This window comes from Phyllostomus hastatus, unplaced genomic scaffold (assembly GCF_019186645.2).
Source record: "Phyllostomus hastatus isolate PE091 unplaced genomic scaffold, TTU_PhHast_1.1 phas_contig_210, whole genome shotgun sequence".
Lineage (NCBI taxonomy): Eukaryota > Metazoa > Chordata > Mammalia > Chiroptera > Phyllostomidae > Phyllostomus > Phyllostomus hastatus.
Window position 1 is genome coordinate 20,398,653 of NW_025333737.1, and position 140,655 is coordinate 20,539,307.

A 140,655-nucleotide genomic window follows, 5' to 3' on the forward strand; every position below is an offset into this window, starting at 1 on the left:
CATAAAGTGATTCAGGTACAGAAAGATTTTAGAGGGAAGAAAACATCGGATTATTTCCTTGATTTAGGAAAGTCTTAACATCATTCCAGGCTCCTGACCCTGGTCTTCATGTTTATAGGGAATGAACCTAGCCTAAGCAACTCTGAAAGCCAAGAGACTCAGCACACACAACACCCAGATCCTACACACATCAGTTTATTTGGCCGTTAAAAATTCTTCTGCCCTTTTATGATCAGCTAAAGATTTGTTCTCGGACTAATTGCACTGTATTGGTTTAGCTTTCTTAAGCGTTTGTATGGAATGACGTTCATGCACTTAATGTTGCCTTAAGCTGTTCAGTTTCACGTACATGTTTTATTTCCCTCAGCTGTGTGGTAAACTTGCAGAGCAAGGACTGAAATAACTGACTTTCAAGGTGCCCAGTATGCTAGTACACGCCTTAATATTTATGAATAAGTAAATAGGTTCACGAAATTCTAGGCACATGTACCCCATAGCTTAGATCCAATGTGCATTCTGGTCCTCCAGTTCATTGGCCTCATTGCCAAAGTAGGGAATTAGCTATTTTTTTTTTTTAATGAGAAATTTTCAGGCAGAAAATGCAAGGGTATAGGACAAAACATTTTTACTGAAAGCAGCTAATTATTTTATCAGGTACTTTGATTCATTTTAGCCCTCAAATAGTATTAGCCTCGTTTTGCAATTTGGAGAAATAGGCTCAGTTAAAGTGACTAGCCCAGAACTTAGCTCCTGTCTCCTGGTTACAAGTTTGTTTTACATTGCTGTCTAAGGCAGCCTGCCTTTTCCAGTGGGGTTAGCAGGAGGCTGTCTTTGCACATAGCTTGTAATACCCACCTGGTGCCACTAGGGTGTCCCATGGTGCCATCTTTGATTCATATTCATACCCTGATTGCTGGGGCAGTTCCAAAGCAGGAGTTCATCTAGTCACGGTGGCCATGGCCCAGAACCCAGCAGCAAGAAAGTGAGGTGTTTAGGTTCCTGGCTTTCCAGTGTGCAGTGCCCAGCTGGCATCAAAGAAGCCCTTACCTTTTTTGACCCCAATGGAAGGACATCGATGTGGGCCCATAAAAGGACAGCTGGGGCCTGGCTAGTCACCCTTACCTAGGCAGCAGCCCCACAAAGAAATGTAGCATAGAAAAGACTGAATGGGTAAATGTCTGCCAACATTTGCATTTGTTTCAGTAACTTGAATATGCACTTATGCAATTTTGTATTAGTAAAATAGATCAACAATACAAAACCAGATTGAATTGCTTTACCACTCTAGGTTGGATGGGTTTTTAAAAGCCCATGTGTGGTAACTTCCCACATTCTAATTTACAGTAAAAGGTTGCATAATACTTAGTCCTGATTATACAGCCTCTTGGGCATCAGTTTTGATATTCTGTAACCCTAGATGACAATTTTCAGTGTCAGAGCTAATAATATGAGAACCAATGAAATCTCAGATTCAGAATTAAAAAGACAAGCCCTTTAAAAATGTGCTTCCTTCCCAGTGCTCTTTAAGCACTTTGTGTAAATGTCTAACTGGTGTATATGGTTTTTCAAATTTTGATTACTAGAGGAGATCCTTAAAAGTAGTTCCAATGACTGGTACAGTTCCTGTCATTTAATAGGTGCTTGACAAATACTTGTTTTCTGAGATAGCAAAGCCTCCATAATAGTTACAGGATGGTTCTACATGTGAGCTATTTTTCTAAGGAGAGATTCCACACTGAGAAAGTCTTTGTTTTGTCTCCAAGCTGATTATAATACATCGTGAACTGGGAAGTTGGTCTTTGGGGTGTCCTTGCTGGTCTTTGAAAATCTTAAATGTCATTCTAGGCTGCAGTTAGCACAGCCTGAATTTGGGGCTTTGTCTGAGCTGATTCTCTTTAAATGCTACCCGTGCTGTATCTACAACCAGGTGTTCACCAGGTGACACTCTAGAGCCACCAGGAGAGACTAGGTAAATTAGAGTAAACATTGATTGGAGATGTTGGACTTGTGCCCTTTTCCCTCCTCCCACCCTGTTTTTTTCCCAGGTGAGTCTCCATCACAGAATTTCGGTTTTAAGATTACTGTGGAATAAATCCCAAACCTACCTTTAGTAGTCAAGCTTCTCTCTCAATTTCCTCAGCTCAAGTGTGGTGAGAGGTCTAATTGCAGATTGATAGTACCAACTTGGATCCTTCCACATGTGTTGCTTAGGTAATCACAGTAGCTGCCTCAGCACAATAACCTTGTGTGTGGAATATATATGGGGATTTCTTCAGGCAAAAGGCAGGAATAATGTGTATCCTGACTTCTAGAATGCCTGTTTCTGGGATTGCTTTATACCTTTCAGGAAGCATTTTCACTGTCTTGGAACGGCTACTTGCCATCTGCTTTTTAAGCATTCACTGTCAAATCAAAGAGGAGAGAAAGTAAAGGGAGATGTGAGAGGTGGGAAGCTAGAAAAACCAAAAGAAACAGCTCGGGAACTGCGGGGGGTGGGGGAGTGGTTGGGTGGCAGGGTGCTTAAGTAAGTTCAGTAAAACAAAGTTAGCAGAGGGACAGGGTCAGGGCTAACTCTACTAACTAGATCCTTGTGAGCTTTGTTAAAGAAACTAAAGTTACTTCAAAGGAAAAATCCAGATGCTGTGAATCTGTCTTCCCTGTGTACCACTGTGAATTTTTTAAGTCAAAATCTATCCTGTCCTCTATTCTGGTCCTCTTCAGGTCTAGCAAAGAGCATGCTGCCACTGCTCCAGCAACCAAGGGTGAAATGCTTCAAGTAGTAGTTGTGGCTAAGCTTGGTACTTTTTATTCACAGCCTCAGGAGGAAATGCTAAATACAGCTGTTGTCCCTGTGGAGAGCTTTAACAACCAGCTTACCAGGTCCCTGCACCTGCTTCTGTGCCAGGACCCGATGATTATAGAACTTTAGACAGCTTTTAGTTCAGAGGCTTCTCGGTTGAAACTCTTTAAAGGAGTTAATTCTGTCTCCTGGAGCCTTAGCCAGGGTTACATTGTCTTGGCCTTGTGTCACCGTCCCTTGGCATTGCTTTCTAGAATGGAACAGCCTTCCTAAAGCTTAGTATGGCTAGTCTTGTGATATCACGTCAGTGTCTTAGGTCACCACTGCTCGCTTCTCTCACCCAGGGGACATACCGCATAGGTTCCTCAACACCGGTTTCATCAGTTCTTGTTCCCTTCACTACCAGGAATGGAGGGGTCCTCAGTCAAAGGTCAGATTCTAGGACAATGAAAAGGAAAGAAAGGAGCACTCAGAGGGAGCTGTAAAATCTGCATATATTAGTATGCTAACATATTTGGGGACTTCTGAGAAACAAAATCCTTCCCAAACTCTGAATTTATCCCCAAGTTTACTATGAAGAAGGCATTGAATAGGGTAAAGGGTTTTCACTTGATGTATCTGTGGTTTTACAACGTTTACAAGTTGTAAGTTTTTTGTGTGTGCAAATGAGTAGTGTTTTTCTGGTAGTGCGGATGGTAGTACAATGTTTGCTGCCATCACACCCCTGTTAACCAGTGGATGTATCTGGGTTGGAGGCTGTAGCCACTGTAAAGAGCTTTACTTCTGGGCCAGGATGACCCTGTGTAAGGATTTAATTTGTTTCTCACAATTAGCATAATATCTTAACTGGGCTAAGCTTTGTAGTTTGGTTCAGACCCTTTGGGTTTGCATGACCTTTTAAATATCACTTTTTTTTTCTTCTTCCAAGTTCAGCCTTTTCCTTGGGCTTGGGGCATCTGAGGGCAGGGAGGAACAGGTGTCCAAAGGAGAAATGTTGGTGCCTGAGTGTGTTTTTCAGTTGTATTGAATTTCTTGCTTGGTGTATTTTTGACCTTAGTTTCTTTTCTTCTTGTGTCCTATGCTATTTTGCTTGCTATTTATTGGATGTCCTCTCTCAGTTCAGGAGTTGTAATATGGAAGTTCAAATTAAAATGCTTTGTGGATGAAACTGATAGGTTTAGCATTGATTTCTGGCAGCCTCTTTCAAGAAGTGTTGAGGTGATAAATGTGTTTCCATGGCTTTGGACTTGTTTTGGCATATTGGGTGTGTGACCCTTCTTAGAAACAATAGAGTATTTAAGAACCTTGAACTACCAGTTGAACTGAATGTCTACTTAGGAAAGTGGATAGATTTGTTCCCTGTCCATTTGTTCTCTGTGACCGTTTCCCAGCTGTCAAGGAACATGTATAGGTATACAGAAAAAAAAAAATCTTTATTGATTCCCCTTCCTTACCTTCCCAGTTAAAACAAAAGTAACTAGTGATTACACTTCAGGTGGTAGAATTGAAACAAAAACCCAATTTCTGACCACATGGGCCACAGGCAGTTAGTTGGCTTAAGCTGTAAACCTTCAGTGTTTACGGAGCTTAGGTTGGAGTGGAGGAGGGCAGGGAGATTACTTCTGCTTTCTTCTGGGGAGCTTTGCTTGTTTTTGTTTGAGGGGCGGGGGGTGCTCCCTTTGGTCTGGTGTAGAGTGTGTTTCCATTTCTCTCTGGCCACTGTTTTTTTTTTGGTATTTCTAAATTTCACAGTCTCGGTTTTTACTAGATTTGTGAATTGTTAGTCCTAGCTTTTTTGCATTGAGTGTTTGTTCATTAACTTGCCAATTTGAAACTTCTTACTAGATAGACTCTAATGAAAGTTTTGAATTTAATTTGTTTTTGGTTTGTTGAGCGGTCTTACATGAGGACAGATAATGAAGCAGAGATGCTTTCTATTCCTAGGATTCTAAATCTAATCCTTCATGTACTCATAGGATTTTAAAATCTTCTACAAAATAGGAAGGCATATCCTGTTGCTTTTTAATGTTTGCTAAAAATTGTCTTTAGAAAGGCTAATCTTAATAGGCATCTTCCTTTGTCATGTATCATTAACCTTTTGGCCACTTACCTTAGGACTCTTTGAAGGAGAGAGGGATAGGGCATGAGGAAAAACTTGTCACTTTGAAAGTAAAAGGAATAGGAATAATTAATTGGCTCTTACACGACTGTGATGCAGAGTTCCCAGCCCTAAAGTTAAAGGAGAGCCACTCAGTAACACCAATAAAAATATTTACTTAGTTCCTGTTATATTTTAGGAAATACTGTAAGCATTTTACATACATTTCTTTTTTAATTCACAAATCACCCCTATGAGGTAGGTATTTACTTTGTCCTCCCCATTTTCCAAGTGAGGAAACTTGTGCCCTGAAAAGTTGTTGGGTTATACAGGCTGGGGCAGGGTGGGTGGGAAAGAGGAAAGGGAAGGAATCTGAGTTTATTTGGGTGAATGTAGGCATAGTGTATTTTTTGCTTAGATATCAAACATTTCACTTACTCATCATACTGGAGGATAATACCATTTACTCACTTACTGAAAGTTGTTTACAATAATTGAGATGAAATGACTGTCTTTAGACATTGCTAGTCTTTGGGCTGAACCCCATATGGTCTGTGGAGGGGCTCATGTTTGTGATTAAGGATATTTATTTCTACCAAAGGATAGGTAGAAATGCTCCTTCTAAAAATGGAGTCTTAGGTCATAATTTTGATTCCTGGTCAGGGCACCTGCCTGGGTTGCAGGCTTGGTCCCTGCTGTGGGAGCATAGGAGAGGCAACCAATCGATGTTTCTCACATGGATGTTTTCCTCTCTCTCCCTTCCCCTCTCACTACAAAAAGAGTCTTTGATCTTACTGGTATCATTACATTCCTCAAAAAAAACAGTTGGAGGTGATTGTTTTTGAATAACTGTTCTTAGGTTTAAAACTTCATCTGAGCCCAGACCAGTGTGGCTGGCTCGGTTGGTTGGGTATTGTCCTGCAAAGCAAAAGGCACAGGTTCAATACCCAGTCAGGCACATGCCTGGTTTCGGGCTTGGTCCCTGTCAGGTGAGTAGGAAAAGCAACGATCAATGTTTCTCTCCCTCCTTTCCCCTCTTTTCTAAAAGTAAATCTTAAACAACAACAACAAACCCCTCATCTGAAATTAAAAAGTTATTCGATTCCCTTTTAAGAGAGGGTTTGGGGAACGATCAAGAATTCTGGCTTCATCTCACGGATGGAGATAAAATTAGCCATTTTCCTCAAGAAAAGTGATGCTTCTGAATCCCAGCTCTTCAATAATGAGAACTGGGCTGTTTTCACTTGACCTCTACTTCCTGTGGGAAAACCCCTCTCCAGAGGTACGGTGAATCACATTGCTGAAGAAAGGTTCCTAGATTCAGGAGTAAGAAGTTTAAGGAGAGTCCAGCAATATTGTCATTAGAATTATGGTCTTCGTTAAGCACTGATTTCCATAATCCTGAAGCTTTATTTTCACACTCTGAAAGGCCACAAAGTAGGTGAGGCTGTACAGGGGAGGAGGAAAACAGGAGATGAAAGAGAGAGAACTTGAAATCACAGAAGGAAAATGAAAGAACATGCAATATCCAAGATCAGAGCAAAAAGGTTTCAGTTTAGTTAAGTCCTTAGGTTTACATCTTAGTTCCCTCCCTATCTTGCATGTACACATAAACTTAGGCTTCCTGAACCATTTTATTTTTCTTTCAAACGAGAGTAATGGACATTTATAGGAGACGGGCCATGGTAGCCGCTTCGCTGAGGGAATGTCTCAGAAACTTCATTTTCTGTCCCCTCCTGTCAGGCTGGCTGGTTCCTTGCTGTGCTACCTGCCTCTGCTACTGATGCAAACTGTGGAACTTGTCCTGCCTCCCTCCCCAAGGCCTCCAGGCGGTATCCAATTGTGTGTACAGGAAAAGTTGGAGATGGTGACCTTGATTAGAATGTGCCTGGAGAGGAATAAATGGAGAAGCTGAGATAAGAAACAGTTGGTTATGAAAGATGTTGAAGTCTTGAAATAATGTGACCATCTGAGAAAATTTTTTAAACCACAGTTTATAAAAATATCACTGATACAGCCTGCCCCCTCAAGCCTTGTCACAGGAGACTTCTTATACTGGAGACACTTGTTTAATAATAGCTTGTCTCTGATATTCCCAGTAGCTACCTCTATGTGAGTAAAGGAGAGAAAACGTTCAGACATCATCATGTAAAGTACCAGTAGCAGTGACGCCTACACGGAAGACTTGGAACTGCAAAGAGGCTGGGGTCACCTCAGTGACATCTGACGCTGTCCAACCAGAAGTTCGATTTTTGTTTGGGGGAGTGAGGAAGCTGACTGTATTAAAGGACTAAAATACTTTCTTGACTATAGTTTCTCACTTGTTTTTATTTTTTTTGGCGGGAGAGGTGGTGATGGGGTAGAATTTCACATCCTATCTGGAGTTAAGGGGAGGTTGGGGAAGCTCAGCCGAACTTCACCCAAGAATAACCCAGTTATGACATCTCTTCGCGTGGGAAGTGTTTCCCTCGGCACTGGGAGGATCTGAGGCTGCACCCCAGTGGGATTCCCTGCCTGAGCTAGAAGGCCACTCAGAGCTCGATGCATATCAGAGCGAGAGTGCGGAGGATTTAGCTAGCTGAGAATGAAATACCAGAGGGCAGAGACTCGATGTGGAAGGGGCTTCTCCAGCTTGGAGATGGGGTGCTGCACCTAAGGGACCGGAGAGCCGGGTGACAGTGGTGGCCTGTGCCTTCCGCTGAATGTATGATAGGGATGCGATGCTGCTGGGTAGTGTCCGAGACACCGGCGATGGCTCAGCGGTGCCCAGAGAGCCAGCGCCAGACCCTGGCGTCCTCCATCTTCCCTCCTGAGCTCCCCCTGCTCCAGCTGCCTGAGCCACGGACCGCAGCACCACACACCCCCGCGGGGGGGGACGCCGCGCCCCATCCCCGCCCCCGGCCCCACCCCAGCCCCCCCGCTGGGGCCCTGACCCCACCGCCCACAGGCACTGGCTGAGCTCCGAGGCGGCGAGCCGACAGCGGGGACGCCCAGGAGGGGTCCGGGCAACTGGGGGCTGCGGCGGCCGGGTCGGGGCTCCCCCCCCGCCCGCGCTCGCCGCGGCGGTGGTGCGTCCCGGAGGTTACCGGAAGTGGCCGCGCTCGGCGCTGCCATGTTGAGGAGCCGCCGCTGCCGCTGCCGCCGCCGCCGCCGCCGCCGCTTTGTTGTCGCCTCCTCCGGCTGAGGAGGCTCCCCGAGCGGGGGGAGTGGGGAGGAGGGGGGTCGGCCGCCGCAGCCATGGAGGCCAACTGGACCACGTTCCTGTTCCAGGTAGTGGGGGCCCCCCCGGGGGGGTACGGGGGGGACAGGGGGGCCGGGCCCCGGGCTGGCGGGCGGGCGGGCGCTCCTCCCTCCCTCCCGGCTCCGCTCTCCGGCCCGGCCTTAATCCCCCTTTGTTTTTCCGCCCGCCCGCCCCGGCGGAGCGGGGCTGCTGAGGTGAAAGAAGGCGGCCTCACGGGGTGCGGGGGAGAGAGCAGGCCTCGGGGTGAACCCTGGCCCCCCCTGCACACTCACGCACACGCACACACCCTTCCCTCCCGCCCTGAAAGGGAAGGGAGGAGGCCGGTCGCTGTCACCACCCGCGGCCCAGAGAAAGGAGGGCGCCGGGCCGCTGGATAGCGCGGGCCGCTCGGTCACGGCGCGCCGGGCCCGGCCCGCACCGTGGGGTGAGGGCGGTCCCCAGGTTCTACTCTCAGACCCCCCCAACACACACACACACACACACACACAAACACAAACACTCACGCACTCATTTTCCCTCGCTCTCCTTTTTCATCTCCCTCTGTTTTTGCGTATGGTGACTTTCTGACCCCCCCATCCCCGCTGAATAGCGGGTATCCCTGGGTTCCCCGCCACTCCCCCTTCCCGCCGCCCCACCTCGTGTTTATCCAGTTGGGGGTGTTGTGTGTATTTCCTCCCGCAAACTTTTTCACTAGATTTACATTTTTTCTTCCCCAAGCCCCTGCCCAAGTCTTGGCAGTTGACACCCTCTCCCTCTGTCCAGCTCTTCCGCCTGCCCATTCAGCCGGGGGATTCCCCCCGCCGGGCCGGGGCTGGGAGCAGTGGGGGCCGGGACTCCCGGAGGCCCGACCTCCTCCCGGAGCGCTTTTCTCTCTCCTTCCCATCTCGACGTTTCCTCCAACCAAGTGGGGGAGACAGAAAGTGGAGAGAGCAACCAGTCCGCTTACAAAGCCCCCAGATGAGTCATTCGTTGGGGTGTTGGTCTTCACTTTTTGCAGGAAACTTCAAAGTGACTGTAGCCAATACGTTGGCAGTCCTCTGGCCAGCCCGCTTTGGGTGGGGGACCCCTATTTGGAAGACCTGGGCTGGAACGTATATTTTTCCTGCTTGGTTTCTGTTTGCAAACGAAACACTTAGTGGGCAGTAGTGATGAGCTCACGAAGAAACTTCGAAACCGGAGGTTGGGAAGCTCATCACTTGAAGTGCGTTCTTCCCGCCTCTCGGAGTTATTTTCCTACTTTGAATAACTTAGTGAAATCCCAGACTCGTTTCTTGGGCTTTTGAGACCTTTTGGAACCAGGAACGGATGCAAAATTTTCAGAAACTTCTCCGAGCCACTAGACCCATCCCAGTGGAGTTAATACAGGGAATTGGATAATTCAAACATTACTTACCTATTGAGTAGAGTTGGTTGATTACTTTAAGAAATATATTTTAAATGTGAGTAATCTGATTTTTTTAAGTAGTTATTGAATTATATTCAGGCTTCTTAAAATCGAAGATACTCAAAAATTATGGAACTCACAAACGTCCCCACTTTCTCATTCTTAGCTAGTACTGTTTTATCTGGCTTTGATGAGCTTAATAATTGTGATAAGTGAACTTAAAGATGCATTGGAAAATAATTGATATATAACTAGCTGGCATCCAGGTTGGTGTAAAGGTGGTAAATACTATCTCCAGAGAAAGCTTTCAAATGGTCACTGTAAAATATGGGGTTAATAGGCCATTGAAGTGATTTTCACGTGAACAATGAATTAGCTTGACCATATTAAACCTGCTGTCTATATACTTAATGGAAGTTGAAAAAAAAACAGGAGTTCTTTATGTAAAGGAAAAACCCACAACTAATTTTTGGAAAGCTAGTTGAAAAATCTTTTGGAATATTCTTATTATTATTTTCCTAGATGAAGCAAATGCCAAGCATTTATTGATCAACTATTTAATTAGATTTTATATTATTTAATTTTTTTCAGCTATTAAAATCTTTTTCTCCACCTGATGGAGGAGTGTTGGTCATGGCTGACCCTGGGCTTGACAATGTGTGCAGTGAAAATGGTTGGAAAACTTAGAATTTAGAGCTGAGGACAGTTGAATGGGTAAAGAATATTTGTCTTTTCTATGGAAAGGCATGAATAGACTTAGTTTCAGTTTTAAGTAATTTTCTCTGGGGAAATGGAGACTTACACTCTCTCGTTTTGTTTCCTGGAGCATCGTACTGAATTTATATTTTAAAACAATTTAAGACATGCTTGCTTTCCAGATAACCTGGCGGAAAGTGAAAGCCATAGTTGTTAAAATGTTTGATGGATGATTCTCCTAACAGGACATTCAAGATATGACTCACTGATGCTAATTTGTTTCAGTACAAAATCTTTTACCCTCTGGCACTGGAGATTTCATGGTGCCATATCCTACCACCCTGGGTGATGAAATAACATTTGTTTTGTTTTTTGCCAGCCCCACAAAAAAGAAAGCTTAGGAGGGTTTTAAAAGCCTTGAAAGAGATGGGAGATACAATTAAAACTTTAGTTTGATGATGCTAGTCAAATAAAGGTGTACCCATAAGTTATGTACATATTTTAAATCACTTAATTGAAGGCAGGCTGTGGTTGTTATTTTACTCTGTCTCTCCCCCAGAGAACAAGTTGGGGAAACCCACTTCCCCTCTTAGAAGGCTTCATGTAGCAGTGTGGGGATCCTAGGAATCCTCAGAGAGAGATTTCCCTAGTGGTCGAGGTATTCCACAGCATTTCACCCAAGAAGCAGGGACCTGGTGTGACCCTCGTGTGAGAGTGAGCTTCAGCAATGCTGTAAAAATACTTTATGTTGCCACAGACATCTGAATTGGTAAAATGGCAGTAAGTGCTTTTAGTACTACATCAAACTAATGGTTGTTTAGAATTAAAAAATGCCTCTAAACACTGTAAGTCTGAACTTTGTCCAGAAGATTTGCATTCCCTATTATCTGATCTGTTGCCTTTGAAATTGTATATCTTGAGCTATCTTCAGCTATTAACCGTTTATGTACTGTATGGAAACTTGAGTATCCTACAGCCAGGTTGGAAAGGGGATAAGGGTAGAGTCCAGATTCTTTAGTTTTTACTAATGTAATATGGGTAGACACTGACGTTTACAAGAGCTCCATAAATTAAAAGTAGACTATAATTCAGTATGATCGCTAAGTCCAGAAAGATACTCATAAGTGAGCACAAAATTTCTATGAGTACTTCCAGGACTCAAGGGAGATTTGATCAAAATTATTAAATTGAAACTGGTAGCTCTGGATACCATATCTCCTAATGCTTTAGGGGAGCCTGGTTCCAGGTTTAGCTGTTGCGCAGCAGTCAGGAAAGTAAACATGGAGCAATGATAGATGTTCTTACCCATCAGGGAGGAACTCTGTGTGAGTGTGTGTGTCTTTCTCCTTGTTTTTTTCTCCCTAAGTTAACTGTTGGACTAGTGGTTATAGAGTGAGAAGGGTAAAGAAGCGTCTAGAATGTCTAAGATGGTAGGATGGGCTCTTCCTAGAACAATGTATTCTTAAAGTATTTGAAACTCTTAACCTCTGAGTGCATGTATCCCTTTAGGATTACAAAACTCAAGCATAGGGGTTTGGGCTCACTGTTAAAGAGTTTCAGAGATAATGTTGGTAAAGTACAACATATTAGGAAGAACTCTTTGAGAAATTTTTTCCTGTCATTTCCTAAATGTGTATCAGTATGGAGGTATGGAGATTTTGAAAGAATCAAAACCAAAAGAATACTCATAAATAACAGGAACTTAATCCATGATGAAATTTTTTATTTCAGTGCAATTAAGTAAATTTCCAGACAATGTCCAGTTCCCAGTTTTGGAATGTAGAAGCACATTATAACAGCAAATGTCTAATACTTTTTTTTAAATTTTTTTAAGATTTTACTTATTTTTAGGGAGGGCAGAAGGAGGGAGAAAGAAAGGGAGAGAAACATTTGATATGTGAGGAGAAACATCAGTCGGTTGCGTCTTGCACGTGCCCACAACCCAGGCATGTGCCCTGACCCAGAATCAAACCAGTGACCTTACACTTGTAGGGTGATGCCCAACCAACTGAGCCACACCAGTCAGGGCTAAATGTCTAATACTTTAACAGAACCTACAACTCTTGGATGGAGAAGAAAATAAAAGGAATTTTAATTATTTATAGTTTGTTTTCTCTTGATCTGTCTTTGAGAGTATAGGATTTGAACAACTAATGTTGCTAAAGGATACAGACATCTATGAACTGAGAGACAACTGGCAGGTGTTTTTCTGTGGGCTACCTTCACAGATGCCTTCCAGGTTGACTAATAGGAGGTTTCACTTCAACCAAATCTTTTAGTAGAGTTAAATGAACAATTTTAAAAGTAAACTTAAATAGCATATGTGCTCAGAGAATTAGGTTTCTTTTATCACTTAGCAACAGCCTCTCTCCTCAATCATAAGCTTTCTCATGGAAAAGGAGAGACATAATACTTTTCTTTTCCTAGGTAATAGACAAGTAGATGATTGTGTATGTTTCGTGCATTACTGTAGTAAGGTACTGTTAAATAAGTCTGGAGTGTAATTTTTTTGACAAGTTATTTAAACTTGGTTTCAACACTGGCAGACTAATGCAAACTGATTTCATCGCTGCTATGTCCCTTATGAACCAGGGTGGAGTATAGTTTAGTCAGCTGTTTGAAAGCAAGATCACTGTCAGCAACTTAGTCGAGCAAGTTTTGGCTCCACACAGTGATTTTAATGCTTTATATTGAGAGCTCTTCAGAGGAGCTAGGTGATTGCTGGATCTTTGCTGTAGAGAGTTGCTTACAGGCTTCTTTGATTGTTTCTTCTGGTCTCTGGTCTCTGTTGTTTGGAGCATGTTGAATTTTGAAGGTCATTGTGAGAGACTGAGTTTCTGAAGTGTAAATGTTTGGTTTTAGACCCATGAAGGCTCTCATCACCAACAGCAGGCAGCACAAAACAGCCTGCTGCCCCTCCTGAGCTCTGCTGTGGAGCCCCCTGATCAGAAACCATTACTTCCAATACCGATAACTCAGAAACCTCAGGCTGCACCAGAAACATTAAAGGATGCCATTGGGATTAAAAAAGAAAAACCCAAAACTTCATTTGTGTGCACTTACTGCAGTAAAGCTTTCAGGGACAGCTATCACCTGAGGCGCCATGAGTCCTGCCATACAGGGATCAAGTTGGTGTCCCGGGCAAAGAAAACCCCCACTACAGTGGTTCCTCTTATCTCCACCATCGCTGGGGACAGCAGCCGAACTTCGCTGGTCTCAACCATTGCAGGCATCTTGTCAACAGTCACTACATCTTCCTCGGGCACCAACCCCAGCAGCAGTGCCAGCACCACAGCTATGCCTGTGACCCAGTCTGTCAAGAAACCCAGTAAGCCTGTTAAGAAGAACCATGCTTGCGAGATGTGTGGGAAGGCCTTCCGAGATGTGTACCACCTCAATCGGCACAAGCTCTCCCACTCAGACGAGAAGCCCTTCGAGTGTCCTATTTGTAACCAGCGCTTCAAGAGGAAGGACCGGATGACTTACCATGTGAGGTCTCATGAAGGAGGCATCACCAAACCCTATACTTGCAGTGTTTGTGGGAAAGGCTTCTCGAGGTACTGCATTTTGCTTTGCTTTTTTTCATTATGGTATTCAGTGAACTTCAGTTTTGTTTCTCTGTGCTCTAGAAGGTTTATGTGAGAATAGATGCAGGCAGGCCTGTGTTATTAGAGGAGATTGGTGATAGATAAAGTATTTCACCTCCAGGTCTAATTGCAGATTGATGTGGTTGACAAGTGGTGACATAGAGATTAACTTACTATTTCATTTAAGAAGTACGTTGGTGGACTCAGGCCTTCATTTGGCATATGGATACTTCTTATCACTGCATAACCACCAGATGCCAGTTCAGTTGGGTGACTAGACATGAAGTTCACTGCATAAATCAAAGAAACTTATTTTTTGGAAGTTAGGATGACCTTGGATATTCTAAATAAAAATTCTTAGGAGAATGTTTTTCCTTTTTGTGTGTGGTTACTAACATTTCACTAATTTTCATTTTTAAAGGTTTTTAAAATATAAAGTATATATAGTACTAGCTGTTTCTGGCAAGTATTAACTAAAACTTTGGGTATTTTGTAATTGTAAAGAATCAAGACCTAATATGATTTGATGTTGACTAGGAGAGAAAACAGGTAAAATTTTTGTTTATGATAAGAGAGGTAAGGAGGCTTGCACGGGGGTGGAGGGGGATTTGGTAATTCTGCTAGCTTTCTTTAAAATGTCCCCCACCCAAATCTGCCAAGCATGTGTACATCACAGTAAGTAGCATTTCTCTATGTGTGTTCCATTATATCTTCTGTTGAAACTCTCTCTTTCACAGGCCTGACCATTTAAGCTGTCACGTAAAACATGTCCATTCAACAGAAAGACCCTTCAAATGCCAAGTAAGAGTTAAAATGACTTATCCTTAGTGTAGCGCTTGATGCACATTGTCCCGAAGGTCTGAGCCAACCAAGTCTCACCATTCTTGAATAGTGTTAAAAATCACTGACTTGAGTAAATGTGATCCATTTGAATTCTAGTTTTATAAAATATAAATGACAGCTTCTATTTCTGTGGAGCAAGATCATTTAAAATGTAAATGTGTTGTTTTTGTTGAACTGCATTTCCCTTTCCTTGGGCAACAGCAATTTATTGTTATGAGAAAATAATTATAGTCTTGCAAAGGTTGTGTATTGAAATAAATAAATGAATGAAGTGCTTTAAATTAATTTCTGGGTTGATGGTTGAAGTTGTATTAATTGTAATAGAAGAAAATACAAATTTTCTTCCAAAAGCTATCACTTACTGGATTTTTGTCAGCTACTGCCAAATTGGAGCATTTTCTAGTTGCTTACAAATGTTTTCATGTTAACAATTTTATTTAGCATAAATTGTGATAATGAAAAGGTATAAGAATTGTGCTAAATCAAATTATTGTTTTAGGTATCAGTAATTTTAATTTGTTGCTGGTTGTCTTTTTTGTTCCCTTTTGTTAAATTTGTTAATGACTGATTTTATTGAGTAAATGATTTGAATCCTAAGAAAACCTCAATTGGACAAAGAAAGCTAGTGTCATTATGAGTGAGTGCCTTCTGTGTGTGAGGCCTTGGGTCAGGCTCTTAATCCAGCAGTAATTTTGTGAGGTAGGTATTATTATTTTACAGATAAGGAGGCAAATTCAGATATGTTAACCAACCTGCTCAGTGTTCCACTGTTTGGTGAACTGGGGAGCTGGATTTAAATCTAGGTTTAACTCTAAAGCTCACATCTCACTGCTCTGTGTTGATATTTTTTCTTTCCTTAAAATGTAAGGGTCTAAAATTTACCAAGTATTTTATTATGATTATGTTTCTGGGTAACACATACAATTAAAATTCAGCTAACTCAGTCGGCTTGCTCTTAATGGGTAGGGTAATGCCTAGAATATAACGTACTTTAAAATGAGTAGAACAGGATAGTCTATATTTAAAAAAAAGTTTTCCTCCCTCATGCAGACGTGCACTGCTGCCTTTGCCACCAAAGACAGACTGCGGACACACATGGTGCGCCACGAAGGCAAGGTGTCGTGTAACATCTGTGGGAAGCTCCTGAGTGCGGCATACATCACCAGCCACCTAAAGACACACGGGCAGAGCCAAAGTATCAACTGTAATACATGCAAACAAGGCATCAGTAAAAGTAAGTGAAGCTTCAAACTGTATTTCTTTTGCATTGTTTTTAAAATGTATCAAAGGTGTTTTTGCTGTGTATTATTGTTCATCTTGCATGTTTCCTGCTATTACTAATGTCTGCAAACATGCAGTAAGGGAGAGTATGTGTTATTATTAGAAATATTCTTCATATGCATGTGTACAAACAGCACTGATTTTGCTTGCAATCCTGTGCTTGTCTAATAACAGCCATGTTAAAAGAGCAGAATTTCGCCATAGCTTTTTTTCAGTGTGTGCCTTCTTTGGGGTTTGAATAAAAGGATCTAGTGTGTTAGAATTGTGGCAGTAATAAAAGCCACATTAGGAAGTTGCATCATATCCAGTATCCAGGCAATTTTAATTGTTTTCATTTAATGTTAGGAAGATTCTTAAACATCAGTGTCTCCTAACTCCTGATTTTTATTAATATGTCCTTAATAACCTTAAAGATGAAAGCAGTGTTAATTTGCTTTTCAAACCCAAATCTGTCCATAGAGAAATGAGATACCATATCCATTTTAAGGTTTAAATTCTTTTTTTTTTTTTAAGAGTTTATTTATTTATTTTTAGAGAGGGAAGGGAGAGAGAGAGAAACATCAGTGTGCGGTTGCTGGGGGTCATGGCCTGCAACCCAGGCATGTACCCTGACTGGGAATCGAACCTGCAACACTTGGGTTCACAGCCCATGCTCAATCCACTGAGCTATGCCAGCCAGGGCTAAGGTTTAAATTCTTCGCTAACCTTAAATTCAGAGTTGAAGATAGAATGTTCCAGGGATTTATGAATAAAATTTAATGTTTTCATTGACCCAGGCTTTTTCTTTAAGATTTCCCTAACCACCAGAAAAGAAATATTTTCCTAATTCTATCCTATTACACATTCTATTATGTATGTACTTTATACAGCAGAAACATAAAATTTTCAAAATAGGTGGACAAAAGTAAATAATGTTTAATGTGTTTTAATCTCATCCATTTTTGCTTATTTATAAGTACATGTAAGTATCTAGTATGTCGTTCTTTATAACTTTATAAAAATTTACTTTTATAGAGTGTACATCACCTTGGTCAAGTAATCAGGTATTTTAGCTATTTTGATGATCATTAATTAGTCCATGCTAATATTACCCAAGGTCCATTCTAAAGCTTGCTTTTTAATATAGCAAAGAACTCTTTTCTCTTTTATATTGGTTTTCTCTAGCTCTCTAGTATTTTTATTAATTTATCCATTTTGACCAATATAGACATGAACAGCAAAAAAAAGATGCACTATAGTAAAAACTCTCAAGTGAAATGATAAAGACCATAGAGGCACAAAGAGTCAAAGTATCAAAGTTTTGGATTTTGGAAAAATAGCCATACTTGAATTTCAAGGTAAACGTAGTGTTTCTGGTTTGTCTTTGGAGTAGCATGCATGAATGATGAGACCAGCAACCAGAAGCAGCAGCAGCAGCAGCAGCAGCAGCAACATGTGACAAGCTGGCCAGGGAAGCAGGTAGAGACACTGAGACTGTGGGAAGAAGCTGTCAAAGCAAGAAAGAAAGGTAAGAAAGATGAGGTGTTCTAGTGCTCAAAGTATGGCTAAGAAGTATTTTCAGTTTAGGGGATCCAGTTTTATGGAAACATGGAAATACTATACACTGGGAAATACAAGTTATTGGCAATAATGCTTTCCAGCTTCCAGATACAGTTGTTGTTGTTGTTGTTGTTTTAAATAGAATTTTTTTTACTAGTATTTCTTAAGTTCTTTCTTTTGATTACTTTTTGTTACAAATTTAGAACAAATTTGGTCCTTTGCTATATATGCTCAGAATCCATTTTTATGTGAACCTCTGTGCGTTAGGGGCTCCTTTTTTCTGTCTTAAAATATTAGCACTTTTAGAGGTGGCTGAAATACCCTTTTGTGTATATAAATTCATTTTCTTACAGCTGTGCAATTTTCTGCTGTTTAGTGTTCTTTCTGTATTGTTTTATTTGTTACATACTTATTATACAATGTCTTTTCTCTTGGTGTCACTCTTAATGTCATTCAGTCTGTCACTGGAGCTGGCATTAGCTTAACATGTATGTACTTCAGTTTTTAGAGATTGTTATAATTGAGAATGATCTGCTTTTCTCTCATGTATCTAAGAATCAGCGAGTATGAGTTCTCAACAGTTTTTTAACTTACTAGTTGTAGGTTTGGCTTCTGGACTACTGTCCAGCCGTTTCAATTAAATCATTTTGTCAATATACCATCAGCCACAGGACAGATTCCTAAATTTCTTATTTTCTCCCCCTACTCCTACCATGTCTTACTGTTTCATTTTAAACTCATGTGGAATCTTCTGGGTGTAGGCTCCTCTGTAATTCCTTTGCTGTGTAGTTTCTTCTATCCTTTGCTTTCACGTGGTGTGGCTGTTCCCTTCCTCAGATCCCTTGTAAACACTCCGTACTTCGATAAAGATAAAAGGAATAGCATCCTTTTTCATACATCCACTGGCATTGGAGGAAAAGAATGCAGCAGTCCAGATAGGCTTTCTGCCCTTCCTCAGGTGCTGCTTGTTCCGGTCTCCCAAGTGAAGATTTGTCATTACTTTGATAAAATGCACTGTGGTAGGAAAAGGGGTGGAGAATGGTGGGAGAAGGGGCAGAAAAGTGTGTGTGTGTGTGTGTCTGTATGCTGTGTTAATTGCATAGTAGGTTGAAAGCCTGCCATTAAGAATGTTTGACTTTGAGGAGTGAGAGTGAAAATGTTTGAAGGCACAGAAAAGGACTCTTAGATTTTTTAAAAATGAGGAGGATGTGGAGAGGTGGTAGATGACAGAGTGAAAACTTCTTTGGTGAAAACTGGATACCATCATCTCAAAAGTGAGTTGGCTTCTGTCATTCTTTGTTTCTTTCTGCACTCTTCTATTTGGTATTGTATTTCAGTTTGCTTGCACAATAAGACTCAATTGTTTGGTTCATCTTCTGACCTCCATGAAACAAAATGTTATTGTATTCCCATTTGTACCATGAATCTCTCTGGAAATGACCAATTGATGTTAGAAACTTCTGTATTTATATTAGTAAATGTCATGTTTTGGGGGAGAGGAAACTCCTGACCTGACAGCCTAAACTTGAATCAGCATATTCCTTTTGGATATTGGACTTAAATAATGTAATATAAGTTCCCAAACTTGGAAGACAATTAAGTCATCATCTTTGCAGCTTTTTAAAAAAACATGGATTTCCCAGGTTCCATCTAACTCTCACTATGGGATTTCCTGGGAAGCCATTTTTTAAAAAGCTCCCTAAATGGTTTTGATCATTAGCCAGATTTGGGAATCTTTGATGTAGAGTACGGAGTATGCCAAAGTTACATCATAATGATCAAGGAAGGGCTCCTGATTGACTCAGGGGTCTACCTGAGGTGATTTGACCCACATGAGGAAAGTGTGCAGACCTCCATCTTCAGTTTCAAATACATTTTTTTATTTTGACAGTCAACTCACAGCCAGCCCACCCATTGGTCTTCTTACTAGTGTTTGGTGACACACCAGCAGATGGTGCTGAATTTTGTTGAGGGTAGGGGTCTCACCTCCAAAGGAAGTTTTCTTTTAAGATGGTTTTGCTGGATTAACAAGGGTCCCCTCAACTCACTGCAAGGTCTTCTGGCCTGGTTAGTCCTCCTTGGTATGTATGGTTGGTGGCGTGTATAATATGTGTAGTTAAGTGACTCCAGGCATAAAGTAGGTGACTGGTAGCATCAGAAAGAGAAGAAATGGTAGTGGGACAAGAGCATAAACCTACTGAGGGATAATTGTTCTTTTTTAAAACAGGGACACTACCAGAAACAATGGGGTTATTTAACGAAAATGATTTTTCTAAGACTGAAATAAGTAGATAATATTAAAATAGCTTGTTTATCTACCTCTACTTTTGGATTTTAAAAACCTTAGCCGAATGAGAAGGTTTAAGAGTAAATACAGCCCTGGCTGGTATGGGTCAGCGGATTGAGTGCCGCCGGCCTGTGAACCAAGGGGTCACTGGTTCGAATCCCAGTCAGAGCACATGCCTGGGCTGCAAGCCAGATCCCCGGTGGGGGGGGGGGTGCATGAGAGGCAACCACACATCAATGTTTCTCTCCCTCTCTTTTCTCCCTCCTTTCCCCTCTCTAAAAATAAATAAATAAATAAAAATTTTAAAAAGTAAATACAGCATTGAGGATCCACACCTCACCTCCCTCTGCTAGGTACAAGGTGCCTTATGAGAAGATTTTTTTGATTATCTGTTACTGTGGAACCATCAGCCCAGCCCTTTGTAAACAAGCTCTTGTTGCCTGGCCTGCTATGGTTGGCTCTTCCCAGGATATTCTTTAGAACTCAGAGGAACTGCACAAAGTGGTAATGAGAATACTTTAGCCCTCCTTGATTTCTCCCCCTACCCCCAAAGTGTCTTGCAGAAACTAACTCATCTTCTCAGTGTCACTGGGAGGTAAATAAGTAAATCTAAACTTCAGACCAAAAGTGCCAGGGCTAAATAAGTTGCCTAAGTCCTTGAGGGAGATACACTATCAGAAGAGAGATTTGCATATGCTGGGATTCCTGGCCCCTAGTCTTATGCTCAGAAGAATCCTCCCTTCCTGTTGACTGTTTGATAGAAAACTAATTTAATTCATGAAATGTTTGTTCTTTTTAATTAAAAGAAATTGAGGCAGAAGCTGTTTGTGAATTTCGTTCACTGTTTTGAGAATCTAAAGGCCCTTTTGTGTTCTTATTTTAGAAGCTGCTAACCTGTGCCAAACCTCCACGGCTGCTACGACGCCTGTGACTCTCACTACTCCATTCAATATAACATCCTCTGTGTCGTCTGGGACTATGTCAAACCCAGTCACAGTGGCAGCTGCAATGAGCATGAGAAGCCCAGTAAATGTTTCAAGTGCAGTTAATATAACCAGTCCAATGAACATAGGGCACCCTGTAACTATAACCAGTCCACTATCCATGACTTCTCCTTTAACGCTCACTACCCCAGTCAATCTACCCACTCCTGTCACTGCTCCAGTGAATATAGCACACCCTGTCACAATCACATCTCCAATGAACCTGCCCACGCCTATGACTTTAGCCGCCCCTCTCAATATAGCAATGAGGCCTGTAGAGAGCATGCCTTTCTTACCCCAAGCTTTGCCTACATCACCACCTTGGTAAACAGTATTATAAAATCAAAATATGGGTTAAAGTAAATATTTACCAGCAATTTTTAGTAAAGCAAAAAGTAAACCATGAAATTGGGAGGTTTTATTACATTACTTAATAATAGTGCAGTAGCATTTTTCTCCAATTTGGCTGGGGTTGTTCAAAGTAGGGTGTGTGTATAACTTATCACTGGACCATTTTAGTTTAATGAGAAATTCCTTTTAGCTTACACCATTGCTTAAACAGGATAGTAGTTGGTAAGATGAAATGCCAGAATTAAAACCAATCATAAAAAGCAAAACCCATTTCAAAATTTAAAAAAACAGCATTAGTTTCTAATCCCAAGAAATCATTTTATTCTAAACACTAGCAGAACTCTTCTCTCAATATAAGTGGATGGCTGATTTTAACCTGAAGTTCTAAATCCACAAATTGAGAGCTAGTGTAGAATTGTCTGTGTTTATTGTTTTTATGAAATACATGCATTGTCATAATAAAATGCATTTCAGAGAATATGCATTTTACCTTTGGGAATATGTTAATTTCAGGCAGCATTCCCTATGGGAAAGGTGATACCAGCTCTGATATGCAAAGCATATGATAATTTATCATTCTAACTTCAACATATAATAGGGATTGTGACCTGATATTTGGAGATGTAAATATTGCTCAGCATATTAATCCTGATGGAACATAGCACTGTAGTTGACTTTTTTAAAAAATTAAAAAAAAACAAAATATATAAATTGTGTTTTGGTAAGAAAACGCTGCAACTGACAGGAGAAGTCAAGTGTGCGGACAGGCAGACTCCTAACAAATGGAGGCTAATGGGACTCCTGTTCAGGAGCCAAGGAATGCTTTGGAACATTTAAAATTATTGCTTTAAATTGGAAGACGCTGGAGGCACTGGGATGTGATACGCCCCTCTCTCCCAATCAAAGCCTGTTGATGTTACAACAGGGAAAGATAAGTTAGTTCCTCACTAGAGTTTATGTCTTATATTAAATTGTATACAGTTTTTATTCTAACCACTAACTAGGTAGTATGCCCCTTCAGAACAAGCAGAGTGTATTTTTTTCATTTCTCCTTTCATAATCAAGTATTGTGCAGATTTTCAACTTTGTAAATATGGGTATCACTTTTTTTTTCTTTGAGAAAACACTTGTATCGGCTTTGTGGTGTTTTCAGGGAGACAGCTATCTGTCTGCTCTCCCTGTAGAAACCAGCAATGATTGTGCACGTTAAGACATGTGCTTTTTTATTAGCAGGATATTTTATCTCTGTACATAAAGTAGAAACCAAAAGCTAGGGAAACAGATACCCTTTACACCATCATGTCACACATTAATGTTTTTAAAGCATTGTGTTTTAAAAATAGTTACTAAAACCAAGACGCTGTGATTTTTTTTTAAGTTACAATATGTTTTGGGGTTTTTTTCTCTTTTTAATCTTACAGTTCAGAGAAATGGAAATTAGTTGTGGTAATCTTGCAGTTTATGTTTGCAGGACTGACTATCAAACTGGATGACTTCCATTTATACCCCACTGTGTCAGTTCAAGCATCAAAATACCTTGTATCTGAGTCAGACTTCCTACATCAGGGATAGGTATCTGTGTCATTATACAAACAGTTCGAGGGGGTTGAACTACATAGTAAAAAATGAAATAAATAGTACTTAGTGTAAAATAATTTTATAAATGATCTTTTGTACTTTAGGACATTAAATTGTACAACTTTTGTATATATAAAAGCTTAGGAACTTTCTGTTTAGCAGGAAGGCACCACATTCCTACACTTTTAATGTATATGTTTGTTATAATGTCCATGTAAACATACCCTATGTTTGTGCCTTTTAATTAGTTTGTCTCAATAAACAAAATGTAGAGAAAAATATGTAGCTATGACTTTGTTACAACTGTTCTATCCACAGTACAAAGATGGTTTGTTTTTAATATGTAGAGCATTATGTGTGGACTACTGGAAGGACTCACGTAGGGAAGGCCCATGCGTGGCCCTACTGAGGCTTCAATTGGGCAGGTGGTGGCCACGTTTGGAGGAAGCCCACACTTCCTGGCATGCAGCCCCAGGACTGGGTTCTGGCTTTGCCTGCTGGGACCTGTCACCTCTGACTAGGCTGGTGATCACAATCCTCCATGATTCAAATAGCCCTGGCCTCCTCCACAGTGGCCCAAGGAACAGTACTCAGTGGGGGCAGGTGTGGACCCTAGCCCTAGGCTAGAGTGTGGTTTTAAGAACCCTGAAACTATTAGTTCTTAAAAAAAAAAAGATAAATACTAGAAATGATTGTTTTATCAACGCATTGTATAATAAACAGGAGTGAGACTTCATTGTATGACTTCAGTTAAAATACTATTTTGTATGCATTCTTTATTCACTTAAGAAGCTTGTCTGCAATAATAAAGCCACGTTGTGTCTTCTTTTGGGAAGAAAGAGTTGGCAGTATGGGGGTGGCGGTGAACTACTGAAGGGGGTACCTAGTAGGTTGTGTGGTGAAATTCTTCTGTGTCTTGGAACTGGAATTGAGTTTTGATGCTGATGAACTGATTCAACCAAGTGTTGAAGGCACAACGGCCACCCCACCGCTCTACGAAAAAAGCAGAGGTTTTGTTTTCTCCTTCTGGTTGTAACCTGGTTGAGAGCAACCCCTTTATCAGATTAGCAGCTAACCAGTTGTATTAGATAATCCTCAAATCTGACATCAGCCTGTTATGCTCTAGGGCTTGCTGCTTGGCCTGCATTTGCCTTTCATTGTGTATTCATTTCCCTCCCAAGGTGTGCTCCTAAATGAAGGTTTCTATGTAAGCAGATGATGATTTTTCCTGTCAATACCAGCACTGTATTACTAACATGCAAAATACTGCAGATTTATTTTGACAAATTAAAGTTAACCGGTCACAAATGTTATGATTGATTGCTTAATACCTCAGAAGCTTCACCAACTCACCATGATAGAGAAATTGTTGAAGCACTGCTTCTCCAGGTGCACACAAGTCGGTACTGGGCTGGAGAGAGAAGGAGGAACTGTCAGGCTGGTTGGTATTGAGATACTGTGGGAGGGTGGAGATGCACCAGACTGACTGACTGGAGACGTACCCCTGCCAATCAGTTGGAATAAAAGCCCAGGGAGCCAGGCCTTGGGAGTGGCCACAAGCTTAGCCCCCAGTTCTACCCAAAAGAGGTGGGCTTAAAACATTTCTTCTCATACTCCAGAACTCAAGTTTCTTTGCTTGAAAGGGGCTTCAGGCTGGATTCCAAATCCACTTGTGTTCCACTAGATGCATCATTTGATTACCAACAGTGGATCAGGCACCGTTAAGTACTAACGGACATGTAAAGGTGATGAAGACAAAGGCTCTAAAGAGATGACAAGTACCCAAATGAGGGCATCACTACACAGCAAATCAAGATGAATCTGACACTTCATTTTATGAAAAAGCTGTGGATAGCTACATCTGTTTAACACAGAATTGAGGCTTCCTAAACTTCTGGTAATTGCTTTGGTGTCTTTATTGATTCCGTGAAAACAGGTGGAGAAAAAGAGTTCCTGGTGTTGCTTTTGTCTAGGAACAGACGTGTTAGTTCACTGAGTTGCTAGTTAATCTTTCCAGTCCTGGCTGTCCAGGTGTTCCTGCCCTTCTCAAAGGATCCTGTAGTTTGGTCCTCTCTGGAGAGACCTGGGTTTGGGATGTAGATGGAATAGTGGAGGTTTTTTTCTGTAGAAAGATCATTGATCATTTAGCCTCAAAGATCACTGGGCTAAAACAGTCCAATGTGTTCATGGGATGGTAATCACTTTCCCCTCCCTGCCATAATAAATCTGGGCCTCAGTCCTGCACTTCTCCATTTCCTTCTTGAAGAACTCGTAGCCTGAAAGAAGACCATTTGACTGACCCCATTTGGGTCTATAAATCTTCCCCATAACTGCTCTGACCCTGGCAGATTACTGGGTAATCTCCCTGGGTCCTCTAAAAGTAGTGGGGACAGGCAGGTTCAGAGCTGAACAATAACAGGTTTTGCGTGGATGTGGACTCTAGCTTTTCTTGGCTGCCCACTTTGGGGCAATCTAAGGCCCACATAATTCCCAAGAAAGGAATGGAGGGAAGGTCAAGGGCTTGCTTTGGATCTCTGTAATCTAACCCTCTCCTTGGGCCAACCCTTCAGGGGTTAGCTAGTTAGATTTACTCTTCCCAAGACACTTGGCCCAGATCTTGGGCCTGGATCATGAGGGTTAAGTACACCTCATTTTATAAAAACTGCCTTATGGTAAAGGAATGGATGTTCACTTCAGATTCTCTATCACCACTGACTTGCATCATAATTTCAGAAATTTCTTCATCCCTGATTATCTTCTTTAGGTTGACATTCCACTTCCCTCCCAACACCTAAATATCTCTTCGAAGTGTGCATAAATGAGAAAAATCACTATTCTTGTTGGAGTAAATTCTTTCTGATGTGTAACTGCCAACCATGCAGGAAGAATTCTCTGGGGTGTTTTGGTAAATTCACACTGTTCATGGAGTTTTCTCAAGGCGAGGTCTACTTGCATCAGCCATTACCTGGATGTCACTTTTTCCTAAAGGCATTGTAGAGTCTGAAAGAACTACTAGGCTAAAGATAGGCATTTGAGGACAACATTTTCTTCTGCAGGTAAGCTATTCCTTTGTCATGGTAGCTGAAAAGGATGAGGAGACCAAGGGAGTGGAAGGGATGTCCCCTCCAGTGACTGGTCCAGTAGCTCTGCCTGGCAGTGAGTACCCAAGTCCAACACTGGTAGCAGATGTGTCATTTCTAGAGGCTGCTCATAGAGAGGGCAGACAGCCTCAGAGATGGGACTGGAAGCCAAGTCTTTTATCAGTCTTAGGGGCAATTGGAGGCCACCAAAGCCACAGTCCCTACAGTGTCAGCCTAAATCCACTCAGATCTGATTGAAGAAGCCCAGATCCCCAAGGTCCCTGCTCATGAGCCAAGAAACTCCTAGCTTTGTAAATGGTGGGTAAAGAGCCAGAGAGAAATCAACTTTGTTTAGGGGGAGGCAGGGGAGGGGAAAGGGGAACTTGGAAGTTGGGAAGAGGCCCTGGAAAGGAAGAGGTTTTGGAGAAAATGTCCTTGTGCTTCCTGTGGTGTAACCCCATGCTGAGGCCCTTCCCTCTCCACGCATCCACCCTGTGCTGGGCATAATTGCTCTGAGGACTCTAGGCTGCTAGTCGAATCCAGCTGCAATTATTCCAGCTTCAGTCAGTGTGCAGAAGAAAAGATGTGCCCTTCTTAACCAGAAAAAGAACAAAGTCAGTGGCTGAAGAAACAGGTAAGATTCAAGTGATTATTAGAGAATCGCCCCTGCAGTGGGGACCCATGAACCCCTTCCAGCTAAAGAAGTAGGGCTCCCTTCTCTTGGATTCTCAGAACTTTATCCCAAGAAAGTAGGCCCTGACTCCAGGGTGACGTGTCTAACAAAAGGGAGGTCCTGTCATGTTGTCAACCCCAGAAGCTATGTGACTGTCAACGATCTCTGAGGGAGACAAATGGGTCAAGGGGCAAGTTGGGGAAAGAGAGAGTGACAACAGGGCCTTTGTATATGCTGTTTTCTGTGCCTAGAATGGCCCCCCAACAAGAGACCCTCCAACATTTTCTCCATTGTGAACCCCTAAATGTCCCTCAAAGCCCAACTTAAATATTGATCCTTTACGCCCTGACTAGTGTGGCTCAGTTGGTTGGAGCATCATCCTGCAAAGCAAAAGGTTACCAGTTCAATTCCCAGTCAGGGCACATGCCTGGGTGGGGATTCAGTCCCCAGACAGGGTGTGTGCGAGAGGCAACCGATCCAAGTTTCTCTCTCACCTTGATGTGTGTTGCCCTCTCTTTCTCCCTCCCTTCCCCTCTCTCTAAAAATAAATAAAATCTTTAAAAATAAATAAATAAATAAATAAATAAATAAATGTTGATCCCTCTGAAACCTTCCCTGTAACTTTAGGCAGTTAGTTGATCCCTTCTCGGTGTACAGTAGAGGTAATCCAGTGCCACCCCCAGAAGGAAGGCTGGTTCCTAAGTTTGACTATACTATTTCCAAATGTCTTGCCATATCCCTTAAATCTCTGGTTCCAAATTAATGGGGCCGTGGCAGCCTGTGGTTTTTACTGACTTTCCTTCCAGAATCCTGAAATACAAGGAGGAACCAAGCACCAAGGCCAGAAATAGCAACAACAGGTCAGAGAGGCCCCCAGAGGACCCAGAGCAGAGCAGGACCTCGGAGAAAGGCCAGCCAGCCAGTAGGTGCTGTGAGGCAGGGTTGTAATGAAGAGCAGAGGCTTGGAATCCACCAGGCCTGGGTGTAAATCCAGGCTGGGTCACTTGGAGCAATATAAATAACCTCTCTGGCCTATTTCCTTGGCTGTAAAATAAGGATAATAGTTCCAAACTTGTAAAGTTTTTGAGGATTTAATTCATCTAAAGTGCTTAGCACAGAGCCTAGTACACAAAAAGGAGCCACAGATGCAATGTACCCTACCTCCACCTGGTCCTCCTATTTCCTGTATCAGTAAGGACAGAGTCATTTGGCCCAGAGGCACCAACCCCATTCTCTTAAAGAGCTGCAAAGGAACTGAATGACTTCCTGCATGGCTTCCCCACCTCAGACTGAGATTTTGAAGATGGGTATCCGGCATGGGAACCAGAGCCTTATCCCAGGAATGAGAGTTAGATGGAAGACATCTCAAAAGCAGCTGGCCAGAGATGTGGCAGGAAGGGTTCGGATTAGATCCAGGGAAGAATCGCCAGGCTGGGAGACCTGGAAAAGGTGTCCTGATAATGTGCCTATCTGGGAATGGTGCACAGTGCTTCAGGGAAGTCGTTCCAACCAGCTTCTTTCCCCTGCCATGCGCTAACTATATCCAGAGAAGGCGCCTGCACTGCTTCACTCTGCAATCACACCATCCTGTCCGAAAGCTTGTTCTTAGAGCTAGCTACAAGAATGGCACAGGCCTCACCTCCTGCCTTTCCAAGAACACAGGGAGTGCCACCACCTACCCAGGCCGAATGGGGAGGAGAAGCCTGACATCTTTCTCAGACCTGCTCGCTCTGCAGTCAGCTCTCATCAGCTCCACCTGCTCTCCCTACAGCGCCGTGGACTCCAGCGCCTGAGAGAGGGGCCCCGCAGAGCGCTCGGCAAACGTGGGTTGTGCCAGGGCTGGATCAGTCAACATCTTGTGGTACCCTAGCATCACTACTACCAGCCCTAGCATCCGAGGCCCTCCGCCCTTTAGCCTAATCTATTGTACTTTGCAGGCCTCCTCTCTGCAATTTTCTTCAGGGAAGCCTAGAGTCGGAGCTGGGCTGGCGGGGAGAGCAAGCACACCAACAACTTCGGGCGGGTCGGCCCCGCCCAGCTAGAGCATTGCCGAACCGTGATTGGTTGATATCTCCTGAGTTCTTGATTGGTCGGGTAGCATTCTGCTGAAGTTTCCACCTCCAGTGTGGCTTCCCTTTCTAGTCTCTGAACAATATTTTTACGCATTCTATATAAATAGAGAAAATTCAGTTCTGTGGTTTCCACAGTTGACGTGCCCCCGAATACAGTATTGGCTCTCTAAAGGAAGCGGGCGAATCTGTCCGCTTATTGTGTCCTATATACAAATCACCAATGTGCGAGTGAATGGGGAGAGGCTTGTGGGAAGCTCTTGGGGGCCGTGATTTGCATCCCCGGGGGAGGCCACAGTTTATCCTCGGCTGCCTTTTAGAAGACCCACTTTTGCTAGAACCTGTCCTTTCTATCATCTACACTTATATTTCACATTTTCCTGTCTTTGGTTGTACTCTTCCACATGTTAGGAATGCTTTATTTTATTTTATTTTTTCGATGTGGTTAAATACTCCTGCTCTGGACATTCTCTGAAGAAAAAGCTGACTGCAAGGTCTGAGCAGGAAAAAACACGAAGTGAGCCCGGAATATTTTTGGAAAACTTTTTATTTGGAAATAATTGTAAGCTCACAAAAAGTTGCAAAAATGAAAATCATACAAGAAACACATATATACTCTTCACCCAAGTTCATCTATTGTGTTCTTAAATCACAGGCCAGTTTTTAACTTTATGCATTTACATTTGTATGATATTAATATTTTTATTTAATCTACCATGCATATTCCAATCTTGTGAATTAATCTAATTATGTCCTTGATAGCATTTTCTCCCCTCTAGCACATGGTCTAGTATTGCATTTAGTTGATGAGTCTCTTTAATCTCCTGAAACATTCACATAGCTGGCTTTTTAAAAATTGAAATTACAGACCCCTGTCTTTAAAAAAAAAATAAAACATTCCTCATTTTGTGTTTGATGTTGCTCCATGACTAAATTGAGATTATGCATTCTCAGCTGGCAAACTGCTGAGGCATGTGTTTGTGGAGTATCACAGTTGGAGGCACACGATCTCCCCTTACCCCTCGTAAATGAAGCTAATTTAGATCACCCAGTGGTTTTGGGTGAAGCTAATTTAGATCACCCAGTGGTTTTGGGTGATCACCCAGTCTAGGTGTCGCCCAGTTTCCCTACTGTATAATTATTCCACCCCCATTCCCCTTGCAACTAATAAGAAGTCTGTGGGGAAACACTTTAAGACTATTTGAATATCCTACTCCTCAACAAAATTTCCCTGTAGATTTAGCATCCATTGGTGGTCTGATGCAATCTTTACCGTGATGGTGAAAAGGTCTCTTTGTACAAGAAATTAAGGGTGGGAATGTATCAAAGAAGATGAGAGTGTATCAAAAGAACATAGGAGCTAGCAAGTGGCCAAATCTGGAACAATCTAAGCATCAAAAGAAATCATGATAATGAGAAATTATAAGCTATTGAAGGAATGTAATAATCCATGAATACATAAATAAATGAATTACTGTGTTTTCCTGCTCCTTTAAATCTCAGTTCAGCCTTCCAGTGAACCAGCCCTGCAGTGGTAGCCAGCCCCTCTGTGTTATGATACTGGCTGTGCCGCAACTCCGACCAGCCACTGTCACGTGACACTTCCCTGACTAGGGAGCAGGCTAAACTGAGAGCCTTGACCACACCTCCACCTAGCCCCAAATGCAGGCTCAAGTGTGAGACCTGGGGCTGAGAGTCTGGACCCTGGGAACCTAGTCTTGTCATAGCCTCAGCATCCTCTTGTCCCTCTTGTCTCCCAGTCCTGCCTCAGGAATAGGTTTCTGTTTCCTCTATTATAAAGACACACCCAGAATGTGAAATCTCCCTCAAGACATCACTCAGTCCTCTAGGGTCCTCTGCCCACCATTCCCACCCTGGAACTGGCTATGGTGCAATCCCAGGGATATTCTTCTGCCAAAGAATAAGACATTTTTGCCATTTCCAATAATGCCCTGGGCCCTGCTCAGGGGCTAGACCAATGAGGTCCTGCCAGCTTCCTCTCCTTCCTTCCCTCCAAGCAGGAAGGAACCCACCCAGTACCCCCAAGCCCACAGGCTCCTCTACCTGGGCCCTTGCTCCCCAAGTCCCACTCAGGAATATCCACCCTGCCCAATCCCCAAACCCCTCTATGGATCTTCATTCCTGAGAAGAAACAGATCTGAACATCTGAACTGTATTAATTGCAGGTAGGCCTCCTTGGAATTATACAAATGACAATAAGTAAAAGAGGCATTGTTTATTGAGTGTATTAGAGTGAGGAGGAGCAGGCAATGCTGCCAAACCCCCTGAGTTCTTATTCTGGCTCTGTGAAGAAACTTGGGCAAGTTACTTAATCTCTCTGTGCCTCAGTTTCCTAATCTGTAGGCAGGGCCTGTGGTGATACCTACTACAAGGCCGCTGAGGAGTAAAGGAGTTTACTATGTAAATGTTACCTGGCATATCGTAAGCACTGTGTATGTGATTTTGTAACTACTGTAATTGTGATCTCCAGGGGCGTAGTGAAGTGGTGGGCTCTAACATCACACACTGGGTTGGCATCTTGTTTCTACCACTTACTGTGGGAAGTTGGGCAAGATTTTTTACCTCTCTGTGTCTCAGTTTCCACATCTGCAAAACAGAAATGGTAATAATGCTTGCCCCTTAAGGCTTTTCTGAAAATGACATGAAATAACATGTGCAAAAGTACTTAAAACAGGGAGAAATACATTGTAAGTGTTCAAGAAACTATCACTTACTATTATTTTTTATCTAATTAGGAGAAAGGTAATATTCTTATCATCATTTTAGAGATGAGGAAATGGAAACTCAGAGAGGTTCAGTAACACACCCAAAGTCACCCAGCTTGAAACTGGGTATAGTAGAGATTTAGCTGTCCCCTGGTCTGACCGGCACTTGGTCACTACACTATACTTAGGCTGAGAGGGTGTTTAGGAGGAACTAAACTCTGCTGATGCAAGCTGGGATTTGAATCTTTAAGCCTCTGTGAATTATTTGTAACAAATGCTTAACTCCATCCAGCCTGGCTTTTCCCAGGAGATGGTCAGGTGCAGGAGTGGAAGACCTTACTGCCTCAACTCTTGGTGTTGTCAGGAAAGTCAAAGTCAATGTTAATATTCTGTTTGGAAATTCAGGCTGGAGCCTGTAACACACTCCTTCTATATAGATTCCTTAGTTTGGTGTTGCAGGCCATTCACTCACTGTCACAGCCCCCTCAGCTTTCCAGCCTCATCTCGCTATCTGACACCTCCCACCCTCACTATTGCCATCCCCTCCCCCCTCCCCGTACCCTGGCCACTGTGGACGTTCACCCACATCCCAATATGCCTTAGCTGATGCCATGGCCCAGAAGAATGCCCTTAACCCCAGTTAAAAGGGTTCAACTCTCAAGGCCCAGCTCAAAAGCCAGCTGTTCAAAGATGCCCTCTCTGACCCCTTCCCCATGAGAATTAACCACACCTTCCTGGGCAGCTCCGGAGCCCTCTGCTCACACCTTCATTTCAGCGAGTGTCACACTCTGCCTTGTGTTACTTGCTGGCAGCTCTGTATTTCCCTTCCCCTTAGACTTGGGGGACGGAGAGGGGTACATACTGTTCATCTTGGGGGATGGTCACGGAACTGGATTAAAATAGCCTAAGTTATGCATCATTATGGAGGAAAGTTAGTTATGTTTAACTTTCTTCCTTCCAATCATACTGATCTTGAAGGCTAAATATAGGTGCTCGTGCGTGCACACACACACACACACACACACACACACACACACATATAAAGGAATGTATGTTCAATGGAAGAAATTTGGGAAATCTGGAGAAAATATTAATAACAAAGTAAAAGTTACCTATAAAACTCTCATCTAACAATTGTTAACATGTTGGCATATTTTCTTCTGTGTTTATAACTAAATAAAAATAAATTGGCTCATACTGCCTATACTGGTTTGTAGTCTCCCTTTCCTGTAATATGTCATAACCATTTTATAGGCATTAAATATTCTTTAAAAGCAATTTTTATGGTTACATGGAATTCCATTTATTTATGCTTCCTTTCCACCTCACTGCCTTGTACAGGAGGAGCTGGCAGCCTCTGCACCGCAGGCAGGACCCCTGGAGCCTCCCTAACTCTTACCAGGGAAGGGAAGACACGTGGTTTTGGGGAGGGCAAACCAGGCAGATCTTGCCCACCTGTCAGAAGTCAGCCCTTTGGCAAATATTTACTCACTCCTGGGCCTGCCAGACCTCTGGCTGGGATGTTCAGCCACTGAGACAGAAGGCAGCCCCTACCCTCCTGGAACGCACACAGCGCCCAGCTACAATACCACGTGCTGTAGTTAGGCTGGCAGAATGGACAAAGGGACTGGGAGGGAGCAGTTTGTTATGCAAGAGAAGAAAGGTCCAAAGAGAGTGCCACAGGCATGACATTGGTGCTGGCACGCTGGAGGAGGCGGAGGGCCCCAGAAAGCCCTCTCTAAGCTGGGGTTGAGATTGGCAGTCCCACAGGCATCCCTCTGCTTGTTTTCCTGGAAGGGGGTTGTTTGCTCACTTCTGGGGGCATCACTGCCTCCACCTTTCACCCATGTTTTCATTCAAAACCCCCAAGGGATAGCACCAGTTCTTTCAAACTTTCCTTTAAGTTTCTTAGTCAAATGGTGAAGATGGAGGAAGGATTACCCAAAATATCTGGATATTTCCACCACTTTCTTTTCCACCTTGGATCTTGTTGCTGCCTATTGCGATTGTAGGAGGGGATAGGGTCCCCCAGAGGCTGGGACAATGTGGTTTGTTCCTAAGCTGCTGGTGCATGCTCTTGTGCACTGCTTTCGTCTTGGGCTGGGGAAGTCCCAGAAAAGAAATGTCCTCTTTTCCCTGTGATCCAGCTGGAACCTGCTCTTTCCAAGCCTGAGTCCAGCAGCTCCCTATCAGCCTCATTTTCACGGTGGGGGGAGACATGGCAGACGCGCTTCCAGCTATCTGTGCTTAATGTGCCCAGAGACTTAGCAAGAAGCTTTCCTCGGCTTCCCATGTATTGAGTGGGAACAACAAGTGGCCTTAGCTGCTCTAGTCTGGGGGTGGGCAGGTGGGGCCAGCACAGGAAAGGAGAAGGGCTGGGTCATAGGTTAAGGGCGGGCTGAGATTAGCCTCTCCAAACTGTTTAAATTTCATTCTTCAAGCAGTGGAGAGTCATCCATCTTTTCAACAGGAGGGTGACATGCATCTCCAGTCTACGCTTTAGAAAAAGCTGCTGGCATTGAGGAGGATGGATTGAAAGGCAGGGGCCTGGTGGCCTGAACCAGGAATGAATGGAGATGGGGCGGTGGAGTCCAGAGAAATTCAGGCGGTAGAAAGCCCTGAGTTTACTTAGGGGTTTGAATGTGGGAGAGAAGGGTGGCGACATGTGAAATTGGTAGCATGGGTGAGTGGGAGGTGCACTTCTCCTGGACAGAGATTTCTGGCAAAGGAGTATGTGGAGATGATGGATTCCAGGCTTGTCATGCTGACAGTGAGGTGACTGTAGGACAGCCTGTCCAATGGCAGCCACATATTCCAGTCTGGAGCCGGGGAAGGGAACACGTGCAGGAATCAGCCCTGAAAACACTCCACCTGACAGCAGAGGCGGTAATGTTATCAGTAGCAATACTAGCGCTTACTGAACATGTGCCAGGCACTGTTCTGGGCACTTTACGTGTGTAGGTTTGTTTAGTTCTCACTACAGTCTTTTTGGGTGGGCACTGTTGTGAGCCCCAAATACAGGAGAGGAAAGTGAGGCACAGAAAGAGTTAGGTAACCGGCCCAAAGTTATGCTGCAGGCAAGTGGAGCACGCAGAGGTTGGTACCTGCTCCCCTCTCTCCCCTCTGTGAGAACATCCTGAGAATTGTGAGATTTGTGGAAAAGGTAAGAGGATTGCTGTTGGAGGCCGTCCAACAACCGACCCTTGACACAGTTGGGACGGATGAGATGCATCTGCACAGCAGAAGCGGCTGTGGCCAGGTCTCCTGTCTATCTCGTCCCGTATACTTGTCCCTATTAGCATCAGGTGGTGGGATTTTTGGACACCTGTGCTTTATAACAAAAAACTCTGCACGATGCCTCTGATTCTGAGTGAAAATGACTTGTTGACCATAGAATAGAGACCCCTAGCAACTCTAATGTTGCCTGTTTCCCTCATCTGGGAAGTTAAGGACAAAATTAAACTATGGGCAGACCAACTGCCAGAAGGCTGAAGGAGGCCGTTGCTAGGAATGTCTCAGGAGTCACCATTCAAAAGCTCAAGATTTATTAGAACCACTGCCTTTCCCATGCCCTGGGCAGAAGCAGTTATTGATGGGACCAGATAAATAGAGGAGGAAGGAGTTTTAACTTAAATATAACAATCTTAGTACATAGAAATATAATATGTCCCCCTCTAGATATGTAGTTAATAGATCTAGGTAAAAAATCATTTTATATAATTTAGACAATCTAATTTCTATAAACAATAATTAATTTTTAAGTCACTCCTTGTACCCCTTTGATTTAGACCAATGTATAGAAATTTAGTAGATATTTAATTATAATCAGCATTTGAAAGTTTGTGCTCGTATAGCTTCGTTGGCTATCTGATTAATGACCCTCTTGGTCAAAGTAACCTTTGTTTAATATGGTTGATCTGTGGGACTTCCTGTACTTTTCGGTTATTTCTTTGTTTAACATGATTGATCTGTAAAATCTTCTGTACTTTTCGAAGTTATTTCTATGGTAACCGTTTCTGTTTTAATGATCACACTATGCATTGAATGTTGTACAACCTACCCTATAAAAATAAAGATTGATTTTTCTCGGTGAGTCAGTCAGGTCTAGAGAGCCTGGCTGTCCTCCGGCATCTCACCCGGTTTCTCGTTTCGCCTGACCTGTTCCTCCTTCGGGGACCTGGAGACCCACCGAGGCTGGACCCTGGCAGATTGCACCCTGGAGAAGCCCCTTGGGCAGGCAGAGCTGAAGCAATGGAGTTGGGAACCAGGAGGGTTGGAAGTCAAGCTGTAGGGGTGGGAGTCATTTCAAGGAGGTGTTACCTTCATCCAGGGCTGCAAGGGGTCTGAGGAGTAGAGGAGGGAGGGGTCCCACAGGTTGAAAAGACTGAGTGCCACTGGAATGATAGGGAAGAAAGCCAGATTGTAGAAGATTGAGGAGTAAGTGGAAATTGAAGAAGCAGAGAGAGTATGTGTGGTTTCTTAGAGGAAGTAGATGAATGGGCAGGAGAGAACTAGGGCAGTGGCCTGAGGGTGGGGCAGAGTTGGGGTAGAGTTTCTTAGAAGGGGGCATCCTGTGGTGTTTGTAGGTTACAAGCAGAGAAGGGTGAGGGAAGAACTGACAGTCTCCAGAAGCAGTCAGGAGGGTTAGGCTTGAAAGCAAAGGGGACATTTATTCTCGGAGATGAGCAGAGACACTTCGGGGTGGGGGTGGGGTGCTGAACCAGGGCAGAAGCTGGGGGAATAAGGGAGTGAAGGGAAGGAGGAACAAATAGAACCTGATAACCAACAGAATTTGGGGGAAGGCACGTGAAGACTGATTTCCAACTGCTAAACCAGAGGATGAGGAGGAAGCTTGGGGAAAAAAGGACTCTGAGTTCGAGTTTGCTTTTAGCCTCTGTGTGGTGAGGTGTCTGAAGGGCCCGCAGGTGGAGAACCTCTGTGGGCAGCTGTGCATGACGGGCTGGAGTGCAGGAGGGAGGTCTGGCCTGGGACCTGGAGAACTCTCAGCTCAGAGGCAGCGGTGGGTGTTAGGGAAATTCCCTGGGTGTGGGAAAGGCAGGAAAGGGCTCTGAGGAAAGCTTCCGGAAGGACAGCTCTGCAAGGAATTCTTCAAGGAACAGCGTCCATTACAGTGACTAATTTCACTTGATAACTATATTAATAATATATTAAATGCTTTAATGAGCACTCAGAGTGGAGTACAAACAAGGACAGCTCCATGTTCGCAGATGCTTTCTTCTGGCCCCCCAAATCCCAAGGTGACAGGGAAGGTCTTGCAAATCGGCAGAAAAGTGGTCATTGAACTGCCCTGTGGGCAAGCGTGAGGTAACACACGTGAAAATGTGACCTAGATGACCAGCAAGGAGAATGAAGCCCGAGCTCTCAGTCACAATTTTGGGAGGGGAGCCAGGAGTCGGCATGGGTCAGTCTCCAGGTTAAGTATATTTACTCTGGGATTGATGGGATCACCTCCTGGGGGGTTCAATCCCCGCTCTCCCCAATCAACTGTGCCAAGTAAAGGAGCAGGAGAGAGGGGATGGGAGAGGGGAGATGTCCCGAGGGGTCTGGGACCCACTCAACATGCTAACCTAATGTGGGGCCTCCCCAAGGAGAGTGTGGTTCTGAGGTTTCTCCCCATCCCAGGTTCCCAGTCTGCTGAAGGAACTTAGTCTTGACATGTCAGTGATGGAAACACATGGTGTCTGGGTGCTTTGGTTTGTGGTTTTCACCATCAGATGTGTCTGTGGCTGAGCACATTGATTTGTCTCAGCAGAGCTAGGGGACTGCTAGTCCTCAGAAGCAGAGGGAAGAGGGGTTCCTCCTTGAGGTCTGGGCCCAGGTGAGCAAGTGGGTCCCTGAGGCAGGCTTATCCAGGAGACCCCTTTGCAAGGGGTCTGGGGGCAGAGCTGGAACTGCATTCTGGCCTTCACCCTCCTCAGATCCCCTATGTAGCTCCTCTTCCAGGTAGGTACTTGGCGATCGCCCCCTGCCCCATCCTACCCTCCCCCAAAGTGGCATTTTAAACCAAACTACATGGAAAAAGAATAGTCAAAGTTGATTTTCCATTTATTGAACAAGTTTTGTGGAAAATCTTCTCAGGTCTCAGAAGTCCCTGAAGCGCCCAGGGGTGTTGGGGAGGCGACAGGGAGATGGCAGGTGGTAGCTGATGGTGGGAATGGGTAATCTTTGACGCCCTGACCTCCTGCCTACCTCTGGCCCTGACATTTTATTTTGTTTGTTTTCCTGAGTCCTAACTCCCTGGGGGCTGCCTCTCCCCTACTCTTCAGCTGTCCCAGGCCCCATATGTGGGTCCACATTGCCAACCTTCTCGGGGCAGCCCTGCTTTTCCGTTCCCCTCGGAGTCCAGGTCTTCCTGCCCCGCTCTCTCCGGGGTGCGCCGTCCCAGCGCCGCTCCGCGAGCCTGTAGGGCAGGACGCGAGGCACCCGGCTCTGCCAGGGATACCGAGGCTTCTCGCTCACGCCCTCCTGCTCGCCGGCCGGGGAAGGACGACGCGGCAGGGATTTTCATACCTTCACCCGGCGACCCCCAGCCCCCGCCACCGCGTTGCTTTCCTGTCCGAAAGGGGTCCCGCGTCCGAGAGGGTCTGGGGGCGCCGCCGCCGGGCCCCCGCCCCGCCCGCAGCCCCGCTCCTCCCCGCGCGGCCCCACTTGTGGCCGCGCCGGCAGGCGCGCGAGGACAGCTGCATTTCTAGCCGCCCGCCGCTAGGAAGCTGGCCTCGCCTCGCTTTCTCCGCCTCCCGCGCCCCAGCCGCGCCGCTGCGCCGGGCCCGCCGCCGCCGCCGCCGCCGCCGCCGCGGGATCGCCGCCCCTCCCCCAGCCCGCCGGCCCCACCGGCCCGCGGGGCGCGGACGCGCGTGGCGGCTGCTCGGTAAGAACTCCCTTTCGTCCCCGGCCGCAGCCAGCCGCCCGGCGCGCCATCCCGGCCCCGGCCCGGCGGCCCCACCTTCTCGGTACCGATCGCCGAGGCACCGCCGGGAGGGCCGGGCCGGCACGAGTTTGATTCCCGGTGCTGCCGCCGCGGCTTCCCGGGAGCCCAGCCGCGTGCGGCGGGTCCCGGGCACGCTTCCCTCCTGAGACCCCACCTCATTCCTGGCCGTGGGCGCGCGGGGCGTGCGGGCTTCTGGGGACTGAGAGCCGGGCGCGGGATTAAAGGGTGGGCGCGGGCGGGCGGCGCCAGGCAGGGTAGCAAGGCCTCCCCCAGCGGGCGCCGCCCGGAGTCCCTTAAGCAGCCGCTCCCCCTTTTGTGTCGGCGCCCCTCCCCGCTTTGCCCCGGCCTGGGGGCTGTAGCTGGTTGGCAGCGGCTGTGGGGGCGCTTGCTGGGCGGAGGTCCTTTTAGGAGGATGGGAGGTTCGCTTCCTGCCCCCACCAAAGTCACAGGTCTCCTCAACCTGCCCTGGTCCCACCCAGTCCCCTGGGAGCTGCATCTCCAGGCGTCTTGGCTAGGGAAAGTTCAGAAAGCGCTGTCCCCGCCCCTGCTCCCCCGCCCCTCCCGCTGTCTGTGGCCCGGGCTCTAAGCTCTGGGGGGTGGGGGTTTGCGTTAATTCGTTCTTTCCTTCTCATTTTCTCCTTGCATTGTTGCCTTACGCCTAGGAATGGCTTGCCCATTTCTTCCCCCCTTATAAGAAGTTTTAGCTCCAAGACATTTATACCAAAATTAAATTCCGGGAGAGGAGTTTATTTTAGGGGGAGAGAGGTTTCTGATTTTTCTTCTTTTCTTTCTTTCTTCTCCCCCCCCGCCCCACCCCCCGGGGTGGAGAGTGAGGGGAAGGACTAGGAGTTTCGAAATAAGTTGTACTAGAGGTGATGCAGACTACAGACAGACCATGTCACACCTCACCTGACCCTTAGGCAGGAGCATGACCAAAGATTGCGGGTAATGGGACATGGGGAACAAGCCTTCCTGTTGGTTATCCTGCCGCACTCTGAACCACCTAGCCCAAGAGAAAGGACTCAGGAAGATTTTCTGGCCTTTCATCACTCTTCTATGGCAAGCATGCTCATCTTTACAGCCTGGGCGGAGTCAGCTATAGCTCGGTGTGGTGGAAGGAGGTCAGAGACGCCAGGAGTTCTCTCCTGGAGGAAGTCATCTCACCCGGAGATTTGGCCCCTGTGGGATTGAGTGTGAAATCCTGCCCTATCTGCTGGGGGCGGTGGATGCTGTTGAGACCTCAGTTTGAATGGAGGGTGGCTTCTCTGGAATGGAGAGAGAAACCTGGTTCAGGTCACCCGGAAGCTGGAGGCTGTGTGGGGGAGGGTTGGGTTTGAAAGCCCCTGTCCACTTTCTGCTGCTGGAAGGAGCAGGGGGCAAGGTAACGGTAGTGGTGCCTCAGGCCCCCCTGCATCCTTGAATAGGAGAGAGACCTTGGAGAGCTAGGGAGGTCCTAGAGATCATAAGGTGAATTGGGGGGAACTTGGGGTCAAGGGGTTGGGATCATGCACCCTTTTGAGAATCAGATGACAACTCTAACTCCTCCCCACTCCCCAAACATGCACACAATGCAGGGACACGTTCTGTATGCAATATCAGAGGGTTACTGTACTCTTTGGAACTGGGACCCTAGAAAGACCCCTGACTTAGAGTCTGTGGTCCAGCCTAAGCCATTCAGAACAGTCCCCTCCTTTGTGGCTGGTCAGTGAGTAACCCCAGAGTGTGAGGACTAGACCTCTCAGGAAATCTTTTCTCATGACCTTCTGATGCCACTTTGGGCTTGTGGCCATAGAGACCTATGCGGTCATAGAGACCTCTAGCGGGGCTAGATTCCCCACTCCTGCAGTTAGCCAGAGGATGGGACAGATGGGGAACACTTCTCCAGGGGCTGTTCTGCTATCTTTGTGGTGGGAAGGCTCAGGCCCAGCACTGGGCTGGGGCCACATGGCTATTGAATTAGAGGTAAATACGGGATAAGGTCAGGTGTTTCAGCTGAGTATAGGATCCAGGTGCTTGAAGAGCTCCAGTTCATTCTTGGGGAAGAAGGGAGAAGGCACTTCGGTGGAAAGCTTAAATGCAAAAGACGCACCTCCTCTTGAGGTCTTGGGGTAGAGCTGTCCCAGACCAAGGTCTATGTATTGTAGGTTCCTTCAATCCCTCTGGACTTTAAAAGGCCAGAGAAGATGGCTGTCACCATCCCCAGTACATCCGAGGAGGCCTGGCCTGCCTTCTGTTTCTCAGCCAAAGCTCACTGTGCCCTGGCTGCCGCTCAGGTGTTTGTGACATTTACCCTTGCTGGGGATCTGGAAGAGCCTTTGGTAGAGTCTGCCATCTGCAACTTCTTTGCCTTGGTAATGAGAAGCCCTTCTTAGGCTCCAGGGCCTCCAGACCGAGGGAGCTCATGGGGATTTTCCTTGTTTAAATAGCAAGCACTGTGTTTGGTGTATAGGAGCACTCACGTTTTTTCTTTCTTCAGAGCTTCCTATATTTACTCTTTCTGATGGATTATTCCCACCGTAGCAGTAAGCAACACAGGTAGGAGTATTCTGGAGCCGTGGAGGCAGGAAGCTGGGAGTCAGATAAAGATCACCTCTGACTATTCGGGTGGCCTGGAGGAAGTGATGCCTCTCTTTTGTTGGCTCTTAACACTTATGGGAAGGAAGAGCCATAAAGGGCCATGGAGATGCTGTGATCCAGCGATCCCTGCTTTGTGGAAGTTGTCTGAGCGGGGTGTCAGGGTCCCATGGCAGTGACTCACGATTCACATTCCTCAGTGGCCAGGACTTGTCTGTCTGCTGCTGCCCTGGCTGCCACAGGTTGGTGAGGTTAGGATGCCGGTTTGTGTCTGCTTTCTCAGCGCTTCTCTGACCCTCTCTGCTTCCAGCCTCCCAGTAAGTGCCCCCGATGTGTCAGAACAATAGGTGGCCCCTGAGAATGCGCCATCACTCTTATCTTTAATACAGGTTGTACTGATAAATTCGGCAACAATGCCTATAAATGTAAATAAACTCCCTCTTCGTAAACTGTGACCCTTCCATTTTCATTATGGTGGCACCGTGAGTCTTTGAGGAATTATCGGTGGGATACAAAAGTTCCAGTTCCATTGATTGAAATCCACCCCCAGAGGCAAACCGGCCACTCTGTGCCCATTGCGACAAAGCTTTGTGGCGTAGAGTATAGGCTCTGAGGTTGCACATCCCCGCTTAGAACCCCGCCTCCCACCTTACTCTGTGACTTCATGCCTCACTTTCTCAGCTCTAGGAAGAGTTAAAGGAGATCTAGTATGTATGCCACACAAAGAGTACGCATTCCTTTTTTAAAAGTGTATTTATTTTTCAGTTGCAGTTGACATACAATATTACATTAATTTTAGGTACAACATAGTGTTAGACATCTGTGTTACTCGCAGAGCGATCCCCCCGATAAATCCTGCACCCACCTGGCGCCATGCAACCTGGCACCATACATAGTCAGAATATTACTGACTGTATTCCCTTTCCTGCACTTCACATCCCTGCAACTAGTTTATAACTGCCAATCTGTACTTTTTAATAGTCCTTTCACCTTTTCCACCCAGCCCCCCCAAGTCCCCTCCTATCTGGCAACCACCAGTAAACACTTGGAGCAGACACTGCTATTTTTCTTTCTGCACATGGTGTGAAGGTTCTGAGGCTCCTTGTTGTTAAGGAAAACCTTTGGTAAAAACTGTAGAGGCTGAGCCTGGCCTTTGGAGGGGTGGGTAGGGGTGGGTTGGGCTGGGGTAAGGCAGTTGGGGTAAGGCGCCTGGGGTGAGGCTTGCTCTTAAGTTATGAGCAGAGGGGACCGCGCAGTGGGAAGCTGGGGAGCCTGAAACGTCAAGGGTGATGGATAGAGAGGCACAGGGGGGGCAGAATGACTCAGCATTTATAGCCCTGCTGTGGAACCAGCTCTTCTCCCTTCTCTCTGGAGAATGTGCCTTATAAGCTGGTAGAGGTGGGCTGGGGAGAAGATCATAATCAGTGAGGAGAGGTGAATGGCTTTTTATGTTGCTGCTGCCATTGGTGCTGGAGGAACAGGGCAAAGGGTCCTGGAGGTGGGGGAGGGATGTGGCACTATGTAGACAAGAGTGGAAGCTGCGGGTGGTGGGTGGCGAGTTCCGTAAAGTAATAGGCCTGGGAAATAATAACTCCAGCTCTCACTGAGCACATGTTATGGGTCAGACCCCGTTCCAAATGCTCCTTGTGGGTCAGCTCATTTAATCCTCACGAGACCCTAAGAGGTATTACCTCTGTTTTTCAGTGAAGAAACAGAGACATAAAGAGTTGAAATAACTTGCCCGAGATCACATGGCTAGAAAGTGGCAGAGCCAGGATTTGAACCTAAGAGGCCCAGGCTACAGAGTATACATTCTCAGAGAAATTCTCTGAGAGACCCCTACCCCCAAGAGCTGAGGGATGGGGGATGGAGGGTAGGGGGTAGCTTGGTGCTCTGCTTGAAGGGCTGTCAGTGTTCAGGCATCATGGGAACTTGTCTGGAGGGATCAGGCTAGCACAGTCTGCTGGGAATCCCTGGCGGAGTGCCAGACACTCTACCAGAACCTGTCCCTGAGAGCAGAGGTCACGAGGACATGGCCCCTGCCTACATGATGCTCGCGGTGTAGTAGTTGCCGTGGCAAGTGCTGCAGTGAGGCAAGCACTGAGGAGGGGATGCTTTGCCATCCAGAAGAGGAGTTGGAGCAGGGAAGGCTTCCTGGAAGAGGGGTACTTGGGCTGAGTGAGGGTCAAAGTGGCTGCTATTTCCAGGGCTTTTGATCTGCCCAGGGGGCAGTGACATTATTCTTCTACTTTGTGAACTCAGAGTGTAACCTAGGGTCACATTTTCTGGATAAGGCAGGAACTGGGAAATGTGGTTGGCTTCCTTGATGTCTTGGTGGTTTTTAATAGTCACTGTCTGTAATGCCTGTGAATATGCTGAAGAAATAAAAATCTCGTTAGAGTTACTGCTCAGAACAGTGATTCACTCTTGTCTGCGTACTTAGAAGGAAAACCAGAGGCAAATGAATGCAAGCTGCGGAGGAAGGACGCCGGTAAGGTTTGAGGACAAGGTTCCAGAGAGGATGTGAGAGCAAGTGACTCATAGGAGTGGAGGGGAATGGCCTCCCGCAAAGGTCTTTAGAAATGGGAACCAGTTCCATTTGTCTTTGTGGTTTAAAGGTTTCATCAGGAGACAGGAAGATGAAATAAAGGCCCAGAGAGGTCTGTGTCAGCTCAGTGATACGAGGGTGAAAGGAGCTGGAATTTTTGAGCTAGAAGGTTGCTGATATCTGGCCTAACCCTTCGTTTTACCATTGAAGTGATTGGAGATTGCCCAGTACCATTGAGAGGCGCACCCATATATTAGTGAGCCAAGATCCAAACCTTATCTGCCCAAGAAGGGGCGGAGGGTCTACCTGCACTGATCCTGTTGGAGGGGGTGATGCTTTCTGGGAGTGCCCGGCACCCTAGGGGATGGAGCCCAACCAAGCCTTGTGAAGAGGGCTGTAGAAAACCTGTATTGACCATTTGTCTGGCTGTTGAAACTAGAGACAGCATCAGCTCCTACTCAGATGTTCCCGAGAATGGCGTGCCCAATTGGGGCTAGCAGGCCAGCTCATTTACCCTCCTGGCCCAGCACCTAGAAGAGCTTCAGGCACCTATATGGGGCTCTCTGGAACCTCTATTGAATGAAGCATAAAATAGCAGACAATCCAAAAGCTACTACTCTTTTACCCGCCACTTGTAGGGCCAGTACATTTAGCCTTCCCATTCTGTTTTGCTTCAGCCAAAAGCATTATCATTATGTAACACGCTCCTGGCAACAGAGAAGGGCGCCCGAAGTTGTGCTGCGGGCAAGGGTGAGCAACAAAACATGGTTTAGGATCTTTCCCAAAATGTAGAATTCTTTGAAGGATCATCATGGGCTGATGTGAATGTTCATGTATGTTGACTTGCTTTATTTGTTTTAGTGTTTTGTTGTTGTTCCTTGCACAGAAGTAAAGGTGGCATTTTTCAAATTGAGGAAAACGTGGTATAGCAATCTGAGCTGCATTCAGCAAAATGGCTATAGAGATCCCCGCAAAGAACGAGACTTGCTCTCAGAAGAGAATCTTATTAAGAATGCGCCAAATTGGCCCTGGCCAGTGTAGCTCAGTGGATTGAGCACAGGCCTGCGAACCAAAAGGTCGCTGGTTCGATTCCTAGTCAGGGCACATGTCTGTCTCTCTTTCTCCTTTCCTTCTCCTGTGTCTAAAAATAAATAAATAAATAAATCTTAAAAAAAAAAAAAAGAATGTGCCAAATATGAATTGATGCTGGACAATGAGTTTAACATACCGGAAGGTGAACTGCTGTTCCTAGGGAGAATTTAGATCGACTTGTGCAAATCGAAGAGAAGCCACAGCAGAAAACACCACGGCACAAACTCTTGCTTCCTCCCCTGACTCTGTCATCCCTGTTCATTAAGGAAGCCTTAGGTTCTAGCGGGGACCCTGCAGAGCTCGGTTTCTTTGGGTGACCAGCGAGCTGGGTTTGGAGCTCTTTTGAGGAAAAGATTCTCTGTGGTCACGTTGGATGATCAGGCGTAGGAAATGATTTCATTTTGTTCAGATCTGAGATTCGGTTTGGTTTCAGGCTGTACCAGGAGCTGAGAGAGTGAGCTGTGGAGAGCGAGAGGAGGGTGAGCTGGGGGAATGTTTCACCCTTGGCTGTGTCAACTCCTGGCTTGGTGGGTGGGCAGGGAACTCCGGTGCTGGGCAGGGAGAGGGAGAAGATCGATCAGAGATGGACTCGGGAAGGCTGCCCACTGAGCATGTGTCTGCAGGCTGGGCCGGGTGGAGAGGGAGGGAGCGTATAAGGACATCTGTCAGCAGGTGTGCATGGGACAAAGCCTTGTGCAGTTACAGGGCTAGGAGGACAGGGTGATTACCAGGATGAGGTAGGTTTTCCATGGGTGGGTATAGACCCAAGAGGCAAGCAAAGGGTTAAGTATGCCACAAGAATTACACTTACCCCTACTGTGCAGTATTTTCTTGCATTTGACTTTCCTTAAAGGGGAAAAAAAAAGGTCCAATTCAGGTTTGAGAGCTGATGATAGTTGAGAACTTGCAGACCTTTGCACTTAGGTGCATCCTGTAAGAGCCTCAAGCTGTTGTTTTCCAGGAGTGGTCTGGGGCCAGTCTGGTCGTTTCGAAGGGCATCATTATCCCCTAGAAAAGCAGCCACTTCCGCTCTGGACTGGATCCAGGTGGGGCGCACACAGACGTTTCATTCCACTTCAGCAGTGCTAGAGCATCCCTGGGTTTTATTTCTCACAGTTGTAAATTCGTTTGATTTCTAAAAGGGAGAATTGTTTAATCTTAAAGCTGGAGAGGATTTCGAAGATCACCCAGATGGCCCCTAGAGGAATTTGGGGTCCTGGGTTGTTAAGCACCTTGAAAAGACCCACAATATGTGGTTAAGAATACCAGGTAGACCACCCTTCTCTGCATCCAGCCTGTGCCGCTCACTGCTGTGTTCTTAGGGCCAGTCACTCAGTCTCTCTGAGTCTGAGTTCCCTGACCCACGAAGTGGGAGGGATAATAGTCCCCAGTGGTTGCTGCTGAGGATTCAATGCTTATAAAGCCCTGAGCACAGGTTTGGCGTGTTGTAAGTCCTCAATAAATGTTAAGTGCTGCTGCAGTTATTATTATTGTTGTTGTTGTTATTATCATTTCAGGTAATCACATGGCTAGTTAGTGGGAGAGCCTGGGCTACAATGCTAGACTCTTTTTATTCCTAGTTCTCTCCAGCATGGCCATGTGGTGATTTCATCACAGCTTTGAAATACATGAAGAGCATTTACTAAAGGTGCTTGTGTAGAAATCTAATGAATGTCCATAATAGAGCTAGAAGATGAGCTTAATCCATCTGTCAGATGCAATTAAACTTTGGGCATGAGGTTGTGTGTTTACATCATTTATTTCCACAAATATCATTTACGAATGTTTAGGACTTCCAATCTGTTACCTCTGCTGGGAAGGTTAGGGTGATTTGAGATGTTTTTATTGAAGAGTTCTGTTCGAATTGGAAACGTCCACCTCAGTGAGTTGTCGTGGCACGCAGGCTTTTGAATATAATGGAAATATTTCTGTGGCCTGGCTGCTATTTATCAAGGGTGAAGACAGTGCATGTTTTTAAAAAATATGGGCTTGGCGGAAGTCCACATGTCTTAGGCCATGCCTGTATAATGCACTCCCAAACGGTTTGCACTGACCTTTTTTTCAAATCGTTGACAGCCTAGGGAGTAGGAGCCTCCCGGGGGAGCCCTTTTAGTCTGAAACATTGTGGAGGCCAGTGTGATTCTCAGCCTGGTGGGGTCTTTTGACACCTTGGGTGGGGTGGCACCCACTCCTGTAAGCGGAGTTGGTGTATTTTCTTGGAATCTGAAAACAAATGGAAATTAATTTTGTTTGGCAGATCCTGCAGTACTTTTGAGATACTGCCACTCTCTGGGCGTTACAGAATTGAAAACTGTTTTTGATGCCTATCCACCGGACTTCTCGAATTTCCATGCCTGAGGGAGGGAGAGTTCTAAAGTGTGAGATTTGTGTGTGTGCAATGTGCAGTTCAGGAGCAGAGATCCAAGCCCTGGCTGGGTAGCTCGGTTGGTTAGCACATCATCCCAATACACCGAAATTGTGGGTTCAAGCCCAGGTCAGAGCACATACAAGAATCAGTAAAAGCATAAATAAATGGAACAGCAAATTTATGTTTCTCTCTGTCTCCCTTCCTCTCTCTAAAAACCAATCAATAAATTTAAAAACATTTAAAATAAAAGACCAGAGATCCCATCTCAGCTCAGAAATATCTGGACTGTCATTCTGAACAGATTACTTAACTCCTTTTTATTTTTATTTTTATTTATTTATTTAGAGAGAGGGGAAAGGAGGGAGAAAGAGAGGGAGAGAAACATCAATATGTGGTTGCCTCTCATATGGCCCCCACTGGGGGCCTGGCCTGCAACACAGGCATGTGCCCTGACTGGGAATCGAACCAGCGACCTTCTGGTTTACAGCCCAAGCTCAATCCACTGAGCTACACCAGCAAGGACAACTTCTTAATTTGTACTTTTCTTGAGCTTAATCTATTATTATACACACAATAAGAAGTGGCTATTGAACATATCAGTTAAACAGAGCTGGTAATAATCACCCCCTGCACATAGGATTGTTGTGAACGTCTAATAGTAATAACCAGCACTTATTACATGCGTACTGCATGCTAGGAACCTTTCTAAGGATTTTAAGACTATTAATTACTCAAACCTACAAAGATAGTATCAACACTTTACATATGAGGAGACCGAGATGCAAAGGGTTAAGTCAAGGTGCCCAAGGCCACACAGCTGTGAATGGTGGAGCTGCCACTGGAGCTCAGACAGCCAGGCTGCTGAGCCTGGACAGAGTGCTTACGGGAGGTCTTTCCAACTTGCAGATTGTGCTTCTTACTTACTCTGTGACTGCTCCTCCTCTTACTTGAACTGAGGGAGGAGAAGCTGAGCCTGGAGGTAGATTAAGTGTACAGATCACAGTGTTGGAAAGAATGAGGAGATGGAGCATATGAGAGCTTTTTTTGGAGTTATAGGGAAACAGCTGTTTCTAAGTTTGGGACCGACTGAAGAGAGCCAGCGGGGACAGAGAAGGACGTTTTCTTGGGAGGATTTTTACTCTCTGCCGTGAGGGATTGCTCTGTCTGCGGATTTGAGGGCCACATGTCTCTTTCCTCTCCTATCACATTTTATTTGGAAGCCCGTCTTTAAAGCCCAACGCAGCCCTCAGCTGTGACAGCTTTAGAAACTTAGAAAACCGCCAAGTGCAGTGAATTCGTGGGACATGAAAGGAGAGGTGAATGGTGGGCTTTTTTTAGTGGAATTTCTGTTTTATTTCTATGAAGCACACATGGGGATGAGCCATGCAGAGGCTTGTGAACACAAGAGAGAGGACTGGGAACTTGGGTGACTTCCCTTTTTCTCATGAGCTCGACTTAATAAGAGAATGAATCACCCTATTAGCTTTCATGCTGGAAGAGAAAAAAGAAAAGAGACAGTGAGCGAGCGAGATGGCATTTGACCGAAACCAGAAGCCTCCGGTGTCAGCCTCCCGGGGCAGAGTCCAGGCCGACACACAGGCCCTTGGTGATTGGAGCCAAGGGTGAGGTCCCTCCAGGGCCTTTGGGAAAGAGTCCCAGCTTCCTGTCACTGCCACCCTCAGCCTTCTCCATCCTTGTGAGGTTTGGGGCATGAACCTTTCGGGGAAATGGATAGCAGTGTGTCATTTTCTACTAACAAACCCCTGGGGAAATTCACACACAGCAGTGATAATTTTGAAGACACTAATGCAAAAATGTATTACATAAAAATAGACAATTCAAAAGTAGCCTTTGACCTTTGGAGATGTGAATGGCTGGCTACTCATGCTCTGACCAGTGAAGTTGGCAGGAGCCCTCCCTGTGCCTGGTGCTTGACCCCTGGGACATTTTGGGGACGTCTGGCTCTCTTCTGGGACTCCAGAAAGGAGCCTTCCAGGAGCAAGGGCTTCCTGCCTACCAAGCCCCACCCGCCAGCTGCTCTGTTCTCCGAGTTTGCCGGGAAGCTGGGGAGCACATCCTTTTCTTAGCTATTCTTTCTGACCTTTCTGTGGACCTTAATTTGGATTCTGAGCTGAGGCTGGGGTCCCCTCAGAAGTGTAAAGATGGCCTCAGAGGAAGGGGTGGCGAGAAAACTCCCTCCATCTCACCAGCCCCCTGGAAGCCCGAGTAGGCATGTTAATAGGGTGGTTGTGTTTTCAGACTCTCGCTGAGAATCTTGGCACACATTTCTCAGGGCGTTTGCTTTTCTCAGCAATGCCCCTGTGCCCCTCTTCTGCCTCAATTTCCTTCCTGCCCCGAGTCATCAGCAGCAGCTACTATCAACAGCTCCCGTTTGTAAGAGGATGTACTTTGTGTCATGCATTTCACTTAATTTAATTGAGTCTTTATACCAATACTATGAGCCTGGAATTATGGTCATTTGAGATATGGGAGGTGAGGCCGAGGGCTGAGGGGTAAAGTATAGTAAGTCTTAGCTTAATGTACTATAACATCATCTACAGGTTCTTGGAACTGTGGCAGAATAACAGATAACTAGACCAATTGATATAAACAAGAGGTAAGTTTCTCCGGCATCTCATCAACCTTGTAACGAAATGACCTTGAATAAAACGACATGTTATTGGAGAATCACCTATAACTTGTCCAAATGACACAGCCACTTCCTGGGCGAGATACTTTTTTCATTTTTTAGTTTCAACCTTTTGTTGTGAAATTTTCAACTATACACAAAAGTAGAGAGACTAGTATAGTCAATTCCCATTCACCCACCCCCAAATTTCACTCCTTATGGAAGAGCCCCAGCTCCAGTGCTTGTATGGCTATGGCATATAGCAGACAGCTTTTGTGTACTAGAAAGAAGGGACCTCTTCCCCTGGTACATAGCTGGGTAAGCAGAGCACGGGCCAGATTCCAGCCCCACTGATCCCTTCGAGCAGGCGTCTTGTGCAGGGAACAGCCCACACCACTGTATATAGATGGCAACCCTGCCTGCTTAACTTGCATCCAGCTTTTGGCATAAAAGAGGGTGGAGTGAGACAGCAGTTCCTGACAGAGTGATGTTTTCTCTGATTGGTCCTTAACTATGTGGGGTAAGGGGAGAAAAGCTCAGTTGTTGGGGTCTTGGGGGCTAAAATAAATTAAGCAGGGGGATGAGTCCCAGAGGAGAGACTTCTGTTGTAGAGAAGGGTGAGGTCAGCTGAGCTGTGCCTTTCACTACTTCTGTTTTCTACCTGCCACCTGCTGTCTTGATGACTCCTGCTTGACGCCCTCTCTCCTCTGTTCTATGCCCTGGGTGAGGGCAACACTGTGTGTGGCCATGAGGCTGGCAGGAGGTGAGCTGGTAGAGCCCAGGGCGTGAAAGCCTGGTATGAATTCACTCTTGGCTGCCACCCTCCTAGAGTCGCTGGGACAAGCTGTCTTTGTCTCCTGGCAGCTTACCTTTTCTCCAGGCTCAGTTTAGCCAGGGGCAGGGTGGGAGGTCCTGCTTTCACGCCTATACAACTGTTCCTTTTAGTCCCAAAGTGGGGCCTGGGTGTCGTCAGATAGGGATCTTACAGGGAAGGATTGGGTCTTTTTTACTCTTGTGCTCTTGGGGGTACCCATTACACCATCTGGCATTGGTGCTCTGGAAATATTTGTCCAACGAGTGGATGTTAAACAACCAAATGTAGCATCCTGCAGACCAGAGCAGTGTGCTGAAGGGCCCAGGGTGAGTAATTGGTCCGCTTCAGCCAGGAGAGGCTAGACTGTGCTGTGTTAATAATCAGGTCTGGCCATCCCAGTGGCTTGACACAGTCTAGATTAACTCTGTGCTCATGGGAAGTCTGATGTGGATTAGGGCCATCCTCCTCCCCCTGACACTGCACCTTGAGAAATATGGGGCCTTCAAGGTTACACCACAGGAGGGGACCAGGGAGACCAAGGCAGCCCCTGGCTTTGGACTGCTTTGGCAAGGAACTGACACCTCTTTCTTCCATTTCTGTTTCATCGGCCAGGCCTAGCCACACCACTCCAACCTAGCTGCCAGGGACACTGGGAAATGTAGAGGGGCAAGGGGCTTGATGGTTTCAAGGAGAAGATTTCGTATTTCTCGTCCCTGTCTTGCATCCTTGGAGTGCCTCTGGCTAATCACTCATCGTCAGTTAGCATGTTTTCACACTTACCAGAAGGGAACACCTGTCACTCCCTTTAATCAGGGGAAGCAGGCATAGGATGGCACTGAAGGAAAGTCACATAGCAGGCAGAGACTGAAGCTCTCCTGTATGACATGTTGGTCAGGTGACACTCATTTAGTCCCTTCACCTCCGTGAGCCTCTTTCCTCATCTATAAAAGGAGGATAATAACTCCAGCCCATCTTTTAGTTCCAACTCTACTGACTGCAAGTAAGAGAAACCAGCCTAAGCCACAGGGGAATGGAAGAACCAAGGCAGGAACTATGACTGACCTTTGAAGGGCCTGGAGCTGCAGGGCACCACCGCTTCTGCAGCTGTGCGCCAGACGTCATGGCGGTCACCCACCACATCCTGGACAGAACAGAATCTCAGAACCTTGATTCAAATTCCCAGGGAAAGAATCTGATTGGCCCATTTGTGTCAGCTGTCTTTCGTTGGTCCAATCTGCTGTAGCCTGGAGGGTATGGCTTATAGTACCACCAGGGCTTTCGGGGGGCCTTCCCTGTGAATGACACCAGAGGCAGTCCTCAAAAAAGTACCCAAGCTCACCTCACATTCATTAGATAATATCTGTAAGAAAACTGCATAAATGTGAGCTAGCATGGTGGTGTGGGGTTTCTCCTTAGGAATCTTGGAAGTTGTTGCACTCTCCTACAGGGAAGTGGGACAGGTTATAATGCTCTGTGAGAGAATTGAAGAGTCTTGGTAGAGGCAGGGCAGCTGTTTGTTGGAGGGTGGTGGAGCAAGGGCCTGAGGGAGTGGGCGGCACTAGCACGGAGCATGGCCAGTGGTCCAGCTAGGTTTACAGGCCGTTAGACCATTACACGGTAAAAAAGGGAGCACCAGAGTCTGCTCTCACTTGGATAAATATGGATGCTTCTGTAGTTGAAACTGTGATGTGGAAAGATGTTTGCCCTGATTATGGCACTTGTCCAACCAACTGCCCCAGCTGACTGTGTGACTACGGGCAAGTTACTTCACCTCTCTGGGCTTAGTTCTGCTCTTTGCAGATTCTGTGTGTGCACACCTGCATGTGTCTGTGTAATGTGGGGAGGAAGGCATGGGGTCTGGAATTTGACAGCTGGGCCTGAATTCTTGTTCTTCATCAGCTAGCGGAATGACCTAGGGGGATTTCTTAACTTCCTTGTGTCTCAGTTTACGCACTTGTGAAATGAGGATATTTGTAGTCCTACCTCATATGGTTACTGTGGGGATTATATGACATCTGTGTTCAATTAATAGCAGCTAATTAATAATCAGATTTTTAATAAAAGGCCAAGCCGGCCAATTTTAGGGCCCGGCAGCTGTGTGGTAATACTGTGCCCCTGCCCTGTGGGACTTGGAGCGAACCTGAGGGCTGGATAGGGGTTGGGGCGGGGAGGGGGGTGCAGGAGGAAGCCTGAGAGAGGCTAGGAAGCTGGAGGTCGGGGAGACTGCTGACAGGGAGGCCAGCCTAGCAGGCTGCCGCACTGCGAGGTGCAGTGGCTGTGCAGACACAGCCCCGAGTGCCTGCGGCCCCTCCTCCCACTGCCCCATCTGCTTCCCAGCCACCGTGGCTGGGGCCCAGCAATTTGTTGAATTCCAGATGACTGGAGAAACTTAGAAGTTGAGTGTCTCCTTCACCTCAGTCTGGCTCGAAAGCCAGGTCCAGGTTTGGGATTCAAGTGCTTCCTGCTGTGAAACTGCAGAGCCCGGAGAGTTAAAAAATAAATGAAGGAACCCTCCTGACCACAGAGCAATTTGAGGGCTGAATTATTTAGAGGCTCAGCTCCCTCTGGCTCCTCCTGGGGGAAAGGACAAGGGAGGAATGTGGGGCCAGCGAGGGCTGAATTCCCGGGCCCTCGAGACACAGGCCTGGCCCTCCGCCTTGCCCTGCCTCTGCTGCTCAGGTCTCGCTGGGCCTTGCTTGGCTCCTGGGCGCAGTGATAATGAATTACATAAATAAGTCATCGCCATTAGCAGCCGCACAGGTTGGGGCAAGGAGGCAGGGCCAAGGGGGAGTCTGGTGTCGCTGGCCAGTCACCTCTCTCAGCCCGGCCCCCAGGTCTCTGCCCTTAGTAGGCAGCAGGCAGGTCAGGTCGCCTGGCCTTTCTCTGGGGAGCCGTGAGGACGGCTCTGGGAGGAGCTTTAATCCTCTTTCATTCCCTTCAGGATTATGTTTTCAGCGGAGCACTTGATGAACATCAGTGTTTCCAGCAAGACAGTGTACAGATGAGATGATGTATTATAGAATGGTACACCTGAAACCTTTATCATTTCATTAATGTCAGCCCAGTACATTCCATAAATAAATTTAAAAAATAAAATAAATGAAATGAAATAGGAAAGAAAAAAAATCAGGATTTCCAGCAGTTGTAGGGGCTCAGGAGAGGGGTTTGGGGGGACAGTAGCGTCCCCTAGAAGGAGGTCAGGGCTAGTTCCTGGCCTGAGGCCGGCTCCGGGCTTCCAAGGTGGCTGGTGGCCATGGCAACCCTAGCCCTGGGCTGGGGTAAACACAGCTCTCAAAAGGGGCCTTGTTCCTTGTGGGAGCCCTTCAGTGCCAGCCTGCTGGGGCTTTCAACCCTGGGGAGAAAAGGGAGGGCGGCGGCGGCGGGGAGGGGGTGGGGGCCTGTTGTGAGGAAATGTCACTCTAGGTTCTCCTCCTCTCCCCTGCTTCGGGCTTGTTTCCTGGAGGCCCGTTTCCAAAGCGCCAGCTTCTGGAGAATGAAAAGAAGCGTAAGCATCAGGAATGTGTTCCGTCTCTAGGCAACGGTGTGTGCGTGCTCGGGTAACTGAGGAAGGGAAGGAAGCTTGAAAAAAGTCCCTGTACCGCTGGGCACCTAGACTGATTCAACAAGCTGGCCAGCCAGGGCCACCTGGAGCAGATCATGAAGGCTGGCTCATCCTGTTGTCAATGAAGATCAAATAAGTATAATCTCAGAAGAAAACTCTACATCATTCATTAAATGTAGTGTAACCACATTGTCAGTGTGCATTCTTACGTATTAGCCAGAGAATTGTGGCGAGAAAGCTGACGTGAGAGCTTGAACAGCCTTGGCTGTCTTAAAGGGAGCCTGGTCCCTGGACTCCCCTCCCATCGGTTTGTCTTTGCGCTGACTCAGGTAGAAGCATCAGGGAGGATGCATGTCTGCTCTCTAAGCACTTAGGTCACTTACAAGGTATTCTCTCCGTGTTTGTTACTGAATGAGTGAGTGCTGAATGCATTTCCAGTTCTTAGGGAAGATAGGGGTTAGTAACCCCATCTTTTCTCTTGACACTGCATTCCTCTTTGTCTTTGAAGAGGTGGCACGTGGGGGCAGCCTCAGGTGTGGGGAGGAGGGGAGGCAGGACATAGACCTGACTCCATCTGTTCACGCTGGCCAGGCCCCTCTCGGTCAACTCTCCAGATCCTTCTGGGCATTCTTAAGCGGGGTGTGGGAAAAGATCCTGGACTTCGGGCTCAGGAAGGAGCGGATTCCGGGTCTGCGTGAATGTATTCTCACATCACTGTCAGCCCAAGGAAACCAGCAGTGTCCGGCCTGGTGGACTGGAGTTTATCCACAGTTGCTGACCCCCAGCCTCGTGCCTTCCATTCTGGTCAGGAGGTGTGGGGCTCAATGAGCGTGAGTGTATGCAGCTGGCACCCTGGCCACTCAGCAGTTGCCTTGCACCCAAGGGAGAGCCTGAAGGGGGCCCTGTTCAGAGGTTGGACACCAGAACCAAAATCAGGTGGCTAGATTCCCATGGTCCCCTATCTCTTCTGTCACCACCCCCTTGCCCTTTGAAATTTGGAAGTTTGTAAATTCTTCCTTGTCGTATGCTGTTGAATTTGGGCTACTTAAAGTGGCTTCTTCATCTGAAGTAGGGGTGAAGGAGGCTCAATAACTTTCCAAAGTTTTTTGATTAGCATAAAATGGGAGGAACCTCGTGGAGCACTGCCTAGAACTTTGTGGAGAGAGGAAAGAAAGAAGATCTAGTTCCTGCTTCTGGAGAGATTCTGGATGACCTAGCCAACACCGTACAAGAACATTAAGATCTTCTAAAGTGACAGACATTCCTGTTTACTTGTGGAATTGGGACCAGAACCAGAATGTGTGTGGGTGAGGCGCAGGCATTGGGTGAGTTTTGTAAGCTTCCCAGGTGTTTCTCAGGTGCAGCTGGGAGATGATTTTGTACCCCCTGGAGACATCGGTAGTATCTGGAGATCTTTCTGGTTGTCACAGCTGGGGGTGGTGGTGCTACTGGCATTTGTGGATACAGGCCAGGGTTGATGATGCTAAACATTTTCCAGTGGACAGGACAACCCCCCAGAGAATTACCTGGCACCAAATGTCATTAGTGCCCAAGGTTGAGAAACCCTGCTTTAGTGCCTGAAGATTTGTTTTAATTCTGAGGGAAGGGCGTGTTTGGGTGGAGAGGAGGGGGATGGGGTCGCTAGGTAGGGAAGTAGCCCATGGCAGAGTTGGGAGCTAGGAGAGTGTGATTTGGTTTTTGCAAAGGAGAAAGCTTTGCAGTTTTATGGAAGCCATCTGAGATCTAGAGGAGGTTTTCAGCCTGATGCCCTCTGGAGTTGGGCTGTCATCTTGTGCAGGCATTTTCGATTGGGACATCAAGCCCCTCTGACTGGTTGCTGTGTATGTCAGTGACCCTCGTGCCTTTCTTCCCCTTGTGTGAGTCAAGTGCAAGAGCCCTGTCTAGTGCCACCAACTTCAAATGCCCCGTCCCACCCGCAGGCCGACTTTCCCTGAGCCGATGGGTATGTGAGCTCACTTTCCCTTTGGCTCCAGGAGCAGGTGGTGCCCTTTGCCTTAGTTAAAGCGCTGTGGCCCCTTCTGTCATGGATTCCCCGATTCTTAGGGAAGTGGAGAAGAGGGCCCTGGACTTCTGAATCCACACTGTATGCCCACTTTCTGATGGTGCCTGGAGTGTGGCAGTTGCTCCATACATGAGTGGATGAGGGAACCCCCTGAATGAAAAGGAGATCTGGGGCTTTTACTGATATTTGCCTCTTTAATGAGTCCGTAGTCCTTCAGTCCTTGTATCAAGAAGTTGAATTAGGAGAAACTGAGATTGGTAATAAGGAGGAAGGTCTCTACTGCCAAGAATTTCCAGGAAACAGGACAGGTAATCTGAAGGTCATCTGGGGGAAGTAGGGACTGTCCCCTTTTGGAGGTAATCTGTTCATGGCCCTTTCCGGCTGCAGGAGTGGCAAGCAGGGGCCATTTCTGCCCTCTTGGAGTGACCCACATTGTGCCCCTTCCTCAGAGGTTTCTAGCTCTCAGGTTTCTTGGCACTCACTTCTTTTTTAAGTGAAGAGTGCTGTCCCAACATGTGTGTGCAGTGATCTTCCCGGGGCATCACTGTCCAAGACCCCGCTGTGGTCTGGCACGAGCAGGGTCAAGGCGGAACAGTTTTCAGAGCACCTCTCCTCGGGTACGGTTACAGGTGGATTCCTCTGAATGTTTGCAGATGCTCCTGAGCTGCTTTTCTCTGCCTTCTGTCAAGCCCTTAGGACAGACAGGGCTTCTGTTTCTTCAACTGAGGCAGAAAGGGCCCTTGGGCATCCCGGTCTTAGGCCGCAGTGGGAAAAGGTGTGTGGGAAGGGCTGTCTGTGCGCTGAGCCCAGTGGAGTTTCCCACACCGGCCTCACCTGCCCCAGTGCATCTGTCCAATCAGAGCCTTGCTGCTCAAAGTCTGGTCCCAGACCTGCCATACCGGCCTCACCAGACTGGAAATGGAGGGTGTCAGGCCCAAGGCAGTCTGCATTCTAACAAGATCCCCGGGTGGTTTGTGTGCACATTCAGGTCCAAGAAGTGCTGTGCCGGAGACCTTTGCACACGGGGGCCTCGGGTGAGTGCGCTGTATGCCCCTGCCTTTGCAGCATTCTTCGGAACAGCGCTTTTCAAACTACCTGAAGTGGAAGACAGGTTGTTGTTTTCATTTATTCGGGCATGCATTCTCGTATGTGGTCCCAATGAGCACAGCCTGCACAAGGGTGACAGCGACCGAACTGGTCTACGTGTAACCTGTCCAAAGAGGAAGTCCATGGTCACATGCTCAGAGGCTGTAGCAATGTCCAGTTGCTAGAAATGTCTTTAAATCCTTGCTCCCCCATACTTAAAGGGCCCATAGCTAGTAGTGTGCGGATGGTCCATGGTCTCACTCTTAGTGGCCCTGGTGTAGAGCCCCATCTCTTAGGGTCAGGTTGACCCAGGCTTAAATCCTGGCTCTGTCGCTTACTTGCTGTGTGTTCTTGGGCAGCTGTTTAACTTCTCTGGGCCTTAATTTTGTCCTCTGGATGTCAGAAATAATAATGGCTCTGCCTCCTAGGGCTGAGGTGAGGATTAAATGAGATAAATGTGGGGAAAGCATGGAGCCTGTGCACAGAATGCGCCCTCGATGATGCTGGCTGTCACGAGTGGGCAGCAGCAGCATTGCTATTGTTTGCTGTCTTGGAGCATCTGAAAATGAGGGCAGTGGTCTCAGTTAAGGGATACTTTTGTTTCGAGACAGACAATAGCCTTAAAACTGTAGCAAATTAGTTGGGAATAGAAACCCCCCCCCGCTACTTTCTGATGGTTTGGGGCTTCTGGTAATGAATTTTCCTTTATGTAGATCCAAGAAAAATCCAGGATCCGAATTGGGACAATGATGGAAATTGTTTGTAAATTGATGGAAAGAAGTAATAAACACCTTGTAGGAAATCCCTTTTATCCTGCAGGGCCCAGCTATCACCCTTTCCCTCCCTTCCCCCACAGTGTGTCTCCCGGTGCCCTCTCCCAAGCAGGCTGGGTGAGTTTTTAGTGCCAAGTTGCCAAATTCTGAACTGCCTTTCCTCCCTTTCTGGAGACGTTCGGGCTGCCCTCTTGGCTGTTCTTCAAAGCAAAGAGGCAAAGTGAAACAGTAGAGGACTCAAATCAGAAGTTCTGTGTTCTAGAGTCAACTTGGCAAACCCTGTTGGCCACGGTTCTTAACCTCTTTTTGGATCCCAGACCCCTTGGAAAACCTAAAGAGAACTTTGACATGCCTCTTCCAGCCTGAAAAGTGCATGCACACACAAACACGTTCAATTGTGCATTTGATCTCAGGGGAGGGAGTGGTCCAGGGGTCTCATCAAAACCCGAAGGACCTTTGGCTAAGAATGTTCTATCGGGTTGTAAGCTCCCTAAGGCTTGCTTCTAGTCTACTAGAATATCTGAGTGACCCTCAGCATGGTAGGGGTTAAATGCACAGGCTTTGGAGTCAGGGTGCCAGGCGACAGAATCAGTCCTCTGCTACTTGCTAGCTTGCTGACCTTGGGTACGCACTTGTCGCATGTAAGCCTCAGTCTCCCTGTCTGTAAAATGGGATAAGAATAGTAAACTACCTCAAAGGGTAGTTGTGAGATTAAACAACGTAACATTGGTCAGATGCTTATGTTGCATTATTGTGGTTTAGACTGCTGAACGTCCCATTGCCCTCTGGGAACAGGAGGCTTTTCTTTGGATGGGATGGGAGTGGACCCCTTGACCATACCTCTGGGAGATTTACAGGGTTGGAGAGCTGCGGAGCAAGGCTCCTAGGAGCCCCCTAATTGCAGCTGCTCCTGCTCAATAATTTCCATGTGCTGTTGTTGGTTTTGGCTCCCGGCGTGGAGATCCCTGCCTCCGGAGCCTCCCTGAAACTAGACGCCGACCCAGAGCGTGTGGGGAGGAGGGAAATGAAAAACCGAGAAGCAGACTTTTTTTTCTCTCCTTAATTAACTCTGACTCTTTTGCTCCTCCGGCTTTCAGATTCTCTGCAACCCTGGCAATTAGTGGGCGTGTTAACTGGGGTCAGGGCAGTGGCAGGGCTTCAGGGAACTCCTGGGGACAGTGCTGAGGAGGAGGAAGTGCCTCACAAGCCCTGAATGAGGGCTTCGCCTCCTGCTGCCCTGGCTCGCCTGCCCGTGATGCCCCCTTTTAGCTGAGCTGCTCAGAAACCCAGAGTCGCCTGCAGTTACCCCCGCACGCTCTGGCTCAGCTGTTGTGTGAGAAGGACGAGGAGTTAAAGGATTCCAAACATTGGCCCCCACCGGGCCCTTAATTACATTAGGACACAAAGCAGCAGTGCAGGCCGGCTGCTCGGGTGCAGGGCCCGGTCTGTCCTGGGGAACAATTGCCCTTCTGTTCTCACAGCCTATTTCCCCCAGCTGCGCCTCCCTTTCATCTGGGCCTCTTTCTCAGGGATGAAGCTCATTCCCAGGAGGGAGGAATCTCGGTTCTGACCTTTTTACTTCTTCCCTGGTTTCGTTGGCTTTGTTTACTCCTTTTTTCCCCTTTTCTCTCTGAGCCGTTCAGCTCCCCCTGGTTCCCGGCCCCGTGTGGCCCGTAGCAGCCTCTGAGCCCAGTTTCCTGTGTTCCTGAGGCTGCCCTCTCCGATCCTGTTTTAGAGCAGATCAGTGAATGGTCTGAAAAAAATTAATGTGCTCATTTGATTTCGCTTCTCATTTGCATGTTGTCATGAAAGGGAAGCAAAGTGCTCCCACTTTACAATGACACCCCACTAATCATAATGACACCCCACTAATCATAATGACACCTTCCATTTGTTTAGAGTTGGATAGTTTTTAGGACTATCCCATACATTTTCTCTGCAAATGTCTTTCATGCAGTAGGTAGGATGGATATCACTTGCACCTCATTCAGGGGAGTGAGGGACTTGCCTACAACCCCCCAGTTAGGAAACTGCAAAACAGGCACGAGACCCCCTCTGACTCCCTGCCTCCTGGGCTTCTTGGTTGTGGGCCTTTTCCATCCTCCCCAGGGTCTCAGCAGAGATGCCGGCAGCAGGAGGACATCCAAGAGGGACCCCATCAGTGATGGTGAACTTGAGCCCCTTGCCGTGAGCCCTGAGTGAGGGACCCCTGAGAACTTTCACTTTTAATGCCTCTTATTTGACTCTGCCCCCTCCCCAGCTTCAAGGGGTGAGGACATCACTCCCCGCTTTTCAATGTTGAACTATTCCAGATGCTTTGGTCTTTAGAATTTCCAGAGAAGGAAAATTCAAGTCCAGTCTCCCAGTCTAGCACAGGGCACAGGCCCCATGACCTTATGCTGCAGACTTCTAGGGAGGCTGCTCTGTGGACCTGGGCTTCCTTGTCCAGCCGGGGGCAGCGGCAGGCCTTTAGCCCCAACCGGATTCCCGTGCCAGCCTCTGGGCCAGCCACAGACAGCCACGCACAGGCAGCCAGGTGGCTGCTGGGCCCCCGGGAGGATCTTTGCCTCAGTACCAGGTCTTGTTCAGGCAGAGCAGCCCCTGCAATTAGTTTCCTTTTCGAGACAGCTGGTGCAGTTCCTACTCTTTAAACCCCCGCCCTTACTCATATTTGCACATGGCTTAGGGACCTGCCATTCTCCCTCCCACTGACATTCCCAAGAGGCCCCTGAGCCCCATATGGTGAAGTTTGTCTATTTTATATCCTTGTGCTGGGGTGGGGGGAGGTGTAGTGAGCAGGAATCCTCATCTGCTTGGGGTCTCAGAGGGACATCGGCCCCCATAGTGGCAGCTGTCTTCTGCCTCTCTGCCTGGGGCAGAGAGTTGCACTTTGGCATCTTTCCCCCAAATCCTTAAGAGCACTTTAAGGGCCAATGGGCTTTTTGTTATGTTCCCTGGAGAATTTCAGCCCCTTGGAAAGGGCACCCCATTGGCTTACTTGTCCTAAGGCTTCTGGATCGTAGCTGTGTCTGTTCCATATCACGGCTATGGGCTGCCTGGCATGGGGCGGAGTGTGCACCGTCACAGCAGGTTCTCACCCCGCCTACCCCACACACAGAGTCTCATCTCCGTGTTCCTCTTGCCCCTGTGTAGTTTACATGTTCATTGCAGAAACAGGAAGATGCTTAACTTCCAACACAAAGTGATTGTTCTGATCATTTAAAAATTGCCACAGGGAACATTTGGTTGTATTTCCTTCTGTCCTTTGTTTATGTGCATAGAGTAAAAACAAAATAGCTGTGCTCTTACTGATTATGTCCTTTTGTGTATAGCGTTTTCATGTAATGCTACCTAATGAGCGTTTTTAATGAAAGGGTATGGTTTTAAACCACTTTAAATGGCTGTCTGCTCTTTTGTCCAGTGAGGTATTGGCTCCACCATTGCTTACCTTACCTGGCTGGGCTATAGGTCCCGGGGCTCTTGGCGTGGTGTCTTCATTCCTCGGGTACCTAGTCCTGAAAGTGTGGCACTCATTTGGAGTGGCCTTTGATTGCTTCAAGAAACTTCTTGTGGCTTCTGCAGGGGTGAGCCATTGGGGTGCCGGTTCAGGTTCGCTCTCAGGGCTCATTGATGCATTGGTTGAATCTCAGTTTCAGCCTTGGGCCTGGCATGCTGACCCAGGTGCCAGGAACGTGTTGCTGTGACCCAGTTTGGTCTCCTTCCTTAAGTGTTGGGTTTTTGGAGTCATTCCCTCCCACAGACAGTATTCCCCCAAAGGCTCCTGGGTAGTCACCCTGGACTCAGCAGGTGCTATTCACCCTCTCTCAGAAGGACTGGGGACTGCAGCGACCTGGACTGCTAGAAACTGCCTGGGGCCAGCACCTTGCGGAGCCACTCTAAACGTCAGGAGCAACAGCAAGCTCTTCTCTCAGTGTCTCTTTATTACACTTCTAATGACAATAATGATTACTAATTAGTATAATGATAATAAGCATTTTCCTTTCTTCTTGGAGACCCAAAGCCTTTTTCAGTTCTGTTGATTTCTGTCCTTTTTCCTTTCTTCCCTGTCCTGGTGAGAGGGGAAGTGGAGGGCTGAGAGATGTGAGAGTTTCGAGCAGCATGTAAGGAAGTGGGAAGGATTGGCCAGGTTTGGGTTCCAGTCCTGCCTCTGTTCTCTGTAAGTTCTGTTGTCACTCGAGCGCTGAGCCTCAGTTTTCTCCTCTATCCAATGAAAGCATTGCTGCCTGGGTGACAACGTCGATGTGAGGATCCCATGAAAGTATTTCTGTAAAATTCCCTGGTACACAGTAGGCGCCCAGTCAGTGCTGTTTTGTGATGTTGTGCAGGGTCACAGAATGCACCAATCTCAAAGCCAGAAGGGACTTGCCCGCCAGCCCCTTCCCTGCTCATGTTTCCTGGAGTCCCTTCAACTGTGCGTTTACCCAGCCAGCTCCAGGCAGGAAGCTTTCGTGCTTGGCTGATCACAGGAGTCTGGCTGATGAGAGTTGCTATTGTTTGCAGCTCCTTCTGGCTGGGACATCCTGCCAAGTCAGGCCATGTTCTCCTGCACCCCGCTCATCCAAGTGAAAGTAACTAGGGCCCTTTCCTTCTGGCTTTTCCCTTGGATGGCGTTGAGAAGGCAACTCCATGTGAATGCAGGGTGTGGTGTCATGATTAATTTGCTAGTGAGTCTTTGTAGCTGCACTTGTCTGCAGGCTCTTGCTAGAACGCAAAAAGCCAACAGGAAGCCAAAGAGAGAGTCATCTGAGGACAGGCTTTGGTTCTGGGTCCTTGTGCCCCAGTCTGAGGTCATACCATTGGCTGTCTGCTTCCAGGAGGCAGTGGACTCTAGCCTGGCCAGACAGAGCTGGCCTTTGAGACTACCTTTATAAGAATCTTATAAACTTTCCAGCCATCTGCCCTGAGACCTTGAGTTTTGGGTGCCATTCCTCCCGAGGCCATGGACCAGCTGCATTGGCCTCCTCCCCTGGGGACTAGTTGGAAATGCAGAATCTCGGACCTCACACCAAACCTACTGAGTCAGAACTTGGATTTCAGCAAGATCCTTAGGAGACTTGTATGCATGCATGCTAAAGGTCAAGAAACACTGATTTAAAGATTTTATTTATGTAGTTTTAGAGAGAAGGGAAAAGAGGGAGAAGGAGAGGGAGAGAAACATTGATGTGAGAGAGAAACATTGATCGGTTGCCTCTTCCTCGTGCCCCAACTGGGGGCTGAACCCACAACCTGGGTATGTGCCCTGACCAGGAATCGAACTGGCAACCTTTTGCTTTGTGGGATGACGCCCAGCCAACTAAGCCACACCCGTCAGGACGGGAAGCATTGATTTAGAGCACAGTTCTCAGCCAGAGGCCCCCATTAGAATCACCTAGAGAGCTATTAAAAATATACTTGAAACCACAGCCAGGCAGGGACAGTGTGCAGAAAGCAAAGTGCAGAGCAGAATGCGGCTGCAGGAGCAGAGCCTTTGCTCCATCCCTGACCATCCCAAGTGCCTGAGCACTGCTCGACACCCAGTGGGCACCTTACCTGTTTGTTCGTGAAGGTAGATGCAGTCTGAAATAAAGTATTTAAAAACTCAAATCCAGCTGTGTATACAATAGACCTCCATACCCGAACCATTGTTTATCCAGTAGTATAAAAATTTGTCAACAGCATTTCCTATCTCTATAGGTTAAAAGAACCATAAGCATGTCAACAGAATTAGAAAGATAAAACACTGATATCATGATAAAAATATCATACACTAAGAATTGGTAGGATTTTAAAAGATAAACCACAGCAAGATGGGTGATAGCTAATAGACCGTCCTTCCTTCCTTCCTTCCTTCCTTCCCTCCTTCCCTTTCATGAAAATATTCTAAAATTGATTGTGGCGATGGTCGCACATATATGTGAATGTACTAAAAACCATAGAATTATATACTTTAAATGACTGAATTATATGGTATGTGAATTTCATCTCAATAAAACAGTATCTTAAAAAGAAAAAAAGTACTGATTTCCTAGGACTCACCCCAAACCACTGAATCAGAATCCCTGGGCATCAGTATCAGACAAAGGAAACACTTTCCTAGGTGATTCTAACGTGCGTGCCACTAGATTTGGACTCCTGTCTTTGGGAGGATGATCAAGATGGTAACAGTTGCTGTTTGAGCTCCTACTCTGCATGAAGGGCTTTGTTCTTATCTGGAATCTTCTTTCCAAGCCTGACAGGTGGTAGAGCTCTCCCTATTTAACACGTAAGCAATGGGGCTGGACCTGTCTGCCCTGGGGAGTCTTTTGCCATTATTTTGCTGTAACTGAAGCTCATAATGTTTAGAAGGACCTGGCTCTCTTTGCAAAATCTGGCAGGGGATTCTTAAATTTTTTTTCAGGGGATTCTTTTCTGGCTCAGTTTCAAGGATACTTTTAGATTGTGTGGTTTTAGGATCATTCAGTGTGATGAAAATCACAGTGGCTTTTAGTCCTTGGGTTCCTCTGTGACCTAGAATGAAGAGACAGAAGGCAAGGTCAGTGACACACAAGTTGCAAACAAATGACAGAGGAATCTTAAGGAAAGGATGTATTTCTAAAGGTCATAGAGACCTGATCCAGCCCTATTTATTTTGAAGTAACTATGTGAGTTTGAGCACATCACTTTATATCTCTCTGTACCCCCACTCCACATTCCCCAGAGGAGCGAGGGGTAACTCTTGCTGCTCTTTCCAGTTCTGCAAATCTGAGCTGTACGATAAAATCAGGGGAAACCTAAGGCATTGGTGAGAAGTGAACCAAACGGTGAACCCCAAATCTTTTGCGCTAAGAGCCTCTGGGAGGCCACGCTGGGGATGGCTGCCCGTGAGTCATAGAAAGCGCAGGAGAGTGCGGCCACTGTGCCCAAACAGCAAGTCCACAGGACCCTGCAGCAGAACCTCCAGGGAGCTGGGAGCCTGCAGAGAAAGCCGGTGACAAGCGCAGAGAAAATGGGCCAGACAGAGAAATAGCCCTTTCTTCTCCTGTTTTGAACCACGTCCAAACTTAACTTTTAAGTTCGAATAAGGATTTGAAAATCAGACTGAGGCTCGCAGAATCTAAATCCAGGTTGCTCTGTATATCTTCCTTATAAAGTCATGGACTGTCTGTGTTTAGGGAATGGAATGAGCGAGTGAATGTTTCACTGCTTTTTTTCATCGCTTTTCTCTTTAAGAAAACACTTGGCCCTCACGTTGCACAGCACCTTGCAGTTCATAGGGGCCTTTACTACATTTCACTGTCTGGTCAGGCCCTGTACCAAATCTATGGGGCGGGAAGGGGGTCATACACCCTTCCATACAGTGAAATGCATGGTGACCCCCATTTTACAGCGGAGGAGACACAGGCCCACACATGCTAAGGGAGAATCTTGAGGTCCCTCAGAGGATCGGGGCAGAGGCTGGACTTCAACCTGGGTCTCAGACTCCAGGCACAGTGCTCTTTGTGTCCCATCAGCGCTTCCCCACTGACTTCCTCTCCTGACCTGACCTCGCAGGGCCCGAAGCGGGGAATCTTCACTAGCCTTGGACAGATGTAGCTCATAACGTACAGTCAATTTCCAGTGACCTGTGCTTGTATTTTTAAAACACGCTTTCCTTTTTAATTCCACAACCAACAAACAACTACTTTATTTCTATTAAACATTTCAAATAATACAAATAGAAAGCCTCTTTGACTACCTTCTCTCCCAGTCCCATCCCACTTCTCAGAGGGAACCTCTGATGACAGTTTGATGTGGATCTTCCTAGCCCTTTTAACAGAATGCTTTTTGTGTGTGTTAGTGATGGATTATCATAATCCCCAACCATCTTGCTAGCTTTAATTGCCAGCTGTGTGTTTGCGAGGAGAAAGCAAACATTCTAATGTTACCTTCAGCAAGATGACACCAGGATGGTAACTCAGCCGGACTGGTGGGTTGGAGTAGTGACTCTCCAGCTTGGAGGTGCACAGAAATCACCCATAAATGAAAATGCAGATTCTGACTCAGTAGGTTTGGAATGGATCCTAGGACCCTGCATTTCCTTTTTTTAAAAATTGATTTGAGACAGGAAGAGAGAGTAAGAGAGAGATATCAACTTGTCATTCCACTTATTTATGCATTCATTGGCTGAGTCTTGTATGTGCCCTAACCGAGGATTGAACCTGTGACCTTGGTGTGTGGGGACAATACTCTAACCAACCGAGCTGCCCGGGCAGGTCCATGACCCTGCATTTCTAATAAGGTCCCAGGTGGTGCAGATGCTGCTGGTTGCAGGCCACACTTCAAGTAGGAAGGGTTTAAAGCACAGGCTCTGGAATCAAACAGACCCCTGGGCTTTTCATTGCTAGCTGACTGAGCCGGGCAAGCATGTAAGTTTTCTGTCCTTATAAATTGGGGATAAGAATGACACCATAACCATAGGATTGTTATGAGAACAAATGAGTGGGGGCCTGTGAAGCACTTAGACCTGTGCCTGGCACATAGTGAATGCTCAGTAAATATCAGATATCAGCATCATCTAGAAAAAAATGCCACAAAGTTGTCCAAACCCAACAGAAAATGCTTGCTGGTTAGCTACTCTTTGGAGCTGTTTATACTGATGCACTTCTCCATTATTCATTTAATATCATCATCATCATCATCAGGATTTTTTAAAAAATATTTTATTTATTTTTAGAGAGAAGGGAAGGGAGGGAGAAAGAGAGGGAGAGAAACATCAGTGTGTGGTTGCTTCTCATGTGTCCCCAACTGGGGACCTGGCCTGCAACCCAGGCATGTGCCCTGACTGGGAATTGAACTGGTGACCCTTTGCTTCATAGGCCCATGCTCAATCCACTGAGCTACACCAGCCAGGGCCATCATCAGGATTTTTAATATGCCTTCTATGGTATTATTCTCATTTACTTGTGGGGAAACTGAGATTCACAGAGTTTGGTGACAACCAGACCCACACAGCTGAGAAGCAGCAGAAACACACTTACACCCAGGTCCCAGGTGTACTGCTGGTCACGGACACTGTGGCTGCCTTCTCCTGAGAAACTCCTGCGTGCGTGGCCCAGTGGGTCTGTTGGTGGCATGGAAGTTACTGCTTTTGAACATGGCCCCAGGGAAGTGACTTAACAGACTTCAAACTTTTTTTGCTTCCATACCTGTTAAAAGGATTTTGAAAAAAATGTATCCCCTGATATATTTAAAAATTCACATATAAAATTTTTTATCATAACTTTAAGTAGAGTGCATGGCCAGGCTTATTGCATGTCATATACTTGCTTGGAATATATTTTTGTCATAGCCTTAGAATGGCAAACTCAGCCCATGCAGTTATGGGAGTTGCCCACCATCACCCTCAATCGGCCAAGCTGGACCTCATTGTTAGAGCTGTCAGCCAAATCATGTTTTCGGTCAGAAAAAGTGGAACTCCTTTTTTTGATTCCAATAAATGTGTTAAACAGGTTTCCCTGTGGCAGCTTCCTTACTTCCTAATTTAATCCTAAAATAAACAGATGGGTAGATAAGATAGGTAAGGCTCCACCCTCCTCCCAGGAGTGCTGCATTCTCCAGCTGTCTCTTTGTTCGGTGGCTTTTACACCCCAGGGAAGATCACAAGGGTACATTTGGGATGGCTAGGGGTGGTCCTTTCCTTTGGGAAGGATTTAGGAGAGTCATGGAAGAACAGGTAGGCCAGATGGTTCCCATCACCTCAATTTGAAGAAGGATTCCACATGGAAGTGGACATTTTAGACACAGAGTTCCTGAAAGCCAGCTGTGTCAGACACCCCCCAGGAAGTCCCCAGGTTGCCCAAGAGTACCCTGGTGGGAAGACCATTGAACCCGATGCCTCCAGGAAATGACACTCACTTTTGCCATGGCCCACTCCAGAGTTTGTGGAGCTTTGGGAATCTTTTTCTAGAACTAGGACTGAGCCTGTTTCTCCTGTGGGCTCCCTGGTGACACCTTGGACACCTGCCTTATGTTTCTCCTCATTTCCTCTTCTTTCAATGGGATGATGGGGGCCCGCACTGTAATAATGCCTCCTTGTTACAGAAAAACAGGTCCAGAACAGGAGTGCGACTTCGTGGCCACAGAGTAGTTCACATTCCCACCAAGAAAGCCAGCTGGCCTTCTTAGGGGAGGCATCGCAAGGCAAAAAGGCGTTGGGGGGTCAGGAGAGCAGGTCTTCAGAGTCAGGCCCCAGCCTCAGTGCAAGTCGCTTGCATTCTGTTGTCCTCCACGTCTCTCTCTGTTAAGTGGGCCGATGTGGCAGGTGTGGAGCCTGGTGTCCACAGGCTTTGAAGTTGGGCTGCTGTGTTTGTGTACCAGATGCTGGACTTTGGGAAAATGACTTACCTCTCCGTGCCTGTCTCCCCCGTCGGTAAGTGGCAATGAGAATCATCTCTCTCTCATGGGGTGGTTGAGAGGATACATGAGACAATAGCTGTTTAGTGTCGGACCCACATGACATGCGCAGTACATAGTGTTGTCCCGCTTGTTTTTTGTCCTCTGTAGGAATTACAGTCAGAAAAAGACCAAATGGAGTGCAGGCCTGGGTAGACTCCCCAAGGGCAGGGCCGTGCGGGTGTGTGGCATCGTTCCCAGGATGACAACATGTGCGAAGAGGCGCTTAATACGTGTCCCCTGTTGAATGGCGAGAACAAGCCGGGAGGCTCCTGTTACAGCTCTTGAGCCCCAGCCGTCTGCTGAGCCTGCTGTTGGCATTTTCCTCAGGCCTTCATCCAGGAGCACTTCCAGCCTCTGGCCTTCTTGATGCCATGGAGGGGTGAGGGCTGCCCCCTGCTGCTCCCCACACTTGCTCTCACCTAATGGCTTTGAGAGTGCTGTGCTTTGGGGGGCCTGTTGGAAACCTGGGGCTACCCAGCCTCCTCGGCATAGTCTAGGCCCCGGTGCCTTTGGTGTGACTGGACACAGGCACTCAGCTCGGGCCCCCTTCTGTTTTAAAGCTGCCCTGTCTCCGTTTCTTGTGGGCTGCTCCCAACCGATGTCTTATAAACAGATGTCTTGTCCCCACCTCTCCTCCCTCCCCCTTAGGAATTTTGTCATCTTTTCTTACAAACTTCTAACTGGAAGTTACTCGCCTGTCCTCCTCAGTTTCTGAGGAGCAAATAGTGAAACAAAACAAGCATTCCAAGGCACCGAGAAGTTTCGGTGTTTCAAGGAATCCCTTTGACAAGCAAAGAATCCTTTTGTAAGGTGAATAAATCACTCACTTTGGATTTCTCTTTGGGATTTTTTGTTGTTGTTGTTCAGGATCTTTCTCAAGAGTGGGGGCCACCCCGTCTACTAACTGAAAGGACTCCTGGTAAGGCTTCTAGATCTTCTGATTACCTTTAATCTTCCCGCTGTCTTCCTGTCAGGCCTCTGGCCCACCAACATCCATCACTCGGCCCGGAAGGTGGTGACAGGCTTGTGTTTCTCCCTCTGTTCCTCTGCTTAGCCAATCACATCTCCATGGAAACAGGTGCAGCCTTTGTGTTGCCTTTGCTTTGGGCAAATCGATGCCCAGTGAAGGTTATTCTTTACTCTCCAGCCCCCCTCCTCTTTTGGGGATCAAAGGAGGAGGTGCGGGCAGTGCAGGGATTGACGGGAGGCCTTGGAGTGTCCTGGAACACCCTGGGTGGGGAGCTATGGTCAGTCCCAGCCAGGGACCCCGTGGTGTGGTGCCTGGCCTGGCCTGCCCTGTGTGGTCGCACCTGGTGTGCCTCATGAGGCCATCAGACAGAGCGAAGTGTGCGGTGGTTTACAGACACTCTTCGTCCGCCTGGGTTCTCCTCATTAGGGTGACTGCTGGCCACCTGCAGTGGGACGCTGGGTAAGGGAGCTGGGCATCAGCTCTGATTTTTTGGTAGGACCTTGAGGGTGAGGCCTTTAACCTTTCTGGGCCTTGGTTTCTCCTGCGGGGGTTGAGAGGCTTTGAACCTCAGTGATAACGCAACTCCTTTTACCTTAAGGAAACCCCACATCTGGGTAAACTCTGCGAAGCTGTCGGCGTATGACTGCTTTACGATGCATAATCAGTCCTGTGTCTGATTCAAACCAGCGAAACCTGGTTTGAAATGAAACATTCAGAACCAGGAACTTCTCTTCTGACTGAGCATCTTGCTCATAATCGAGCCCCCACAGGTTCCCCCACCTTCTCCCTGGGGTGTTCTACATTCCACGCCAACCACAGCCTATTTGGGGAGCCCTGTGTTCCAGGCCAAAGCACAAGTGTTGGCCTGAGCAGCCGGGGGGCAGCCCAGATCTGCTCTGCCTCCTCACGGGCCCCGCAGTGTTTCAGCGGCGAGTGGGCGAGGGTGCCCCATGCAGGACGGGGTTTCCGGAGCCCAGACCGCACTTTTCTGCCTGAGCTGTTTGCCTGCCACACTTCCCATAGCTATCTCTGTCACTGCGGGCTCGAAAACTGCGTCATCCAACAGGGAAACAGTAGACTTTTAGCAACACTGCACTCGTGCTAACTTCAACACAGTCATGTTAACCTCGCAGATTAAATCCATGAACTCCACACTTCATTTTAATATCTGAACTCTGTAGGCCCATCTGCTTGTTAAATTTAGCAAAGGATGTGTTTAGCCTCAGATTTTGCATTGTTTAAAAGCCTCCCTTGAGACGAGCCAGAGCCGAAGCTGGGCTGCCCCAGGAGACCTCAGTGTGTGTTAGGTGACGCTCTCGTGGTGGTAAAGGTCAAGGTGTCCAGCCTTCTGCCTGCAAAACAGGCAGGAGATGGAGCTGCCCCTTCCGGGGAATCTATCCCGGGAAGTAAACTCTGTGACGCCTCTTCACAGTCAAGAAGTTTGTTCTGGAATCTAACCTAAATCCCATTTTATTTGGTCTGTCTTTAAGAAAGAGGACAAAGAGCAATTATCTTTAGGGCTTGACTCAGAAACCCTTAACTCTCTCCTCAGCCTTGACTAAACACTTCCAGTCTTTGAGGTTGCCTCCTCCCTTTCTCTGCTTCCAGCCGAACAGTGCCCAACTTTCCTGTTAGTAAGACGAGGAGAAAAGTAGCTGCCTCACTGGCTGGTGTGAAAATTAAAGAAAGACTGTGGGGATGTACCTTGCCAAGTGCCTGGCATATGGTTCATTTTCAATTACTCTAGTTGACTCAGAATACATTTTATTTCCCGCCTACTTTTGTGCCACTCGGGGTTCCTGCTTTCTTTCACAGCCTCTGCTGGGTAAAGCCCCCTGGGTGAGAGGGACATCCTCCTCACTGGCCTGTTCCTGGGTCCAGAGAGGCCAGGTGGGGGCAGTGCCAGCCACACCCCTCTGCTGCTCCCTAACCAGCGGACCAGGAGACTTGGGCACAAGAGTGAAAGGCCTTTTCAGCCAAGGCCCTGGAGGGCATTACTCTTGTCCCCATTTTTAGACTGGCCTCCAAGAATTCCTGCCCGGGACCGCGGACTCCCTGGCTCTCCCATATGGATGCAGCAATGTCTTTGGTACCTCAGTGAGGGGAGCCTGTGGCAGAGACAACCTGCTCTTGCTCCTGTGGACAGCCCCTTGGGTTGGTGCTTTGTCCCAAGGATGAAGTATGCAGCCGCTGTGACTCCAAAGCCACAGAGAGCAAGGACTTCAGAGGCAGCTATTTTTTTCCAGACTAAAAAAAAATCTTTCCCTCCTTGAACCACAGATACCAGAGCGGAGTGGTCGAGCACAAGGGCTGTGGAGCCAAAGTGCCCGGCTCTTGCCTGTCCCTGCCACTGTGGGCACACTTGCCTCCCCGTGTCTCACCCCTCTCTGTGGCGCTTAGGACGTGCTTTAAAAAGTGCTTGCTCTAATTTCCCCAGAGTTCTGAAGAAGTGGCCTGGTGGAACTGTTTGATTTAAAATTTCCTCCTCTCCCTTTCTCCTGATCAGTGTAAATCTACATAGTGCTGACCTGCTCTGTGCTTGCTCTATGCTGGGCTCCAAGCTAGGTGTTGGGGGACAGAGAGCTCAATGGATGAAAAATACAATAAAATAAAAGCCCTGCCCTCCAGGTGGGTTCAGTCTGTTGGGACCACCAACTGGCACCCTAGTGATTGTGATATCATGTGCTTAGGGCTGCCGTGTTGATTGTGCAGGAGGAGTAAGAATCTGACAGACTGAGGTCATATGCCGGTGAGCCAAGGAGTGAATCTGGCAAGACTTCCTGGAGGAGGTGGTCTGAAGACTGAATCCTGAAAGAAAGAGCCGCTGTTGGTCAGGGAGTGGCTGCTGGGGCCAAGGCATTAGGGTGCAGGCCCCAGGAAGACATGCTGGGGTCGGGTAGGGGCCACAGGGAGGAGCACTCCAGGATGAAACCGTCCATGCGGACGTGCTTCTCCTCCCCACCTGGTCTCTGGGCACCGGTGGCACTTTACAGCCCTTGTGTCCACTGCCTCGCCCTCCTCCCCTCTCAGATGGTGATTCGCCACCCACCGCCTGGGTAGTGTCTCTTAAATGGGAGTGACCCAGAATACTCATTCCACTTGCTTGGGCTTGGAGGATGGGGATCGTGTGCACTAGGGGATGCTGATTCAGGAGGGGCCTTTGTCTTTCCAAAGCTCCCCAGAGACCCTGCTGTGCCCTCCAGCTGAGGTCCCTGCTCCTGGGAGCCTGTGCACCTCTTGGGCTTCCCCAGCAGGAGTAGACGGGTCTTCCCTACCCGGCTCTTTGCAATTCCTTTCTTTTACTTTTGCAGAGTGGCATTATTGCTCTTAGTTTTTATAATTATTGGCACGAGTGTTCTTTCTTCTCACCTTGTGTTCTGTCAAAAAGGATCTCTGTTGTCTTGTTCTTCAGCTTAGACAGTGGAACTAGGACACAAAGAAGTAAAAGTTGCCCCAGGTCCCCGAGAAACTGGCTGCAAATGTCCTTCAGAGGCCTAAGTGTCCGGAGCCCCATGGGTTTGAGGGATAGGGCAGGGGTCTGCTCCTCACACTCACTGCCTTGTCATGAGGAGGCGGTGTCTTTTGTCTCCCTCTGGGGGGTCCAGGCCTGCACAGTCACAACCACTATTCCTGCTGCTCTGATTTCTTGCCTGGACATCTGTTCTTCTAACAATATCTGCCCGTAAATCCTGTCCCCGAGTACAGGGTGGCTTCCCTGGGAACAATGAAGTCTGCGACTGGCAGCCAAGCCTTCACCATGGCTACACCAGGGTGTGACCACAACTGAATGTGCTTGCTGGCGGGCACTGGCCCCTGAGCCTCAGCCAAGCTGTGTGTGTGCACACACGCAAGGTGGCGGTCTCTGGGGCTGAAGGAGGGCCTCACCCAGAGCCCCTTCTGCGTGCTTCTGTTGTAATTCACTCAGTCTCCGTGAAGAAAAGAGATTTTTATCATGTGCACTCTGGCCTACAGTACGTGCTCACTAAGTGGTTTTGACTGACAGTGAGTGAATGAGTGGGTGTCACTGGGATGCCTGTGAAAGAAGCAGATTCGGTTTACCTTGGACATGCAGAATACCACCTGGGTAACGTGGGGCCCCTGAAATGTGCCTTTTTGCCTTTAAGGCCTGGTATGATGGAGGGAGACAGAAAGTGATGAAGTGCCACACTGGCCCTCATGAAGACCACTGTGAGTGCCCTGTCCCCTCTTTCAGACCACCAAGACACTTTAAGTGCTAGAGGTGGTCTGGAAGGGCAGAGAGAGATCAATACTGGCTGAGGTTTCCAGAGACTCCCTCGTGGAAAGGAGGAACTTGAGCCGGGTCTTGAAAGCTGGACAGGACTTGCTCAGGAGGACAAGAGCGGTATGAATCAGTGTTCTGGTGTGGCCCGTGAACGAGTGGCATCGGCATCACCTGGGAACCTGCTGGATGTGCAAAATTTGGGGGCCCCACCCCAGACCTAAGGAACCAGGAACTTTGGGGAAAGAGCCCCGCAATGTGTGTCTGACAAGCCCTGCAGGTCACCCCAACGCTCCTGGAGTGTGGTGACCGCTGATGCAGGAAAAGAAAGGGGTCTGATCCTCCTGTGAGAGACGGGGGAGCTGCAAGTGCCCTGGCTTGTTTTAAGTTTCCGTTGGCGGTGCGGATGGAAGACAGGAGGGAGACGGAAGACAAGCTAGGAGGCATCAAAGGAAGCAGGCCTGGGGTGCTGAGGGGGTCAGCTGGATGGGCGGTGGCGTGGGGACAGGGAGCAAGGCCAGGTGGTCCTGTGAAGGGAGTGTGGACAAGCTTGGTGGCACATTTGACCTCGTGCCACACTTTTAAGAGCACTGTTTTCTTTAATATGTTTAAAAATGGCCTGTCCCCTATCACACCGTTATATGCCAATTATGGAAAAATTTAAGAAAGAAAAAAGGGGAGCACACAGAATTCCACCATCAGTACAACTATTAATACGTTAGCCTGTCTCCTTCTGGTCCTTTTTCCTCTGCATTTTTTCTTTATGAGGTTGAAAGCACATCGTACACATGTATTTGCATCCTGCATTCTTTGTTTAACAAAATACGTGTTTCCTGATGAGCTTCCAGACTGTCTCTATTATTGTCACAGGAGCCCCATAAACTGGGCAGGACAGCACTGGTCGCTGGTTGAGAGGAAGTAACTGAGGGTCAGAGAGAAAAGGAATCTGGTTCTATGAACTTCAGACAGCTGGGAAGTCAGTAGTCAAATGGCCTGGGTTCTTCAACTCATAAATTGTAAGGAAGGAAAAGGGATAAAGGGAGAATCTGTAGATAAAGATCAACTGTTGTGTCCAGGGACATACATTTAAGTGACAAGAAAATGCAAGGGAGTGACGACCAGAAAAATCAGCTAATGGCACGTGGAGAGGGCCTCAGAGTGGCAGGCAAAGTTTTGTTTCTGGACGTGAGTGGCTACAAAGTTGTTTGCCTTGCTCATTGAATTCATTCATTAAACTGACATTTGTTTTGTGCAGTTTTCTGTATCTGTTTTATTTTTTTAGTATTATCTCTAAAAAGGTTAAAAGGAAAAAGGAACTGGCTCCCTGTGGCAGAGCAGGACCAGAGCCCAGGTTCCCCGTTTCTCCCCTCCGGTTTCATTTCCCACGGTTCCCACACGCTGTGGGCAGGTGGCTCACTCCCCGCCCCGCCTGCAGCCCTGAATCTGGGGTTTGCCAGAAACACTGCAGATTTATAGATCGTGTTGGGTGACCTTCAGGGCTAAGCTGAGACAACTAAGGGAGGGGAATGGTGATGCCCCTTTGACTCAAATGGGGAAATTCTTTAGGAAATTTGTTAAGAGTGAAGGTGTTGCAGCCATTTCATATCATCATATTGGTGGGTGTTACAGGGGTGCTTGACCAATTTTTCTCTCTCTGGTTGGTTCAGAGATTCTGGTGCAAACACCCAGCCATCATTTGCATTCTCAGAACCCCTTTCCACTCATTTCCTTAGACTGACCCGTCAGGTTCCTTGAAATGATGTTTTTTTCTTTAATAAGCACTGCCCACCTGACACCCCTCCCCCCACCCCCGCCACCTACACACACCCCTGCCTCAGCTGCCCTTTTCCTCTGACACCTTCCCATCACTCTGGAAAAGCCCAGGGAGGCAGTGCCAGGGCCACCACGGGGCACACCCTGGGGTGGGGACAGTGGATGATGACCCCTGACAATGCTCAGCCCCTTCCTCCTGGCAAAGCACATGGGAGGGCCTCGAGTCCTGCGCAGGTTGCAACCAGAACTTGGGCTCCTAACAGGACTTCTGCTTCTTCTGCCTGGGGTGTGTGTCAAGTTCACAGGAACCAGGCCAAAGCTTCGGCCTTGGATGAGGAGGACCTAGTGCTCACCCGAGCTCTGCCTGCCCTGGAGATATCCCCCCTTCCCAGAAGGATGTAAAAGTGCTCCTCTGTTGGGGATCAGAGTCCACAGCCCTGGGTGTCCCCCAAATGATTGTAGTAAAGCCCTCCAACTGTCATACTGTTAACAGGAGGACTCCCCTTTGGGTTCTGGAACAGCGCTGATAGTTTCCTGCGATGTGGGAAATGGACTGTCGGAGGGGTGGCTGTGAGCCTGGGTGGCTACTGAGCGCTTGAAATGTGGGGATGCAACTGAGGATTGGAGTTGTACATTGATTTACTTTTCATCTGCTAAAATGTCAACATATATCACCACGTGTGACTAGTGGCTGCTTTAGTGGACAGTGCAGTTCTCTGAGTGGGTCCGTGTGAAAGACCCTAAGTGGATGTTGAGTGGAGACGTTTCCGAGCCGCCCACCTCCTCTGCCAGTGTGCGCGCGCGCACGCACACACACACACACACACACACACACACACACACACACATCCCACGTTCCAGGAAGGCCCTGGATGCGGTGCCCTTTCATAACGAAGTCCTCTGTTTACATAGTCTTATCTCCAGTGAGGCAGAGCTGCTACTGACCACAGATGTGCCCCCCAACCCCCAGCTCCTCTGTCCTTGCGCAACTGGAGATAAGCAGGGTAAGAACTCAGGAAACCACGGATCCGAGAAGTCTGCTTTGGCAGTCCCGGCCTCCAAACCTGGTGTCCCAGCCTGGCATGCCCACGGCCTTCTCTTTGCTTTTCTCCTTTGGGAAGAAAGAACCTGGTGTATCGTCGATGCCTGGTAGCTGGTGGACAGGCCACGCCTGTGTGAATAAGGCCTAGTTACCAGGGAGGCCAGCCCACACTGGCAGTTTTTATCATATTTCCTATTCTGGATGGAAATGCTTGGCCTTAAATAAGAGGGGTTTTCACTTTCTGCGAGAAGGTGGAGGCGGGCACAGCTTTTGGTTTCTCTTTATATGTGCATTTCTTTTTGAGCAAAGTGGGTGGTGGGACTGAAAGTACACTCAGGTATTTATAAGATGAGTGGGTCCTCCTGTTCCCCCCCACCCCCGCTTCCCCACTGCCTGGCACCTGGAGTGCCCTGTGATGCTTGATGAATGAGTGAGATTTCTGCCTGCCAGGGCACCGTTTAGGACAGACCGCTGCTTATATTCTCTCACTCTCTCCTGACCTTCCCTTCCTGTCCCCCTGAAGTATGAGCAGACCTTCTATCCCCTCCTGTCCAAGGCTCTCCAGTGCGGGCTTCAGGTTCTAGCACTAACCTTTCCTAATGTATCATAGCCCAGCAATTCTGAACGTCTCGGAAAGAATCCCTGCACCGCCACCTCCCGCCAGCCTTGTGGCCCGTGTGACTCTGCAGACCGTGTGAACAGTCCTCATCAACAGGGGTGCCACTGTCCCCTGGCCCACTCTGTGCAGATGGGGACAGAGCTGCTCTGTGTGGGCAGGATTCCCTGTGTGCCCCCTTCTGCCCAGGGACTCACAGTCTCTCCTGCAGCCCAGGGCCTCACCCTGGCCAACACCTCTGCATTGATTTTTATTGTGATAAAATAGGTATAATGCAAAATTGACCGTTTGAACCATTTTTAAGTGGCAGGTCAGTGGCGCTGTTATACTTACAGTGTCGTACAGTCGTCACCAGTGTCCATTTTTAGAACTCGTCCGTCTTCCCAAACCGAAAGCCTGTGCCCGTTACACAAAGCTCTCCATGCCCCCGGCCCCTCAGCCCCTGCCCACCTCTCTTCCAGTGTCTGCCTCTGTGAATTTGCCTATTGTGGGGGCTTCATAAAAGTGGAATCATACAGTATCTGTCGTTTTGTGTCTGGCTCATATCAGTTAGCACGCTTTCAAGGTTCTTCCATGTTGTAGTGTACACCAGAATTGCAGTCCCTTTTTATGGCTGAATAATATCCTATCACAGGTATACACCGCCCTTTGTTTATCCGCCCACCTGTCGACTGACGCTTGGGCTGTGTTGAGTAATGCTGCTACGAACGTGCGTGCACAGATGTCTGTTTGAAGCCCGGTGTTCAGTTCTTCTGAGTACAGATCTGGGAGTGGAATTGCTGGATCATGGGGTAATTCTAGGCTTAACATTTTGAGGAACCACCCAACTTTTCCACAGCAGCTGTACCATCTTATATCCCCACAAGCAGTGTAACTTTTTTTTTAAATTCTTAATTTTAAGCTACAGAAACATAATGCATGTTTGTTGTAAAAACTTCAAAGGATGCAACAGGCAGTAAACAGCACGCAACCCTACTCCTTAGATAACTGCCACTTCGTGTTTGGGGTGTCTCCACTCAAATGTCCTCACTTCCTGTGCGTATCCAAATGCACAAGGACACTTGAACAAAATTGTGTGCATGTGACCATGCAACTTGGTTTTGCATGTCATTCCAGGTTGGCACTGCACGCCAAGGTCTTAGCTGCGTGCCGTTCTTTCCATTTCGTGGACGTGCACTGTGTTATTTATTGGTTACCGGCTATTGAGGGACAAGAAGGAATGTTCCTATTTTTTTTTTTTTTTGCTGCCACAAAGTGATGTACATTCACGACTTTGCACGTGTGGGCCACCGTTTCCCCAGCTTGCAGCCACTTTGGGGAATGTGAGCCGAGCTTGGCACTGGGGAGACTGGGCCGCTCAGCAGCACCTTCCCTACCAGTCTCAACTTTTCCCAGGTTGCTCTCCACTCCCAGGGCAGCTAAACTGAGCTGAGCTGTGAGCTTCTTTGTCAAGGTGGGCCACCCACGTGGCCTGAGCTAGCTGGCAGCTTGGCCAGGCACACCCTCCCCTCTGGGGTTCTCCTCGGAAGTAAGGAAGTAATTCAGGGCTGAGTAGAGAGGTGAGCAGGGGCTGGAGAGAGAGATTTGTAGGTACTAGCAGGCTGGGGTCTGGTTATGGGGGTTCCTCTTTTTCTCTTTGAGGCTCTGAGAAGGTATGTATGCGTGGAGCCATCTAGACCTACAGGCCCCTCCCATATGCTGGGAAAGACCCAGCTTGGCCCTGTCAAAAGACCATGTTTCAAGCCAAAGACCAGCCTGTCTTCCTCCAGCACCTTTTTCCCCAGAGCCCCAGGCAGCTGGTGGGAGAGTGTACAGAGGCCTGGAAAATCCACAAACTGCATAATCAGCCCCTGCATCTTGGCCACCTGACTCTGTTTATTGCTTCCTGTCCCTGAAAGCCCTTTACAGACAGAGAGGCTTTGAGGGGGGTGCGTGGGACCTGGTGGGTGGCCTGCTCCCGCCAGATAGAGGTCCCACAACACGGACAGAAAGGGCAGCAGCTTCCCTAAACAGGCTGCCTCCTACAGGGGAGCCTAGGGGAGGTAGGAAGGAGGGGTCTGAGACTGTGAGAAGACCCCCCCTCCCCAAAGAGGGCAGTCCCCCAGAGAGCTGTTTACTTTGTAATTGACAAATGACAAGAGTCCCATTTCTCCCAATTTCCTCAAAGGCCTGGAGGTTAAGCTCTAATGAGGAGCAGGAGGGAGCAGAGTGAAACCTTAGCCTGGGACTGACCCCCGCGAGGCTGGGAGGGGAGCAGGGACCATTCCCCAGGATGCTTCCCAGGGCCTGTGGGGCGTGTTAAAAGCCTGTTTGATTCTTGCCTTTTGTAGTACATTTTTAAAAACAGATTTTTCCCTTGATGACCGGCTTGTCTCCCTCAAATGCATTGACCCGGAGAGTGTTTCTGGGCCGCAGGGGGTGCCCGTGAGTGCTGTTTGCTGTTCTTGCCCGCATCTGGGAGACACCGGGGACCCATGGCACCTATGCGATTGGAAGAGGGACGCTGTGTTTCGAGAAGGGGCCCATGCAGAAAGGCAGTCTTCACAGATCTGGGGTTGCCCCTCTCAGCCAGATGTGGGGATGTCACTCATCTCTGGGACCTGGGGCTCCCACCATGGGTGTGGTACGGGGCCTGAGCTGCCCCCACTCCTCCTCTGGTGCCTTTCTGCTTCCTCCCCTCGCCTGGTTTCCCTGACCTGGCTGGAAGGCCTCTCTGACTCGAGAAGCAGTGAAGCGAGCTTGGCCGGCATTCTCTCTGCATGGACCCCGGGTGTGAGGGCCGAGGCTTTGCGGGTGTTTTCCCTCAGGGGCCCTTTAAGCTGATTTCCATGATTTCCAAGTGGGACCTGCGTGTGTCTGAGCCTGTGCCTTTGGTTGTGCAATTCTGAGCCGCCCCACCCTCCCAGCCCCTTCCTGAAAGTGAAACGCTCCAGTCCTTGCTCAAGAACAAAGGCCCCAAACTCAGTCCGGCATGTTAATGATTTTCAAGTGTGGCCACTTCCTCCTGCCAGACCTTGACTCACTCAGGCTGCTGCCGGTGTGGTTGGGATGGAAACACAATTTGACCAGAGCCCAGACTGGGACAGGGGACGCCTGCTGGGGTGAGGTTGGGGGAGCCCAGAGCGGTCCCCTCCCTGCCTGGGAGGGCTGTGGTACTGAGGAGGCTTGTGGTGGGACTGGCCTGCCCAGCTCTCAGCGGGTGCACCCGCATTTTTTCCATCTCCCTGCTGCTGGGCCTACTCCACACAGCCGCTTCTCTCCTGCTCCAGGCTACCTGGAGGTGGGGCAGTTGCCAGGTTGCCCCTGTGTTCCCTGCCCCTCTGGAGCCTCAGTTTTTCTCTCGGCCCCATGCAGAGCTGCAGAGGCTCACTGCTGTAAACAGGGTGACAGTGCGGTGAGTGGCTGGGAGTGTGGGCTTTGGGGTGGAATCCCGGCTCCACCACTTCCTGGCCGAGACTTTGGGCAAGTTATTTAATTCCTCTGTGCCTCAATTTCCTCATTGCGAAAGAACACTTCCTTCCTCGCAGTTCTGTTGTGAGGGTTCCACGTAGTGATGATCCTCATACAGTGCCAGCGTGAGTGCCCTGCTGAATGGGGCGTGTGCCCAGGCTGGAGCCCGGCTGAATGAATGGAAAGGGCTCATGGACAGTTCCCTAGCATTGTAAACTGTGAAGTGCTGTGTACACGTAAGACACAGGTACTTGGGGCAGTCGGCATGCTCAGGGTGAGAGGATGATCTATTGCAGGATTCTTAAATAACTGGGATCAGCAGACCCTGGGTACGACTCACAGGTGTTTCCCAATGTCTGACCTCCCCTTTGGTTGTTTTGCGCATGGGCGTGTCCACGCACAGGCTGACCACACACAAAGATAGCATGGATCAGAATTCACCCTGTGTCCATGGGCTATGGGTTATCAGACCCAAGGATTTGTAGAGCTTAAAGGACGAACGGGTCATATATTTGCCGCTATCAAGCAATGCTTGAGCACTAGCTAAACACGTGTTTTGAAATTTATTTATTCAGTAGAGAGAGGGCAGGGGAAGGGAAGGAGAAAGAGAGGAAGAGAAACATCAATGAGTGAGAGATATATCAATCGTTTGCGTCTCATGTGCCCTCACTGGGATCCTGGCCTGCAACCCAGGCATGTGCCCTGACTGGGAACTGAACTGACAACCTTTTGGTTCACAAGTCTGCATTCAATCCGCTGAGCCACACCAGCCGGGGCTGAACACGTGTTTTACTGGTGCTATTAAGGAGCCAAGGAAATGAAGGGTGTCTAGCTTCTTTTGGAAGGTCGTGTTTACTGCTGGATACTTCCCATGCCGTCACCTCCTACCCCAAAAGTCTGGATAACCTTGTAACCCATTTGTAGGCTGGAGTAGTTTTGGCTACACCCTCTTTCTGACCTGCCCCTCACTCCCATTCTGTGGCAGGCGGAAGGGACAGGGTCCATTTGTCCTAGGCTGCTGCTTGCCTGTGGCAGAGCTGGATGAGTTTGGGCTTGTAGGGTGACTTGGCAGTGCCTTTGTTTGATGGCTGTTGACTAAGCTCAGGTGTGGGACCCAATGTTTACAGAATTCGGCTGGTGCAGTCTGGAATGGAGAAAATAGATATTCGTGGGGGCAGGGAGTTGTCATGGGTAATCCAAAAGGCATTTGTTTAGGGCTTGAAGCCAGAGGCAGGTATTTTTGCAGATCTTCCTAAATCAAACAGTTAGGAACTCTTTTTCTTTTTTTTTTTTAAGATTTATTTATTTATTTATTTATTTTAGAGAGGGAAGGGAGGGAGAAAGAGAGAGAGAGAGAGAGAAACATGAATGTGTGGTTGCTGGGGGCCGTGGCCTGCAACCCTGGCATGTGCCCTGGCTGGGAATCGAACCTGGGATACTTTGGTTCATAGCCCGCGCTCAATCCACTGAGCTACGCCAGCCAGGGCCAGGAACTCTTTTTCAATGTGTGCCTACAGTGTGCATTGGCTGCGACTGGGACTGAGCAGTCCATGAATCTCAGTTCATACACCTACGGACCATCTGGGGACTCTGGCCGGATGCAGAAGATGTCAGGGGTGATGGGGTCTTGGAGATTGTACAGTGCTCCGTGCCCATTTTTCAGATGGGCACCTGAAGGTCCAGCAGGAAAAAGAAGTTGCCTAAGGCCACTTGGCTGGTTTGTGATAGAGCTAAAACCAGAACCCAGGGCTCTGAACTGCATCACCCTGTAAGGTAATGGTCCTCACACTTTACTGGGTGTCAGACAAACCTTGGGAGCTTGGTAACATGCAGATTCCCAGGCCAAACCCCCAGAGATTCTGACTTAATAGTGGGCTGGAGAATATGTGTTCTTAGCAAACACTCCAGGGGAGTCCGATGAAGTCTCACCACCCTCCAAGATGCAACATTGCAGCACAAAGAGCAGTTGCTTCTGAGACTGCTAGCGGAGTACACTTCCATCTCCAGAAGAGCAGCACAGTAACAGGGGGGAGACGAGAGCATTCGGGGCTAAACCCAGGCTTTACCACACTTGCAAGTACCTGCTGCATCAGGAGACTTGACAGGTAGGTGCCCTGCTCTCTGCCCTGCACTGCCATGCACTTTGGATGTGGCACAATCCTGGACAGCCTCCAGGTCACACAAAACTCAGTGTCCCTACCTGTGAAATGGCTCTGATAAAGATAGAAGACGGTGATTGACAGCACTTGGGTTATGATGAGCATTAGCTGACGTCATACACCGGGAACACTGACTGGCACTTAGTAAACGGCAGGCTCTCTGATTACACATAATTGCTGGAGGGAGGGGGTGAGGGCAGGCTTCTGCCGAGGGTTTCATTTCAGGAAAGGGGTCTGGTTCTGTAGCTAAACAAAGGGCACGGGGCCTTCCGGCTATGGGGGACTGGGACACAGCCACCTCCTTCTGCAGAGGAGTCATCATGGTTTGTACCTAGTGCAGTGGTGCCTTTCTCTGACCCTGATCCGTCCTCCCACCCCCACCCATGTCCCTGCATCCCTGGGAGAGAGGTTTCAGTGATGGGAAAGGTCAGACTGAGTAGGGACTGTATCTCTCCATTTTCTAGAGGTGGAGACTGAAGCCCCCTGGAGACAAAGAAGGCAGGTTATGGGATCCCCAAGAGCTCCTGCCTCCTCCCCCAGACTGTCAGACTGCAGGGCTAGGCCCACCAGCCCCAGTCCTGCTGGTTGGAGGTCCTTCCCTTCGCTCCCTTCCAGGAGTGTGCCACTCTCCAGTTCTGGCCAGTTTTGCTGCAAGTCAGGTCAGCCCAACCTCACTGTGGCTGCACCAGATGCTGTGAAAACCATTCTGGGCAAAGGTGGGGAAGAGACAAGGATCCGGGGCCACATGTGGCCCTGCTGTCCGCAGAGAGAAGGGAGTGGCTTGCAGGGTGGGCTGTGGGCAGGGTGAGGGTGCTATTAGTGCACAATAATGTGGGTTTAGGAGACTGGCTGTAATTTTAAAAACAGCTTCAGAGTTGGGTGGAGAGAGAAGTGAATTGAGTGCCTGGGCTGGTTGGGAGAATTCAGGAAAAATCTCAAGCAGGTGCCTGTGTCCTGTGGCTGAGGGCCTGAGACCAGCATGTGGCACTGTGTATGTGCAAATGGGTTTGAGTGAGCTGGTTTGGAGCGTGCAGGTGTGTGGGCCCACGCAGGGAGAGAGCACCGGCCCAGGAGTCTGTAGAGCGGGGTTCAAATCCCAGCTCTGTGTCTAGTGAGTTCTGTGACCTCTGGCAACACACACCACCTGGAAGTGAGAACATGCGGTTTCTTCCTGCCTTCCTAACCACGGCCTCTCCAGAGGGCATGTGTGGGCGCGTGGGTATGCAGAGGCGAGGCCATGTGGATGGGGAGGGCTTCAGGTGGGTAGAGGAGGCCTGGCAGCTGGCCTCCGGGCACTTCGTGGCAGCTGCGGAAGGGGAGCTTTGCTGCTACACAGGTGGAGAAGGGGCAGAACAGGCAGAGGCGAGGAGGAGGGAGCAGTCTGTGGTTGGAGGAAGAAGCCAGCCTGGTAAGCGGCTCTAAACAACCTCATCAGCTGTCTGGGCTGGGCCCCTTGGGCCCTTCTCTTTGGGGTGGAATTTCTGATGGTGTCCTGGCCACCTGTGTCGGGGGTGATGGCCCTCCCAGCCACAGCTGGCTCTTGCTCTTTTTTCTTTTTACTTTTTTCAAGTTTGTTTAAAGACTTTATTTATTTTTAGAGAGGGGGGAAGGGAAGGAGGGAAATGTCAATTGGTTTCCTTTCCTATGACTGGGACCGGGAACCGAACCTGCAACCTTTCGCTTTGCAGGATGATGCCCAACCAACTGAGCCACACTGGTCAGGCCACCTCCTGCTCTTTTGAAGCTCAGGGCTGACCACCCCCTCCCCAAGCCCCTGCTCCTAACCATGGGCTTGCATTCCTCAGCTGCCCCAGGCAGCACTTCTGAGAAGGTCACTCTGCCTGTGTGCCTTGTACCTGTACCCCTGCTGCCCAGGGCGCGGGGAGCCTGTCCCTAAGCGGTCAGGCCCTGTCAGAACACCCTCTATCCTCCAGCCCCAGCAGGAATGGGAGGCCTGGACAACCCAGGGCCTGTGGAATATTCCAGTCACTTCATTTCTCTTTCCCTGGGAGGCTTCTCTAGGGGCAGAGTGGAGGCAGGAATGGGGCTGTTGGCCCAGATCCCTGCTGCACTCTGGAGCCCCAGAGCTCCGCAGCCTGCGGTCCTGGAGGCCCCTAAGGGGAGGCCTTTGTGCTGCACAGGCCCCCTTTAGGGCTGGAGTCAGGCTGTAACCCCAGGCCTGACTCCTGGGCCTCGTAGACTCAGCCCCAGAGACTGATGTGGCCTTAGGCCTCGCATCCAGGTGTGGAGCCTGTGTGTGCCCATCACTTGAGGTCCCCGCAGGAGCACTCTGAGGAGTGCAGATCCCATTCTACAGGTGACAACTCACTTGCAGAAGGTCTCTCACTCTGCCAGCCCCTCTCGGAGTGGGCATCAGGATGTAAGCTGAGCTTGGCCCCGCCTTTACCACTGCGCTCTGTGGCCTCTTACCGGACTCAGCCCCATAAAAACCAACTCGTGGTTCCTCCTCCAAGAGGCGCTTCCTGGACAGACCCTACCCTGCTCCACACTGTGGGCCCTCCGTGCTGTAGTCTGACCTCTGAAAGAGCTGCGGCCCTGGCCATCATCTTGCCCACTGGGCCTCATTCTCTCGGGCAGTGCCCGCAGCAAGTGGACGGGTCTGTCACCAGGAGGGATGCGGGATGCAGTGCCCCAGGGGCGGAGCTGAGCCTGGGTCCCGCTGAGGCAGGACTGGAGGAGGCCTTCTGTGGTAGGCAGGCAGGGAGGATGGCGTTGAGGTTCTCAGGATCATACAAGTTTTAAAGCCCTGGAGACTGTCTGGTTCACTTTTTTCTAAAGATATTTTTCTGTAGTCATTCAGTTTTTGTTTGTTTGGGTTTTATTTCATTTTATTTTTTAATTAGAGAGACAATATAAGGTGGAGGTTAGGAAGAGCATGGAGTATGGATGCAGGGGGAGACTGTCGGGGTTCAAATTTTGTCTGTCCCTGACTGTGTGACCCTACATGAGTTACTAACCTCTCTGAGCCTCAGTTTCCCATTCTGTGAAGTGGGTATAGCACTTCACTTCCTGTGGGGCCGTCGTGAGATTAACCTGCCAAGTGCTTGGAAAGCACATGCCACATAGCACGTGCTTGTAGACATTTGCTACAATTATTGTTAAAAAGTAATTCATGTCCATTGCAGATAATGCAAAAAGAGCATAAAAAAATACTCGCAAGGCTGTCACTTTGATATTTTTTATAGGTTATTTGCTAGTTTTATTTTAAAATGAATAAATAAACATGAAACAAATTTAAAAGACATGCAAGGGTTTACAGAGAAAAGTTTCCCTGATCTGTCTCTCATGACCTAATGTTCCCCAGCAGCCTGCATTACTGGTTTCTTACGGCCGTTTCCAGAGTGCTCACCCCCTGCCCCCAGCACCCACAGATACACACACACCGCATGCTGGTAACAGTGCATGGGCAGAGCTTGTTTCATTGCGCGTCACTTTATCGCCCTTCACGGATGTTGCATTGTTTGCAAATGGAAGGCAAGACCCTCCACCAGTGAAAAGATCACCACTCTCTCAATCACGATAGTCACTTCATTATGGCGGTCTGGAGCCGAACCCTTAGGAGCTCTGAGGTGTGCCTGCAGGGACTATACTCGGGTTTGTGCCTTGCATCGTTCCCCTTGGCAATGAGTCTGGGACATAGAGACATTCTGAGATGCCTCATTTTTGTTTACTTTTGTACAGTGTTCTGTTACACACGTTATTTGAATTCCATGGAAATGGAATTAGGATTGGTGGGTAGGAGCAAAGAAGTATGAGTTAGTGGGGGTGGGGTGGGGAAGGAGAAGGAGTTGGGGCTTCTGTTCCCAGGACACTCCCCTGCTCACCCTGAGCGCCTATCCCTGATCTCGGTTCCTTGGTCTGGGTTCCCAGGGCATGCTCAGATGCTAAATTACAATAAATACTAAATGTGAGATCGTCGACTGACTGACCACCTGTCCCAGGGGCCCAGAGACATCTCCTGGGGCTATCCAGGGTCAGGGCTCAGCCCCAGACCATGCAGGCCTCCCCTGTGTGGGGGGCATGCACCCTAACTACCTAAAGGAGAGGCCCGGGGAGGGGCAGCTGGCTCCTCTTTCCCAAGGGGCTGGACCTGGGCCAGCATGAGCTCCTGCCCGGATCCAGCCCAGCCTCACTGCCATGCACCTGAGCTGCCAGTGGTCCCCTTCTCCCAGGATAGGGCAGGTACGCACAATTCGGGCCAGCCCAGAGGGCCTGCTCAGACCTAGGGCTTCCAGGTGAGGCGGTGAGGTTTGATCTCCTCCCAGGCATCTGGGTTGAGTGTTTTGGCCGAGCTGGTGGTGTTTGTGGATGGAGAGAGGGATTGTTGTGGAAATAGTCCCAACCGTCTCAGGCAGATGTGGAAAACAGTCCTGGCAACTCGATATCCTTGGTGGGGTGGGAAACAGATTTGTAAGGAAATGACCAGGGTTCTTACTTCCCGAGGCTTTGTGTGAAGACTCCCCTAGCCTCTCCAGGGGCAGCTGTGCCCAGTTAGGGACTCATTTCAGCTCACAGTTGCTGAGTGTTTGCCGTGTGCCCAGTTCCACGCTCCACTCCAGGGACCCCGGAGAGACAGTCAAACCCGTAGATTTAGAGTGGCGACGCTGGAGTCAGACTTCCTGGGCTCAACTGTAGCTGACAGTTACAAGTGCCAAGTTTGACACTTAACTGTGTGACCTTAAACAAGTTACTCGACTCTTCTGTGCCTCATTTTTCTATCTATAAAGAGGAGATAGCAGTGGTAATAAGTACCTCACAGGGCTGGAGGGAGGATGCAAGGAGGTAACATGCAGAATGCACTTGTAATAGCGGTTGGCACATCAAGAAGCAGGAAATAGGTTATGTTGTTGTTGTTGTTGTTATTGTTGTTATTATCATTAGCTGCCAAGATGAGCCAGACAAACTACATGGTCCTCAGGCCTGAGGAGCTTCATCTGGGATCTTTTCAACTGGAAGGCAGGGTTAGGCTTCTTGGTTGTGCCTTGTATGCAGCCAAGCCCGATATTTGGGCCTCAGGAGCAGATGTGAGTGATGGTGTCCTTAGGACTGAGGCTGTGGGGCCAGTCCTTTCATATTTGAAGGATTTTGTTACCTTCCTTTGCCACCTCTTGCTTTAGACCACCTCCGTGGGCTACAGACCTGGCCACAGAAGTTGGGGCAAGGGAGAAAAAAAATTAGGAGGGAAAATGTCCTTTTTTCCTTTTTCTGTTTTTTTTTTAACCCTTACCCAAGGATATGTTTATTGATTTTAGAGAGAGAGGCTGTGGGGGAGAGAGAGAAACATCAATATAAGAGATTCCCTGGCTGGTGTGGCTCAGTAGACTGAGCACAGGCTGCGAACCAAAGGGTCACCAGTTCAATTCCCAGTCAGGGCACATCCCTGGGTTGCAGGCCAGGTCCCTGGTAGGGGCATGTGAGAGGCAGCCACACATTGATGTTTCTCTCCCTCTCTTTCTCTTTCCCTTCCCCCCTCTCTAAAAAAAAATAAATAAAATCTTTAAAAATAAAGAGAGAGAGAGAAACATTGATTGGTTGTCTCCCATGTGTGCCCTGACCTGGGATTGAACCCGCAACCTTTTAGTGCATGGGGTTATGCTCCAACCAACTGAGCCACCTGGCCAGGGCCTTCCTCCTTTTTTCTTCTATAGAATTTTAAAGGGTTGTTTTGTTTTTTTTTTTCAGGGGAGGAAGATTTTTCTCCCCCACCCCTTAGTTTAGACTAAATGATGGGGGATAGCTCAGAGAGGTCAATGGCTAACCCAGCATCACACAGCAGGGCCTGGCAGAGCTGAGTCTGTCTCTCCCTCTCCTCCTCCTCTCAGGTCCACCCAGGCCTCCTTTCCCCAACTGCTGTGCCCAAGGGTCCTCTGCCCTCCCTGACTCACAGCCCCACCCTGGAGGTGGGCACAGGTGTGGCTGCCCAGGTGCTCCAGGCACCTAGGTACTGAGGATGGCTTTGTGGTGGCCTCAGCGGCTGTGGCCATCAGAGTTCCCATTAAGCCGTTTCCGAGCCTTGGGCAGGAGGAGGCGGCTCCGCGTGTAAAGGTCACCCGGCTTTTGAAGCTGCAGCGACATTAATAGCTTGGGAAGAAAACAAGCCTGTACAGGGGCAGGCGTACAAGATGCCTCTGTCAGGGCCATCCCCTCCTCCTCCCTGCTAGAAGCTCTCTCTCTCTCACACACACACACACACGCACACGCACACGCACACACAGACCCCGAGAGCCTCTCTCTGTCTCTGTCTCACTGTCCCTTCATTTCTCCCCCTTTTGGGGCCTCTCCAGCGCAGAAGCCAAGGAGCTCAGCAGACTTCCCTGCACCCCACTCCCACCACGTCTGAGGTGACACACCGGCAAGGGTGCAGCTGCCCGGGCCCAGCAGCCTCTCTGTTAATGATGCCATCACCCACTTGAGGTTTCCCCAGAACTTAACCATGGTTACGCAAGCATCCCCGGGGTCATATGACCTCATTCTGGCCCTGCTGGCGTTTGCAGCCTGGATTTCTGATGAGACAGAATTAGTGGGGGCCTGCTCTTCACATACGGGAAACGAAGGGGCTGGCAAGCAGGATGAGTCTCTCCTGCCAGTTCTAACCACTGGGTAGTGGCTTGCCCAGAGCCCTTTGTTAAAAAACAGCTCTGAGGACATTAATACCTGGATGGATTAGTGATGTTTGCCAAGGACGCGGGATGGAAATCAATGGCACGTGTGCCTTGCATGTCCTACCTTGGGAATAGATTATTTTGAAACTCTGGACTCTTGGGTTCTAAGACCCCTGGGGGGGTTGGGTGGCTCCTTTCCCTTTTAGTCAGGCCAAGGGAGGGGGTGGGGCAGGCTGTTGGGTTCCGAGAGAGAAGAGGCTCTGTTGGCCCTTTCCTTAGCAGCAGCCCTGGCCTGCGCCCCGGGAAACCACCTGGTTGCCTGGCGTCGGGGCACTGGCCCCTGCCCAGGTCTGTGAGGAGAGACAGCGAGTCCCTTTGCAGGCTGCGATGAAAGCAGTGTCAGGGGGATCACTAGATCCTATCTGTCCTGTGTTCCTGTCCCTCGGGGGATTTTCAGAGAAGGAAGCCCAGGGTGTATAGGGACACAGATGGCCTGGGGCAGTTCCATCCATTTTCAGATGCATGAGGTGGGGGTGGGGCAGGGAAGCGCTGGCCCTTGGGCGTGGGGCGGGTGTGAGAGAATGTGAGCGCTCAGGAATGACTCCCGAGTGTTTGGCCTGCACTACGTGCAGTTGCCATGAACAGAGGTGGAGAAGGCCAGGAGGAGCAGGCTGGGGTGGAAGACGTCACAACGGCGGGTGGCCTGCTCTGCTGGAGCTGCTACTGAACACCCAGGTGGAGGCAGCATGTCGGATGGCTAAGTGCAGAGTTGAATGCTGTGTTCCCAGAGACCTCAAGGCCAGAGCATTTGGGGGCCGGCACCCAGGGTGGAGATGGTATTTAAAGCCACGGGACCGGATAACATTGCTCAGGGTGTGAGTGTGGTCCAGGGAAAGGGCTAAGGCCTGAGGCTGAGGTTACGCCAGCCTATCTCATTGGGTGCTTACTATGCTCAGGCACCCTATAATTTTATCACAACACCACTGCCAGGTAGGTCTTATCTGTATTTTTGCAAACGAAGAAGCTGAGGTTCAGAGAAGGGAAATAACTTCTCCAAGTCACATAATCTTATTAGGCTCGGTCAGAGTAGAACCCACGACTCTGGCTCCAGGGCTCTCACATCCCCCTTGGTGGGCCCTACTGGCCCCGTAGGAGACTGGCCGGGATGACTTTGGACAAGGTCAAGAGAACAACACTGGGGCAGCTCGCCCTCCGCTCCTGGCCAGGAGGGAGTGACTCAGGCCTTGGCTGCCTGCTCAGGCTTGGAGTGAAGCTTGGCCATTTGCCACGACCTGCCAGGCCTGGATTCCTTTACTGGGAAGTGAAAGGCCTGGCTCTCTGGGGCCTGGGGGAGGACAGGTGTGGGATTTCTGCTTTCCAGCCCCCGAGCCACCGACAACTGTGAGTTCAGGAGAACCTTTGAGTCAGCCTTCAAGCTGTCTAATGGGCTCCGTGGTTTCGGTTCACTTCCTTTTTCGGGGGCCAGTCAGGGTTATCCGCTTCCCTGCCAGTGCCCAGCACCTGAGGTTCAGAGAGGTGAAGTGGTTTCCCCAAGGTCACAGAGCCAGCTTTGGGGCACAGCCAAGAGACACCCATTGCCCCTCCCTTCCTCAGTGCTGTCTGGGTCACATTTCCTCTGCTAGAATGTCAGCCGGGCTGGGCCCAGCTCTTGAGCCTGGGGCACACATGGCTGCCTTTCTGAGGCTCCTTGGCTCTCAGCCGCGCAAGCCTGACTAGGCACTTTCAGTAGTAGGTTCCTAACTCTGGCCTCTCCATGCACCAGCTGTGTGACTTTGCCCCAGTTACCTAAGTTCTCTGAACTGGGTCCCACAGCGATAAAATGGAGAGGTCTATCTCTGGAGTTGTAAAAAAGATTAAATGTGAAAGCACCCGGCACAGCTCATCAGCTTAAATCTCCTGCCTTAATTCTTTCCTGTGTTTAAATGGCTTTTCATTTGAGCAGTGCTGGTTGCAAAAGGCAGTCTGGACAGAGATGACCCTGACCCTGAGTACAGTCCTTTTCTCTGTCCCCGTCACGATACCACACCTCAGCCCTGGCCTCAGATTGCACTTGAGTTTCTTGAGAGGGGCAGGGGGATGACTCTCTGAGAAGTGGGGGGCCTTCCAGCCCCACCTGGTGCTAATTTTAGGCAGCTTGGCTATGAGTCTCAGGAGGCCTTGCAGAGCCCTTTGGAAATGGCATTTCTGCACATCAAATCCTTTCCCCTTGCATTCCCCATTACTGTGTCTGAGCTACTTTCTCCTCACACACAGAACCACCCTTTGATGGAAAAGTCTGGGCTTTGCCACAACTGGCTCTGTGTCCTTGGGCAACTCCCTCCTAGTCTTGCGTCTCATCCCTTCATCTGTACTGTGGAGCAGGGGATGGGGCTGGCTTGGAGTTGTCAGCCGTTTACCTGTCATGGCACACACCAAATACCTTTGCAAGGCTGTGCACCTGCGGTAAATGGGTGAGGCATCTTGACCTATCATGTCTGCAGCTGTCCACGCCAGCCAGGCTCCCTGGGGGCTCTGAGGACCGGCAGCTCCTTCTGGAGGGAATTCGAGAGGTTGACATCCTGATGGTGGGGGAGGGGCCCTTAAAATGCGCCACCTCTTCTACTTTGGGTGGCAGTGTGGCCAGTGCACTGACTGCTCCTGGCTCTTCAAGAGCCTTCTGAGGCAGCGGTAACAGCGATCACAGAGCTAATCATGTTCCAGGCACAGGCTGAGGATTATCTTGTTCAGCTCCCATTGAAGGCCCGTACATATGGGTGAGGGCATTGGGCACAGAGAGGAGAAGAGACCTGTGCAAGGTCCCACAGCCAGGGAGTGGCAGCAGGCATTGCAGCTTGGGTCTGAACCTGTGCACTGACTGCTAATGGTGTGCCTGCGAGAATCTCTCTCCGGGGCTGCCTGACACTCAGCGAGGCCCAGGAGGATGGGTCCAGAGGACTCTTAATGGGGAAAATGGGGGCCCCACCACTTTCCTTTTCACTCCACCAGAGGTGGGTGAGGTCCTGTAGTTACATTTATACAGTCCTAAAATTATTTCAGCCCTTTGAAGGCAACCACGAGGCTGATGTGGCCCCCGGTGAAAATGAATTTGACACCCCTGCTCTAAGGAATTTTGCCTCTTGCAAAAACGAGAGCTGTGTTTCTCCATGTCTCTTACTGAATCACTCAGGGAGATGGTGGTGCCAGAGGGCATTAGCGCTCGGCACTGACCTCTGTGTGCGATGACGCCAGGACAGCAGGTGGCAGCCCAGGGCACTGGTTTCTGGGGCCTCCCAGCCCTGTCATCCTTGTTAGAGGCCCCAGAGAAGGCGTCAGAGCCCAGGATGGAGGCGGCCACCAGGGTGGAGCCCCATCGTGGAGGGCATTCTTTCGGCAGTCAGAGCACATCCTCCAACGTTCCGAGTGCTGGGGTGGAGCGAGGGGTGGGGGTGGGGCCGAGTGGTGTCTGAAGCCAGCGGTGGGAGGCCAGGTCATCCTCGGCAACCTTCCTGTGTTCATTCTCGTAACAGAACTCTGGGACCCATCATCTGAGGTCCTCCCTCTGTGTCTCCTTGGGAAATGGCTGGGTGTCTGTGGGCTGCGACTTGCTCATCTGGGAAGTGATGGGGAGGAGGAGGTTGAACAACACATAAATCATCCCTCGCCCAGGCGACAGAATACTACTCAGGCATTAAAAGTGATGAAGTAGATCGACGTGCTCTGACATGGGCAGGTGACTGTACTAAATTATTAAGTGGAAAATACAAGTTGCAAAGTAGAATTTATGCTTTGATCACATTTCAGTAAAGTAAATTTATACATGTGGTAGTATATGCATAGACAAGGTATCATCTTAAAAAAAAAAAAACAGAATGTTAACTGGTTTTCTCTAGAAGTGGGAGGGGATTATAGTTCTAGTGTCACAGAACTATATATAGACCAGGGAGCGGGAGCTGTGTAGGGCCTCTGTGCTTCTAGTTTTCCATTCTTGAATCCAGCCCACCTCCCTGGGACTAGGCAGACACCCACCCAGCAGGCCTCGGAGCATGAGCCCTGGACAATCCCCAGGTCCTTCCAAGGAGGCGGAGGTTAGAATCTCAGCATGGTGGCTCTGGGAGGCATGAAGTCCTATCTTACCTGTGAGGGGGCTGACCTATTGGGACAAAGAACATCAGTGGTAGTGATGGGCGTGCTGACCCCGGGGTGAGGGAGCGGAGCGACACAGAACCTTCCTCAGCCCTCTGGTCTCGTCTTCCTTGCATCACTGACTCTTGAGACGGTGATAAGGGAGAGCGTCACACTGACTTGCTCACACGGACATTTCTGTATCAGCTGTTCAGAGTATGACCCGAGTCCTAAAAAAGGGAGAACAGGTTTACACCTGTTTCATCAAACTTAAGAATATCCTTGGATAGAACAGTCCCTTAAAATAAAGCTGCCACTTTTCTCTAATTAGCAAAATTACTGTAAAAACATGGGATAAGTGCGAGGAAGTCAGAGCGTGATGGTTTCAGGCACATTCAACTCTCAACGGACCACACCGGCAGAACGGGGACCTGCACGGTGACTTACGTGCCCGGATCTGAGTGGGCTGGATGGTTCTCTGTCGCATGTGTGGAGGAGCTCTGTCTGCACAGGTTGGATGCTGTGATGTGCCACCAGGACAGTGGGGCCCTGATGTGGGAAGACAAGGAAAGCAGGGCTGGATGGGGGTGGAGAGTGGGGAGGCCTCACATCGCCTGTACAGAGCCCCCCTTACCCCAGTCAGATCCTCAGGGGTCTCTGGCGGTGTGTATAATGGTTGAGACCAGAGGCTGAGAGGCCACACTCCACTTTCTTAGTGTCCATGCCTCAGTCTTCCCATCTCAGAAATGGGGACACTAACACCTGCCTCAGTGTGGTGGCTTGACTTAGCCGACACAGAGCATGGGGCCAGGCACAGAGTGAGCCCTTCCTTGCCATCTGGCATAGCCCTCCTGTGTTACTGAACAACTGGGGCTGTCATTATTGCAGCTGGAGAAAGCAGAAGGAAGCAGTCTCCCCTGGGTGTGGCAGGGGTCTCCCTAATCCCCTTGGCCATCACCCTGAGCTGCAGTTTGTTGCATTCTGCTCTTGACTCTGTTCCCCTCCGTTTCAGGTGCGACCATCTTTGGAGCCTGCCCCAGGATGCCCCAGGGGTGTGGATGACCAGCCAACCAGTCCCCGCCACCGTCCAGGTCCGGATGTCGCTGCCTGAGGGCCGCCGGTGGCCCCGTGCCCTAGTTTCCTGACGCAGGGACCCTGCCGGTTTGGTCCCCACCTGGCTGCTCAGGGGCCAGGGAAGGTGCGGGAGTAGTTTCCCCACCAAGCACTTGCGCCACGGCGCAGGGCCCAGGAGGAAGGGACTTGGCCCCGGAGGGCAGCACCTTCGCTCATCGGCTCGGCAAAATGACCAGCCTGTTCCGCCGGAGCAGCAGTGGTGGAGGTGGCGGAGGTGGCGGCGGTGGGGGCGGCTCCGCAGGGGCTCGCGGGGCCGGGGGCAGTGCTATGGCCTCCTCGCAGGAGCTCAACAACAGTCGGCCCCCGCGGCAGGTGCGCCGCCTCGAGTTCAACCAGGCCATGGACGACTTCAAGACCATGTTCCCCAACATGGATTATGATATCATTGAGTGCGTGCTGCGTGCCAACAGTGGGGCTGTGGACGCCACCATCGACCAGCTGCTGCAGATGAACCTGGAGGGGGGTGGTGGCAGCGTCTACGAAGACAGCTCCGACTCGGAGGACAGCATCCCCCCGGAGGTAGGGACTGGGCCCTGGTAACACAGGGGAGCTCCAGCACTGTTCAAACCTGAGAGGATTTGGGTTATACTCCTGCCCGTGTTCTCACTAGCAAGCAGCCTCATTTCTCATAGGGAAATGGCACCCGAGTTAGTCAGTGTCCTTGTTTTAAGGGCAGAAATCACGCAGTCATTCAACAAGCACTGAGCACCTACTCAGTGGTATGACAGGCATGGGACTAGACCTTGGGTCAGGGGTGCTCAGAATCGAGGAGCTGGGTAAAAATGCAGACACCTGGACCCATCCAGCCCAGTGAATATCGGTCCAGCCTGGAGCCCTCTGGTCTGTATTTTTCAAGAAATGGTACTCTTGAACCTCTGGGTATCCACGTTGGTCAAGTCAGAGAAAGTTTCTGCTCACAGAGTTCGAGGTGCAGCAGAGAATAGGGACCAGAGTCAGGCAATGCCCGCCCCCAGTGGTAAGTGCTCTGTCCGGAGAAACGGAAGCAGGAGAGGAGGGCGTGGCTTCCCAGAGGTGGGGATGGCTGAGCTGAGCCCCAAAAGAAGAGTGAGGGCAAAGGTGTTCAGATGGAGGGAACAGCTTGTGCAAAAGCTCAGAGGCAAAATGGAGCATGAGTTGCCGGGCAACTGAGAGCAGGACCATCTGTCAGGATCCCAGAATGAGCAGAGACCAGGAGGTTGACAAGGAGAGTGGGGCTGTGTCCCGAGAGCATAGGGAGCCACGGAAGGGGAGTGACATCAGACTTCCTCTGACTGAGGCGTGATGGAGGTGGTAGTGAGTGATGCCCAAGCCCTTCTCTCCTTGCCCCAGGGAGGGGGATGGGGGAGATGCAACCAGCCCACAGCATCAGGGCCCCCCTGCGGGGTGCGGCCAATCCTCCCTGGCCCCATCCAAGAGCTCAGTATACGTTTGGCCCCCCAGTCTCTATAGGACCTGCAGCGCTGGATGCAGACGGGCACATGGTCTTTCAGTGAGAAGGTCACTGTCTGCAGGGGCATGTGGGACATGCAGCCATGGACGGGAGGACGCAGGGGTGGGATTTAACCCTGTTCTTCATTGAGTCCCAGCCTACGCCAGGCACCACCCTCCTGCTTTAGATGCATCGTCTCTCCTAGTCTTTCCCAACTTTGTGAGGTGGCATTATTATCACCCTCGTTTACAATGAGAAAACCTAGACCCAGATATGGCCTCGGGGTCCTACTCAGCACAGGCGCAGGCTGTGCTGAGGGCAGTGGGTAGTCACTGCCCATCCATCAGAGTCACGCTGCAGGGCGGGGCCCACCTGCTCTTCACCCTTCATAAGTGCCGCCTGGGATTTCTCTCTCCGGCAGGAGAGGAGCTCTGTGGGCGATGACATCCGGCTCATCCCCACGTCATCTGCGGCACCTGGGACGGTCCTGGCACATAGCAGGCACTCAGGGAAGATTGGGAGAGGGAGAAATGTTGCTACTGTCTTTGCACAGTTTTCTTCAGTCTCTTTCCCCTGGAGACCATTCCTTTGACCTGCCTGGGTTAGCAAGTGGAAGGAGTGTTGGAAAAACCAAGATTTTCTTTGTGAAAAAGAGGGGTGAATGCGTGTGGGAGCGTGTGTCTGCAGATACACCCTTTAAGTGTGAGCTGGAAGGAAGGTTCTCTGCGTGCTCTGACCGTTCTGCAGTTTCATTTGTTCTGGCAGTCTGGCAGGGAAGATGCTATTTCCTCCCGAGTCCACCACACCCGCGGCCCAGCGAGTCTCCGCGAGGCTTCAGCATCCCCTGGACAGGCCTGCACTATGTGTGCTTCTGTTTTCCTAAGAATCTTGCTCTCCAGATTGAGTCCCCTCTCAGCACCCCTCCTGGACTGTTTCCCCAATCCCCCGAGTTTGGAGCCCTGCCTAGGTCCATCGGCGGGCAGTTCCTGAGCCAGCGGAAAGTGCTTCGGAAAATTTATGAGCAGCAGCTGGAATGACAATAACTGCTGACTGGAAAAAGCCCCCTCTCTGGGGGGTGATGGATGGTGGGCTGGCCCAAGGGGTACCCTTGCCACAGAGAAACATCTTCTGTCAGATAAATGGCCAGACCCTGACCCTCGGAGCACCTGGTAGGCATCCATCACCCACACTGAATTAAGCCAGGAGGCCGTAGAGCCGAAAACTTCAACACCTTTTAGAGCCAGAAGAACAGCCTCGTTGTGGCTGGCGGGGTTGCAGGGAGAGAGGCTGGGGAGGCTCGAAACGTGGCTGGGGTGACTCTCCCCGGAGACTGAGGTCCGCTTTTCTGGAGTGTGCCTGGCCCAGTGCCCGCCCCTTTGGCGGTCCCTCATTCTGCTCCCAGAGCTTCTCTGACGAACGTGTGGTTCTCGCAGCCCCAGGAGGCCACCCTGAGGCGCAGGAGCAGCCAGGCAACGAGGGGATCATCCTGGTGCAGTTGTGGAGGCCTGATCTCCCTCAGTTCTGGGGGGCCAGCTGCCAGGACAGCCTTGGGAAACCCCAGGCAGCTTCTTTCCGGGAATAATCCCCACTGATTTCTCCCTGCCTCACCCATCTCACGCAGACCAGTCTCTATGGGGACAGACCAGGCCAGAGCCTGAGGGAGGAGAGGCTCAGCCTCCACAAGTTGGCCTCTAGGCCCCTGCCCGGTGGGTGCCCTGTCCTCCAGCGGGGTCTGGGCACGAGGAATGTGGGCCGGGGGCAGCAGCAGCATGGGCTCTGGGCGTGCCAGGTCGTTGCCGAGCTGCTGTCCTGTGCCAGGCGCCAGACGTTTGCCCGCGACAGGAATGGAGCTCGGCGGTCTCTCTCTCTCTTTCTCTGTTTTACTTCTTGTGGAAATTTGAGACCAGCAGAGCAGTGGCCTGCAAAGCGGTAACATTCTTCTTTTTCTGCAAAAGCATCTGTTTAAATACTTTCCGCCTCAGAGGAAAGAACGTCAGTGCATTCCAGGGCGGGGGCCTCCTTGGGTCAGGTTGGCTATGTGCACGCAGCGCCTGGCTGTGCGTGTGTGTGTGCACTCAGTGCTCACTCACCACCTGCCCATCTACCTGCCCGGTGACCCCATGAGACTCCCGGTGCCTGGGTGCTGCTGGGCTCAGGGCAGGGATGGGCCGGTGCAGCCCAGCCCGGCCCAGGCTTACCGAGGCAGAGCAGAGTCGGTTTAGCAGTGACTTCTGCAAATTTACCTGAGGTTAAAATGTGCAGCCTGGGGACTCTGGGGCTGACTGATGGCCTCGGAGCCCTTCCCATGTTCTTCGGTCTCCAAGGAGATGAGAACAGAGCTGGGAGGAAAGGAGAGAGCAGCAGGAGGCTAAGGTACAGGCCGTTTGGGTTGCGTGACCTGGGATCTCCTGGCTGTGCTGCCTTCCGCCCCAGACTCCAGGGAGGACGTTCCAGTAATGGTCCAGGTTAGTCCATGTAGCAGGAACCCCAGCCTTTGTCCAGCCCTTGGCCTTGCCCTGTCCCTCTTTCTGGCCCCTGGATGACATAAGGAGTCTGGGAGGGAGAGGGACTCCAGGCACCCCCTTGCCCCGTCCACCCTGAGAATCCACACCAGAAACGCAGGCATCGTGGCTGAAGGAGGGACCCTTGCTATGGAGACCATGTCCAAGACCATTGGGATTCAGTTCTAAAAACACTGTGTGGCCTTTGCCATGTCACTTAGCCTGGGCCTCAGTTTTCTCATCCGTAAAATGGGGTAGCAATCCATATCCGACCTTGCTAAGTTGTTTGAGATTAAGGCGAGATAATCCATGTAGAAGTACTTGGAGAGAGGCTGTGAATGATGTTGAGGTTAGTTATCAACAGTAACACGTGTATGGAAGAGCCCACGAACCGTAAGTGAGCAGCTCAGCGATGTTCTCAAGCACCCAGATAAGAAACATAAATGGGAATCGGAAGCCCATTTATCGGAAGCCCTCGTGCCCCTCCCTGGCCTCCCCACCCTCACGCGTTCACACCGCTCTGACTTCTCTCACGGTGACGGTGATGTGTTTGGCTTGCTTCTGAACCTTACTGGGGTGAATAACGCAGCTCTGAACCTTGTGTCGGGGACACACGCTTTCCTGTCTGTTGAGTGTGTTGGAGTTGTAGGGTCAGGGGTAGCCATGCGTTTAGCTTCAGTATATAAGGCCAGACTGTTTTTGCAACGTGCTGGTTGTAACAATTTATACCAGCAACGGCAACAGAGTTCCCTGACTGCACACATCTTCACCCACGCTGGATTTTGCAGAAATGTTATTCAAATTCAAGGAAGAGGAAGAGTTGTTAATGTTTCTTTCTTTGTCCTCCCTGCTATAGATCTTGGAAAGGACTTTGGAACCTGATAGCTCCGATGAAGAGCCCCCGCCTGTGTACTCCCCGCCAGCCTACCACATGCACATGTTCGACAGGCCTTACCCGCTGGCTCCCCCCACTCCACCTCCCCGGTGAGAATCCAGCTCCCCGCAGAGCGCCCGGCAGTGGGGAAGGGGTCAGAGGTTGGGGCTGAGCACCAACCCAGAGGGAATCTTGGTTAGACCCCTCAGGAAGACCAGGCTTCTACTGTAGCGAGAACATTTCAGTCAGATACCAAGGAGAACGTTCAAGAGCAAACGTTCACTAAACCCCTACTCTAGGCCAGGCGATATCTGTGCTGAGCACCACACGAGACAGGAGTCGAGCTCAGCCTCTGCTCCTGGGAGCCAGCAGTCAAGGGAGGTGCAGAACAGGAATGACAAACACGTGGACTGGGAACTGACTTCTCCTCTCCCGAGCCCACGGCAAACGTTACTGATTGATCACGGTGCTCTGTCCTGCTCCGTGGGGACAGAACCTCAGGATCTTCCTCAGCACAGCACTCCCAGGCAGTCATCAGGAATTGATGGGACGGATATGTGTTTGCCCTGCCCAGTCTAAGAATGTGTGGGGGAATTTGTAAAGTAGTGGGATCAAGTAAGTCTCTTTTCCTGGGATTGTTTAATAACTGAAGGCAGGGGAATAGACTGCTAGGTCCTTGGAGACTTCTTCCAGGTCAGGGACTCTGTAATTTGGAGATTTAACACTAAACGCGTTGCCAGCTGGGTCCCCTGGGTCTCTGAAGTGCTTGTTTTCCCGGGCCTCGGGCCTCTTGTGGTAAGGCTTGCTGGAGCCCAGGTGTCTCTTTGTCCTAAAGCTGCTGTTTCTTAGGATGCCTCAGGCCTGGAGGGGTGAGAGGTGAGGGGTGGGGGAAGGGATGGGGCAGGGGACTCGTTCTACTGGATCTTGGGAGCCTCAGAGATAGTGGAGGACTCTGTCATCATACAGGTATAGACAAACAGCTGCCATTTACGAAGCACTGGAAACCAGTCAAATTTTCTAGCAACTTCTGAGGCAGGCACTGTTGTCACCCCTATTTTACAGATGAGGGGACTGAGCCTAAGAGAGGTTTCATAACTGCCCCAAGGCTATACAGAGCTGGGATTTGAACCCAGGTCATTTTAACTCCCAAACCACTGCTCTGTATTGCTGTGTCCTGTCGCCTCCCAAATGAAGAAAGGCTCTGTGGTTGATGCTCAGGGAGCGGACAGAGGCCTAGAAGAGGATGGGGTGGGGGTGGGGTCGGCGGGGGAGCAGTGTTTTGAGGCATAGACGGAGGGGAGCAAACTGGGCTCTTTGCATCACAGAGGTCCGAGGGGGCGGCACTGAGGTGGGAGGCAAGGCATGCAGGAGGGGCTGGGTGAGCCCTCGGCATGACTTTCAGCTTGGAATGGGGATACATGGTTTCTCTTTTACTTAAAAAAAATTGTATCCCAACATATTTTTGCAAATGGTTCAGCTTCTGTCAGGCAGAGTGGTTCTGCCCATTTTTCAGAAGGGAAAACTGAGGCCGTGAGAGACGGGGTCCCAGCGTAAACCTGGTGTGGGTATCCTGGCTGTGTCCTCCCGCCCTTACGCTGGCTGGGTGTTCAGCTGCGGTGGGCGGGGCAGGGGCAGGGCTGCCCAGTGATGGGAGCCCCTGTTGGGGGCAAGTGGACCTGAGCACTAGACCAAGACTTGGGAGTTCTCGTTCTGACCCTGTGACTTTGGGCAAGTCTCTGACCCGGAAAGCGAGGCTTGACTGGGCTGGGCGTGGATGCAGGGACCAGAACTTGAGCTGTGGCATCAGCCAGAAGCAGAGTGCTCTCTCTGCCCACTTCCTTCAGCTGCCTGGCTTCTGATGCTTCAGGTGCCTTTGCTGTGTGGCCTTTGGCTCACTACATAATGGGTAAGAGCTCTGTGTGCCTCGTCTGTGAAATGGGCATGGTAATCCCGCCTCGGCACGGACACCGAGACCAGTGGTGGGCCTTCCTTCAGAGGCCAGTGTTCAGAAAAGGCAGGGCCAGCCTCTGAGCCTGTGTCCCTTTGTGCCAGGATGGCCCTGCTGGGCCCAGACCCAGGCCTAGGCCATTTCCAGTCTCTCCATGCAGGACATTCATTTTTATGTTTTTAAAGATTATTTATTAGCCCTGGCTGGCGTAGCTCAGTGGATTGAGTGCAGGCTGTGAACCAAAGCATCGCAGGTTCAATTCCCAGTCAGGGCACATGCCTGGGTTGCAGGCGATGGCCCCCAGCAACTGCACATTGATGTTTCATTCTCTCTCTCTTTCTCCCTTCCTTCCCTCTCTAAAAATAAATAAATATAATCTTTTTTAAAAAAAGTAAATTTAATTATTTTAAAAAATATTATTTATTTCTCTTTAGAGAGAGGGGAAGGGAGGGAGAAAGAGAAACATCAATGCGTGGTTATGCTCCCTTCTGGGGACCTGGCCCACAACCCAGGCATGTGCTCTGACTGGGAATCTAACTGGCAACCCTTTAGTTCTCAGGCTGGTGCCCAGTCCACTGAGCCACACCAGCCAGGGCCATTTCCAGCATTTATTGAATCACCTGCAGAATGTAGGTGCTGAACCAGGTGTGTGATGCAGTGAAGAATACAGCGCTGTCTCAACTCCCTCCCCTCTGCCGCCCCCATGAGCAGAACAGAGTAAGGGAGAGGAATAGACCTGGGGGCAGGGGTGCAGCAAAGGTTGCCTAGAGGAGCTGATGTCCAAGCCGTGACCTGGCTAAGCAGAGGAGAGGAGGGCATTCCAGGCAAAACACAAACAAACAAACAAACAAACAAACAAAAACAACATGTGCAGAGGCCTGGAGGCAGGAAGGAGGTAACTGTTTGGGGAACGTTAGGGAGTATGGGACGGCTGGTTGAGGCTTGAGAGGCAGCAGGTCCTGGGGTGCTGGTGGGTCCTCTGAGGAGCTGTACCTTGTCCTGTAGCCAGAGGGTTGAAGCTGAGGTTGCCATGCTCAAGTGAGTGTGTTAGACTCTCCCTCTGGCTGCTGGTGGTTGGGGGAGGAATGGCCCTGCACGTGTCTGTCACCTACAGTCACTGAGTCACTGTGAGACTGTGGGTGGGGCCGGGCTTGGGAGCTTGTCCTGCTGGGGCAGGGAGGCTGGGGGAGGCGGGGAGGGAGGCCAGGGGTGTGCCCAGAATACCAGGACCCCGGCCCAGCTCTGCCTGAGTGGTGTGGGTGCCCTGGGGTTGGGGTGGCGGGGGTGGGGGTGGGTGCTGACCCATCTGGGCCTCAGTGTTGAGGCCTCATCAAAAACCACGCGGAGAAGGTTTGACTCTGAATCCTTCTGGGGTCTGCTGTTCCATGGGGAAATCCGGAGGTCTGACTATGCATGAGTGCCGTTCTAATTTTGGGGTCCAAGGGCAGGCTCAGGGCCAGGGGAGCCCCCCAGCCTTCTCTCTCCTTCCCCTCCCCCAGCCTGTCCTTTCCTCTATCTTGCGAATAAAAGCCGGGCTCTGAAACCCGGAGGCACCCCTCCGCACAGGCCACCTGCTGTTTTCCCCTTGAAATGGCAGCCTTGGAAGTTTTTTATTTGCCTCTCGGCTCATTTCTGACATTCCTTTCTAACCACAGTGGAGTTGCCTGGGCTGCCTGGGCTGTCTGGGCTCTGGGCCCCCCTGTCTCTCACAGCTAAGGCTGATCTCATCTCCTTCAGTGCCAGGGCAAGGCGCCCGGTGGGGGCTGGGTCTGCCCTTCCTCCAGGACCACAGGCCCAGCAGCAAGGAAACTTAGCTGAGGACAGGGCTACCGCTCCTCATCCCCCTCCAATCTTGGGTTCTCGGTAAAATGTCTAGAGGAGCCCAAATGTGACCCCAGGGCTCCCCCTCGGCAGCTTTCCTGGGTGACTCTAGGTGTGGCTGAGTTGGGATGGGCACCTATGTCCCAGCTAAAGACGGCGACACCCAAGGAAAGGTGGTAAGCCTCTGTGCTGGGAATGATCAAAGGTGGCCTTCGAGTCCCTGAGCGATGGGACATCCTCTCCCCTGCCTCTCAGGGGAAAATTGGGAAAATTGAAGCTTCCAACAGTGACAGAAGGCGGCAGAGTGATGCAGAGAGGAAGCTGCCTAGGAACCGGTCCAGGGTTGTGAGGCAGACTCTTCTGTAGACCATCCCCGCATCTGTGCAGGGAGGGGGTGGACGAGGCGTGCTGGGGTTCCCCCTTGGCTCCAGTCTGCCTGTGCTGCTCCCACCCCGCACTTAGCAGCTTGTTATCCTGTCTGCTGCCGCCCCCGCCCCTCCCTCAGTCCCCCGCCCGGCCACCCGCCCAAAATAGAAAAGGAAAGGAAGTGATTTCCACAGGCAGCGGCAGCCCAGCCGGAAAAGCTCCCCTCCAGGGAGGGGGCTGAGGGATTCCTGGAGCTGGAGACCAAATCAAAGCCAGGCCCCAGAGCCAGAGTGGCCCCCTCCGCCCCCAGCCCGAGCTGCCTTCTGTGTGTGTCACTTCCCTGATCCAGCAGAACACGTGTCCTGCGGTTGCCACGCTGCTGGCTGCTGAGGAGCTGTGGGGAGCGCCTGGCGGGGCCCCAGGCCACCCTTGGGGCCCAGGGCGGCGGGGCGGGGAGCCTAGGGATCCAGGAGGGCACAGGCTGCTGCCTTTCTTCCTCTCCTTGCCACCTGGCAGCTGGCCTCTGCCTGGCCCTTGCTCATGAAGAGCGCCCCCGAGCGTTCCCCAGAACAAGAACCCTTCTGCTCCGGTGTCTCAATGTGCCTATTCAGAACGTTGTTCCAAACAGTCTGGTGAGGGGCTCCCGCCTGCTCTGGCAGGGAGGCAGCTGTTTCTAGAGGAGGAAAGTGAGTCCCAGAGGGGAGCAGGTCTCGCCGTCCACCGCACTGCTGGCTTGTGGCAGTGCCAGAACTGGCCGGGGTGTGCTCTACTCCCTAGCGATCCTGGGGTCCCCGTGTCCCCCCAGCCCTGCATACCAACATTCAGGTGGCTGGGCTCTTGGTGGCTTATCTGTCTGTTCATTTGGAGCACACCTGTTGCTCAGCAGCCATCAGCTCGCACTGTGCCAAGTGCTAGTGGTAGAAGCATAAAAGGCCAGGATCCCCGCTGTCTTTGGAGGATGTTCACAAACACCTCCGTCTAAACCCGCAAGGGCCAGCCCAAGCACCGGGAACAGAGAGCTCTACAGGTTGAGACCGTGAAGGCACTGTGGTTGGAGAGCAGTGAACCTTTGGAGCAGCAGGGACCCAGGCCTGGGCTGGAGGTCAGGGGTCAGCCAAGGCCTGGTTGAGAAGAGGAGCAAGAGTGCTGGGCCTTTGTGAAGGAAGCCACAGAGGCCGTGGGGAGCAGGTGTGCCATTTTGCACAGGGTCCTGGTGTGATGGGCCAGGACACCCATGTCAGGGCCTGACTTTTCCTCATTGTCACCCCTCGCCCTCCAGCATCGATGTGCTGGGCTCCGCGCCCCTCTCCAGCCAGAGGCACTATCGGAACTGGAACCCGCCACTGCTGGGCAACCTCCCGGATGACTTTCTCCGCATCCTGCCCCAGCAGCTGGACAGCGTGCAGGTACAGGGGGACCCCCCACTGGCCTGCACGGCATCTCTGCTCGCCCACACCGTCAGGCCAGCCAGTTTCACTTTCTGATGTCTGAGCCCCAGCTGAGCTATTTATGTTGCCCCGGGTTGACAGGGAAAGAATGAAAGCCTCATTTCCTGTCTGGGTCTGGAGGTTTCCTGTTCCACCCAGGGAAGGTGACAGCCGCGAGCAGACTCTGGCTACAGCTGCCACTCCAGGCATGAGGGAGGTGGGCATGGGGACAGCCAACAGCAGGGGACCAGGGCACCCACCTTCCCTCTCTTGGGAAAGGGCCGGAGGCCGCCTCTCCCTGGAGGCTGGCGTGTCCCAAGGGGCTCCGGGAGAGTGGGTGTCACCCCAACACAGCTGGTGCGGGGAGAGTCTGGGAATCACGCGTAGGCTACTGAGCAGTTTGCAGATCACTTTTCTGGACCGTTCAGGTTGTAGATAGAGATGGGGTGGTCCAAGGGGGAGGCAAAGGCCTTTTTCGGCCCTTGCTGCTTCCTCGGCAGAGGGGACCCTGGCCCGTGCAGTGGAGTCGGGCCTGTGACTAGACCCTGAAAGGACGTGCAGGCCCCAGGGTTCAGCTGGAAGATCCTGGGAAAGGACACGCGTGTACACCCAGATGTGCACCGATGTCTGTGCAACACGCGTCCTTGTGAATAGGCATTCAACATGCTCTCTCCCCTCCTCAGGGCAACCCCGGGGGCTCCAAGCCCATGAGCAGAGAGGGAGGCCTGCCCCCTACGGCCGGGCCTGGGACGCGCGACCAGGAGAGCCTCTGGAAGCAGTACCTGGAGGACGAGAGGATCGCGCTCTTCCTGCAGAACGAGGAATTCATGAAGGAGCTGCAGCGCAACAGGGACTTCCTCCTGGCACTGGAGAGAGGTGGTGCCCCGGGCGGGGCCACTGTGGTGCTTCTCTGTGGCTGATGTTGGTGGCAGCCTCGGGGCTCAGGAGAGGCAGGGAGCTGGAGGCCAAGGGTGGCCTCTGAAAGGTTGAGATGTGGTCGCCACCACATGACCCCTGTGGAAGCCCCAGAATCCTTGCCAAATGGGGAGCTGTCACCAGCTACCCCGTCTCCCTCCTCCGTAGTCAGTAGAGGAGAGGCATTCCCTCTCAGGCCCTCTTCTCCCGCCCACACATCTGCACGGTGCCAGGCACTGGCCTTGGCACGATGTGTCTGGAGCTCCGGGAACAGAGGATGGTCCGTGGGCGCCAGAGTGGGAGCCTCCTCGAGGGAGGATGTTAGAGCAAGGTTCTCAAGTTTTGGGGGCATTTGCGTTATCTTTGGCTCGGGGACCTTGCTCTCCAGCCTGGCTGCCTTCCCCTTCAGGGTGAGAGTGTGTTTGGGGGGGAGTGCAGAGGGAGGGGTGTGAGAGGTCTGTCCTGTGGGGGTCGCAGTGGCAGAGCGTGTGTGACTGAGCATGTCGTAGGGGAGGAACAAGGGGTGCGGGGAGAAGGGTAGGCTGAGACAGAGGCCCAAGGCCGGCCCCAGCTCTGCAGCAACAGAGCTGAGGGTCTATGAGCATTTCCTTTTAACTGAAGGGGTTGGACTGCACGATCTCTCAGGGTCCTCCTGATTCTGAGGTTCTGCCCCCCAGCGCACGGCAGGGCAGCAGTTTCTAGGATACTGCCGGGTCTTCGACTACCAGCAGACGTTGTGTGTGCCTATATTTTGTGTGTGCTTGTGAGTAAGTCTGGGGGATTGGCCTCCAACCATCCAGGTGCTAAGTTCCCTGATTGGAATGTGGTCCTTTTCCAGATCGACTGAAATACGAGTCCCAGAAATCCAAGTCCAGCAGCGTGGCTGTGGGGAATGACTTCGGCTTTCCCTCTCCTGCCCCAGGTAACCTCACCTTCCTGGGAGAGAGGTGTGGAGGGCACACCCCACCTGCACTTTGCATATTTGGAGTTGTGGGGAGGAAGTAGGCTGGTGGAGAGAGCTCTGTGCACTCACTGTGGAGTGAGATGTCCCCTCCACTTAGCAGCCTGAGTTCTCACAGTCCAGGGGCTGCTGGAGCCCACCACTGGGGTTGGCGAGCAGGCTGGCTGAACCCCAAAGAGGTGTCTGGAACATGGGCAAGAACAGGACATGCCACACCACATAATGTCCCGGGTGGGGAGGAGGGGCAAGAAGGACTCAGAGACTCACAAGCCTTGGTCTTTGCCCTGGGGGAGGGGAGCTTATGGAGATACATCCGAGAAATGGGTAGAGCAAACGAGAAATGAGTAGAGAAGCAAGAATTGCCTCGAGAGGGCCAGCTCCCCGCAGGAGCCCTAAGCGGCTGGAGGAGGGAGGGCCAGGGGTGGACAGCAGCCTGTTGGGATGCTCAGATGAAGGTCAAGATGGGAGCCTGGGGCAAAGAGGCCCAGAGAACCCTGTTCCACACTCAGCACCTGGACTTTGCCTGTATATGTGCGTGGTGAGCCTTCGTCAGCCAGAGCCCTCTGCTCACACACAGGCTGCCCTCCTCAGAGACAGAATCCGAAAACCTTACGTGGTGGAGTGGTGGAGTGGGGTGGGGGCAGGGAGCTGAGGGACGGGGAGCTCAGCTGGTCCTGGCTCCAAGGAGAAAATCCTGTGGAACCGACTCATAAGCAACAGGCTGGGAGCTCAGGCCCCACCAGATGTGCATCCGAGGGTTTTAACGGCCGCCTCTGTCCCTGATCCTGAATTAACTATAGACACCAGGGCTGCTGAGATGGATCAGAATGGCTCATGGGGGGCTTAGCAAACAAGGTGACTTGGATTAGCCGAGTTGCAGGGTAGAGAGCAGGGGCTTTAAAAGGGCAGTAAGAGACCCAAGTGGGTGCGGAGGGAGGGAGGTACTCTGGTTGGCCAACTGGGCTCTGACATCGGGACTGGCCCCATTCTCATTCCCACGCATCATTGTCTCCCTAGTCTGAGACTCCACGTCTGGGGGTGGGGGTGATAGGGTGGGCTGACCCTGGAGGGAAGGAGACAAGAACCCCTGTGGGTGAACACAGGGGTGCCTTCCTTCCGTTACCTCATTAGCGCTCACACACTGTGGGGTGCTGGTGAGTATGTAATCGCCGGTCGGGGTGCGGGGGAAGGCTGAGTGGGCAGCGTATGGTGACCCGCACAGTGTAAAAAACTCCTGCCGTGGCTGATTTCAGGCTGCCAGCGTGACTTCAGGGACGCGGGGTTGGTCAGAGAGGCAGGCGGTTGGGAGTCCGAGGGAGCTGTTTCTCTGCACACACAGTGGACCGTGGCACTGTCCCTCTTCTTACAGAGGAGGAAGCAACGCTCGGGTGGGGAGAGAGGTGCTCCTCAAAGCCCAAGCGTCCATCCTGATCTTTGCTTCCTTCCTCAAATAGCAGAGTCGGGCTGAGCCCCTGTCCTTTGGGGAAGCCCTGACCCATGTCCCCGGGGTCCTGGGCAGCCACTGTCCCTCTCCAGCTGGCCCTCAGAAGTGTCTCCCCCTTCCAGGAACCAGTGACGCCAACCCTGCTGTGTCTGAAGATGCCTTATTCAGGGACAAGTTGAAACACATGGGCAAATGTGAGTGTGGCCCATGCCCCCCTCCCAGATCTTCTCAGACGGGCCCTGTGGCCTCACGGGAGGGAGGGAGCCACCGGGAATTTTTAATGCAGCTGACTCCTAGTGAACCGAAGTGACATTTTAATCGCAGGCTGGCTCCCTCAGCCTTCTTGCCTCATTTCCCTTTGCTGCTGAGTCTGGATACAAATTAAGTTTTAAATCCTCTTGAGCCAGCTGTCTGCAGAAAAATAATGTGCTGCATTCCCCCCTCCCCCCAAAAGTTTTCGTGTTCACATTCCCTGTGGCTTGAGGGGTCTTTGCTGGACCCGAGTGGGGAGAGGTCCTCGCTAAACCCACTTTCTACAGGTGGGAGGCCTTCGGGACCCGTGACCTCTTCCCACAAAGCCCTGCCAGCCAGTACTCCCCTCCCCGCCCCACAGACACACAACCATGTGTGAATGAGGCTGCCATCCTTTCAGGCTCCATTTCAGGGAAAATCTGGGATTAGTTACGGAAATCCCAGACCAACTCTGGAGGTGGCGAGGGGCGGGGGTGGGCGGCGGGAGAGAAAGCCAAGATGCATCGCGCTTTGTCAAGCTGAGGAGGAATACCAGATCTTGGGCTGCCGGCTCTCCCTGGGCCAGCTCCTGGTAGCCTCTGCTGCCCCTGCAGGCCATCCCAGGAATCCCAGGATGGCAGCCTCACGCCCCCAGGGGCATGGCTTCCCCAGCTTCCTGGGCTCCTGAGCCGCCCCGCCCATCTGCCCCCGGCTCTGGAGGGCAGTTACTTGGTAATCTGGCTGCTGGCTCACAGGTCTCTCTGCCCCCAGCCACTCAGAGGAAGCTGTTTGAACTGGCTAGGGCCTTCTCGGAGAAGACCAAGATGAGGAAGTCAAAGAGGAAACATTTGTTGAAGCATCAGTCGTATCCTTTTGGGCCTGGCACTGGGTGGGGCGGGTGGGTGCTGAGGGCACCGAGACCCTGGGCTGGGCTCCCGAGGCTGCGCACGGCCCCACCCTCTCCCTAAGCCCCGCTGCCAGCCTGCTGCCCCGTCCCTCTGTGCCAACCTCAGCTACCACGACCAGGCTTGGGGAGAGGGCCAGCCCCTCCCATCCCCCACCTTCCTTCTGGAGGCCGGGAAGTTGTCCTGCAGCTTTTTTACCTTTTGTCTGGAGCAAACTCCATCTCGGGAGAGAACTGGGTTCTTCCCCTGAGATCGCAGCCCTTTCACAATTTCTCCAGTTGCCTGATCCTCAGACCTCTCCGCCTCATTGCAAGCATGGCAGCCCTGCCCTCTCACTTTCAATTCCTCAAGTAAAGATGAGATTTTCCACATTTTCACCCAGGCTCCTATCCATGCTTGTCAAACAAGGCCCAGGATGTGAGAAGCCGAACAGCCAAAAGGGAACAGGGAGAAAGTCGCTTCTCCATTCCCGGGACGGGAGCTGGGTGACTCAGGGTTTGGCTGCTCAACTGACTCTAAGGAGCGTTGGGGAGACACTGAGGAGGTTTGGGGGATAAGGCTGGTGTGGTGGAGGCCTCCTGAGCTGAGAGTGGGTGCGGGGGACTCAAGACAGAGAGCTGGAGTACCGTGGCAGTGCCCGCCCATCCCTGGGACCGTTTTCCTGAATGGCCGGGCAGGCTGGGGGCTGCTGCGTCAACAGCCAATCTCCTGGATGACGTGGAGGGCCACACCTATGGTAAGGCACGGTGGCGGGGTGGGGGTGGGCATGGGGGGCAGGAGGCGGGTCGGGGGAAGCTTGAATTCTCAGTTGCCTGTGATTAGTGGCCCAAGACCCAACCTGGGTGACATATCAAGGACTGGTGGGCAGGTGCCCCAAAGAAATGGGTTCTCCCACTTAGACTATATTTCCTCTTCCTTCTTCCCACCCCTGAATGGGAGCCCCAGCCACACCTCCACTCAGACCTCTGCCTGGAGCACGAAGCGCCAGGTGCTGTTGCTAGGGAATATTCTCTGGGGTGTGAGGGACAGACAGGCTCGGACTTGAGAACCGAGCTCTGGGCAGGCCCAGTCTCCGGGCCCCGAGGCCTTTGAGCCTTCGAACGGCCCCGCCCAAAGGGACAGGAGACGCTGCCTCAGACCCTACCAGACCCACAGCCAAGCCCCGATCTCTGTGCCTCAGAGAGAGGGGCTGTCAGTGGTCAGGAGACATCCAGAAACAAGGGTGTGAAGCGCCTCAGAGGTCACCTGGATAGTCCAACTTCCCTGTCCCACTTTATAGGTGAGGAAACCGAGGGACGGTCTTGTCCAAGGCCTTGGAGCTCAGTGGGGGAACCAGGTGAGCAGACAGGCGTCCAAATCCGCTTCGTGCCCTGCCGCCTTCTCACCAGACCCACACACTTCCCCCAGGACTCAGCATGTGCCCCAGAAAGCAGGCGGAGCGCTCTTGCTCAGCCTGGGGACAAGCCTGAGCAGGCACCTGCCGGGTGGCGGATAAGGCAGCTTTCCTCTGCTTTTCAGATGAAGACTTGCGGGGAAGGCGACAGGAGGTGCCCAAGGTGGAGGAAGCCCTAAGGGAAGGACAGTAAGAGGTAAGGCCTGGAGCCACCGCTGCCCAGGGACTGCCCGAGGCCAGGGCCGCCACAGCCCACATCTTAAGTGTCTTCCCAGGAGTCCAGAGGCCTCAGACTCAGGAAAGCAGATAGTGGGGACTCTGCACTTCTTTGCTTGTTGTGGCAGGGGACGTGGGCTTCTGCCCGAAAGCTAGACTTTTGCATTTCTTCTACTTGCTTATTTATTCATTGGATGAAAGAGAATCATTCCTCCGGTGACAGATGCTGGGAACAGGAAAAAATAGCTTTGATCTCGACACTAGTTGATCTCAACTAGCTTACAGCCTAGTTGGTCCCCCAACACACAGCACACCAAGAGGACAGTGTAAGGAAAACAGGGGTGGCCTCACACAGAACTCGCCCACTGGCTGCTTGGGGTGGGTGCCTGGCATCTGACACAGCCAGGTGAGGAGACAACCCCTCTCAGGACAGCCCTGTTTCTGGCCGGAGCCCCGGCCCCCAGGCTGCTTTCCCCCTCTCTCCCTGTGCACCCCTCGGGGAGAAAACCCAGTGTCAACACCTCCTCCAGGACTCAGTTGCATCTGTCACTCTTCCAGCCCCTTCCCCCACCAGGAAGCTGCCTGCCTGCCCTCCCCCTGCTGCTGTCTTGGTCCCAGGGGCCAGCAGCTACAAGACTTTCTCAAGCTGAAGGTGTGGCAGTTGTGGCCCGGTTTCAGACTGTGCAGAAGTATTGCTCCCCTCGGGATGGTTGTCATGGAGGTGAGGTTGTCAGCGCGCAGAGGACACAGCCAGGAACAGTGACCAGGGCCCTCTCCCTGCAGCCTGGGCAGCCTTCACGTCACCTCCCGTTCACCCCCACCCCATCCTCCGCCGCGCACTTTCAGACCTGCTTGTTCTCTCAGGCTTTTCTCACTCATGGAGCCGCACCCATACTTCTCACTTCTCCAGAAGGTACACGTAAAGCCACAGGAAAGGCCAACCACTTGGCATTGCTGCTGTCTCCTTCCCATGGGTCCCCAGGAAAAACGTGTCTAGTTCAAAGCCACTCCTGCATCAGGACCTTGCCCATCATTTCTTTCTCCCCTGAATCTTCCAGCTTTTCCCTTTCCAGCTCCTTCCTCAAGTCTACATCCTCCTCTTCCCCATCATAAAAATCACCCAACTTGCGCCCTGACTGGTGTGGCTGAGTGGACTGAGTGCTGGGCTGCAAAAAGAAAGGTTGCAGGTTCAATTTCCCATCAGGGCACTTGCCTGGGGTGGGCGACAGGCAACCACACAATGCTGTTTCTCTCCCTCTCTCTCTTCCTTCCCCTCCGTTTGAAAATAAAGAAAAAATCACCCAACTTGCAAAACAAGTGGCATCATCCTCCACTCATTGCAGTCCAGCAGCCCAGCAGCCCGGCAGCCCCTCCCACCACCCCCAGATGGACACCTGCCAGTTTCAGCGCCTTGTCCTGTGTCGTGTCCTCTGGTGCTCTCTCAGTCACGCTGTGCCCGTCGTCTTTCTTGAAACTGCTCTCCCTTGGCCCCTGTGGCCCCAGAATCCTGGGCCTTCTTCCTCTCAACTCTATTCTCAGGGTCCTTTTTGGTCTCCTATCACTCCTCCCTCTTCCTCAGCCCCAGGTCTCCTGCTAGCTCTGCCCTTGAAACCTTGCTCCTGCAGCACGGCCTGGGTCACCGCCCTCTTTACAGTGTCAGCAGTACTGGCTCTGTCTGTCTGCCCCATCTGCTTTATAACCCCAGCTGTGCCCACAATTGTCTTTCTAGCTCTAGAGAACTCCCTGAAGGCCACGCTCTCCCCCTGACTTCCCCATTTCATTTCCCTTCCTTCCTTTTTTCCTTCTCATCACCCAGTTAGCAGCCACTGGTCTCTTCTTCACTGCCCCGACTGTTCACCGCATCGCCAGAACGCTCTCGTTCCATTCATCCTTGTTCTCTGAGTGGGTCTCCTCAGCACTAAAGGCTTATGAATTCCTCCAGCTGGGGCGTGGGGCCCACCAAATTCTGACCCCAATTTACTTGGCTGCTGCCACAGGTGCCCTTACTCTGGCTCATCGGAGTTGCTGCTGCATGACAGAATGGGCTAGGCATGTCCCCCATGCAGCGGCTTCCACCAGAATTCCAGTACCCTGCTCCATCTCCAGTTGCCAGAGGCCCTGGTGTTCTGCAAGTTGGACCATTTCTAGGAGCTTGGAGTCTGTGTGTGTGTGATCGATCCCAGGAAGAGTTCCAAGGCTGACATAGAGTCCCTGGAGGAAGGAGAGGGTTCTTGTCCTTGGTAGCTTCTGCCCAAAACCATCTCTCCAAGAACCAGTGATGCTTCATTGAAAAAGACTGGGCTTCATTGAAAAGCAATCTCACCTCCCTTTCCCTTACTAGATGACAGCAGTTCCTCCTCGCTGGAGATGATCTGACCCGGTGGAGGCGGCCAGAGAGCGGCACCGGCCCCCCGTCGAAAAGCCTAGCTGTGGCTGGACAGATGGTGCTGACTGCCGAGGCCCAGCGATTCTCTGGCTGCCGTCCAGCCCAGACACTGCCACTTTCCGTGGGACTTGGAACTTCGGAGTTGCATGCTGTGATTGGAGAAAGGATCTGGGGGAGGGGGGTGCGCAGGCCAACCAGGGCTCCTTTGTAGCCTGGCTGTTCTATGGGCAATGATGGATTTCCAAACCCCTTCTTTTAAAAAAAAACAACATCCAGAAACAGGCAAAGGTTGGAGGCTCTTTGGCCTGAAGGTGGAGCCCCTACCTCTCACGCTTCCCAACCTTCTGGACCACGGACAATGCCTGACCCCCTGTCCCATCCCCTGCTCCCTCCTGGGCACTTTGAGCCCTTTATTCCCACTGTCTTCTGCATCTCAGCCTTTTCCAGGGGCTGCTCACACTGGGCACAGCCCCTGTGCAGAGCTCCAGGTGGGAGAGCCCCGGGCAGCCACTTGGCCCCTGGAGGAGTGATGGGCCACGGAAGAGGGTATCTGCTGACTGCCCTGCCTGGGCCCCGCTGGCGCCTCTTTTAGGGGCTGGCACGGCCCCCAGCAGGGATGGGGAGGGTGGCCACCCCGGAGCTGGAGGACTCTGGTTAGGCAGTAGTCTGGAGCAAGGGGAAGGGGTTGCCAGTCTGGGTGGGAGCACCTGGGGCAAAAGGGTTTGCTGGGTGCCCCTTGCCAAGAGTGAGAAGGTGAATGATCCGAGGATGAAAACTCCGGTTCTACCAACCTTACCTGGCATCAACCACTGCCAATGGGAGGGAGACTGCCCGATCTCCCTGGCGCCACCATCAGGATGGGAAGGCGCTGACCTCTTGGGAGACCCGGGAATCCTGGGCAGCCGGAGGTTTCAGCCACCCCACCCACCGAGTGTGGAAGCAGCCCAACCCCCGCAGGGCTGGCAGTGGGAACCAAGCCTTTGCGGGGCCCCAGGTGGCCTCAGGTCACCCCGAGAAAATGAGGGCATGGCGGGCGCTCAGGACCGCAGGCGGAGGCGACACCGCCAGCGCACCTCATTCCGCCCGCGCCGCTTGACCAAGTTTGGAAGCGCGCGGGCTGGCCCTGCCCAGGAGGGGCCGCCCGCCCTCTACTGCGTCTTGGCCGGGATATAGCCCTCAGGCCGAGCTACAGCCGGGCCTGACCCCATAGAGCTGGCTTTGCTCTCTGAGGGGTGCCTCGGGCTGTGGCCCGGGCTCCTCTCTGCTCTAGAGCCCGGCGCACCGCGGGGAAGCCCCAGCCCCAAGTGTGTGTATTGCTGTGTTTTTTTTTTTTTCCTTCCTTTTTTTCCCCCTTCTATGTGTGGGTTTTCTCTTGGGGCTGTTTCACAGGAATTCCTGTAATAAAGACTTGGTGTTCTCTTGGTGCTCTGATGTGGCCGGCAGCGTGGGCTGAACCCTCTCGTCTCTCTCCTGCCCTGCCCCAGCACCGTTTGACCCCGGGAGCCCCGCGTCACTGCCGCGTAGGCCACCTGCCTCGCTTCCCACCCCCGCCTCCCACTAAGCTGCAGCGTCTGTCAGGCCCAGAGGGCTCAGACTTCTCTGCAATGCACTTATGAGGTGACACCTGCTGCCGCTTTGCCGACCTGCTGGCTTTGCTCTCCGAGGTTGCCTTCCTGTTTACCCTGGGAAAGCAAATCGCTTACTGATAGGAAAACCAGCTTCTGGCAAAAGCTCCAGCTTGTCACCTTCCTAAATAAACAGAAAGCTCTGGAGAAAAGGCAGACTGGAGGCTGGAAGGATGTTCGATCTCAGACTTCAAAGGGCCTGCAGACATCTCTAGCTTTCCCCGACAGCTTTCCAGCCTTCCAGCTTTCCAGCTCAGCTGGGCTACCTCCCACTCACTGCGGAAAGAGGACGCTGGTTCCCTTTCCAGATGGGGCAGTTTGCAAGGTTAAAAAGTTATTCCAGTGTTGAGCCCAAAGGCCTCCTTGTGACTTCCACCTACACATGTCCTTTCTGGGCCCCAGGTCACTCAGGCCAAAGCCACTACTCTTCCCCCGATGCCATGTTTGAGCTCAGTGGTCCTACCCTCTCCTTGAGGACAAACTGTGTGGGCTCTTGCCCTCCCTACAAAGAGGTTCTCTTCCCACCCCTGTTAGATGGAGGTGGGCGTGTACATAGGCAAACCCGGGACAGCTGGTGATGCTTCAGACTTGCTGTTCGGACCTGGGACAGCCAAGGTATCCTCTAACCCCAGCTCTGCACATTCTCTACTGGAGGCTGTGGACCAGTATCATCCCAGGAGCCTGGAGCCTTGTTGGAAATGACGCTTCTCAGCCCCACCCAGGCCCTACTGAATCAGCAACTCCGGGAGTGCAGCCCAGCAACCTGTGATTCTGATGTTCACTCACATTTGGGGGCCATGCTGTCAGGCCACTGCCTAGTTCTGGCTGCACAGTAGAGTTACCTGAGTAGCTTTTAAAAAAACTCCTGATGCTCAGTACCCCAGACCAATTAAATTAACATCCATGGCTTGTTTTCTTTTAAAACTCTTCTGGTAATTCAAGTTTGCAGTGAAATTTGAGAACCCGTGCACTAAGCAGTCAGTTAGGTGTTTCATGCTAGCCCAATTAATCTTGCCCAATAAATGGACACTTTACAGGCGAGGTCATGATAGTTCAGCAAGATTAAATAACTTACCCAACATCACAGAGCTAGCAAGTTGCAAAGCCAGGAAACAGGGCCAGGGCGCCCTGAGTCCTAAACCTGTGTTCCTTCCTCAGCACTGCTGCCACTCTGAGTGTGCTCTGCGGGCCGGCAGCCCTGACGTGGCCTGGGATCCTATTAGAATGCATGTGCTTGGCCCCCCCTCCAGATCTCCTGGCCCTGAACCAGGGCCGTGTTTTCACAGGCCCTCCAGAGGGGTCTGAATACAAGCTCCCACCTGAAGAGCATAGTTCTACAACCTTGCTGCTCCAGGTTTGGTCTTCAGACCAGCGGTGTCGGCATCATCTGGGGCTCGGACTCTACCTGAGCCCTACTGAACCAAAATGTGCGTTTTCACAAAAAAAATCATCAGGTGACTCGTATGGATGTTAAGGCTTGAGAAACACTATTCTACAACACTGGTTCTCTGATGCTTGGATTCCACTCCCAGAGATTCTAGTTCAATTGGTTTGGGAGTTAGCCTGGGGATCAGATGGTAAAAGTACCTCACGTGATTCGAATACGCAACAAAGTTTGAGAACCATGCACCATTTTGCCTATTAATGTAGATGGGATGGACGGGGATTGGAACCAGAGAGGGGGGCATGGGGAGAGAAGGCAAAAAAAGCTTACTGCGTCCAACAGGAATGCAGAAGAGTGCAGATGGGCAGTGTCTGTAGATCCCAGGGAGGAGTTGGGCCAGGCCGGACGACCACCCCAGCCATCTGCCCTCACACACCATGCTCATCTGCAAATCCCGGGCTCTTGGTACACACAAGGTGATATGGATCTATCTCCTGCAAAAATGCCGAGTTTCCCTCTCCACTTGGATGCTTTGCTCTCCCCAGGGCTCAACCCCAACCTGAGAGGAAGTCATGGAGTCAGGAGAACACTGCGCCCAGAAGAACTGGTCTGCTTGTCACCAGGCTGGGGTCTCAAACCTCCCTCTGTTCTTTGAAGCACCTGATAGGGGGGTGAGGTTGGAGGAAGGACAGGAGAAGAACTTGGCTTGCAGAAGGCAGGCAAGGTGTGGGGATAGCGAGGATTCTAGATGGTTAAGGGTGCTGACTATATGCTGGTCACTTTTCAGAGGTGCTTTACATCTTATTTTACCGAGTCCCCACAACGATGACATAAAATCAGTATTGTTATTCCCACTTGACAGATCAGAAAACTGAGCCAGAGAGATGTTAAGGCCCTTACTGAACATCACCCTTAGTAAGTGGTGGTACCTGGATTTGAACCCTGGCAGCTGAACTCTAGAATTGGTGCTTGAACACTAAACTATATTGGGAGGAACGGGTGGTAAGAGCTAGAACTCCTGCAGAGATGTAATTTGTGGAGAGTAGAAAGGTCCACCTGCTTAAAGATATCTCCATAGTGGTCCACGATCCAACAGTATGCCTAGAACTCGTCTATTAGCACTCTATATCTGGTTTAAAAAACAATGTTAATATTCCCATTAAATGGCAAATATGCTTCTGAGAGAGAAGCACATAAACTCCTTTTGCCCATATCACAGCATAGGTTAGTTTGTTGGCCAGCTTGAGGAAGACTTGGAAATTTCTGATGAATGGGGCAGGGGAGGGGGGGTTGACGAGCACTGTGCAAATCTACTGCCACCTGGTGGTTATCTCAGGTTATCTCAGGAGTGGCAGTCAAACACCATTTTCCCAGAAGGAAGAGCTGACTACCTGTTTGGCCTAAGGCCAAACAAAGGGACTTTACTTTGGTCACATGTCTTGGAGTTTGTGAAATTTTCAAAACAAAGACATTCTTGTAATTTTTTTTTCTTAAAAGAGCCACTACAATTATACAAGCGTCAGGCCCCACTCAACCGGCATTTCCCCTCCTTGTCATTTTAGAGAGTAAAAGGTCATCCTTTCTCATCAGGTCAAAAGGATTATTCCAGGGACTCTGATGTAAGGAGCTGTGGAGCCCAGTACAAGCTCAGCACAGGCCTGCCTCGCTGTGACCTTGCTGTTTATAGTGTGGTCTGTGGATGTGGTCGCCATCGACACCAACCTGGAAGCTGGTCAGAAAGGCAGAGTTTCAGCCCTTACTCCAGCCCTCCTGGGTCAGAATCTGCATTTCCCAAGGATCCCAGGAGGTTCAGGTGCACATTAAAGATTGAGTTGCTGTGCCTTCCACAAGAAAAGAAGGGCCCATACCAGCCCAGAAATGTCTGCCTTCAAGGGTCTCATCCCTGCTGGGAAAACTTCAATAGATTGATTCCAGTAATAACAGGCCAGAGTGTTGCTCCAGGCCCAGCTGGCTCCTGTTTCCTTGGCTACAAAAGGAGCCACAACAATTCAGACCTCCCAGGGTGGGTGTAAGCATCCAGTGCTTCTCTCTCCTCTGCCTGAACTCTGATTTTCCTCCAGGGCTGAGTTGCTGTTTGCTGAAGAAATGAACGGGCAGCTGTGTGAAAATGCCTTGCAAATTGCTAGGTGTCATTTAATTGTAGGTGTAATTTAAAAGTGTGCTTTATTGCTCTTAAGCATGGAATGTTCAGAAATGTTATTACCACTCCTATTAATTGAGCAGTTACTACCCAGCAGGCACTAATCTAAACACTCAGCAGGTTATTCACCCACTGAGGCCTCACAACAAGGCCATGTGGTGGGTGCTATGGTTATGCCCGTCTTACAGATGACAAAACTGAGGCCTAGCGGTTTGTAAAGGGATCTATGCGTCAGTGGGGCACAGAGGACAGCCGGAACTGGAAATGACCAGGTGCATGGTGGGGTGGAGGGTTATTGCCACTCAGCCACAGCTTCCTCCCTGTGAATGTATCTGGGGAAGGCAGGCAGCAAGGGGGAGCTGAGATGGCTGTACCCTCATTTGTCCTAGCTTTGCTTTATTCATCCGTGCTGTTCACTAGAAAACTCTTTCTAACAGCCAGCTCTGGGCCACGCACCAGGATGGGTGTGACGGGCAGAGATAAGAGCCCTGGTTCCTGCCCTCAGAGAGGCCCAGTGAGACAGACTCAGACAAGTAAACAGAGTTACAACACCAAATTGTGAGAGCAATAAGCTGAGGGAGGGGGGAGCAGGTCCCATGGGGACATGTTCACCCTGTCGGAGTGTGCACACAGAAACAGCCTGGAGGTGAGGTGCAGTGCCTCCTCCCCGAACCCCTCTCTCCTTGGTCTCCGTCCCCCGGCTCCTTGTACTGTTGCTTTTCTCCTTTTAAAGCAACTGCTGATTTCCCCTGCTCCTGGCTTTCTGCCAAAGGTGAGTAGCAATATTAATGACTTCATCAATATGCTGGGATTTCCACTTACCAAAGCTGTTGTGCTGTTGGGGATGCCCTTCCACTTTTCGTCTGATCAACTCCCGGGCGCTATTTACAAAGATGTGGGCAGAGGGGAGGGAAGCCACAAGGGATGGCCTACCCCCCACAGCTAGTACCTGAGGGGTACAGTTTGCTGTGTCTAAGTCTGACGGGATGAGGGAAGAACAGTGACTGGAACCTGGTGAAAGTTGTGGGAAGAGGCCTCGTGGTGGGACCTGGGACTTTACGCTCCTGGGCTGTGCAGGGAGGCAGCCAGGGGAACGGAGACTTGCTTCACTCTCCTCCTTCTTTCCAGTGCCCTGCCAATGCCTCGCATCAGAGTACCAACTGGGCGGGGGGCAGGCAGTGTAGTCTGTACAAGGCAGCCTCCTGGGGCACAGAGTACATGCATATCTAGATGGGCCAATAAACACTATTCAGCACAAATACTTCCCAACGTTTTGGGCTGAATGGTGTCCCTCCAGGATTTGTATGTTGAAGTCCCAGCCTCAGTACCTCAGGACCTCAGGATGTGAATGTATTTGGAGACAGAGTCTTTAGAGACAGGCAGCAGAAAAAAACTGACCTGCCAAAGCCTTAGTCTGGGCTTCCAGCCTCCAGCATTGTGAGGAAATAAACTTCTATCGTTTAAGCCACCCACCTGGCTGGTAATGTTTTGTTTTGGCAGCCTCAGCGAACTTGACAACCAATGAGCTCTGCAGCACGTAAGTTATCGGTTATGAATTTGCCTCTCTGTCTCACCCACTGGAGAGTCAGCTTCTCTAGGACTCAGCCCGGGGTCAGGGAGATGCTTAAATGTTTGTGGAGTGAGAGGAACACTTAACAAGAAAATAAAACAATAAGGCAACCTATAACATATCATCGAAATGATGCAGTCCCAGGCGGAAATCTGTGGTTCACGGGACACCACAGCCGTGGCGACGTTGACAGCAATCGGGTTTGTTAATCATGAGGACTTGCTATGCGTGCTGCGATGAGCGTTTTGTGAGAATGACCGCTTCTACTCTTGCTCAAGCCACGCAGACAAGATAGTTGACACTGCCATCCACATTTTCACATATGGGGAAACAGGCTTGAAAAGTTATGGAAATTACCTACAGTGACCCCATTGGTGGGCACATCCACAGTGTGATGTGGTGGGACTAAATTGGGGCTGAGTGGATGGGGAAAGGAACATGCCTTTTGGAGAGTTTATCAGCTCTCTTTCCTCATCTGTAAGATTGCCAGAAGATTACCTATGGCATCCGGTGGTTGAACGATGGAATGCGATACTCCGGGTTCCTGGTGCGGTGCATGGCAGGAGCGCGTCAGTCCCTTGAAGCCTTGACAGGCTGTGGTGAGAAGAAAGCAAGCCCGACAGCTTCCTCCTATATTATGAATGAACACGCCCTGGGGTGCACACTTCCTGTTGCAGGTTCAGAGGGTTCCCAATCCAGCCTGCCACTTTATCTCCATGGTCCCCTTACTCTACCTGCCAACATTCTGCTCATTGGTCACTGAAAGATTAGATAAGATGCTGGAAGGGAAAGTCGAAAGGCTCAGAAGAGGAAGGGACTTCTCCACGAGGATCTAGAGAGAAAATTCTTGTCTTGCCATTCCTGCCCTATTGAGGGGTTGAATCTTCGCGTTCTCTCCCTGAACTTGGAATAAACTTTTCTATGTCCTTAGCAGCCGTAACTGCAGTGGCCTATGGGGGCAGGCCTGAGTGGGAGAAAGGAAGTGTGTTTGTGGTCTGGGCTGACAACTAGCTCTGACTTGGACAGAATTAGAAACTTGTTATGAGGCCTGCGGAGACTATATTTAGCTGGGAGTGTGTTTGTTCTCCCTCCAGCAAAGTCTTCTCGACCTTCCTACGGCTGGGAGAGCCTCCACACTTAGGTTAGCCCAGCAGCCAGAGCTCTGCTCTCTTTTCTGCTCCAAAGGGCTCTGCGGCAGCAGTGACACCCACCTCTCAGTTTAGCCCTGGCCTCAAATCACCCTGTCCTCTGCTCCTGGGGCCAGAGTTGTCTGACCTCCTCCATTCCCCAGTCTCCAGCTTGAAGCATAGCTAAGGAGTCACTATGGAGAACTGGAAAGGGCCCAGGCTGGGCAGGAAGCCTGGCTGTGTCAGTTACCTATCAGACAAGTTACTTAACTCCCTGAGGCCTCACTTTCTAATCTATAAGAAGATAATAATAGCCACCTGTGGGTAGGTGTGTGGATAGTGAGATAACACAAACAAGCAGTAACTGCTCATCACACATTCCTTTCCTCCTCCTCTCCAGCCTCCCCCGGAGCAAGAGGGCTCTGGGACAACCAGATGCTCTTTCTTGCTGACAAAGATAATAGGCTCCCGGGAGACATTGTGTGTGTACATGATTCAAAAGGTTCCACTGGATTAAAAAGTTCAAATACGCATACAAACTCTTTACAGGTCAAACTCTGAGGGATAAAGAAAAAATTCCCCCTCACCCTTCAGCAATTTTACTGGAGAGAGCTAATGTTTACAGCCAATGTGTCCTTCCACAAGTTTCTATCCTCACACAAACACACATACTGTAACGTGTTTTCTTTTTTCCTTCAACATGTTAGGGTCTCGCTAAAGGCGTTTCTCCGAAACTCCCTTTTTCATTTAACTATGTCATGGGTATTCATCTAGGTAAATATATAGGGAACTAACTCATTTACTTAAATAGCTGCATAGGATATATGTACCATAATTTCCCGGCCATTTCCCATTAGCCATATTATTGTTTTGCCACCACAAACAATGCTGCAATGATGACCCTCGCACAAATATTCCCTTGAAATTGTGCTTTAATTGCTGTGGAGGTACTTTACCCAAAGTATGATTATTAAGCCAAAAGGTAACCCTGAGAGTTTACTTTCCTCAGATTTTTAGTTTTTTTTCCTCGGAATTTGTTTGTTCCGGACACTCCTAACTTTCCAAGTTCCAAGGAGGAGTTAGGCAGCTAGGCCTCCTGGGGAGAAACCACTAATTGTCCACAACATCCCTATTAGAACGATGCAGGTGGCGCTCCAAGGCTCAAGGGTTTAGTGGGGGGTAAGGAGAGGCCAAAGAGCAGGAGGCAGAGGACCGCGGCTAGGGCACCAGTGTGACTCTGGGCAGGTAACTTGCACCTCCCCGGCCTCAGTTTCCTTCTGCGTAGTCCATGACTCCAACCAAGATAAAGCGCAGTTGGGGCCTAGTGCTGGTGACCTTCTAGTTGGCTCTCCCAGGACGTGGGCTGTGCCTTCACCTCCCTCCTCGTCATCGTCCCACCGTGCGGCCCCACCAGCGCGCTGGAGTTAGCTCAGTGAGGCCAGAAATGGTAAAGCAACCATTAAAATTAATCTCTCCCAGCGAACGAACGATCGTACTTTGCATTTGCCCGGCTTTGGCTCGCTCCCCGCCTTTCGGCTCGGCTATCGAGTGCTCCTGTCTGAAGCTGGCAAGTAGCCTAGAAGTGCGCTAGTTCGGTCTATCCTTTGCTTCTGCCTGGCTCCGGTTACCCTTCGGGGCTGTGGTGTAAACCCGAGGTTCCTCCGCTCGGCTAGCCACTCACGCCTCCTTCGTCTGCCGCTGGCGCTTCCGCTTCCGGCAGCTACTAACCGAGCCGGGAGAGAGGCTCGGCCATGGCGGGGAGCCGGCTGGAAACCGTGGGCAGCATTTTCTCGCGGTGCGTGCTCCGAGCCGTGGCTGGCCGAGGGTGACTCCCCCGGGCGGGGGCTCTCAGCCTGAGTGGGTGCGAGCATCGGGAGGTCTTCTCCAGGGTGCGGTGTCGGAGCCGGGGGGTGGCGGGGGAGCCCCACCTGTGCTCTGTCCTGCTCCGGAGTGGTGCTGGACGACGTCGCTCCTGGAGTTTCTAGTCTTTCACGCTCAAGATTGCACCGTTACCTGCCCCGCTTGGAGGTCTAGAGAGAGGAAGGGAGGAGGAGGCTGATGGGCCTGGCTGGACCTTTGCATTTGGCGTGGCGGGAATGGGGCGAGGGAGTGGGACGCACGCACAGAGGTAGAAGGACTTAACCCCTGGAGCTTGGGTAGCTTGGTTTGGAATATGGAACCATCTCACCTGTGTGTGTGTGTGTGTGTGTGTGTGTGTGTGTGTGTGTGTGTGTGTGTGTGTGGAGCACCCCTGCAATGCCTTCCTTCCAGTTCTGTGCTGAGGTCTCCATGATCCCGCTGATGCCCCAGACCGTGGTTAGACTGATTCAGGGCTTAGGCAGTTGTGACCGACTGACTTTCCTTCTTTTCCTTCCTTAAGGACTCGGGACCTCATGCGGGCTGGGGTATTGAAGGAGAAGCCCCTCTGGTTTGACATATATAAGGCCTTTCCCCCGCTGAGGGAGCCGGTCTTCCGAAGGCCCCGCTTGCGATACGGCAAAGCCAAGGCTTCCATCCAGGACATCTTCTACCACGAGGATGTGATTCGAGCGTAAGTTGCGATAGGACGCGGCGGAACCGTGGAAGGGAGGGTTTAGCTAGCAGTCTGATACTTAAATAGGAATCGAGTCAGGGCTTGACCTATGGAGAAGGGCTTGTAATCTTAGCAAAATTAGGGAATCAGTGCCCTCCCCCATGTGAGAGAAAGTTAGTTCTGAGAAGTAGAACATGGAGCCCAGCAATTACAGCTACATGTTTCTGCACGTGTTTTGCAGCAGGCACGACGCTAAGCACTAAAGCAACATTATCTCATTTAGGGTTTACTCTAACCTTGTAAGGTAGGTACCCTTCTCTCCCTGTTAGCCATGTGGTCTCTGAGGCTTAAGGAAGTCAACAAACTGGAAGTTCACTGACAAAGCCCTGTCCCCCAAATACTTGTCAGTTAGTTTTAGTACCTGGAATTTGTATGGTTTCTTTTGTCTTAAATGTTAAGCTCAGAGACTGTGCCTAATTGAAGTTAACACATATCCATTATCCTTACCCTTATTCCTGGGCTAAGAAAACAGAATCTATAAAGTTATTGTGTTCTCTGTTGAGGTCCAGGCACCTTTCACTTGAGGATAGCACCCACCCCTTAACACTCCTTTGAGGTAGGAAAACAAATAGGTTTCTGCTCTACGTGGACATTTTCAGGTAGGACACAGGAACTTTGGGGCATTAAGTACTTTTTTTAAGACTTGCTCAGGTCCATTGGATGCACGTAGTCAGCATGCTTTCCAGGCTCGTGTATACATTAAAATCATTTGTACTTCTGTGCAGATGGCAGTTGGAACTGGGTTACAGTACACTGGACAGCGTGGAATATTGTATAGGTCTCTTTTATTGCTGGCAACGTCAGAATAACAACACCTTTTATTTAAACCATTTTTTGAACATTTATCTTTGTGGCTGCTTTTGGGGGGTTGCGTTTTGTATTTTTGAGAGCTTATAACAACAAAATACATTGTAGATGTATCAACACTTAAGTATAAAAAAGCAAAATCATAAAAGTACTGGAAAAAAACATGGGAGAGCTTTAAGTATAGCCTGAGTGATAGAGGACTTTTTAAGAGTGACATAAAATCCAGGACTAGAAAGGAAAATATTAAAATTTTCTGCACAAAAAAAGTACCATAAGCAAAATCAAAACTCAGCCAACATACTGGGAAAAAAATTTGCAGCACACATGACAAAGGGCCAATATCCTTTTTTTACTGCTATCAAGTTTGCTCATAAGTCAATAAGAAGAAGACCACCAAGTGGAAAAATCAGCAAACAGACAGGTCACAGAAAAGGAAATTCAGTTTGCTTTTAAACATGATAAGATGCTCAGTCTGCCTCGGGAGAAAAACCAAGACTACCATGAGTAATAATTTTTCAGCTATCAAGTTGACAAAGACCATGAAGTTGGCAGATGTAATTTGGTCAGGGTATGGGCAGACAGGCACTGTCATACATTGCTGGTGAGTGGAAATTGGCACAACTGCTTTGGAAAGCATTTTGGCAACTGGGCAGGCCAAGTTGCAAGTACACATTCCTTGACCCAGTAATACCATTTTTATGAATTCATTCCACAGACTTATTTGCACAGTGCACTGACAAATAGAGATAAAGGTAATCACTGTAGTACTGCTTAGAGCAGCAAAGGACTGCAAACAGTCTGCATGCGCTGATTTGAAATGATCTCTAAGAAATGTCAAGTGAAAAAAGGCAAGATGTAGAATCATGCTTACTGTCCTTGAGGTTAAACAGTGCGGCTGCAGACGGAGTGATAGATGCCTATATGCTTGCGTGTCAGGAGGCCAGTCCTGGGTGGATGTACGAGAAACTGGTTAGTGTTACCTCTTGGGAAGGCAGCTGGAGAATTGGGGTGTAGAGGTGAGGAGGAGTGTTACTTTTCACTGGATACCTTTGTGTAACATTTGGCGGATTTACTGTGTGCATGCATTACTTATGCTTTACTCGTTTAAAGACAAAACCCCAAAACTATCAGGCTCAGACTACGCAGGTCATGTGCTACCTAACTCCTCAGGGCCTAGCAGTTACCTCTCCGTCTGTTCTTGGCCATGATCTATAACTGGAGATTTATTTTGTGTTGTTTGTATTTCCCAGGAAATTTTATTCAGCCTATGGATCTGGTCAGAAAGCCTTCGATCTATTCAATCCAAACTTCAAGTCCACCTGTCAACGGTAAGTTATTTTATAAACTCTGGGTGACTTTATTTTTTCATTTTGAAGAATTTAGCCCTCAGTCCGAGGAGCTGTGTTGCACGGCGCTAGAGGAAACCGTGTTGCTGTGGGAAGGTCTGCGGGGACCGCGTCACGCCGTGTAACTGCGGGTCTTGACAACTCTCAGCACACCGACCTAAGACTCAACTGCTTGTTGGCATTCCAGGTTCGTGGAGAAGTACATGGAGCTGCAGAAACTTGGAGAGACAGACGAAGAGAAATTATTTGTGGAAACAGGGAAGGCTTTATTGGCAGAAGGAGTCATTTTAAGACGAGTAGGAGAAGCAAGGGCTGTGAGTATTTTTATTCTCAAAATTGTTGTTAGGATTAGTTGTCTATTTGTCAGAGGTTACACGTGATCTTTTTCAGGGGCTGGGAGGCGGTATTTGTCAGAAGGCTTGGTTTTCTTTTCCCCAGCCTTGGCTCGCGTTCCTTAGGGAAACCCCAAGGCAAGTCCTCTGAGACGGGACACGCCGCAGCTCTGTGGCTGTGACTGAGACTTGGAGCCAGTGAGCTGGTACTGGGTTTTTGAAATTGTGCCTCTGTGGAGATTTTTCATCACGTTGGTTGTTAACAGTGGAATTTGATCGAAAATGTTAATGCTAAATTTTTGACTCAGTGATAGAAGGTGCCTGAGTCACGTAGCTTCAGCCAGCTACTCAAGTGCAAGTGTGACATCTGTGTGACACACTTATGTCTGGTCTTTTCAGCAACAGGAGGAGAGTCATGGCTCCTGGAAACCTGAACCCGTGGGTGTCAAACCCCAAACTGAATTGGAAAAAAAACAGCTCCTGAAAGAAGGTGCACGGGAGCAGCATTCGGAGGCACCTGAAGAGCCGTCGAAAGGCCTCTCACCTCCCTGAAGGACTTGAACACCGCGCACACGGACGTCCGGACGGTGCTCACTAGAGGGTGTTGAACAGCCTGGAACAGCCGAGCTCTGTACATGTTTCCAGATCTCCCAGGCATTGTGCTCTCCTTCTTCTAGTTCCTGTTTCCAGGTTGTCACACGGCTCCGGGTCACGGTTTGAAAGAAGCAGTTGTGTGAACTTTCATGTTAGGGCAGTGTCAAATAAAGAATTCCCTAGCTGCTTGTAAAGTACATTTGCTTTTACACTGTAAATAGCACGAGGAAACCTTTACAAGTATTGATTGAATGGGACTTATCTTGAGTAGGTTTGCTTGGATTTTGGTGTTCACGTGTGGGCTGGCTACGTTGGATTCTCAGGCGTGTTTCTCTTCTCAGGATCCATCAGACTTTCTCTTAACATGTCACATAATCTGATACGTGCAGATAATCTATGTCCTTTTTGCTGTAGAAATACCTCCAACGCGAGAGGCCAAGCTGCCTTGTGCTTGGCGGTAAGAGCAAGGACCTGTCACTGAACACAGCCAAAGGCCAGAGCTATCCCTTTAACCTCATGCACTGGCTGTGCCGGAGATAGTTAGCGTGGGCCTGCACGTGCAGGCTTTGCTGAGTGAATGAATGATTGCATCCAGCTAAACCCTGAATCCAGGAGACAGCTCTTGGGTTGCCAGTAGGGGGCAGCCCGTTTAGACGATGTTCTCCACCAGCACCCACCTGCCCCTGGTGCGAGGTGTGCTCACAAGTCTTCACCAACTGCCCTGCTTTTATTGAATAAATGAAATACCCCTCTGAAGGAGATTTTCACCTTTGTGTTTGTGGTCAAGCCAGTGGTTTTCCACTACTAGTAATAAGCTGCTTCAAAAATTCCTTGGTTTAACACCTGTGTAGCTTTTCTACCCAGTGTTCCTCACGCACGGTTGTTCAGTCTCCAGTGGACTCGGTGGGGCGCCCGCCTCACAGCCTGTGCATGTCCTTGCATGTGGGTCCTCAGGTGATAAAGGTGAAGGAGTACATGAGACAAAAGCAGTTTTCAGCTGTGGTACCTCTCCACACCCCCCTGCCCCACACACACCTTCATCGCTCTTTGCATTTCCTCTTGTTCGGGGGTGCTTTACTGTCAGAGGGGGAGCACGTTCACCCATCCAACAGCATTAGGCAACCACTGGATTCCGAGTGCAGGCCAGGCCTGGGAGGCGGCCAGGTGGAGGGACGGTTGTGTCCTCAGAGGAACAGTCACAGTCCCTCGTTACTTCTCTGAACTTCGCTTCTGGGGTTTAAAGGGCAGTTTCTTTCCCATAGCGATGACGAGATTTTTTTTTAAAGCTATTTGTTGCATAATTGTTAAGGAAATTATATGCGCACATGGTTCAGAATTTAAAGATGAGAAGCCAGCCTCCTGTCCACCCCGTCCCCCAGCCCCCATTTTTCTTCCACTAAGGCCACTGCTACCACCATTTCCTTTCCAGAACTCTTAGGCATGTCCATGGGGACACTGCATACTGTTCTGTACCTTGTTTCTCCACCTGCTGTGTCTCAGAGATCTTAGTGGGGGTGCACAGTGACTGTCGGTGCCCCACTGACAAAAGTGTTGTTTCTGTGTTTTTTTGTGCGGTAAATAGGCCAGTATAGCTATGGGGTGTGTTCTCAGCAGTGGTATTGCTGGGTCAAGGAACAGCTCATCCTCAGTTACTGTCCTCCGTGAAAACCGATAACTCACCCGCCCACCAGCAGTGTATAAGAGTGCCTGTTCCCCCACACCCTCACCAGTACATTCCCGTCTTGTTAAACCAGACGGGGACTCTCATGAGGAAGGCCTAAGCCTGGTAGAAGCGGGGAGACTCCCTTACAGCAAACTTTTAGGGAGAATCTCAGTAATCAGAGCCTAGTGAAAAGTGTGAAGCTTCTTTGGGGAAATCAAAACTCTTTCCACTGGCGGTGTAGGCAGAAGCCACCAGGTCTTGGACCCTGTTTGGAAAGAGTGGAAGTGGGACCTCATCCTTGCCAAGGGAGCTTAAAATCCAATGGGGAAGACCAGAGCGACTTTCAAAATAATAAGCTGAGCCCTGGCTGGTGTGGCTCAGTGGATTGAGCACCGGCCTGGGAACCAGAGGGTCGCTGGTTTGATTCCCAGTCAGGGCACATGCCTGGGATGCAGGCCAGGTCCCCAGTAAGGGGTGTGCAAGAGGCAACCACACATTGATGTTTCTCTCCCTTCCCCTCTTCTCTAAAAGTAAGTAAATAAAATATTTTTTTTTAAAAAAAGATGAGCAGAGGGTCAGGGAGAGAGATCAGCTGTGGACTAGTGCAGGAACTCTTCGAGGAGAGCCTTGAAGGGTGGGTGGTGGGACTTGGGGTCTGAAGTGCCCGTGCTACTGCTTCTGCCAAGAGGACCCCCCAACCCCTCCCACCACTGCCACCAGAAACCTTACCTTCACTGTCCTTTTCAAATGGTACCTCTGCTCAGGATTTTTACCTAATGTTCACATCAAATCTCAAGCCCCTTAATCGAGCCCTTTCTGGCTTCACGCCCTTCACTGCTGTCAGCACAGCAGGCCCACCACCGGTTGTGCTCCTGCCTGATTTTCCCTGGTCTCCCGTTCCAGGGAGGTGACTGTTCCCCCCACTTCACAGTGTGAACGAGGTGGGGATTCTCGTTTGTACCCACTGAAGCACTGAGCGCAGCCTTTCAGGAGAGCCTCGGGTTTGAACAGGTGAGGGAGGACTTGCTCACGGGGCCTCTGTAACTACACAGAGGAGTTCAGCTGGGTATCAGGAATGTCGTGAGAAGCAGTGTCAGGTCAAAGGAAGATTTGCCCGGGTGTGAAATAATGTGGTTGGGGGAGTGGGTAGTGAGGGAGCGAGTGGGAGACGAAACAGAGAAACTTTGTTCTCCAAGTAGCCGTTCCAAATGGAGACCATGTCCAAGGTTACAAGCCCGAGTGAGCAGAGCGATGGCATCACCGGCAAACAGGAAGAGGTGATGGTGCCACGTTCAAGTGGCAGACAGGTACCGGTCTGGTGTCTGGGAGAAGGGGAGGAAGCACTGGAGCCAGGGAAAACATGAGCTGTCCGAGGGGAGAGGGGAGGCACAGATGCTGGGGCGGAGCGGGGTGAATGCTCTCAGTTACAGGACTGGAGGAACAAGAACGCCAGCAAAGGAACCAGTGTGCCCCCGCCCCCGCTCACCACCAGTGTGGCTCGGTTGCATTCCTGGTCAGGGCACATGCCTGGGTCGCAGGTTTGGCCCCCCATTGGGGCACATACTAGAGGCAGCCGATTGATATCTCTCACATGGGTGTTTCCCTCTCTTTCTTCACCTCTCTCTAAAAATAAATAAAATTTTAAAGAAATCAGGTTCCACATTTTCCATCACCTAAATAGCAAGGCCTATTTAAGTGGTCCCAGGTTCACCAGGTTTTATAGAGTTCTTTTTTCTTTTGCTGATCCGTGATTTGTGTGCCCTTAAAAAGGCCAGCCCAATTCTTTTTGTAATTTTGTGTAATACTTAGTGTCATGTTCTCAGATAATGAAAATGTTATTACAGAAAAATCTGTGCCTCCAAGGGCTTCCTAATTTTGTTAAAATGATACCTTTCTCTAAATAAATAATGACTCGCCACTTAAAAACGTTCAGTGGATTTTTTTTTTTTAATACAAAGCCATTCCAGTGGGATGATAAGATTTTCTCTGAGGCTAGCACTGGTGCCTACCTCTGCTCTTGGGGATCCAGATGAGGCACCTGAGAGTGTGGGGCCTCACCCATCCTTCTCGGCTCTCAGCTCTGACCAAGCCTGACTCAGAATTGGGCTGGTAGTTTTCCCGACTAAGAGGAGTTAGGGATATGTGACACAATATGGCTCTGATAGTTAAAGCAAGCTAACTGCAGAGCTAGGAACAAGAAAAGGCGAGTTGTGTAAGGGGGTGGGAGGTGAGGTTATCATTGTACATTGTTCCTGGTCTCTGTGCTCCTGAGCTCCATTTCAGAACAGCCAAAAGGTGGAGGAGTGACTGGTTAGGAAAGTATTTGAGCCTTCGCGGGTGCTGAGTGAGGGGACACTCGAGCAGGTGCAGTGAGCAACTTGGTCGAGGTCACCTTGGCTGGTGGAGGGAGGGCGCCTGCTCTCCGGTGGAAAAGACAGGAAATGGCTTGCTTGTCACTCCTAGGGTAGCGCTCATTGTGGCAGGCGAGTCTCTGATTGGATGAGCCCAGCACTGGAGATGCTGAGCCAGACAAGTGGTTATTGCTGCAGCTCAGAAATGAAGAGGTTGCTAGGGGAAGGCAAAGGAGGCGGGAAGTTAAATGTTATGTCCCCTACAAAAACGTAGCCGCCACCGGCCCCTCCATCTGTGCGGATTACAGAGGGGATTTTTGTTGACTGCTGGCTGACAATGAAATTACCTTTCGGGTCTGGTTTTACCCTCGATGGATGCATTTCCTGGACTGGAACTTAAATGTCAGTCACCTGATCTTCCAGTGGCTCAGTTCTTTTAATTAAAAGATGGTTCTAAGCAACATCCAGTAGTGGCCGCTTTATTATTTATCAAGCATTTTCCTTCCAGCTGTTAGTGAAAGGTCAGTGGCTTCAACGGATGCTTTGTTTTTTTGGTGAGCAGCTTGGATGAAAAAGATACACAATCAGTCCCTGCTCCCTCCTGTTTGCTCGTGGGCAGGACACTGTTTAATAGTCACAGTGGCATTTAGGATCGCAGCCATCTGAAACATGCAGAAAAGTGCATGTGCATCCCTTGCTACTGAACATTTCTCCAAAAGTAAACACCAGGTTGTGATTATGGTTAATAATGAGTTATTGATTGTTTGAAAATGTCAGGGCCTGGACCCTTGCTCCACAGTACCACTAGGTGGCGCCACACTCTCATGCTGTTCAACTACGCTAATTTTATTTCTTTGCCTCAGGGTACCTTGCCTTTCAAGGTTGGTGAGTGTCCTTGTAAAAGAACGTTCTGGCTGAGATTTAGGAAGCTGTGGTCCCGAAGTGTGTGGGATAGGGTAGAGATGGGAGCCGTTAGGCCGTAGGACAAATGACAAAGGCCTGGGGGTGGAGGAGGGCGGGAAGCAGCGCGGTTTGCACCGTAATAGGAGCGGGAGAGGAAGGAGCTAACTGTGCTGAGCCCCTGAAGGCTCTGCCCAGGGCACTGTTTTCTTACCTTCCCCAGTCCCTGACACATCTGTGAGTTTGCTGTGCCGGACGGAGGGAGAGGGCAGGCGGCGGGCTGGGAGGCAGTGCGGAGGAGTGGAAAAAACCCAGGCTTTGGAGAATCAGACCTGGGTTTGAAACCCTGATCGATCGCTTTGTCTTGTGACATTAGGTGAGTTAGTGAATAACTTGAGCCTCACTCTCCTTATCTGTAAAACCGGAACACTAACGTTTGCCTCATCAAGTTGTTCTATAGATTTAATGAGAACAAGAGCAAAAAAATTCTTGGCACGGAGTCAGTCTTTGCTCTCAGTGCTTGGAAGGCCCTCAGAAACTGTTGATTCCCAGGGGGTGGAGACAAAAGTGCATTAGATTATAATGAACAAGAAATGAAAAAATGGCGTTGTGTACCTTTCACCAGTCCCTTGTGTAACCACTTATCTTCTCTCAATGCCTCTCTCCAAGCAGTTTCCACTTATTGCAATGACAAAAATAAATAAATTTTGGACAGCTCTCACAGTGAAAGCACAAGAAAAACCAGCACTTTATATGCAAAACGTGGGGAAAAAGTTGTAAAATCTTTCTGAAGTCACAAGAAGTGTTTAAATAGCTCCTTAGGCCCTGGCTGGGTAGCTCAGTTGGTTGTCAGAGTGCCATCCTGATCTGCCAAGGCTGTGGGTTCCATCTCTGGTCAGAGTAGATACAAGAAGCAACCAATGCATTAACAGATAAGTGGAACAACAAATCAACTGATGTTTGTTTTTCTCTCTCCCTTTCTCTCCTCTCTCTCAAATCAATCAATAAATTAAAAACAAAGAAAGAAAACACTTAAAAAAAAAGAACTTAGTAAAGTCTCGACCGACCCTTCTAAGCTCCACAAAATAAAGATGCAGCGACAAAGAAAACTCATGGAGCTGCTGGTGCTGAGCTTCCCCGGGAAGGACAGCAGAGCCAGGGATTACGGACTCAGGAGAGTGGTCAGCGAGGATGACCGGCCTGGTCCCTGTCCGCTATAGAATTCTGCAGGAAATGCTGGCTTGTTCTTCAAACCACTTCCTGGGGTGCTAAATTTAAACCCTAAGCGTGCTCAGGATTATCTTTTGAATATTCAACATGGAGAGAGGATGATCCTGAACCTGACCACTAGCTCCCTGTTGCGCTGCGCGCCCGCCCCCCCCCCAAGAGAGGTGAAAGGGCCCTGCTCCATCTCAGCAGCGGCTCACGGCCTCCCCACCCTTCTGGAGCTCTTTGCTCCGGGAACTATTGCCCTGCCCTGGTTTGGAAGTTACTTTGGTTCTTCAAGGCTTCTAGCCCCCTAAGGCTATATAATTCTACGGATAATGGCACTGTTACCACTGCTGCAGGGTTCTTACAACACTGGCATGGTCCCCCTTTTTGGACTGGGGAAAGGGAGGGCTGGGTGCCCAGGTGTCTGCTCAGGGAGTGTGCCTGAGCCCTGTCTCCTGGTTTCCCTGCCCAGCCCTCATACCCTGCCTCTTGTTAGAACAGGGAGCAGTCGGCTTAGTCCCAGAAAATTCCAATTTAAATCCTAACGCAGAGCTTATCTTTGGCAGTCCCACCAAAACCCTAACCTTCCCACTTTGAGAGGTGAGAGAAGAGAGAGGGGCCCTGGGAGACAGTCCAGATGGGGGGAGTGGCCTGTTAACCTGAGCTACAGGCCGGTAAAGGGCACCAGAATGTTCACAGTCCTGCAGCATTCCAGCCATGTCTCGTCGGGCCTTCTGGGCAACCAGTTAGCCTCCAGCGCAGCATGTTCTCAAGACTGCAACTGTTCGCTCCTTCCCTTCTGATGGCTGAAGTGCCTGAACAGGCTTCTCAAAAGAACTGCTTTGAATACCTGTGAAGTCAAGAAGTTCAAGTTTAGGGAACATCTCATCTGCAGGACTCAGTTCCCCTGAGCTGTTGGCCACTTACAATGAATATTAATGAAACGTAGATGACAGATGCTTATTGCTCAGCTGACACATACATCGCTAAACCCCAAAGTGGTTAATTTAAGATCTAAAGGACTCAGATGTACTTTACTCTTGCGTTGAAGAGAATAAAACTTTCAGGGTCTAATCAAGATATTTTATACATGAGAACTCAGTGACCCATAGGCAATGCCTGCGTTTAAAGGAAAGAGAAGAGCTGAGTGTACCACCATTGCTTACTGGCATTTAAACATAGCTCCTTTGGGCCTGGCCAGTGTGGCTCAGTTAGTTGGGTGTCATCCCACAAACAAAAAGTCACCAAGTTCAATTCCCGGTCAGGATACATGCCTGGGTTGCAGACTCTGTCCCGGTTGAGGGTCGAGGTGTATATGAAAGGCAACCAATGATGTTCCTCTCCCACGTCAATGTTTCTCTCGCTCTTTCTCCTTCCCTTCCCCTCTTTCTAAATCCTCTCTCCCTTCCTCTCTCTTTAAAAGCAATGAAAAAACATGTCCTCAGATGAGGCTAAAAATAGCTCTTTTAGTCCCAAACTGAGGCAGACGACGGCATGGGGCAGTAGATGGAGTGCTGGATGAGGTTCCTGGAGACCCCGGCCCGCCCCAGCTTATCCACTGAGTGAGTGGCTGTGTGACTTGGGATGTCATTAGACCTTTCTAGCCATTTGTTACATAAGGTAGTTGAACTACAAGGCCTCAGAAGTCCTATTCTTCTTTTTAAAAGTGTATTTTATTGATTATGCTATTACAGTTGTCCCATTTTTTTCTCCCCTTTATCCCCCCTCTGCCCTACATTCCCAACCCTCCAGCATTCCCTGCCCCCCTTAGTTCATGTCCATGGGTGGTACATATAAGTTCTCTGGCTTCTCCATTTCCTGTACTATCCTTACCCTCCCCCTGTCTATTTTATGCCTACCATTTATGCTTCTCATTCCCTGTACCTTCTCCCTATTCTCCCTCTCTGCACTGATAACCCTCCATGTGATCTCCATTTCTGTGATTCTGTTCCTGTTCTAGTTGTTTGCTTAGTTTTGTTTTTGTTTTTTAGGTTCAGTTATTGATAGTTAAGAGTTTGTTGTCATTTTATTGTTCATGGTTTTTGACCTTCTATTTCTTAGATAAGTCCCTTTAACATTTCATGTAATAAGGGCTTGGTGATGATGAACTCCTTTAACTTGACCCTATCTGGGGAGCAATTTCTCTGCCCTTCCATTCTAAGTGATAGCTTGGCTGGATAGTGTAATCTTGGAGTGTAGGTCCTTGCCTTTCATGACTTCAGATACTTTCCAGCCCCTTCTTGCCTGTAAGATTTCTTTTGAGAAATCAGCTGATAGTCTTATGGGTACTCCTTTGTAGGTAACTGTCTCCTTTTCTCTTGCTGCTTTTAAGATTCTCTCCTTATCTTTAATCTTGGGTAATTTAATTATGATATGCCTTGATATGTTCTTCCTTGGGTCCAATTTTTTGGGACCCCCTGGGCTTCCTGGACTTCCTGGAAGTCTATTTCCTTTGACAGATTGGGAAGTTTTCCTTCATTATTTGTTCAAATAAATTTTCAATTTCTTGCTCTTCCTCTTCTTCTGGCAGCCCTATGAGTTGGATGTTGGAGTGCTTAAAGTTGTCCCAGAGATTCCTAAGCCTCTCTTCATTTTTTTGAATTCTTGTTTCCTCATTCTGTTCCAGTTGGATGTTTATTTCTTCCTTTTGTTACAAATTGTTGATTTGAGTCCTGGTTTCCTTCTCTTAACTGTTGGTTCCCTGTATATTTTCCTTTATTTCACTTTATATAGCCTACATTTTCTTTTGTGACTGAGCTCAGTCAATTCTGTGAGCATCCTGATTACCAGTGTTTTGAACTCTGCATCAGATAGGTTGTCCTACTCCTTGTTGCTTAGCTCTTTTTCTAGAGTTTTGATCTGTTCTTTCATTTGGGCCATATTTCTTTGTCTTGGCACACCAGTCTGAGTGAATGATTTCTTTAACTTCTTGCTTGTCAGAGTTCCATGCAGTTTGCTATTTTGGCAGTTCTGGTTGTTTATTGTTTTTAAGTTGGTTGTTATCCTTCTTTTGGTTGTGTGAGGAAGTAAAGCATTATTACCTATGCCTCCATCTTGGAACTCCTCAGAAGTCCTATTCTTTAAGTCTATGGGTTCAAGAACAGCGAAAAGCTGTGGACAGCATGCACATTTCAAGACTTACTACATACTTATTTAAAATCTTTTTGCTTTTTGAATTTTGATTGTGGAAACACTCCTGAAAGTAGAATAGAATGCTCCTCCAGATGTCCATCATGGACATGGTTAAGTAGACTTAACCATTCTTATGATTTTGCCATATTTACTCCTCTGTATTTTTTTCTGAAGGGTTTCAAAGCAAGTCCAGACATGACTTCTCAGACATGAGTCAGGCATGACCCAAGGCTTCAGCCTGCTTTCCTTACATCAATACAATACCATTAGAAAGCCTCACAGAGGGGTAATTAACAGTGATTATTTCCAAATTTCCCCACAGTCCCCTAACCAGGCTCTCCACCCGCTCCTCCTGCAGGCCTGTCCCTGGGGCTGGGCACTGTTCACCGTTTGTGTTTTTCATGCTTCTGGTGGTGACCTGCACACAGGTGATCACCACTTACACCGCCACTGCTCGTCCCCCAGCTGCAGTCGTCTCCTGGCCTCCTGCTCTGGGAGAGGAGGATTTAGCGAATATGGATTCTGCCTTCCTTCCGCTTTGGTTCCTCTGCATCGTAATACTCACTAAGGTTCTGTTTTGGGTTCAGTTGTGTCCCCCTCAAAAGACAATGTTGAAGATCTAATTGCTGGTGCCTGTGATTGTGACCTCATGAGGCAACAGGGTCTTTGCTGATATAATCAAGTTAAAATGAGGTCATACTAGATTAGCCTGGGCCCAGAATTGAGTGACTGGAGGCCTTAGGAAGAGAGAGAGGTTTGGGAACAGACACACACAGAGACGGAAGACAGCCATGTGAAGGCAGAGGCGAGACTGGAGCGATGTGGCCACAGCAGTCCCCCCTTATCCGAGGGACACGGTCCAAGATCCCCAGTGGATGCCGGAAACCACGGTTAGCATCCAACCCTATATGTGCCGTGTTTTTTCTTACATATCCAGGCCTCTGGCAAAGTTGAACTCGTGAATTAGGCACACTAGGAGATTAACAACAGCTGCTCATAATGGAAGAGAACAACTGTGCTATAATAAAAGTTATGTGAGTGCAGCATTATTAAGTGAAATAAGGGTGACCTGAACACAATCACTGTGATCCCCGGCAGGGGGTCTGATCCCGTGGACTCCAGACTTCTGGCCTCCAGTGCTGTGAAAGAGCAAATTACTATTGTTTTAAGCTGCTTAGTTTGTGGCAGTTGGTCATGGCAGCCCCAGGTTGCTAACCCACCTGGTTCCTCTGCCTTTGCAGCATTGCTACAACGGAAACACTCAGTTTTCTGCCTCCTTATGTAGGAAAAATCCAGGTCTTCCCTCCTGTGTGTTTCTTCCCTGCGAGTCTCCTTCACGACTCACATAAAACACTTTCCTTCCAGTCACCAAGTGGGTGGGGTCTTCCCTCCCCCACAATGAGCAGTTCTCTGCGGCACCAGCTGGGTGTCCTGTAATTGACTTCACTCCTGACACCAACTACCCAGAGACCCTGCAGGTCCAGGGCTCAGTCCCACAAGACAGCCTCCCCCCAGACACACACAGACACACTTTGGATGCCAGTTGCAAGCCCAGGGTATCCCTGGTGCTCCTGAATGACTGGCTGCAGATTGGAGGCTTCAGCAACTTCCTGTTTGGGTTCAGCTGATTTGCCAGAGTGGCTCACAGAACTCAGGGCAACACTTACTTGCATTTATCAGTTCATGGAAGGATGCTGTAAAGATCTGCATGAACACCCAGATGGAAGAGATGTGTAAGGCAAATTTGGCATCTTCATTTCCCTTTCAGCTTTGGCTGTGAGGAAACTCACAGTTAAATTTACAGTCATGTGCAGCTCTGATAGAGGAAATTATGATGGCATTGGCTTTGATTATTTTGAACTACTTCAGGCACACAAAAATTACAGACAGTATATAACCAACATCTACCTGCTCACCACCCAGCTTCAGAGGCAAAATTTAATACGAATGAAGCCCTCTGTGTTCCCACTCTCCCTCTCCCCACTGTCATGCTAAACGCCTGCCCGGACTTGGTGTTTCTCCTTCCCATTTAAAAAAACAACAGGTTTCCCCCAAATGTATGCATCTATAACAGCACACAGTATTGTCTTGCATGTTTCAAAACATTATGTAAATGGTTTCATACTATATGTATCCCTCTGTAATTTGTTCTTTTGACTCAAGAATTTTACTTTGAAGTGTACCTGTGTTGATACATGTAGTTCTAGCCAATCTGTTTTCACTGCTGCAGAGTATTCTACTGTAAGACTGGATAAAAAATTAGGTAGCATTTAAGAGCACGGCCCTGGATGCAGACTGCCAGGGTTCAAACTCTAGCTCTGCCACTTACTACTAGTTCTGTGACACTGGGCAAATGACTTAACCTCTCTCTCTGCCTCAGTTTCCTCATCTCCAAAATGGGGCTAATGATAGCACCTACCTTACAGAGTTGATGGGAAGATTAAATAGTTTAATAGCCATGAAGCATTTAAAATATGCCCAGTGCGTTGTGCATGCTATTTAAGAGCTGGCTGTCATTGCTGTATATTTCCCCTGCTGGTGAGCATTTGTTTCCGTTTTGTTGCTGTCCCCAGGATATTGCGTGCAGGGAACATTATTATACCTGTTTCTCTATGCAGGTGTGTAAGACAGAGTTCCTGAGTCAGGGCACACACCGAGGAGTGGAATTGCATGGCTGTCGGGGTGCCCACCCTTAGGTTTCTGGGTGATGCCAAGATGCTGTCTAAAATGGTTATTCACAAATGCGCCCATTGTTTCCACCCGGGTCCATTCTTGGTATGTTTTTTTTTTTTTTAATTGTATTGATTGGTTTTAGACAGAGAGAGAGGAAGGGGGAGGGAGAGAGAGAGCGAGAGCGAGAGTGAGAGCGAGAGCGAGAGTGAGAGCGAGAGCGAGAGTGAGAGAGAGTGAGAGCAAGAGAGAGAGAAACATCCATCTGTTGTTCTACTTGTTTATGCATTCATTGGTTGATTCTTGTACGTGCCCTGACTGGGGATAGAACCCGCAATGTTGGTGTATTGCGTCAACACTCTCACCAGCTGAGCTACCTGGCCAGGGCTCTTAGAGTTGTCTTTGTGCACCACTTTGCCTAATCTTTCTCTCCTTTTGCCCCAATGTCCCCTGCTACTTATTTAAAAAATTTTTTATGTATTCATTTTTAGAGAGAGGGAAAGAGAAGGAGAGAGGGGTAGAAACATCAGTGTGTGGTTGCCTCTCACTTGGCTCCTACTGGGGATGTGGCCCACAACCCAGGCATGTGCCCTGACTGGGAATTGAATTGATGACTCTTCAGTGCACAGGCTGGCACTCAATCCACTGAGCCACACCAACCAGGGCCCCTGCTACTTACTTTTTTATCCCAATATAGATCTGTCCAGAAGGTATCCAGCCATGTAATATGAAAAATAGAGACATTTATTGAAGAAGATACAGGGTACAAGAAACATTGTACATCTGGACATTGACTCTTCAGTCCCCTTCAAATAGGCATCTTGGGACCTCACACAGTTCTTCCAGTTGTCATTAGCTACCCTGCCATATTTTCCTGAATCCCACCAATGGTCTGAAATCTCTGCGTTTTCAAAGGTGATTTTAATTTTGGGAAAAGCCAGAAGTTACAGGGTATCAAAATCTGGGCTGTAGAAGGGCTGAGACAACTGGGTGATTTGATGTTTCACCAAAACACTCTGCACAAGATGCAATGTGTGAGCAAGTGCATTGTTGTGATGAAGCTGCCAATCACCAGTTGCCCATAGCTGTGTCCTTCTGAATCATCTGAATAGTTTTTTTTTAATACTTTATTTATTTACTTCCAGAGAGGGGAAGCAAGGAAGAAAGAGAGGGAGAGAAACATCAATGTGTGGTTGCCTCTCATGTGCCCCCCACAACCCAGGCATGTGCCCCAATGGGAATCGAACTTGAGTCCCTTTGGTTCACAGGCACTCAATCCACTGAGCCATACCAGCCAGGGTGCATCTGAATAGTTTGGCAGAAGAATGTCCAAGCTTAACTCAAAATCTGATGCAGATTTGTTGCTCTACTCGCTCAGTCACTTTGAATGTGATGACCACACAGTCCACAAGCTCACTCAACAGTGTCTACTGCCCCCACTGACTAGTACAGTGAAGTCATCATTGTTCATGCATGCGCATTCCAGTCCACTCTCCTTGGCTGCCGGGTTACATTAATGTTGTGCAAACTGTTCTCGTTATATTAGCAATGGCTGGCCTTTTTCTAGACAGACCTCATTGTATACATCTGTTAACATTCTTTTGTCCATTCGCCCTCCTTTTTCTTTTGAATAAAGCAGGATATAAATACATAAAAATGAGGAAGGGCCCGCAGAGTGAAGAGCACAGCACACGGGGCTGCCTGCTCCCAGCCCTGGACCTGCAGGTGTCCTGGCTCTCAGGATTTGCTACGGTCGCTATCAGCCATGCCTAATGTTTGCCGAGTGCTTCCTGTGTGGCAGGAGCTCTACATGCATTACCCTGTGCAGCCTGACAGCAAGCCCATGAAACAGGGTTGCTCCCCGAACCTCGATTCAAACGAAGCAGAATGTTGCTGGGGACTATGCTCTTAACTGGAGCCTCTTCCAGTGTTGCCATGTGAGGGGGCTCAGGCTTCGCATTGCACAACTGTAGGGGGCACCATTTGCACAGACTACAAAGCGATGGCGCCCCTTGGAGTTGTGCAGTGCAGTGTCCCTGGCCTTCTGCTCAGTGAGAGCTTACAGAAGATGCTTTCTATCTATTTGACAGGCCTAGAGGGGTAGACTCCGCTACCCACGGAGGGCCTTTTCGGCTCTGGATTTATAGGCCTTTCTTAAGGTCATGGTTCTTCATATTTTAAGAGCCTATTGGCAC

The 140,655-nt window shown here is 49.7% G+C and overlaps 3 protein-coding genes across 10 annotated transcripts; all 3 read left to right on the top strand.

The window, feature by feature from the left end:
• The first annotated feature begins 7,847 nt into the window (after window positions 1-7,847).
• On the top strand, window positions 7,848-23,976 carry VEZF1 (vascular endothelial zinc finger 1). 4 transcript variants are annotated; one of them, XM_045836274.1, is made up of 6 exons: window positions 7,848-8,168; window positions 13,082-13,776; window positions 14,544-14,607; window positions 15,682-15,883; window positions 17,300-17,437; window positions 20,640-23,976. In XM_045836274.1, exons 1-6 carry the CDS (start codon window positions 8,136-8,138, stop codon window positions 21,065-21,067), a joined length of 1,560 nt encoding a protein of 519 aa, XP_045692230.1. In that variant the 5' UTR covers window positions 7,848-8,135; the 3' UTR covers window positions 21,068-23,976. The 4 variants fall into 4 exon arrangements, with proteins under 4 accessions (XP_045692230.1, XP_045692232.1, XP_045692231.1 ...); XM_045836276.1 differs by having other exon boundaries at window positions 7,849-8,168; window positions 15,700-15,883; XM_045836275.1 differs by having other exon boundaries at window positions 7,850-8,168; window positions 17,303-17,437.
• A 13,989-nt stretch (window positions 23,977-37,965) lies between these two features.
• On the top strand, window positions 37,966-114,424 carry CUEDC1 (CUE domain containing 1). Of its 5 annotated transcripts, none has more exons than XM_045837456.1 (12): window positions 37,966-38,105; window positions 94,055-94,695; window positions 98,963-99,090; window positions 104,395-104,521; window positions 105,226-105,418; window positions 106,296-106,379; window positions 107,985-108,056; window positions 108,865-108,958; window positions 109,676-109,734; window positions 110,278-110,334; window positions 110,517-110,587; window positions 112,949-114,424. In XM_045837456.1, exons 2-11 carry the CDS (start codon window positions 94,345-94,347, stop codon window positions 110,582-110,584), a joined length of 1,233 nt encoding a protein of 410 aa, XP_045693412.1. In that variant the 5' UTR covers window positions 37,966-38,105; window positions 94,055-94,344; the 3' UTR covers window positions 110,585-110,587; window positions 112,949-114,424. The 5 variants fall into 5 exon arrangements, with proteins under 5 accessions (XP_045693412.1, XP_045693416.1, XP_045693414.1 ...); XM_045837458.1 differs by lacking the exon at window positions 37,966-38,105 and adding an exon at window positions 83,686-83,705; XM_045837457.1 differs by lacking the exon at window positions 37,966-38,105 and adding an exon at window positions 89,569-89,655.
• An 8,076-nt stretch (window positions 114,425-122,500) lies between these two features.
• On the top strand, window positions 122,501-126,729 carry MRPS23 (mitochondrial ribosomal protein S23). The gene is made up of 5 exons (XM_045837470.1): window positions 122,501-122,655; window positions 123,241-123,411; window positions 125,511-125,588; window positions 125,794-125,920; window positions 126,338-126,729. Exons 1-5 carry the CDS (start codon window positions 122,612-122,614, stop codon window positions 126,488-126,490), a joined length of 573 nt encoding a protein of 190 aa, XP_045693426.1. The 5' UTR covers window positions 122,501-122,611; the 3' UTR covers window positions 126,491-126,729.
• Window positions 126,730-140,655: the final 13,926 nt, after the last annotated feature.

Coding starts and splice junctions, on each gene's coding strand:
- CUEDC1 (XM_045837456.1), top strand. CDS start 94,345: ATGACCAGCCTGTTCCGCCGGAGCAGCAGTGGTGGAGGTGGCGGAGGT. Junction 105,419..106,295: donor CCTCCTGGCACTGGAGAGAG/GTGGTGCCCCGG, acceptor GTCCTTTTCCAG/ATCGACTGAAATACGAGTCC. Junction 108,959..109,675: donor CATTTGTTGAAGCATCAGTC/GTATCCTTTTGG, acceptor ATGGCCGGGCAG/GCTGGGGGCTGCTGCGTCAA.
- VEZF1 (XM_045836274.1), top strand. CDS start 8,136: ATGGAGGCCAACTGGACCACGTTCCTGTTCCAG. Junction 13,777..14,543: donor TGTGGGAAAGGCTTCTCGAG/GTACTGCATTTT, acceptor TCTCTTTCACAG/GCCTGACCATTTAAGCTGTC. Junction 17,438..20,639: donor TGTCAAAGCAAGAAAGAAAG/GTAAGAAAGATG, acceptor TTCTTATTTTAG/AAGCTGCTAACCTGTGCCAA.
- MRPS23 (XM_045837470.1), top strand. CDS start 122,612: ATGGCGGGGAGCCGGCTGGAAACCGTGGGCAGCATTTTCTCGCG. Junction 122,656..123,240: donor GTGGGCAGCATTTTCTCGCG/GTGCGTGCTCCG, acceptor TCCTTCCTTAAG/GACTCGGGACCTCATGCGGG. Junction 125,921..126,337: donor GAGTAGGAGAAGCAAGGGCT/GTGAGTATTTTT, acceptor TGGTCTTTTCAG/CAACAGGAGGAGAGTCATGG.